The sequence below is a fragment of the Bactrocera neohumeralis genome, chromosome 5 (assembly GCF_024586455.1).
Source record: "Bactrocera neohumeralis isolate Rockhampton chromosome 5, APGP_CSIRO_Bneo_wtdbg2-racon-allhic-juicebox.fasta_v2, whole genome shotgun sequence".
Lineage (NCBI taxonomy): Eukaryota > Metazoa > Arthropoda > Insecta > Diptera > Tephritidae > Bactrocera > Bactrocera neohumeralis.
In genome coordinates, this window is record NC_065922.1 from 39513118 (window position 1) to 39657296 (window position 144179).

Genomic DNA, 144179 nt, shown 5'->3' on the forward strand with positions numbered 1-144179 from the left:
AAGGAAGAAGGAGTGGGTAGGGAGGAGCATTGGCGGCAAACGCGCGGTATGAGACATGCCAAGTTGCTAATGGGAGGATACAACTTGAGTAGGTTCATGGTTGTAATAAACCTCCCCAGGAACAAACTCAGGCTTCTGGTCGCATGGTATACCGGCCACTGCAAGTTGAATAGGCATCTGTCAACATGGGCCTATCATCTTGCGTTAACTGCCGGTTCTGCGACTTGGAGCTTGAAACCCCGGAGCACCTGCTGATCGCATAGCCTCTTTAGCGCCCGGAAGTCTATTGATCTTCATCAATGCGCTGGGCTAGGCGAGTCTATGTGAGCTAGGAGAGGGCACAATAGACTAAAGGTCGCGGTGCATTCCTCATATTCAATCAATCAATCAATATACTCTAAGATTTTTAATTTACGGTGTCTCATTTAAACAATTTCAATTATGGTAAATTGAATGCTTCAGCAATTTCTCGCTGGGTTGCTTCTTTAATTTTTTTTCATTTTGTTACCCCTGTACTGATTCAATCATTAAAAACATTGCAACTTAAAGTATTTCTGTACGTTGATATTAGTTGTCATCATTCCAAACTTTCAAGATAAGTTTGTGAATTTGTTTTGTATAAAATACAGTTCGTCAAATGAAAAAGACAGACTAAGTATTTACATAAAGATGGACCAGTTTTCGCACGATTTAACGGTAGCTTTGATGGAAGAAACTTCTTTATTAGATCGGGTACGAGTAAGTAGGTGGGGCCAACGTAGAAGGACTCGTTCTGCAGGGAATTTGCGTAAGTAACGCACTGCTGAGATATCTATACATATTTAATATATTTAGAAGTAATTACCCTGCAATTTATATATAAGATATTTAAATACGATATAAAGTTAATGGAACAACAAAAATTTTTAATTTGTTTACTTAAGCATGTGCCCCACAGCCAACAGAGAAAGAAGACTCTTCTAGTAGTCCATGTGATGTAAGAAAAACAACGAATATAGATGGCTTGGACATAAAAAATATTAAATTACCAAATATGAGCGATTCCGATGATAAAGAAACACGTTTGCCTACTAAGTCGTCTTTAAAAACAGCACTACGTTTGGGTACACTAGAATCAGATTCTTTAAATGAGACTTTCAGTCCATCAAGGTAAGGCCTATTTACAAACTAAACAATGCTGGATAATCTTTTCATAATAACATAGGTTTTTTAAACCCAATGCCAGGAGAAAAAGGAAATTTAAAAGAATGTCAATGGAATGTGATATAGGTATTATAGCACCTATACAGAATTCAAATACAAGTGTTCATCCGTCATCAGCAATTGCAGCTAATGGATGTGTTTCAATGAGGAAGCGTGTTTTAAAGCCAGATTCTAATAACCGCAACAACTTATTTTTCTGTGGTAAGCGTAAACGATCCAATCGTGATCGATACCAAGATTACGATAACACGAAATCTCACTCAACGAGTATGCCTCGTTATACAAATATAGAAGATAATAAAATACGTCCAAGAAGTTATTCTTCCACATCAAAACCTAATAGCGATCGTTTGTTGCCTTTAAATAAAGGTCTTCTGTCGAGAATAGAAAAAATATCACAATTGCAAAAGACTGAATGTGTGCAAAAATCCGCACCTTCTTTTTTAAACAATACTGAAACAAACACAATGGGTCTACAAATACAAGCGCAACAACAGGAATTGAAAAATCTTCGTAAAAAACGTAGCCAATATCGGCGTTCTCAGCTACAAGAATTACAGTTTGCTGTTGAACAGCACCCAATGGATTGCAGTAATATAAATGATTTTCTAAGTTCAAGTTCTTTAAGTTCTTCCGATTCCGATGACGTACAAAGTGCAAACGATACTGATCGTGAAGGAGACGATGAACTAACGGATTGGCCAGGGAATGAATGCGTTAGTGGCCCCGCTGACAATAAAAATGATGCTAAACGTAAGCTTACGAAGAAAAATACTAATTCTCTCATAAAATCTGAAGAAAGCTGTTTTACAGCTGTAATGGGTGAAGATGATACAATGATGTTGGGTAGTGAGGATTGGTCACCTAATATTTCAAATGATAACATGGAACTCCGCTATCGACCATCAGAACCAATCGCTATCACGAACAAAGGTTTTGATTTGGGGCGTAGTATATGTGATGAGGGCATCATCCCTTTTAAACAAATAGAAAGCGAAATGTCCGGCGAAACCTCAAATCCATTTCTTTCCTCGCCACCATCACATTTAAATGAAATTAGAGAAATACGTGCTGGTTGCCGCCGCATTAAAGATGAAAGACCTGGTTTTAGCATTAAAACGAGTGTAAATGAGCGCCTTGCCCGATTTTTACAAGATCCAAGACAAACACAAATTCGTTTGCCCGATATAGAAATATACGAGCATGAAAGTTTACTTAATTTGGCTACATTGTACTCTCTACAAATTTCATTGGCAAATGGATGTGCCATACTTAACAAGACCAGGTAATGTCTATTCTATTATTTATGTTTACACATATAAAAAAGTAATTCAAATTAAATCATACAGCAACACGACTCAATCTACTATTATTGACCAAAATGGTTTGAAAAATTGTTTGCTTAGTGACTTTAAAAGACGATGTTATGGAAGCAAAAATGACGGTGTTCCAAGGGAATAAATGTCTAGCACAATCTTACGCCATCAGTCAACACACGATGACATAAAACAAATATATATAATTAAAATATTTGCTGTTATTATATGATTTTAAGCAATATCGCTTTGCGTATTTATTTTATATGTTTTTTTTATGGGTATGAGTTCACTCAAGAAATTGTAGATGGAAAGTCCATTAATATATGTATATTATATTTATTTATATATTATATTATAGTTTATTACTGTGTATTTTTTTGTAAATAATCTAATGTATATATAATATATTACGCATAAAATATATATTATATAAAAAGAATTTAATTAGTGAATATTTTTAAATATAATTTAAAAGTATATTTAAATTTGCGATAGCAAAGGCATTAGCGAGCCAACTGAGAACTCTGCTGCTATCTGTTCTGGGTGTTTAAATTAAGCTTAACTTCTCATTTCTGGCAACGAAAAGAGTAAAGAAGCGCAATGGTAACAGTACAATACAAAATTGTAAACGATTTCATTTCGAAAATATTGTAAACGCCAAGAACTTGTGCCTTGATGTCAAACGAAAAATGAATAAGAATTTTTACAGGGTGTTATGTCCGATATATGTATGTATTTAGAAACAGTTATTTTTGCAAAGTTATTCTATAGAACATAAAATTTACAATATTACTTGTACATTGTTATTAGTTTACTTTTAATATATTTTCGCCATATAGTACAGATATAGCCACAAGTCTCGAATCTAAGTAATTATGTTCTACTTCACATCTGTTTCCAACTCCAGCCAATTCAACGACTTGCTTAATGCAAGCGTTTCGTGGTAAATAGAATACTACGTTCTCACTAAATTGCTTGGCGATTTCCATTAATTTTGATGCTCCCGAAGGTTGTAAATAACTTTCAATATTATAGGATTCCTTTCGTTTATACTTTGGACCTCCCCAAGGCGGACTTAAGAAAACAATATCGCAACGAAAATTGCAGGTACGATCTATTTGCATGAAGTCTCCAATAATGAAGTCAATTTTATCTGCTACTCCATATATTTTGGCATTGTGCTTTGCCATAGATATTTTCACAGGGTCTATATCTATCGCTATAACACGCTTACAAGTGCGAGCGAATTGTATAGCATTTCCACCGCAGCCACAAAAGGCGTCTATAATTACATCGCATGATAGGCGTTCAGCCAAATGAGCAGCAATTTTTTCAGGTGTCACTGAAAACCAACTTTCACAATCTAGCCGTATGCCATCATCATATCGTGAAAATAGGGAAAAACGTTTCCGCCAATATTTCAGCATTTCTTTATTTTCCAAAAGAAATTCCGGTACATTTCGTAACTTTCGGTTTGCCCTCTTCTTTTTAATTTGTTTCTCTTTAATATCACATAATGTCGATGTTTCCTTAACTTGTTTATCAAGATCTTTTACTGTATTCTTTTTAAAATGTTGAGTGTCCATACTTGAAGAATCCTCCTCATCAGAGAAAAAACCGCTGTACACTTGTTGCAAGTTATCGTACCTTTGTGATTGTGCTTTTCTGTTACTTTTTGCTTTACCAAATGCAGTAGGAAGCCCCAGCAGTTCCAATTGTGCAAAATCTTCAGCAAAACTACTATTAATATGTTCCTCAAGTTTATCAGCTATGAACTCAATCCTTTCTTCATCTAAAGATTTATGCAAATGTTTGTAATATTCATAAAATATTATTGCGTATAACTGATATTGTTCTATATATATCTTTTCATAGTGTTCCTCCCAAATTTGTTTTCTTTTATCCTCAGACTCAGCAATTACATTTTCGGAGTCATGACTTAATGTATCCTCCGCCTAAAACGAGATTTTTAATAAACGTGTATACATTTTTGAAACTCAAGTCATATCATACCCATTCTTTTTCATATTCCTTATCCCAATATTTATTATATACAATGCTATCACCGTTTGAATACCAGAATTCCAAAAAAGTTTTTTGTTGCTTAGACTCGTAGCTATCTGTAATATAACGCCGGACATAATCCAAGCTTTCATACGCTTTAAAAATCTGATTGAAAACGTACAATTGAGGTTGACATCCAGTTGACTCCACAATATATTCGTGCATATTACAAGCGGTTTTCTAAGAATTTACGAAATTAGTGCAATAATCCACGCTGGGCTCACATTAATTTTTAAAAATTTATTTAGTAGAAACGTTCGTCATTGTCTGTATTATTAGATATTTCCCGGAGATTATATTCTTTCGACATATATTAGATTCCTCATTTCATATGTGTTGATATATTTATTTTGATTTCGTTTACAGCATGTCTCTAAAGGTAATACACTCCGATATTTTCCGATAAACGATTATTAGAAAAATTTCCTTATGGTTTGCACAAACTTGAGTATACAGTAGCACACATGCAAGTAGCTTTCGCTGTCTGTCAAAGACTATAAAACTAAAATTTTGATAGATGAAAGTGAAATGTTGCTATTTTTTGTGCTTAATCCCACAGTTTGCATTTTCTTAGCTCAATAGCAAGGTAAAATTTTGACAACCTATACTTGTTAATACGTTCACGAAGAAATGAATTTAAGAAAACCTCCGAGTACATAAAATGTAAATTATAAAATATGCTATTAATTTATTTAATCATGATATTATTTATTCCAATAAATACAGAAATGGTCCTATATAAATATATTACTATTAAGACCCTAGAAGTATGTAAAAATAACATTTTATTAGTTGATTAACATTAGAACAGCTATCCTTAGGTCAGGTAATAATGAGATTATTAAAAACAAAAACAAACAAATCTCATTATGCTATACATTTAACAATATAATTTCATAAATAATTAAAAAAAACATTTGACAAAAAAAAATTCTAAAGCAAAAAAAAGGATGTTCCTGTTGTCAACAATTTGATGCAAAACGATCACACATTTCGATAATAAGTGATGTTTGAATTATGAACTAAATCCGACAAATCTTGTAATGTGGAAACAGTCCTTAATTTATTGCCGCCTAATCGATTCAATTAAGCGCTTAATCAAGTAAAAAAAATTAATTTCACAATTATCTTATTTATTCATTAATTAGGAACAAAGGAGTCGTGCTGTTTAGCGTTTGATTACGAATTTGTTAATAATGGATAAAACAATGCTTAAAAAATTATTTTTAGCATATTGTGTGCATGTTGAACACTTTGAGTCAGTACAATCTAACTATGATAGTGTACTAACACTATATAGGAAAAGAAAAAGGCGAAACTTGATGATTTTACAGCATTTAAAGAAAAAACAACTTTTGTGCCTTGAAATATTGCAGCAAACGGCATCTCAAAGAGCGTTGTGGAAATTGGTAAATCAAAAGACAATATGATATAGACAATATACTCTTTAATTAATCAGACTTCATTAATACAGAAACGGCGATCTCAATTTTGGGAAATAAATTGCAATCGTAATAATGATCAGTTTTTCAAGGAACACTTCCGAATGTCCCGAGCAAGTTTTGATATACTATGTGGATTGGTTAGCAAAATGAAAAGAGCAGATACGAATTGGCGTAAAGCGATAGAATTACAAAAACGGGTTGCAATCGCTTTATTTACCCTGGGTTCTTCCCTAAAGTACAGAGAAATTTCTGAACTATTCGGTGTTGGAATCTCAACTGTATGCGAAATTGTATACGAGTTCTGTGAGGAAGTGTGGAAAACTATGTCAACATACATTAATAAATTACCTCCGAAAAAGGAAGATTTAGCTGAATATATTTCTGGATATTGCAAACTTGGTCATCCTCAGTGCATGGGAGTAATTGGTTAGAGATATACAAATTTGCCTCGTATCAATGTAATTTGTTAATATGTTTTTAATCTTAATGTTATTCTAGATGGATACCATATAAAAGTGAGGCCGAACGCAACTGTCGCTAAGGAATACTTAAATAACAGAGGCTGGTACTCCATTATACTTCTAGCGTTGGTGGATTACAGGTTTGAATATTTCATTTTACTATATAAACAAATATGTAATCAACCTCTAATTCTACAGATGTCGTTTCTTATATGTTAACATTGGTACTCCAGGGCTGTGCACTTACTCACAAACATACAACGCATCGGCACTAAGAGTTCTCTTAAATAATAACGAGTTATTAACAGGATATAAAAAGGAAATAGATGGAGTGGAAATACCAGTTTATATTATAGGTGACTCATCGTTTGAGTTTTCCAAGTCTTTAATGACACCCTACCCAGTTAGCACTTCTTTAACCGAGAATAAAAAACAATTTAATAATAAGTTATTAGCATGTAAAAAAGTAGCAGATAATGCTTTTCGGCATTTAAAAGCACGTTTTCGACGTATAGGAATCGGGATAGACAATAGAAAAGGGAATGCTCCTCTTATTATTCGATCCACATGTATTTTATATAACTTTCTCAACGAAATAAATGATAATATCGACGAGAAATGGTTAGAAATGAAGCAAGTGGATACAAATTGCCAGAATCCCACAAATACTGTCGCATATTGTGAGGACGAACCCTTTGCGGAAGAGATAAGAGATACGTTGTGTCGTTTAAGTGAAAGATAAATAAATGTCATACTTTTCTTATGTACCAATCGGAAAAAACTTAAAATTCATTTACATTTTTGTGGTGAGTATGAACATAAAAGTTTCATCCAGTTAAATAGCTGGTTAAAACGTTTAAAATGATTGCTGTAGATACAATAATGGAAAACAGAATCATTAATATTGCCATTAGCAAAAAAAATATTTTCTTTGGACAATAGAATAAAAAAAATACCGCTTGACACCCAACCATCGTTGGCATGCTGTTAAATTAGTTTGTTGAGTTAAAATATAATATACTTACTACATACATATATACAAGTATTTTGATTTAAAAAAAAAAACGATTTATATTCTAATATTGCTTTTTCGATTTGGAAATGGATAAGGTTTCAAAATTTTTTTTTTTTCTAAACGACCAATATGTCGAAAATATTGTGTACAAATTTTGAGTCAATTATAGTCTCCGTTAGTTTACAGCGTTTTAAATTACTTCTTCACATAAAACAACAGGTAATCAGATGGAGTTTTTTTTTTAATTTTTTTCTATTTTTTATTAACAAAGTAACCGCGATTTTTTTAGCTAAAATCGCGCTTTTTACTTCCAAGTGCTGCAAAGAATAGAAAAAAAACTTTCTGATTACCTCGAGAAATACATCACCTTTAAAATGCATATACATTTTTTTGTTTCAGATGATCCGGTAACGAGTTATATATATGTATATAACGAGTTTTTTTCAAAGTGCTTTTGAAGATTCGCCATCACAGGCTTATTTATCAATATTTTTCATTGAAAATTTTTTCGCTTTTTTTGCCTTTAAAACCTTATCCCCCCCACCCTTAAGATGGGTGATGGTGTTGCGAATAGTACGCTCAGTAGACCGATTATATTGACCATAAGTTGAACGGAGCGCTGGAAACAGTTTCTTTACAGAACGTGAATTTTCGTAGTAAAATTTAACGGTTAGTAAATGTTGTTCAGTGGAGGATGGAGTCATATGGAGAAGTTCACGTAAGTGAGGACAGTTCTCTTCACTTGGAAGTGGCCAGAAACGATTCTTTTACATATGGCTCAAGCAGCTCACGACTTCCGGTCTTTGACCAAGTATCCTCTGAGTAGCCTAAAAACATCCGTTTGAAGGCGAGCTAAAGTGAGAACACCCCCTTCACAGGGTTGTGCATTGGGTTTGGGACCCGCCACGTATAAAGCGCCCCCAATGAAAAAACAAAACGGATGAGAGACCCACCTTTTGAAGACGACCATGGCAAACGAAATAAGGACTACGATTTAAGGGCGTGCACCTGGAATGTCCGGTCCCTTAATTGGGAAGGTGCCGCTGCCCAGCTGGTTGATGTCCTCATTAGAGTGAAGGCTGACATCACCGTCGTCCAAGAAATGCGATGGACGGGACAAGGAGTGAGGAGCGCAAGTTTGGTGTAGGATTCGTGGTGGGAGAGAGACCTTTAGATCTGGCAAATCACCATACGCCAAATTTTGAAAAAGACCCGTGAAAGGAAAATCAACACACATCACCTGTTCGTCGATTTCAAAGATTCTTTCGACAGCACGAGAAGGAGCTGCCTTTATGCCACGATGTCTGAATTTGGTATCCCCTCAAAACTAATACGGCAATGTAAACTGACGTTGAGCAACACCAAAAGCTCCGTTTGGATCGGGAAGGAGCCTTACGAACCGTTCGATACTAAACGAGGTTTCAGACAAGGCGACTCCCTATCGTGCGACTTCTTCATTCTGGCTGGATGGCCTCAACACCCGCGCCGTTAGTTCTGCTTTCTCCAGACTGGACAACGAAGCAAAGCAAATGGGTCTGGCAGTGAACGAGGGCAAGACGAAATATCTTCTGTCATCAAACAAACAGTCGTCGCACTCGCGACTTGGCTCTCATGGCATTGTAGACAGTCATAACTTTGAAGTTGTAGATAATTTCGTCTATCTTGGAACCAGTATAAACACCACCAGCAATGCCAGCCTGGAAATCCAACGCAGGATAACTCTTGCCAACAGGCGCTACTTCGGACGGAGTAGGCAATTGAGAAGTAAAGTCCTCTCTCGACGAACAAAAACCAAACAATAAGTCACCCATTATCCCCGTCCTGCTATATGGTGCAGAGGCTTGGACGATGACAACAACTAATAAGTCGACGTTGCGAGTTTTTGAGAGAAAGGCTCTGCGAAAGATTTATGGTCCTTTGCGCTTTGGCCACGGCGAATATCGCATTCGATGGAGCGATGAACTGTAGATATATGACGACATTGACATAGTTCAGTGAATTAAAAGAAAAGCGGCTACGCTGGCTGGGTCATGTTGTCCGAATGGACGAAAACACTCCAGCTCTGAAAGTATTCGACGCAGTACCCGCCGGGGGAAGGAGAGGAAGAGAAAGACGTCCACTCCGTTGGAAGGACCAGGTGGAGAAGGACGTAGCTTCGCCCCGTAGCGAAGGGAAGAAACGACTGGCGCGCTGTTGTTAATGTTGGGGGGATGGGGCATGTACAACCACAGCAGGTATAAATTTGCAATTAACCTTCCTAGGGACAAACTCAGGCTACGCATTTTACACCGGCCACTGCAAGCTGAATAAGCATTTACATATCATGGGCCTATCCTCTTGCGTAAACTGCCGGTTCTGCGATAGAGAGCCTGTAACACCAGAACACCTGCTAATCGACTGCACTGCAGTCTGTAGACGCAGGATTAAGGCCCTCGGATCCATGTTTCCGAATAGGGATCGCATCGCCTCACTAGCACCCAGTAAAATATTGGACTTTATTAATATGCTAGGGGCTATGTGATTTAGGAGAGGGCACAATAGACTTAAGGTCGCTGTGCATTCCTCATTTATCTAATCTAATCTACCTAAATGAAACTTAGAAAGCATATTTTTCCCTTAATAATATATGGTAATGCCAAAAATAGATAAAAATTGCCCCAATCTCTCATATACCTAACATACGATTTTCAAACCTCCCCTTTCCAACCTCGGTCAATATATGACATGTTTATTATTAATGGAACATATAATATTCGATTAGAATATAGTATAGTATTATAGTATAGCCTAAAATTTGTGAAATTTTATTTACAACGTACATACATACAATGATTTTCATTATTCTAACAAACCTTATATCGAATATTTCAAGCTATTTATGAAGATAAGCTAATTATGTATAGTATATGGAAATTGATTTAATTCGTGTACAAATTCCATACATTTTCGAAATTATTAGGTATATTGTGGTTATACCAGAAAATATTGGCTAATTTCTTAGATTTGCCGATATTTTCGGTAAAAAGGCAGGTACAGTGACAATGGGGTTTTTCATTTGTATCATATTTGGCGTCAATTCGAGATATCAAGTTCAACCAGGTCCTTCTTCACCTGATATCTCCAACGGAGTGGAGGTCTTCCTATTCCTCTGCTTCCACCGGCGAGTACTGAATCGAATACCTTCAAAGCTGTGTTCTCGAAACAATTGCTAAAGTCAATTTTTGGAATAGCCTTCAAGGCGTATTTCTCCGGAACGATCACTTGAGTTTACTGAATAGCCAAAAGTCATGCGGAGCTAAGATAGGCGAATACGGTGGTTGTGGCACAATATTGGTTGAAAATTCAGCGAAAAACTAAGGAAGAATCAATGCCTTAATGCATTACCCTGGTGCAACAACCAATAGTTGTCGGCCCATAATTCCGGCCTCTTTTTACGAATAGCTTCGCGCAAATGATGCATAACATTAAAGGAGTATTCTTTCCTAGAATTCGGAGTGCATCATAACTCGATAATCGATGGAAACTGTCAGCATAACCTTAATTTTTGGACTGCATTGACGTGGTTTCTTCGGCTTTGGTTCAGATTTTTCACGATATTCAGTCCATTGATCGGGTCGTAAGCACAGATCCAAGACTCATTGCCAGTAATAAACCGTTTCATGACGTCCTCGTAGTCGGAAAGCATTGTTTCTAAGACCTTAACCAATCGTATTTTCACTTTTCATAGGCCCAAATGATCTTTCAAAATGGTTTTCATTGATCCTTTCGATATTCTCACGATGCCAATAAGATGTCTGACTGTTAATCATCGATTCTCAAGGACCAATTCTTTTATCTTTTATTGATGTGTTGACCATCAGTTGTTGTTGATAGCCGAACTGAACGCGGTACGTCGTTAACGCGTTTTCAACCCTCTTTGAATAAATTGAACCTATCAAAAACACTTGTTCGCGACAAACAATTATCACCGAAGGCCTTTTCCAACATTCTGAACGTTTCAGCACCAAAAATTTGATTCCGCACACAAAATTTAATAGAACTAGTTTTTTGAAGAATTTGGAGAATCTAGAAAGACAGCAGTCGCACGGATGATGAGTATGGAAAGAAAATTTGATGCAAGAAAGGATCCAAAAGACGACTACACAAAGTTCTTGCGGGAGTATCAAAAGATGGGATATATGAAGGAAGTTGAAAAGATGGGTCAAGGTAAATATTACTGCTATAAATTCACAGATTGAATGACGTAATGCTAATCGGGCCAAGATTACAGAAAGATATTGTAGATATCATTGTAAAGTGGCGTATGTGGCGTTATGTAATGAGTGCTGATGTCGAAAAGATGTATCGGCAAATAAAAGTCAGAATGAAAGATTTCTCACTCGACTTAAGACTTATTATTATTTTATATATTCCGAATATACATACATATATATGTATATACTTATTATATATGTATTTTTAATTTTTCAAATAGTAGTAAGCTAATTCGAATGTGGTGTCATTTCAGACTAATTTTTTTGACAATTATAAATTTAATAAAATATAAGTTTTTAATTATCGGAGCTTAGTGACATGTTTTAAAATATTATATTTGGTAAATTTGCGGAAGGTACTTTTGGCTAAGTGTAAAATCACTGATATACACTTTGCGCATGGCAATAACATAGTATAAATACTATTTAAATGAAAATAAAAAAGTTTTTGGCTGAGCTTAAGCTGTCAAATGGTTATTTTGTGTCAGACATAAGATTTACCAAACTTCGTTTTTGTATTTCATTAAATTTAGCTAAGGTTTTTAATATAAGAAATAGCATACCGAAGAAAGATACAGAGACAATAACTGCGAGAAAGGTAATTTAACGGTAAATAATATTAAGTGTCACTTACATCAGTGAAACTGTTAATGCTCATTTTGTAAAAAAGCCAACGCTTAAGCGTAAGATTAATTGGATTTTAGTTTCAACAATTTCGGCAATATTTTCATTCAAAACCAGATTTAGCATAAATCACGTAGAATTGTTGGACTTTTTTGAGCCAGTGAATGTAGTGCAAAAGATGTATACACTTGCAAGCTATAATCCACTATTGATTTTTCACACCATTGTGATAACTTTATCAGTTTACTAAATAAGGGACATGTACCATTGCATGTACTTCAGCCAATGAATAGTATGAATGTTCATCTGAAGTTTTTGGAAATTGCAAATTAAATTTTATTTGCGAAAAAGATTGGAATTTAGAAATTATTATTGTCAATGTAATTCGCCATTGCAAGTTTAGTAAATATATTCTCATTTGTATATATGATAATGCAAACTAAAATATGTACATATGTATATAATATGTGTGATTAAACCTTTATTCAAACATGAACTTTGTAGATGTTAATTTATACACAGATTTAAATATATAAATTTCCTTTTTAAAACTAAGCCTAACAAGTAAAGAAGGACCAAGTTCGGGTGTAATTGAACATTTTATACTTTTTCAACTTGCAAAAATCGAAGCCGGGTAGAATTATTTTAGAATCTTAATATTATATGACAGATTGGCCGATATTTTCGACATATTCGGTATCTGGATGTTTAAATGGTTTCGGTCCGACTAGGGCAATTTTTGGTCATAAGGTGGCATACCACAGCGGCACTATTCTTCTCAAATTATATACCGATACATTTCTTGATTTGTGCACCAGAAATTGGAAGAATAAGATAGAATTTATATGGGAAGTAGGCGTAGTTGTAGTCCGATTTTGCCCATTTTTATACTATAACATTCCTGTTAGAAAATATTACATACCAAATGTAGTTGAAATCGGTAGAGTAGATCCCGAGGTTTGAGGATTCACCTAAATGGTGGCGGTGCCACGCCTACAATCTCGGGTGTATAATTGTATGTCTCTGACGTGTTTATTTTTAGATTTATTACGATTTTAGTAGTTTTTAACAGAACCACTGTGTGGGGAGTGGGCGGGGTTATCAACTGATTTCATAAATTTTTATAAAACGTATAAAGGCACCCCGAGGTTTAAAAATCTTTATATTAGGTGAATAGTGGCTAAGGGAAGTATTAAAGTGATTCAACACATTTTATAATCAAGAAAGGATTCTCTCCGAATTGCACAGATATATCTCACACATTGACCGATACTTTCGGTAAAAAGTCAACTATAGACATTTTTTGGTCATAAGGTGTCACACTTCAAAGGCATTATTGGTGCAAAGATTTATACCGTTAAATGAATTAGTACTCTGTTTGTGTACTGGAATATGAAAAAATTAAATAGAATTTAAATTTGTGTTATATGGGAAGTAGACGTGGTTGTTGTCCAAATTCGCTCATTTTTACACTGTTATATAGGGGTATTAGAAGAATGTTATGTTCCGAATTTAATTGAAATGGGTCCAGCTGATCTCGAGTTATGTGATTTCATTTCAATGATTTATCACTCTTTTAGTAAGTTTTAACATAACACTGTGGAACATTTTTGGGATTATTGTCTGGGGGGTGAGAAATTCCAAGTCAGGGTGATGGTACTAGGTCAGTATAGTAAAACCCTCAAAGAGTTTGGCGTTCGTATGTGTCATTTTTTTTTATGACCTTTTAAATTTTTTCCTTATCTTGATGTTTTTCCGCTTAGTTGTAACATTAAAAAAAAATAAATAAATGTTTTTGTATGTACAAGATCATACAGCTGTTTGCTATAGTGGTACGACTGGAACAACTTCTTCAGAGATTGCACCATTAGACAATAACTCATGCCGAATTTCGTGAAGCTCTTGCTGTAATTGCGTTCTCCTTCATTCTGTATTTATAATAAATGAAACGGGTCTTAATATTCGAATTGCCTTGTTATTTTTCATAGAAAGATAAAATATATACTCTCACAACATGTTGATATAGATACCCGTATAATAGTTTTATTTACCTAATGCTTCTTTGTAATACCTAAAATTATTCAGAAAAGTAGATATGGAATTATATAAATATAACTGACTATGGTGATAAAACGAGTTGAATTGCGGATGACTGCCTGTCCGCACGTATTCGGATAAATTCGGTACACGAGTTGCTTCGCACTATAAGAAGCATTGAACCACCGTCACGCCGAAACATGCCTTTAATCGAAAACTTATTACATTTACAAGTACGTTGTAGTTTGGTACAAAGGTTCACATTTGATAACGGCTTCTAATCTTTTGTACTATATGTGCATGCCAGCCAAACTTGCTGGAGATAAGTTTTTCAAGCTCTTCATACATTATGAAAATGGGAGAAATCTGGTGATATCCATGCCCACTTCACATATATAATGGTTATGTTGAAGACTACTAAAATTGGGATCACTCGATAAATAAATGCCTCATAGACATTCAGTTTTACTCCAGAACTACTTGACCGATTTCAATAAAATTTGGTATATAAAATAATTTTTACATTTTTATTCTATGCGAAATTTGACGAAATCGTTCAATAGCCACGCCTACTGTCCATTAAACTAAATTGTAAAATCCATATGAAGTTGTTGGAATGAAAGCTCTAAGTTATTCTCATTCTCATAAATGGTCGAAATTGCACTATATCTTCTATGCTTCTATGGCTGACTTTTTTAGATCCAGATGTGTGATATTGTTGTGTTAAAATTGTGTTAAATTGAATGGTAAAACATTCTAGAACCGATTATAAGTATACGTGATTGGTACGATCTACTAATGCATACATTATTACAGGGTCATCATGTATACGGAGCAGTATTTTAATTGATTAATCATGAGTAATAATGAACGTAAAGAACAAGAAAATGAACCCACAACTTCTTTGGAAGCACCGAAGCCGACTAACTTGAAGCAAACAACAAATGTTGAAAATAAAACGGACACCAAATATGGTAAGGAAATAAGCTTTGAGTTGCATAACCACGTTTCTTTTTATGTTAATTGAAGTTAAATAATTTTTTTTACCAATAGTTACAAATTTAGTATGCAAAATTTTAACATTAAGACTAAACACTTCAAATATCAAGAATAAATCTAATTTTTACACTTTTACATAGTATTAAAGTCAGAACTGGTTGGGATCATGAATGCTATATGTTCTTATTAATGATTTATATTTCAGATAGGTCCGCCTCTAGAGAGGGCCCGACCAAAGCACTCTCCTCGAATTCGGACTCGTTGGAAATCAACAGTTCAGGACAGGCGAAGCTAGTTTCTGTTCTTGATGATGGTACCGCAGATTCAGTGAGTTTGAGCACATTGGCTTCAAAAGCGGCACTGAAGCCGAGGGAACCGATTAGAGTTGGTTTTTATGATATTGAGAGAACCATTGGCAAAGGCAATTTTGCCGTTGTCAAACTTGCACGGCACAGAATAACTAAAAACGAGGTAAGGGAGATGGATTTCGGCAGTGTTTTAATAATTGATAATTTTAAGAGTATTAATGTTAGAGTATTATAGGAATCTAAAGTCTTCGTACAGAAAAACAAAATGTTTTGTTGACCTCTATCCATATATAATATGTCTATATAAACATAATTCAAAATTAAGTTAGTACCATCTTTATTCTAATGAAAGTTTTCTTATTAAAATCGAAAATAAATTTTAGACAGGTATCAAAATTAGGATAATCAGAACGAGCAAGTAAGGAGAGCTAAGTTCGTAAATTAAATTATTAAGATTTGGTAAATTTATTTTCTGTAAGTTGATAGTACTGTTGGTGACATCTACGCTAAATTTCACGTCAAAATATTCATTAGTATTTGAGATACGCGTCGGAATTTATTGAACAAAGAAGTGCGATAATGCACCATCTCATACTGCATTGGTCATTCGTGATCATTTCGCCACATTTTCAACTAATATCGGACTGCAACTACCGCATTCGCCTGATTTACCTTCGTGTAACTGCTGGTTATTCAGCAAATTCACATTCCGAAGACACCGTTTTGACTCAATTGAGGATATAAAAGCTGAATCGAAGAAGGCTCTGATGGCCAGCATGACGGAGGATTTTTCCAAGTGCTATGATGACCGGAAAATTCGTTGGCATAAGTGTATTGCAGCGGGAGAGGATTACTTTGAAGGAGATGAAATGGACAAAAATCACCTTTCAATTTAATCACAGTAGTATGCGTTATAAAGTCATCTTGAAGTTCGAAAATTCGAAAATCGTCGTATTAGGTATATTACGATTCAACCCATTTTCAACACATGTTTGTCATGAAAAGATTATCCATGAATTTCAATTATACTCGTATATCTCATTATTGGAATATACTCCGAATGAAATCAAGAAATATTAAATTTGTCGTAAAAAGTCAACTATAGATACTGGGGATCAAATATTCCGTACCTTGGGGCTTGAACAGTTTTTATTGGATTTGGACAATTTATGGTCATAAGATGGCATACACTAAAGGCATTATTAGTGGAAAGTTTCAACCCGTTATATTACTTGCTTGTTGATTAGTACACTGAAAGGAAAGATTCAAACGGATTTTAAAATTGTGCTAAATGGGAAGTAGGCTTGGCTATAATAATTTCGGACTGTAATATAAGAATGTTAGAAGAATGGAACGTATCGAATTTGGTTGAAACCGGTTGGGCGGGTCCCGAGATATGTGATTTTACCTAATAGCAAACGGTGCCACACTCATCGTCCAATTTTTATACTGGCTCGTATAAAGTTCTCTCATACCATATCGAGCGTAATAATTAGTTGTTGATTTTTTGCGCTTTAACAGCGCTTTTTAACAGCACCGTTGTATGGGGAGTGGGCGAAGTTATCATCCGATTTCATCCACTTTCACACTGTCGGCGTCCTTATCAAATTAGGCTATCTGTATCTTTGGTTGTCTCGGTGATATGCACATTAAACCTATTAAAGGGTGGGGCCACGTCTACTTAAACTTCAAAATTTTCAGCCCACATGTGCCGTTTTTACCGCAATCCTCTGTGGCAAATTACAGTTCTGTATCTTATTTGAGTGCTTAGTTATGTTACTTTATAGGTTTTCCTTTAATGGCGCTTTGTCGGCGTGGCAGTGATCCGATTGCGCCCATCTACGAACTCCGCCTTACACTTTCGCCAAGGAGCACGTGTACCAAAATATCTTAATTTTTAGTTACAGTTTGCGCGGACAGACGGACAGGTTGAGAGTCACCCGGATTTCAACTCATCTCGTCATCCTGTTCCTTTATACATATACATATAACCCTATATTTATCTCTATTAGTTTTAGGTGATACGTACAACCGTTTGGTGAACAAAAACTATTATACTCTGTAGCAACATGTTGCAAGAGCGTTTTGCTTCATGGAATTTAGGTATAAAAAAAAACTATTATGCTTTGCTACATCATTTTGCGAGAGTATAAAAACACCTCAAACGGTAAATATACATATTTAGATATTTATTGAACTGGTTATTATTGGCAAATTGGTCTGTTTGAACTTAATTGTAATGTTTAGGTATTTCTTACTTATATTGCTGATACAAAAGCTCATATAGAATTAGACTGGGGGCTTTGAGTTCTTGATTTATTATACAAACTCTTTGAACCGTAAATCAACGATATAATTTTTATTAAACGTATTAGTAAATACATTATTTTTATTAAGGTCGCTATAAAAATAATTGACAAGAGCCAGTTGGATTCAATAAACTTGCAAAAGGTCTACCGTGAAGTTGAAATAATGAAACGATTAAATCATCCACACATCATCAAACTCTACCAGGTAACGCATACAAGTGTTTAATAAACATATACTAGAAAGTTTGATTAATTATAATTTTAATTATACGCCATAACGGAACCAAAATATTAATATAAGCATATGTATTGATATACGAGTATATAACTACACACAATATTTATATATCCGTAAATATACACTAAAATAAATAAATTTAGTTCGTTACTTTAATGAGCTTTTTGGTCATACTAACGATTGCAATAAGTATAACCGAATGAAGGTTTTCTAATTAAAGAAAATGGTTGTGTTTGCTGCACAAAATGATACCAAAATAAGAATCTTGGATTTAAATATTTGAGCACATATGTATTTAATTCTATTTACTCTAAGGTATTGGTCGCAAATCCATGTTCTATTGAACAATATAAAAAATATTTAAACATCGATAACAACTGAAACAAAGTAATAATAATCATTTTCAAAACCAAATTTTATTATAGTGACAGTACATATGAAATTACAATAAGATTCCTTAATGAAATAAATTTTCTCTCTTCTAATTTTTACAGGTGATGGAAACGAAAAATATGATTTACATAGTATCTGAATACGCTAGTCAAGGGGAAATATTTGGTAAGTAAATATTAGGGTATAGGCATATCAAAGATTGTATTATCGTAATAATTAGCTCATTACCTTATTATAGGTTAATTCAGAGTATGGCTATTTGAAAAACAATAAATTTGTTTTCATTATTTTTTACTAACAACGGTTTGCTTTTATCTAAGAGCAACTCTATTAGTCTTCGCAATGAAGCACTTCTTCCTATTAAGAGTAAATTGATAGGTACTCGAATTGCAAAAAAGCGGGCAAATTTGTGGTTTATATACCAGAAAACTTAAATTTCTATATGTTTTTTAATTATTAAGCAGACCCAACCAGACCCTATTTTCTATCATACATTTTTATTTATACTCTACTTTATGTACCATATACTTCTACAGATCTCAGATCTCTTTAGTTAATTCACACTCTATACCATACATCCATAGAAATTTCTTGTTTTTATTGAATTCTTCAAATTCCATAAAACAGTCCAACTCAATAAATTACCATTTTTATTAAGGGGTTAGGGGTAGTCAGAGGCACGAAAAAATGAGAGTTTTCAATATTTTTTTTTTGCTATTAAATCATGTTATTTTACAAAAGTAGTAATATGGCATTATTATAGGATATGTTAACGTGAAATCACGAAAATTTCAAAAAAAAAAAAACTTAATTTCCAAAGTTATTGTTGACCCTGTTCCAAAAAAAGGTACTTGCGGTGACAAGCATAAGTCCTTGGAGATTCATCTAAAATCAATCGGACAAAAAAAAATTAGTTTTATAAATAGATAAACTCGGGTCTGATAGAAGGATTTTTTTTATTTTCAAAATTAACAAAATGGCGGCCTCAGGAAATTTTTTTCTAAATTTTTGCGAAAAAATCAACAGTTGATTGGTCTTAAAAAATCGAAATTTTCGAAAAAATAAAAATCCTTTGATCAGGCCCGAGTTTATTATGTATCCTAAAAGCTGCAAATTTTATTAAAATCTACTGAACGGCTTTCGAGTCACAGTTGTCACCGATTCAAAAAACATAGTTTTGAGAAAAACGCGTTTAAAGTTTCACACTAGCGCTTTGAAGTGCCCGAGCTCTCTTTGTTATTTGTCGAATAACTCAAAAACTAATTATCGGATCAACGTGACATTTTCAGGGAATATATTACACTTAACGACAATGAAAAAAAAAATTAATTTTTAGAAAATTCTAACTACCCCTTAACACTCCCATAATGACAATGCTAGTGGCAAGGCAAAGACTGTACATTTTTAACACATGCTACAGTAAATTTTATGTACTTGTATTATTCGAAACAATATTTGATCTTACTTGTAATTTTTTTTTTACAAAATGACTCATATCGATTTCTGACCAACTAAAGCGGTTGGCTAAAATGAAACACACATTTACAACGTGGTTGTCTTTTTTACTATAGTTAGTTACTACGAGTATCGAGCGCTAAAAGCATATGGAGAGAAAACTCGAATAATACGGTGGAATTCAGAACGGAATTAATGCAATTTTCAATGATTTCTTACACAATAAATGGGTCGATTATGAACTGACACTCTCTTATATTCTTGAACTTTACATATGTTTAACACTTTCATTGAAATTACAAAACATGTGGACTAAATTTTAGAGCCGCTAGATAGGAACCTTTCAGCATGATAGTATATAGTATAAACGATTTATAAAGTCAAAAGAAATGTATTTAAAATGAGCACTTCTTCCTAAATAATATAAAAGTTTTTAAAGATATTTAAGATTTATAAAATTGAAAATCGTTGGCCAAATCACGTGTTTACACGTAAATCGAACGAAGTTTGATGACAATAACAAGGATCAAAGTACTTTGTAGCTGTTACCATATTTCTAATGTCATGGGCGTAATTCTTTATCAGTGTTCAGATAAATATAACTGATGACTTTTTAATAAAATCGTGTTTTATTACCATTTCCTTAGATTACATAGCAAAATTTGGCAGGATGTCTGAGGGTTCTGCAAGAAGTAAATTTTGGCAGATTTTATCAGCGGTAGAATATTGCCATATGAAAAATATTGTACATAGAGATTTAAAGGTAAACTATTGCATTGTTGCGGATTAGAAATACAACGAAGCTTTTTCCTTTTTAGGCTGAAAACCTTCTACTTGATATTAATATGAATATAAAAATCGCAGATTTTGGGTTTTCGAACCACTTTAAGGTTGGTGAATTGCTAGCAACATGGTGTGGATCCCCTCCCTACGCTGCACCTGAAGTTTTTGAAGGAAAACAGTACACCGGGCCGGAAATTGATATATGGGTACTAATTCTAGTTTCAACTACAAATACATCTGTGTGAGTGTATGCTTTCATTTAAATCAATCTTTTCAGTCACTAGGTGTGGTACTATATGTTCTAGTCTGCGGGGCTTTGCCGTTCGATGGATCTACATTACAGAGTCTAAGAGACCGAGTATTGTCAGGAAGATTTAGGATCCCTTTCTTCATGTCTTCAGGTGAATTTATTATTTATTGATTTTATTTTGAAAATCTAAGATCAACGTATTGCAGACTGCGAGCATTTGATTCGAAGAATGCTTGTTCTTGATCCATCGCGGCGATACACAATCAATCAAATCAAAACCCATCGTTGGGTTTGCGGAGAAGCTCGTGATACCGTTGTTGTAACACAATGCAGCGTTAATATGGATGGAACTTCAAGCATTGAACCAAATGAAGACATACTACGGATAATGTCGGAATTCGCTGGAATACCTCCAGAAAAAACCAAAGCAAGTTTGAAAAAGAACAGTTACGACCATGTTGCGGCGATATATTTATTGCTTCAAGACCGAGTTAATAGTAAAAAAAATATGCAAGAATATTCAAAACGTTTAAGTGATAATACACTGCCACGCATTACATCAATGGGATATAATGGATCTTCTAAAGTACTACATAAAACTAGACCTTCGATCGATAAACAGCGAGTGAAGCAAACGTATCATACAGTAAAAGAAAAGACAATATCACCACTGCCAAGTGTAGACGAAGTAAAATTTGGTAGTTTCCCATCGAAATTTTCCCAGAAAATCGTTGCCAATTGTGATAATACCCAAGTCCACGAACATAATAAAAATTGTGGTCCCACGTCTATAAAAAACTATGACCATAAAGAAGCCCAAGTAAGCCAGTCATTAGCAAAAGGAAGACCGACACCTATTAAGATTTCTCGTTTAAGTCGGGCCAATATAAGTTCAAGCCAGCACCCAATAGCAACGCCATATAGTACAGACAATAAATTATCGACTGTTAGTGAAAAATGTCGCCAAGAGAATCTATTATCTAATGAACATTTAAGTGGTTTATTGGCTGCGCCAAACGTTATAAACGAGAGTCTGCCTCACCCTCTCCATCAAAACTTAAGAGAGTGTATAATTAAGCAGAGCTCAGAGGATTGCCGTCTCCTATTACAACAAGTAACTTTATAATCATAGTTTATAGATTTAACTAATCATTATTTAGTAGTGTCGGAGTTGCTATTGTTTTCATCATTCTAATTAGCGAGTTTTTGAAAAATTTAAAATTATATTCTCACATTTCTTGTAGGCCACTGCCATTTCAGAATCTAAGACGTATGCAAATAGTGAAACAGACATCGAAAGCGATGTTCAAATTGAACTTAAGAACGTTAAAGATGTAAAAAAAATGTCTAGCTCCACTAGTTTCGATTCATCTTCTAGCGGACAAAAAGTTAAAGCGAATTTTCATTTCAAAATGTCGGCAGAAGCAGCTAAACTTTTCCAAACATTACAAGAAAGTCCACTACCCATAGAGGTGAGTATTATATCTACCCTGAACAGGGTTTGTCAAGTTTGCCACGATGTTTGTAACACCCCAAATTAAACGTCTATACCTTATAAAGTATTTATATAAATGATCAGTGAGGCGAGCTGAGGCGATTTAGTCATGTCCGTCTGCATTTTTTAATAATAATAATAATAACACAACGATTACCCTCCTCCCGTACTTCCGACGCGACGGGCACATCCACATACTTGTACGTGCGGAATAAGCCAAGTCATGAAAAGCAAGAGTTTTTTAAGTGAGTTTCAACTCGTAAGTGTAGATAGATTTATAAGTTGTAAACGACTAGTGTATGGAGGTAGACTTAACCTAGAATCCCAACGGAAATGAACTAAGGAGAATTTATGAACGGACTCTAACTTGCTCAAAATGGATTTGGAAACTAGATTTCCATAAAACAGAGTCATATTCAAATACATATGTCTAAGGTATCAATATGAATACTTAAATTAAGCTTATGGATTTTAACTCCCTAATCAACAAAGATAAAAACTTGCTCTATACAAAGGGATTATAAATGACTATTTCCATATTGAGGGAATATACCTTGTTTAAGAAAGGAATTAAATATTCTTGTCAAAGGCACTACTTGTCTATTTGGCTCAATTTTTCGGGAAGCTTGAGGGTATCATATCTCTTCCGTAATTTAAAGATGGTTCTAACATATTTATTAGTTTCTGGAAAAATCTTTTTTTTGACAAGGTATCTTCATGAAATTTGGTGTCGCTTATTCTCCAAGGTATTGCTAAAATTTCCGAACATATTGTTCAGATTGGACCACTAGAGCATAACTACTGTCACCCAGACTGGCCGATCAAAATAATTCTTATATTGATATCATATTTCAAAGTGCCAAATAAAATTATTTTTAAAATAAGAAGGAAGTTCATTGATTTTATAAAAGGAAAAGATAAACACAAACAATAAATTTTATATAGAAAAAATAATGTTCATAATTTCGCAATGCTAGTTGAACCAATCGTTGTTGGATGGAGTTAACAAGCTTTAAACACCTCTAAATGTTATACATACATAGATGCAATTATTCAATTCAGCCAGGTTTTGAGGTTTCTCTTCAGCTTTACGCATCTTTAGGATTAACCAAGCATTCTCAATTGGTGACAAGTCAGGGCTTAGAGGCGGCCATTTCAACACATTGACGTTTTGATTTTTTAGATATTCGGTTACAACTTTTAGAGTATAAATCGTTGTACTGTCGAAGAAGGAAATCCGGTCCAATTAGTTGTTGACCCTCGAGAATGCCGATCTCTTTTAAAATATTTAAAAATTATGCAGCAGCAATTTTTTTAGAGCTACAGTATTACCAGACTTATTCGCTGATAAGCATCCCTAAACCATTAAGCCCTTTTCACCGACTTAACACAAACCGTGCAATGAGAATGATGAAGTCTAATCATCGACTCATTAATTCAGAGCACTTCGGGCCAAACATTTTGAGGTTTTGTACTCTTCATAAAATGCCTCTCGTTTTTTCCTATTTGCCTCATTTAGTTAGGGTAACTTTTTTACAACGCAACCGTGTATATTGGCTTGGCGCAATCTGTTACGGACAGTGTGCACTGAGGGGACTTTTTTGCCTTCTTTTATAAGCCGTGTGCGAATTTTTGAAACAGAATTGGAAATATCCAAAATTCTTTTATCAGCTCCCTTCGTTGCAATTTTTGGGCACCCTTGTCTTTTCTTCCTGATGACTCTATTTTCTTTGTTGCAGCCAGCAATAACTTACTATATTGCGACGTGACTTTTAATGCTATCTTTGTGTTAGTGGCTTAAACTTTACTTTAAAAAAATAAAATAAAGGCTCTACTTACATATTCAATTTCAAAATTTAGAAAATAAATACAATTTTGTAATTTATTTTCAAGTTTTATTACAAAAGCACTTAAATTTGTCCTTGGTAACTTACTTTTTCCACGTTTTGTCAGTGCTACAGGGTGCCACGCGAATTTCTTACCAGATAAATGCTTGGTGTTTTGATAACTTAACTTAATAACACTAACTAACCTCAAATCAATATTGTAAATAATTTAATTTCTTAGTTTGACACTAAACTTTCCAACACATACAACAATAAGCACAAATGGCAATTATCGTTATATACATATATGTATTTCTGTAAATAATAAATTGAATTGAAAACTGAAAAACAATACTATATCACTTTTTTGTTTTTTTTTTAGTGCAATCTAAAAATTTTCTTTCTTATATTATTATTTTTTTTTTTTTTATTTACTTTATATACAATCTATCTACATTAAGATAATAATAATATATTTGATTGATTGATTCTACATTCATACACTTGCAAACTAGCCCAAGTGGTTTTTAATGCCCAGATTTTAGGTGAAGGTTCTCCCATCCAAATTTTGCAGAGACCGGAACAAGTAATAGTTCGAAGTTGCCAAGTCTGGAGAATATGATGGGTGTGGTAGCACATCCCAATTAAGCTGGAAAAACGTGTTATCCTGGTGGAAACTACACCTTTTCTATTGATCAATTTTGGCCTCTTCTGTTTGAGTGCATTACTCAATTTGACCAGCTAATCACAATACACTTCAAAACTAATCGTGGAATTGTCAGGCAAAATCGCAAAATAAACGATCCCTTTGAAATCCCATCAAACAGCCAATATAACTTTTGTTTAGTGATTATCGGCCTTGGAAGTGCTTTGATCTGATTCATGTCTTTTAAACGCTTGCACTTTTCATTCTTGTAAACAACTTACTCTTCATCGTCGGTTACAAAAATAGTTAGTTCACTTCAGTGATGTTTGATATGCTTCGTGTATGCTTCGTGTATAATTAAATATGGTGTGTTTAATTTAATTTTATTCCATAAAGTCTTTTATTGTATTTTTTTTAAGTACAAACTCTTTTCAAAACTTTTCTATACAAAATAAAAATTTATTCATGTTTTAAAGAAACAGGAAGCTACTGAGCCAGCATCTAGTAAATCAAATTCAGCCATAAATAGATGTGTCCTCCCAAGTGTGTCCAAAGCTCATAACGGTTGCACCTCAAAATCTTCTCAGACTGATTCCAAATGCAGGTAAGCACAATATATGTATATGTGACCTGGTCTACGAAAAGGGAGCTAACGTGCGAAAACTAGTTTTCTGGGAAACAGAAAAAGCATCTCATCTTCATCCGAATCAACTAAGAAGTGATAATTGATTTTTTGACACCTAAGCCCCCTTTCCGTAGACCAGGTCACATATAGTGATATTTCCAATAGTACATATAAGTAAATCAAGTGATTATAAATTATTTAAAGGAAATTTTGTAACGAAAAGTGTGCATCTCGACTGAAGTCAACGAAAATAGCCACCCAGTGCAGCACTAGTACTGATGAGGGTTGTGAAACGGACCCCACAAATGAAATGAGAGGTAGCGACTACAAGCCATACATATAAGTATAAGTAATTTACGAATCCACAAGTATTTGTTGTATTGGTATTTTAATTTTTTAAATTTTTTTAATCTTATGTTGACATTTTATTCCCTACATACAATTATATATGCCATAATTAAATATACTATACACTGAATTTATCAGAGGGGTAGTGAGAACAGATGAAATTCACTATATGACAAGTTTTCGAACACGCGTCGTATTTTATTGTGGAAACCTCTGAATTTATGAAGCCTTTTCTTATATATTTATGTACTAATTGTGGTTTACATTCTTTCCAAGTGTCCACTTTATATATTTTTTATAATCCTCTAGATTGTTCGCAATCGACGTGCGATCTAACTCAGCGCATGCAGTCTTATGCTAGCAGCAGTTCATCGAGCGGAGTGCTGGCAAGTTATTCTAAAAGCTTGAGCCAAAACTTAAGCCGTGGTTCATCAAACAGCAATTGTTCGGTATTGGAAGGTATAGATCTAAACATGGCACCTAGTATTGATCTAGCAAGCAGCCTGCCATCGTGCGCTAGCAATACCACCTTAGCTACCGCATCCGATCGAATGTCGGATCGTTCCATCTATAATAGTAATAACTCGTGTTTTCAAATACCAGTTTCAAGTAATTCTTCGACACTTTGTGCAAAGCTACCCATGGAATGTGTGGATAAAAGGTCTCCAATACATTTTAGGTGCTTAGTTAGCTACTCAAATAATATAATAGTGAACGAATTAAACTATTTTTCGATATTTTAGGGAAGGTCGACGGGCAAGTGATGGTCTTGTTGCTCAAGGATTTGTGAATTCGATGACAATTTTAAATTCTGGCGTTGGTTACGGTAGTTACCGTTATGATACCCGAAAACAAGATTGCTGGCTGGAATTGCAACAACTACAAAAGGAAGTTGTATCACTTAAATCGAAATATCGTAGCAATAAAGTACCTATAGACGACGGCGGCAATTATCAATTTCACAGTAGTCAATTTTACTCAATTCCAAATAGACTGTCACTTGACTTGCATCACCAGTTCGTACAGTCTCCACATACTCCGAGGACTCCACATCTAATACGTCCACAGCATAGTTTCGAAACTATAGATTTTCCCTCGCCATTCATTAATAATGTACGCTTCGACGCAAGCAATCTGCCTGTGGCTTCGTCCGCTCGTGCCGATATGACGCTCCTTTGCAACATTAATCCATTAGTTATACAGCGACAGCCACTCCAACAACAGCTGCTACAGCACAGACTATTGCAACAAAAAAGACAACTATTACAAAAACAATACGCCTTGGAGTCTCACATCTCACGGCAACAGCTCATGATGCGTGAACAATCTTTTAAAGCAGGTCCACCACAACAAGTTGCTGGTCAAGGCTTAATTGCAACCAGTTTTGAGTCTGCAGAATCATGCCCACCTAGCGATATATTTATAAATGGTTTAAACGTCTTTGAGCGGGCTTCAGGAAAGTTCCAACAGTCATCTATAATCCCACTGCCTTATGGCCCAACGATTAATAACTACATGAAGACGTCTTATATAAAGCAGCAATCTCAAGACCTTTCTTTGCTCACGATGCCTACTAAATATACACCTCCGTTAAGTAGGCACGCGTCAGAGACTTGGAGCTCCCTTCCAACAACTGTGAACAGTAGTCAATTGAAAAAATCAAGTAAATTAATTGAAAACGGCGGACGCTTAGCGCCACAGTTTCATGCAAATGTAGGTAAACTAATGGTGAAAATCCGCTAAGTACAACAAAATCATCTTATAGTAATAGCTCATTATACCACGGCAATAAAAATTATACATCAATATACTCGCATAGATATAATGTATGTATATGCTTATCCTTCGGAGGGCACACCTATTTTTCCACATGAGTAACACAGTGGTGTAAATTGTAACCCAATCTAATTCAAAATTTACTATTCAGTTTTCATATAACTTTGCTTTTTCAGTTTTCAGTTCAGATAAAGCCTTTTATACCCTAAACAAGGTATATTAAATTTGACAAGATGTCTACGTGAAATTTGGCATATATTATTATCCGAGGCGTCGCAATTTTCTCCGAAATAGTTTTTAGATTGAACCAGTGGAGCATATAGCTGCCGTATAAACTAAGCGATCAAAATCAAGTCGTTTTTTTTAGACAAGACGTCTTCACAACATTTGACATATGGAGATCATTGTCCAAGGCAAAGCTATAATCGATATATAATATATGCGGAGTTATATACATATGTATATGTATATATCCTGTATTATATATATATATATATATATAAGTGATCAGGATTACAAGCGGAGTGAAATCCGTATGAAAATCTGTTAACTCTTGCTACTAATAGGCCAGTGCTATAAAAGAAAAGCAAGGAATATACAAGAGGGCTTTCTAAGAGGCAGCGTCACATTAAAAAATGGGCGTGGCAACCCTACCTTTGAAATTACATTTCTCCGGTCCTTTTTCTTTTTACCAATTTCAACCAAATTTGGTATATAGGATTATTTTCACATTGCCATGTTACGTCCACTGCCATTGCCCACTTTCTAGCATACAAATCAAGAACCAATCAATATAACATGATAAAACTTTGTACGAATCAGGCGAAAACTTGCTCTAGTCCCCATATAACTAATATCAGGATTTTCAAACACCCGGTTGACCTTAATCCATATATATTGTTGATGGTATGTGAGGTACCTTAATGAAATTCAAAGGGTATCTGTTTCTGTTAATTATATGTAGTAATGACGAAAATAGATAAAATCGAGACAATACAATACCTATGTACATACTTATGTATCTCCCATACATCTATTAAAAGATTTTCAAACTGCAAATAGGCCTTATACCGTATATATGGTTATTATCATCCATTCCGATCTTAATGTTGACATAGTCAATGTTCACAGTTTATAAAGTATAATGGTACATATTGTATGGTGTACCTTACATCACTGTATCTTCTAACAAGAGTAATACGCGGAATCAGGAATTCGGAAAAGTTCAAATCAATAAATAGAATTGGAAGTTTAAAATTTATTGAAAACGGGCCGGAACTTTCTACTTTCCTGCAACCTAATTGTATTGCATATGAACTAAATTGACCGATAACTTATGACACATTTGACATGAAAACACTTTTTTATAGTTATTCAACTTTTCACGGAAATCGACGTAAGATTGATTTTTCCAGAATGTACGAAAGTCGGTTGATGCATGCTTTCTATTGCTTCGTATGAAGCAAAAACTTCGGCAACTCTCATCTTTCCATTCCTTTTATTTTAATTCCAATTATTAGAGAAAAACATGGAAAACAAAGTGTTCATTATGACATGCGTTCGTTTCGTTGTACAAATATTAATTGTCAATCATAAAGAGGAAACTTTTATGTAAATCAGCCATAAAACACGTGGGAACGCATAACCGATCACTTGTACACAAGAGCTTCGGGTACTTTGTCAATTGAGCCTTAAAAAAATTTAACGGAAATTTTAGTACTCCCTGATATTTAACGTATGATATAACCGATAGTTGACTCACAGGGAAATTTTTTAATATACATAAGTCGTGGTTGGGAAAAATGTTTAAATAAACAGTGACCAATTAAACTTTTCCTGCGTCATCCAGAGAAATCTCGTTCAAAACATATATTTAAACTCTTCAAACTTTGTTTACATGTCACTGATTGTTCAACTTGTTAGAAAAATCAGTCATATTTGATAGAGTTTGTTTTAATTTTTTTTTAATTATTGATTTAAATACATAATTTCAAATCTGAAAACTTTACATATGCTTTAGTGCACATTTTTTTCAATGGCGCGAGTTATTCAATTTTGTGTTCTCATGGATTTGGTGAAGCCCATTTATAGTCTTAACTAGTATATTAATTTTTGCGTAGGGCTAATTAACTCATTCAACAACTCAGTGAAGAAAATTTAAATTCATATTTTTTAAGTTTTTTAAATATACTATGTGTACATATTTTGCATATAACTACAGCTTATGACATTTTCTTACAGACAAACGTTTATACATCGAACTGGCAAACCGTCATAAGGCCCCTAAGTGAAAGTCCCATTCTGGAATTAGCTGAACATTTGGAGTCTGTATGATCATTACATACTTAAACAATTTACGTAGTTAATTCGTATCGAAAACAAGAACAATAAAATAATATCAATTACATAATTGCATTTACACTTTAATAGTAATAGTTATTATTGTAAAATTATGCATAATATTGCTTAAAATAAACATCGACAGTTCTTATAAATTAATATACATAAATAATCGTACATACCTAGTATAAATTTGTGTTGATTACATACGGAATTCATACGTTATCATATCATTTAAATTACTTAATTGTAAAGTATTGTTGGAACTACCATTTATTTTATTTGGCAATGTATTTTTTGGGGCTCGAAATTAAAACTTTTATTTCCATAATATGCATTTACAACCTGTTGACAAGGTACGTAGCGTAGCCATAATACTTTCTGATTGTTATAACTAATAACTTACAGCCTCCTAATTACTCTATGCTAAACTAATACATTATGTTATCTCTTTTCTCCAGTGAGGAGGATATATACTGAAGCGTTTGAAATATGTATGCTGAGCCCATGTCGGCAAGACTTTTGGAATATAACATTGCACTAAAGATTACGCTTTCTTCCGGCATCGTAATAAATTCCAATAGGCTTGCCTGTATTCACTAGACATCATAACATATATAATGGGATTTACACAAGTGGTCAAATATATCAATAAATATCCACTTATATTAACAATATGTAAATCTGTAGTACTTTTCCAAAGTTTTGTTATAGTTATTGGTAAATGACAGAAAAGAAATGATATAAATATAACCAAGATCATTTTCAGTAACCTTCGATCTTTCTGGCTCATTCTCCCCGGATATATAGAGGAGGCATTCGAAGTATTTCCCATAGAGACATAATGACTTTTTCGTGGTGTGATCCTATTGAACGATGTTTTAAGAGATGTGGTTATGAACCCTTTATGTCTGAAATACGAAAAAGTTGTTAGCAGCAATTTTATTGTGGTTTAGGTATAGGCTTTATACATCTTTATTATAGTTAAGTTACGAGTACCTCGGGACACTTGTACATACTTAAAAGTATATATATATATTAGGGTGTTTTTTTTTAAACTATTCATTTTTTTCAATCCTATTATGAAATTTCGTTGGAAATACCCTAAAAAAATCCCGGAAAATTTCTTAATATTAACATTAAGGGCTGGGCCAAGGCATGTAAGCATTTTCCTTAGAAAATACAGGACAATCGTGATTTTTGATCTTTAAATTTCTATAGCTCAGAGGCATTTTATGGCATCACTTTGACTTTAGACACATTTCCTCAGAATTGAACTCTCTACAAAAGTGCCCATTGCGACAAAGTCGAAACTTCCACCGGCGATAAATTCGCATTTTTTTGAATATACCTCGTAAATGGCAAGAGCTAGAGAAAAAATGTACATGACAAACTTGTAGGAAATTTTATTTGCTACAAAAAAGATCCGAGGTCCAAACCGCTATCATTAATACTTCTCGAGATATTCGGCTTTTTAAGTACTGAGCTATCGAAATTTAAAGATAAAAAATCACGATTGTCCTGTATTTTCTATGGAAAATTTTTACATGCCTTGATTAAAAATTGTGACATCGTAATGAATCTTTGTGCACGTGTCCCTTGGTTTAAAGTAAGGACTAAGCGAAAACCTATAATAACCAGAACTGATCACTAAATTAAGATAAAAACTGTAATTTGGTACAGCGAGTACCAAAGGCAACTGTTGGCTAAAAACTGTGAAAAAATAGACGTGGCTCCGCCTTCTAATAGGTTTTATGTAAATATCTTGTAAACCAGCAATGCTACAACGACCAAATTCGCTTAAACCAAATCGTTTAAGTCCCCTGATTAAATACTTCAGAGACATAACTTGCAAGACGCCAGCGATTTTTTTAGGACAAAACAAACAAAAAACCAGGCCTACAATTTTTAATTCTATCTGATTCTTTCACTTTCCATTATACAAATCAAAAACCAATCAATTTATCTGGATAAAACGTTTCGCAAATAGTGCCCTTAATCTTAATCTTCTTACGTCCAAAAATTGTCGAATTCGGATTAAAGGTTTTCAAGAAACCGGACGTCATACATGTGTGTCCATTTTGCAGAAAACATCGGTCAATCTGTAAGATATGGGTATTATTGAAATTTTGATAAATACAAAATTAATGCAATCAGCCCTTCCATTTCTTTGCCCCCAATATATCCGATATAATGATTTCCGACATTCCAACTAACTTTAAACCGTATAGGCTGGTCAAAATGTGTGATATTTTATTGAAATTAGTGGACACGTTTTTGTAAGTTATAAAATTATATTAATGGTTTTAATTAATTATTGTAATTCCATTCACTCAATAACTAAGTTTTTTTAAACTTCGTTTCATTTTATACTGTTGCTACAAAGTATAATAGTTTTGTTCACCTAACGGGAGGAACGTATCAGCTAAAACTAATCTAGACTAGGGATAGGGTTATGTACATATAAACGATCAGGATGACGAGAAAAGTTGATATCCGGGTGACTGTTTGTCTGTCCGTCCGTGCAAGCTGTAACTTGAGTAAACATTGATATACAATATCTTGATAAAACTTGGTACACGCGTTCCTTAGTAAAAATAAAAGTTCAAGTTCGTAGATGGCCGTAATCAGACCACTGCCACGCCCGCAAAACCCCAATAACAGAAAACCTATAAAGTGCCATAATTAAATTATATGTAAATATATAAAATTACAACCAAATTTGCCTAGCGCAAATATTATAAAAGAACTGCTACCTACAGTGTGAAAACTGATGAAATCGGAAGATAACCCGTTTAATCCCCATATGACGGTACTGTTAAACACTACTAAAATAAATAAATATCGAGATACGTTAAACTTTACCCTCGGGATGGTATGAAAGGGCTTTATGGCAGCCGATGTAAAAATTGGACGAGGGCGATGGCACCACCCACTTTTTGGTGAAATAACATATCGCGGGACCTTACCGACCGATTTCTATTAAATTTTGTACGTGAAATTCTTCTCATATTCATATATCGCAGTGCGAAAATGGAACAAAACCGACTACAACCACGCCTACTGCCCATATAGAACAATTTTAAATTCCATTTGATTCTTGCATTTTTCTATACACAAATCAAGAAGTAATTAATATAACGAGATACAATTTTACACTAATAATTATTTTAGAGTGATCAAAACCCAACCAAAGCCGCGAGGCACTGAATATATGAACACCGATATCTATAGTTGACTTTTGACCGAAAATATCGGTCAATGTATGGGATATACAATTGATAGTAGCTGTGTGTATCAGAAATGAATTGAATCGGGTTAATACTTTCCTGAGCCTCCATATACCTAATAATGGGTTGTCAAAAAAGTTTTGAGGTATTTTTATTGAATTTTTTTTTTATTGAAATTGAAATGAATTTTTGATGACTCATGCCCAGCTCTTGACCGATGCTACGGCTGCTACTATGCCGGTCTCTTTCGACCAATTCAGCGATTTTATCGCAATTTTCGACGACAGGCCTTCCGGACGTGGCGCATCTTCAACCACCTCTACACCAGAACGAAAACGTTGAAACCATCGTTGTGCGGTGGAAATGGAAACTGTATCGGGTCCATAAACTGCACAAATTTTATTGGCGGCTTGAGATGCATTTTTGCCTTTATCGTAGTACTCGTAGTACTGTAAAATATGCCGTATTTTCTCTTTATTTTGCTCCATGTTTGCGACGCTATAACTCACGAACGACTTAAAAGAAACGACAATCAATCAAACGCGTGAAATGAGCTTTCCAAAAAGGTATAGCATGACCCGATGCGACGAATAAAACTAGAACTACGCGCTTTCAGCGCCAACTAGCGAAAATACCGCAAGATTTTTTTGAAAACCTATTGTAAAGATTTAGAACTTCTGGGTGACTTTATACTGCATATGTATGTCGGTCAATATCTCAATGAAAATTACAGAATATGTTTAACTCATAACAGTGTATCTCTTGTTCCTAAAATAGATTAAATTGGATGAAAATTTGACATAGCTCATAAAACTAGTATCAGGATTTTCGAACGCCCGGCTGACTTTGCTCCATATGATTGGTGATTATATGTGAGGTACCTTAATGAAACCCAGGGAACAGTTTTTTGAAGATAATAATAGTTTGTGGTACATATTTTTAATAATTTTCGTTTTTCCAACAAACCTTATGCAGCATATGTCGGTCAGTGTATGAGTTATATTCGACTATGTTCGGTTACTTCCGAACTTAAGCCTTTCTTACTTGACATTATAGTTAGCTCCAAAAGAGTTCGATCACTTTTGTCTGGTTGATTCTACTTTGATTTTTAGGGAGAGCTGTGCGAGCTTTCTCGTCAAATATTTGTTTAAGCTGCCAATCATGGTATATATGAGGCACGCAATCAATAGTTTTTTTTTAGAATAAGTAAATTACCTTTGAATGTATAACTGTGATATAATCATTACATTCTTGCTAATAACCTAACTGTAAAACTTACTTTTGACGCTTACTGTACATAATTTATGACTTACGATTGCGTCTTCTTTGCCTCGCTTGCGACATCATCAATATGCGCTTTTGATGATTCATTAAGCTTTTCCTTCACCTGAAAGAACATAGCCTTATGTTAAGTAATCATATAAAACATACATACTACATACATACTTAACAGTATTAAAGCAACCATGAATAATTATAATTAATATAATAATTATTATATTGGTAGTGGTTTTGCCTCTATTGAAATATATTCAATATGTTTCAAGAGAATATATTTCATATAATATTTTTGTCTGTTTCATTAGAAAATGTAAATGTAATAACATGTGCAATAGCATTGGTCCATTAAAATGTAGAAATTAATAATTTTGAGGAAGGTTTTCATATCTGTAATGTATTACACGTTGTCTATAATTTTTGATTTAGGTATGTTGGCGTTAAAGCCTAAAACTCTTGGCGAGGAGTTTAGAGAATTTATTTATAGAAGATATGTCATTCAGTCAGTTGGAGAGGTCAATACCATTTATATTACTAAATTTCAACTATTCGCAAACTGTTTTTACCTTATCTTATAATGTATACTTACGTTCGTGTTGTTATCACTGTTGTTAACTTTGATTATCTCATCGAATTCTGGCCCGTTTTCATTTGAATCACTTACATCAATGTATTCCAAATCTTCGTAAACTGCAAATGGTTTCAATTTAGGTTGGTTTTCCACGGCATTCGGTGATTTTAATGCCAAATCTGGGTTGTTAGTAAGATTCTTTTCAGAATTAGGACTGCGTGGAGTAGGAGCTTCATTTTGAAATGTGATATTTTTAGCAGGAGTTTCTCTAGATCTAAACGCTGCCTTCCGCACTAAGTAAAGAATTCGGGCATAACAAACCACAATGCAAATACAAGGGACCAAAAAAGCTGCAATGAAAAGAAACTCTTTTGGCGTATGGCCATTTTTATCAAGCAGAATGGAACAAGATCCAATAGAAGTATCTAATCCGAATCTGCCCCAAACTCCACGCCATGTAGGTATCATTATAGAAAAAGCCGTTATCCAAGTACCCGCAACCATTAAAGCCAAATAACGTCGCTGATAGAGTCTACAATAGAACAAAGGCAAAAATGAAAGAGCTGTAAAAGTTAAAGGTAATTTCTGATTCCAAACCGAGAATACTGTCGAGGGTGAGCTATTATAATGTATCTGTTAATGGTAATGAGCGAAACGGTAAATAATGAAACGGCCAATAAACCGTAGCGCATAAGCGGGAAAAATCTGCAAAGAAGCTCTCCGTGTATCCAGGACCTCCTCAAAAATGTCGAAGCTGCTAAAGGTAGGTTGAAACAGTCAAATAGCAAGTCCGATAATGATAAATTCATTATAAAAATCGCTGTTGAGTTTCGCGTCTATAAATATAAAAAAAAAATGTAGTTGCATAAAAATGTTGGCTTGCAGTTTTAAAGTAAGTACTATTAAGGTGTTTAGTTCGGATTGGTATATATGTAAATTTACACGAAATCTATTGTATATTTAGTTATAAGTTGATCTGAATCTTACAATGTTTTCAACTCATATTCTGATTTTATTATATTTAAGTTGTTTCTATACTAGCTATTTAAAAAATATGTACATACATTACAGGTGTATACAATTCAAACATTCGTACTAATGAGTATAATCATAAAATGTTTCAATTAATGATTTGGTTATAGATTTAAGCAAGATTTGATATTAGATATTTTGACTTCGAAAATCTAATACCGCCGCTTGCTATTCTCCCAAATAACGGCTAATTAATAGCTATTATAGCTTGGGTGATTCTTAGTTCTTCATAAGAATCAGTTTTAAAATTTGTTTATGGGCGTGGTTTTACCCACTTTTTGGAGAAAAGTTATCTCTAACAATATACTCGAACATTCCAACAAATTTTAGTGGCTGATTGACACAATTTAGGTAAATTTTCCATATAATTATCTAAACAAAGTTAAAGGTGTTTTTGAAGTGTAGCAGCATGTATCGAATCGATACATAGAATTTCAAGGCCTTATTTAACGATCAAGAGGATTTTCCCCAATCCGACCTTACGCCGTACAATTCGGAACGCCTTCCCTGGCATAGTAATAATTTGCTACTAAAGTTGTTAAAATCAATCAAAATCTTGCTTTAGCCACTGTATACTTATAACCGAACTTTATTACTCAGGTTCATATGTTTATATATATATGTATATTATGGTGTTTTTTTTTAACTATTAATTTTTTTCAGTCCCGTTACGAAATTTCCTTGGAAATACTCAAAAAAAGCCGAATATCTCGAGAAGTATTAATGATAGCGATTTTGACCTCGAATCTTTTTTATAGCAAATAAAATTTCGTACAAATTCGTCATGAACATTTTTTCTATAGCTCCAGTCATTTACGAGATATATACAAAAAAATGCGATATTCTTGAAAAAATCGATTTAAGAGCCCCGTACTACCTCGCCGTTGTGAGTTACGACTTTGTTGCACTGGGCACTTTTGTAGAGTGAACGATTCTGAGAAATATGCGTCCAAAGTCAAAGCGATGCCATAAAATACCTCTGATCTGTAGGAATTTAAAGATAAAAACTCACGATTGTAGTGTATTTTCTATGGAAAATATTAATATTAAGGGCTAAAATTTTCAGGGATTTTTTTTAGGGTATTTCCAAGGAAATTTCGTGACGGGACTAAAAAAATATAATTGTTCAAAAAAAAAACACCCTAAAAAACACCCACATATATGTATATACTACATATATTCTAACTGAAGCTATTTGAGAATACATTGCTCATCAAATGGGGAATCGCTAAAATCAGTACATACCTTACCCTAACCTCAATAAACCGTGTTCAAAGTAGATTTAAAAGTACTAAAAGTCTGCATCTCTTAAAATGATCGAGAAAATTGAAATATTATAGCTTTTTCACCAAAAAAATAATATAATATCGACTCAGCAATGCTTATTTGTTAAAATCTAATTTAACTAGAACACCTAACCCTAATACCATATACATATACATAAATGATCACAATAGCAAGACGTGCTGAACTCCGAGTGACTGTTTGTACGTCCGCCATGGCTTCCTAGGACGGCTTGTATTGCAAATGGGCGGAATCCAACCATTGCGACAACCAAAAATATGTTAAGAGAAAAAATATAATGAGCTATAATTAAGCCACAATTTAATATAGACGCGGCCACACTCTCTAAAAGGTTTAATGTAAATATCTCATAAACCAATAAAGCTACATATAACAACCAGACTTGCTTCGAATATGCCCTGCTAGCATCTACACATACAGTGTGGAAAGTGGTAGTGATAACCACGCCCACTACTCGTATAACGGTTAGCCATGATGGCGATTAAGGTCTTTATATGTACTATATAATTGCAAAAATTGGACAACGAGCGTGACACCGCTCTCCTTTTTGTGAAATCTTATATCTCAGACACTACTACATCAATATCAGCCAAATTTGGTATGTTACATTGTGAATGGGACACAACGAAATTCAACTTCGATTACTGGCCGTATTGCACAACTTTAAATTCCATCAAATTCTTTCACTTTACATTATATAAATCAGGTACGAAAGATGATATTGGAATGAAACTTCGCAAAAATTGGATATCCTATATCCTGCTATGTCATTTCTACACCTCAGGTATTAAGTATGTAACCTAAGTGTGACTTTTTATTGAAAGTATCGGTCTCATCGAAACTAAGATAACAACTTTTCCTGGTATTAATATGTTGTGATGCCAAAAACAACATCCCAAACACTGAACCCTGAGTTAACGAATTTTCTTGTTCCTTACATCCTTATTTTTTTGAGTTACAAATGTTCTACCATATTTTCCGTGGTTTGTTTTTTAGATTTACAATCTATTGAAAAATGTTGCCTTACCTGTTTTCCTCTTGCCAATGCTATTATATTTATCATATTTCCAGGTATACCCACGATCATAAATATAATACAAGCAATCGAAGCAAACATTAGAAGCTTGTCTGAATATCCTTCGAATAATTCTACTCCAGATACCTCGTTTCTGATGGACGAAATATTGAAAGCCATTGCAGTATATGCCAAAAGAACCTGAAAGTAAGAAATGGTAATCGTAAATAAGAAAATTTTTGTCTTTGGTATAAATAAACGGAAAGTGTTTAATCCAGGCATTGAGATGGGCCTAAGTACTAAAGCAACACCGCAAGAATATTATTTAATACTGGAACCTTAAAATTGTATTTAACTGTTTTCGGATTTACGAACTGGTAGTAAGTTATTAAGGAGGCTTTTCTTTTGTATTTGAACATGTAGGTTCATACGGTCAAATATTTCCCACTGATCGTTGGTAAGTTGTTTAGTTCTCATGTCTATAATTATTGCAAACCGTTTAACTCACAACTGATTAGCCAAGTATATTATTTGTTTAATCCTTTCGCAAATCGATTATATCGATAATATTGTGTTTGCATAAGTATTAGAGTCGTTCCCATTCAAGTTGGAAATATATAATATGTAAGCAAGTTCTATTATTTCGATATGTAAAAATAGCAATACCCTGCAAGTGGGCCAGATTGTGTGATTGTGATTGTGTTAAGTTCTTATCCAAAGTTCATGACAGGAATCCAGTTAAAGTACAAGCTGATAATTGAGGTTGTAGGTATATCAGACCTTTTTGCTTTGAAGCAATAGTTGTCTATTAAGCTATGGTAACTACACTAACTATGGAATAGGTGCTCCATTATCCGGCTATGATGAGTTTCGAATAGGAATTACCCTCCTGAAGAACAGCAAAGCGACAGGGGCCGATGGATTTCCGGCGAGAAGAACGGACAAGGTGCATGCATCAGCTTCTTTGCAAGATATGTTTGGATGAAAGCATGTCCGATGAGCGGAACCTAAGTGTGCTCTGTCCAATCCACAAAAGGGGGACCGCACAATCTACGTCAATTTCCTTCTGATAAGCCTCTTTAATATCGTATAAAGGTCTTATCGAGCGTAGTATGTGAAAGATTGAAGCCCACCGTCAACAAACTGATTGGACTATATCAGTGTGCTTTAGACCTGAACATCTCCGAGCCGTTCGATACCAAGCAAGGTTTCAGACAAGGAGACTCCCTATCGTGTAACTTTTTCAATATATTGCTGAAACACGAGCTGCAGAGCTAAATAGAGAAGGTACAATCTTCTTTAAGAGTGTACAGCTGCTGTCGTACGCCGATGATATTGATATCATTGGCCTCAGCAACTTTTGGTATAAGCAATGGCGAATATCATAGTCAATGGCAATAAAAGTAGTACAAGATGTATAGCGACATTGACATAGTGCTGGCTAGGTCATCTTGCCCGGATGGAAGAGAACACTCCATCTTTCAAGGTTTTCGATTCAGTAACCGACGGTGGAAGCAGAGGAAGAGGAAACCCTCCACTTATTTGGAGAGATCTGGTGAAGAAGGACCTGGCTGCACTTGGCAACTCGAATTAGCGCAAATAGCGAAAGGAAGAAACGACTGACTCGCTGTTGTTAACTCGGTAAAGAAGAAGAATAGTAGACTATAAGAGAGACCTGTGATTTGTAGTTATACGTACAGACATATCTACATGTGTACATGGTTCTGTTTTCGTTGTACTTTCGACAGGAACCTTGAAATTCAATTTTATGGAACGATCAAAAATTAAATGTCCTGAAAAGATTTTTAAATTGGAAGAACGATTTTAACTTCGAAGGATATTGCTTGTGATGTGAGAATATTTAAGAATATGTCAAATTATGTATTTACATATATAAATCCTAATTATTCCAAGATTTCTTCGTAGTAATTGTTGTATGGTATCCACCTTCCTAGTTATCTACATATTTATTTAGAATGTATTATTTCAGTTGAAATATTAAAATGTATATATATATGTATATATATGCATTTAAACTATGAACCTCTTCATTCAACTTATGTACATCTAGGTATGTAAATACATACAAAGATATATACACATGCAGTTCATAAAGCACTTGGAAACAATTAATTTTGATTAACAAAATAGCCTTTACTCACACCTTGAGACGAAATTTTTTATGTATGTAATGTATTTAGCAGTTTATAAGTAAATGTACGAATATTCTAACTGTTTCGATATTTCAGGAACAGCAGTTATTACAGATTAGGACTAATAGAATTTTGGTAGTGCCTTTGCACACCTCCTTTACCCCACAATATTTAACATTTTTAATTAACTTGAAACACTGCACAATTCCAAAAGTCCACAAATTTGAGTTACAAACCGACAATTTTACTCGGACAGCCAACTATTACTGAAATCAAGAATAGAAACACTGAGAAAACACAAGTCTCTTCATTTGAAAATTTGGAGATGATTGTTTACATTTATTATTTTTTTATTTTTAAAATTTCAAGCAAGAAAACAATAGGAAATCGTGTTGTTTGGCCATTGTACTATTTTTCAGTTTGTTTTTATCTCCAGCATTTCACTTTTGGGCACACTCACTTTTATATACTTTTGTGTGCTGTATATATGTACATATGCACTTACTTTTATACATACGTAAACAATTGTTTATAATTATATAGTATACTCTCATATGTATGCAAATGTATGTAAAATGTAAAGAGAGTGTTCATTGACGCTCAAAGAAATCGAAATTGGACCAAACAGAATTTTTGGATACACCTATAGCTGTACATACTATGTACATATGTACATACAATACTTATACATATGTAACCAGAAATGTACAAGATTGCCAGCGAATAATCAAAAGGAAGATTTTGAACCGTTTATAATACACATACACACTATTAATTCGCCTCAAACCTTACAAACCACCTTACCGGTATGACAAATGTGGGATTACTTTTAAGTATTGAACAATTTATACAAATTATTTCTAATTATTTTCATACTCTCGCAGCATGTTTCCACATAGTAAAATAGTTTTTCACCTTAGTTACTTTTTATAATTTTTCGATTAATGACATTTTGTTACATAGCAATGTTTGCGAATGTCCAGCGCCGGCCCGTCCGTACAGGCAAGTTATGCCATTGCATAGGGCGCAAAAGTTTTACGGCGACATTTTGCCAAATTTTTTTACATATTTTATCCTTTTTATTTTATTATGATAATCTTATTTAATTTGTATATAATATATAAAAGACAAAGTTTTATATTTAACTGATAAACAATAACCGGAGTATTATTGATTTTATCAAAAATATCACATATTTATATACATGCACTTAAAAATAGAAAAGACGGTTTAATTATAGGAAATGGCCATGCTATGTAAACTGATTAGGTTTTGTCAAACGAAAATATGAAATATGTATAAAAATATTTTAAAAACGCTAAGCTGCTTAAGCTCTTTTTTGTGCACTGCAGGGCAGGTAATAAAAGTATTAAACAGTAACAACATAAATTACACTTAATATTTGTTGTAGGTTTAGCTAATAAAACAAAATGGAGAAGAGTCAAAGGTTTATTATATGTATGTAGTATAAAGGTCGGACCTATCAACTGACTAAATAATAATTTTTATAATAATATATATATATATATATATATAAATTGTAATTGTAATTAATTACCTTTTTCAATTTTATTAAAAAAAAAAATAATAATTTTATTTACAATTTTTCCTAGTTTTAGTTTTCGCAAAAATATCAATGACTTCTTGAGAATTCGTCACACTTTTGTCATAAAGTTGCTTCATCAACATGTAATACAGAGTTTTTCCGGAAAATAGTTGGACTGAGTTGATTTAAAAAAATTTTAGTAACCAATTGTTACAATTATTTAAAAACTTTCAAAAAAGGCGTTGATGCAGCGCTACCAGCGCGATTTCCAAACATTGAAGGCGTCACGGAAGGCTTTTTGGTCGTCAGTGAGCACTTTTGAGACCATCTTTGCGCACACCTTGTGCATGTTCAAGTGCTCCTTAACAATGTGATGAACCACAGATTTTGATAAATTAAACACCTGGGCAATTAAACGATGGCCTGGTGCCACCGAAACACACCACTTCTTGCTAAAGCAACATATGCGTAAGCCTGCTTAATCATATCAAACGTCTCTGTCGCAGATTTACCGAGTTTCACACAGAATTTAATCGCGCACCTCTGCTCTAACAAACGCTGCATTTTCGGATGGTACCACTCACAGAAACACGTTGCGCGAAAATGTTTGCTCAAACTCTCCAGGCGCTCGGAGGCAACTGGCCAACCGCTCGTTCACTAGCTAGGAACGCGCTCTACCGAATCCAGTCGGGGCGCGCAAGATACATATATAAATAACCCAACAACAAACATTAAAAATGATAAATTTGCTGAATTGCTTAATGAAATTAATAGCACAACCGGAAATCAATGAATTTGTAATATGAGACCATTTCCTTTGCAATTACAAAAATCAATGTAAATGATACAAAACAAATCATTGCACTATTAACTTGAATGATTATAATTAATAAAGTGAAAGTTTAGTCTGAATCAACCATCGAAACCAACTGGTTTCTCTTTAGGGTTTGATTCGGTGATAATTTTTAAAAACGTTCGAGCACGAGTAAAGTATAAAATTGGCGCAGTCGGTAGGATCCTTTTAAAAGTGTTATAAGGATTCAGTGAAACCAACCGTGTTCAAAAAAACAATAATTCTGCGATTCTGTAGCCAACTTAGGAGTTGACCAGACCCTCCAGAATATAATTAAATATAAAAAAAACTACAATAAACGGTGTCTATTACACCACCGAAGGTGTAGTGAACATTTATTGGGAAATTACTTTGGAAAAAGTGTGCAGTGAGTGCTAATAAAGCCGACCCCACGCTATACATACATTTATATATATAAATACTAGATGACCCCGCAGCCGTTGTCCTGCGTGAAATTATGTGTTTTGAAATGAAAAAAAGTTGAAATTATATTGTGTCGAATATTATTTATTTTCGATTTTTCTATAAACATAATTTTTTGATTTCTGTTCTGGTGCGTAAATATACAGAGAAGATGGGTTTCCAACTCGTCAACACGCCACGTATATATCTGGCCGTGTGAAAAACATAGCATTTCCCGATTTCCTTGTGTCCTGTTGATTGTCAACGCAAAGGCAATTTTGCCTGGAAATTGAATACGTTTGAACTGAAATGGCTGTCCCTTGTATTCGATAACTGCGTCATAATCAGTCCATTACACAGTTTCGGCGCATGAAGATTGTGAAACGTAATAATGACACATCCAACTGTGAAACGCAATCTGGAAATTTCACTGGAAAATTTACGTTTTCGTCTTCCTTGTCAAGACAATCGATCGATTTATATGAGCACAAACCTCCCAGAATTTGACTTTAAATCTTCCAGTTTAAGTCATTAACATCGGTATTTTTGGCAGCTAAAATTGCGCGTGCACTCAAGCAATTGCAGTTACGATAATTTGACCAATGCTCGGATAAACATTCGAGATGAGTTCATCTTCCGTTAAAGTGAATTGAAAAAAGGAAAAACTGGAAGTATCAACCGAAATTTGCCCATTTCCAATTCTAAGCGAATACAATGTAAAATGTCGTCGGCAATGTCATTTTTTCGTATCCCATAATTAACGCGAATTTGAAGGCTGATATGTCGAAATGATCTTCGCGAAAAGTATGCGAACTTCAGTGGCATGCGAAGTAACTATCGCATTGTCCTTCGTCTGTTTCCAGTGATTATCATATTTCAGCAAATGCAACTGCTGGCATGCTTCTCAAAAAGTTGCACACACTGTACCAGTCACAATACGCATTGACTTAAGTGAAGTTGAACCGCGAGACGCACAACAGTCGACAAACTGTCATGAATTGCAAAAGTAAATATCCTACAAAGCGCTTTATTGCAGTTCACATATCGACCCATTTGATACTGCTGATCTCCTATCGTTCAAGGCCAATAACCGCCATGTTGCTTCCTTTGGTGACGTATTTGCAAACGCATTTGATCGATTTCACCAAACTGCAATATTCAACATTGACATGAGTTTTGAATGTGAATTAGACAAAAGTGGCGAATATGGTACGATCCATGTGTTGTCAGCTTCGATGTGTTGTTAACGTCGATATTCACGCCTCTAAATGGAGAGAAATGGAAAAGAGAGAAGTAGGATTTATAAAAAATTATAAAGCTGTTAGACATAAGGAACAACCTAGAAACAAGAGAGAAAAGTGAGAAAATATTCATTCTTGAAATCAGGACAGACATATATGTAATTCAAAACCACTTACTATAGACAGACGAGACAATGAACGAACAAATTCATGTAAACGAATATTTTAATTTAGCATTAGAAGAAATAAAAAATATTGTAAAACACGATAGAAGAGAAATTGAAAAAAGTTTTAATATGACAAATAAAATCATTTATGAAGAGTATGAAAAAAATATGTATTTAGAACAAATGACAAAAATTTAATTGTTAAAAAATAAAATTGAGCAAATACAAAATAATGTCTTTTCAACAAAGTATGGGATGTTTAACCCAAATATTCTAACCAGTCATGAAATAATGAAATATACAAGTAATATTGATTTTAATATTTTTATTATATTTACAATTAGGTAATTGTAATTAGCTTTTAATAATACTTATTTAATACTTGGAATTAAAATACTAAAAACTTTTATACAAGTACAAATAAGAAAAATTGTTCCAATTCCAAATAGGAACCAAAAAAAAATCTATTCGAAAATAGTAGAAATTTTTACGTACGATAATAAGATAATGTTATTTGAAAAAAATAAACACATTAAGTAATTAAAGCTTAGTTCGCATTGTATAATAAAAAAGAATTGTAATTTAATAACAAGTGAGGAATTAGAATTTTTTTTTAGAAAAAAAATCAATTATTATTAAAAATTCTAATAATCTGATCAATAAAAATCAATGATTACTATTTTTCTAATTTACTTGAAACAGTTGAAGGAAATATAATTAACATAAAATATGAAGAAAAGTTAACATTTGATCAAATAGATGAAAAAATATAATAAATTTTAAAAATATTTCTCAGTTAAAATTTCACAATAAAGTAAAATACGGTTGTAATATTTTTATAATAGTTTTAGTAATATTAGCATTTGAAATTTTAATAATGAAACATAGACATACAAGGTCTGTCGCAAAAGAAACAGGACTGTTAAAAAAAAAACAACAAAAAATTAATATTTTTCAAAAGTTATATTTTTTTATTCAAAGTAGTTTCCTTGTGCTTCGATACAGCGTTTAGCCCGGTCAATTAGCATTTCAAATGAGTGTTTAAGGTCATTTTTCGGAATGCTCTTGAGAATATCGGTCGTCGGCTTTTTAATAGCTGAAATGTCCTGAAACCAGTGTCCTTTCATGTGCAAATGAAGTTTTCCAAATAGGTAAAAATCACAGGGTGCCAGATCAGGTGAGTAGGGTGACTGATTACTGGTTAATATGGAGTTTTTTGTATAAAAATCAATGACAAGCGTCGACCGATGACACGGCGCATTATCGTGCAACAGGCGCCAGGACCCTGCCTCACGGTATTGTGGTCGAGCACGACGAATGCGTGACAAAAGACGCTTCATAACACCAAAGTAAAACACAGCATTAATCGTTTGGTCAGGTGGGACGAACTCTCGGTGTACAATACCCTCGGAATCGTAAAAACAATCATCTGACTTCTGAAGACGACCGACTTCTGATCCTCACAGAGGTCCTCACGACCTTCTTGGAATCGCTTAAACCACTCATGCACATTACTACGGGATAGACACTGATCACCATAAACTTTTTTCATCATTTGAAATGTTTCAGTAAACGTTTTCCCAAGTTTAAAACAAAATTTAATATTTGCTCTTTGCATTTTACGACCGATGACCAAAAGCTGCTGTCACTTATTGATCGATAACATCGATTGTAGTTATCCTATTGTCTTAAAATTATTACGAAATGTCAACAAGAGGTCAAACTTTTTATTTCATGCACCCACCAATAGGTGGCGCCACCAGAAACAGTTATATTTAAAAAGTTCTGTTTCTTTTGCGACAGACCTTGGATCAAGATAAAGTTAAATAAAAGAATTCAAACATTAAAAATGATAAATTTGCTGAATTTCTTAATGAAATTAATAGAACCATTTCCATGAGACCATTTGCTATTGCAAAAATCAATGTAAATGATACAAAACAAAGTCACTTTGTTCATAATATTTCCGAGAATATGAATAACGTATTAAGCTATGAGGTTATTACCTTGAGTCAGCATTTAAGTAAATGCATATTTTCTTGCAAAACATATGTAATACGTATTTGTAAGCAATAATTCATTGCTCTATTAATTTGAAATATTATAATTAATAAAGTGAAAGTGTAGTCTGATTCAAATATCATAATCAACTGGTTTCTCTTTAGGGTTTAATTCGGTGATAATTTTTAAAAACGTTCGAGCACGAGTAAAATATAGAATTCGCATGCTCCGAAGTACAATCGGGGCGGAAGAAAATTAGTCCTATTACTTTCCGAAAAAACCCAGTAAAAGTGTTGGTGTTAGAAAATCGAATATATGACAGACTGCACTCATAAAAATAAAACGTGTATCTAATTGAGATATTACTGTGTTTAGTACATCAATTTGAAATATGTATGTAAATATTTTTTTTTGTTTGGAAACCGGTGATCAGCAGCTAATTCATCAAAATGCTTTTTAATTTTTCTTGCAACTTTTTTTTTCAAAATTGGTATCAATACCATATTTTCTTGCAGTTTCACTGGCTTTGGACTTGAATAATTTGACATAATTTCTATAAATTTGTAACTTTGGTTTGGTCTCTGCTAAAAATTTGCTCGCTTCGCCTAAATTGATGTCGCATTTGTGTAAAATTTTGGATGCATAATTGATGTTGTTCAATACACTGTGCGTGAATTCGCAAAACAACTCGAACTCGAAATTTTAAAATATTTGTTTCAATACTCTCTGCTTCACTACGATCATCTTTATTAGGACTCTTTTGAACTATTTCTGATAATGCTTTTATATTATCAAAATAACGAAGTTTTATTGCATATATCGTATCGACCCTTTTGGACGATTTAGACGGATTTAGTTTTTTTCGAGTGGTATCCGATTCGCCAGTAAATTTTGACATATATCCCAACGTTTGATTTTGTTTCTGATAAAGTTGTACAAATCTTGCAGTGTTGCGAAAAAAATCTTCATTTTCAGACACTACTAACGGCATCATTTATCGCTAAATTTAAGTTATGAGTGGCACAATATGTGTACGTACTCTGCTAGATATCCTTAATATGTTTTTGTACACCATATAGCCCTGCCCAACACATTTTATTAAATAAATTTTTTTGCCGATAAATAATGCTGGTTGACTTTTTGATGGCTGCATAAAAGCTTAGAAACACTTTTTTCAATTCTATATCAATTGGCTGTCCATTTTCCTATCTGGTTATTATTGCATACCTCACAACAATGCTTAGCAGATCTACCTTCGAAATGTCCTGTGTCGTATCAATTATGATATTAAGAACGGTGATGCTCTAATTTGCTCTAGTAGGTGGGTTTCGAGTTTGGTACACAAGGTCCCAAGAAAATTTGTCGTGCACATTTTCGAAAAATGTAGAGGTCTGTGGTTCCTCCAAACCCTCCGCTCCTATGTGTGTCATGCAAACCTCATCCACGTTCACAAGATCGACGGCGGATGTACCTCCAACTGCAATAATTGTCGAATCTTCTTCAGTAGGTTTCTCAAGCAACACTGCAGTACCGCATTATTTGAGTCAGTATAACCGAAATTTATAGATTTAACAAAATTTATTGACTTAACGGGCATCAATATGAATGGTAAAATCAAATAAAATTGAACCATCATTTCAAAAAATTCAGTTCGATCGAGATTTCTGGTAAGGATTCGAGGCCCCCCTGAGCTTGAGTGCCCCGCAGCACTGCCCAGCCTAGCCACTAGGTAGCTACGCCACTGAAGATGAGTAAAACCTCGATGTTAGGCAAAATTTTAAAATTGATTTTTATTTTGTTATTATTGATACTGCATTGTCTTTAATCGGGAAAAGATATGATCAGTTGAAAAAGTTACTAAAACTTTTGAATTTTTATTTAATATTGATCAGCTGCAAAGTTTTATATACATATGTACACAGCCATTTATGATCATTGTATTATAAAATATTATAAATGTCATTAACTCACGGTGGATTGACGGATATAGATGCAACAGATTTATGCAACGAAGTACACGCTATTGGTAGACACTTTTTAATAAAACTGAACTTTTTGAAATATGAAATTATTGGCCCTTTTACGGTTTACAACCCAAAAATTTCAGTTGAAGTGTTGAAGAATTGGTAAACAAGTCAATTTACATATAATTCAGGTACAAAAACGGTGTTCATAACTTTTAAACTCTTCCTAACAACCATATATATTGTAGTCTGCGCCAGCCCAAATTTAAAATTATTTAACATACATTCTTGATAGCTGCCAACAACAAGGAAACAGAGGATTTTTCGTAATGTTCCTTCATCTAATTTAGAAAAAAAAAACAAGAAAAAACGTTAACTTCGGCTGCACCGAAGCTAATATACCCTTCACAGGTGCATTTCTTCTAGTAATTATGTGTTCAGTTTGTATGGAAGCTATATGCTATAGTAATCCGATCTGAACAATTTTTTCGGAGATTACATTGTTGCCTTAGAAAATAATCTATACCAAATTTGGTGAAGATACATTGTCAAATGTGAAAGTTTTCCATACAAGAACTTGATTCCGATCGTTCAGTTTATATGGCAGCTATATGTTATAGTGGTCCGATATCGGCCGTTCCGACAAATGAGCAGCTTCTTGAAGAGAAAATTACGTTTGCAAAACTTCAAAACGATATCTTAAAAACTGAGGGACTAGTTCGTATATATACTGACGGACGGACGGACGGACGGACAGACAAACAGACGGACATGGTTAAATCGACTCAGCTCAACATACTGATCATTTATATATATACTTTATAGGGTCTCCGACGCTTCTTTCTGGGTGTTACAAACATCGTGACAAACTTAATATACCCTATTCAGGGTATAAAAATAATTAAATGCTTTCTATTTTAAATGAAAACAACTTATAAATTTGCAACAAACCTTGTTTAAAAGCCATTTAATTATCAGTAAAACATTGGCTTATTTGATTTTAGGGAGTTCAGTCAAAACTTACGACATTTTCGTCAGCAATAAAAAATCTTCATTTTTTAGGTGGGAAACTGAAACTGAGAAGTTCGTAACTTCAATTGCGTTTTTCCTTTTTAATCAAATATACTTAATAATTTTAAAAGGTAATAAATTTTGTTGTTAAGGGGTCAGTAGGGTAATCTGGCCTGTTTTTCTTCTACAATAGAGCCTTTTTCACATATCATGAGGTATATCGTAAAGTAGAGTGAGTGTATAAACAAATTTTTTCGGAATTTTTTGATGACATCTGTCGAAGAAATAGCTGGGTGAATGAGATGCGTTTTCTCACTGGCGGACACGATTTCTCATGTTTGGATCATCTGAAACACAAAAACCCAATTTGAGGTGTGCACTCCCAGCGCTCTTAACGTCGAGCGGTATTATTATTTTTGGGCCTTTTTCGAAACCTTCCAATGATAAAGTGGGTTTCTACATTAATTCTAAGTGTATAAGAGAACAGAAAATGCAAAAAGAAAAACTTTTGAAAAAAGATTACCCTACTGACCCCTTAAGATAAAATAGGCTCAGAAGGAGTGCAGCATTTAACATTTGCCTAGGGTGGTAAATTGTTTCGGGTCGGCCCTGAGAGTACCAATGCACATACGCAAGTTATCGCTTTTACAGACGGATGGCGGTCACGCAGATATCTGGGAATCAAAACGTCTGTATACATGCATTTAAAGTGTTACAAACCGTCAGGTGAATAAATCTATTAGAATTTGTCTTTTAAAGCCAATTTACATATAATTCAGGACGATTTAGTTTTTTGAAGTATTTTCGATAAATGGATGATTGGCCCACTGTTCAAGGCTATTACTGGTTAACATTAATCTTGACTTAAATATTCAGAATATACATATATACATATCTGTACATGTATATATTTGTAGATATAATAAAACATGCCATACATACAAGTTAATGTCCGTAGTATTGAATATACATATGTAAGTATGTATGTACATACATACATATGTAAGGTAAAAATAGAAGATAAGGAAAATATAGTATTATCAGTCTTCGTATCGTGCAATGCGTACAGTACACAATCACATGCGTAAATACATACATACATACTCGTATATGCATGTATGAATGCACGCTAGTGAGTACTCTTCACTGAATGAACCGGCGTACGATCATCATACCATATATGTATGTATGTATGTTGTATGTGTATGTACATATACGGATAAATATAGGTAAAAATATAACATATTCAGTTCTACTAGAATATTTTTACAAATCTAAATTGAAAATATTGCCTTCTTATATTTAATATTACTACCCAGTCCTTCTATTGAAATCTGCACTCCAGTAAATATGTACATACATATGTACGTATGTATGTATATACCGAGGATTGTTTAATTTGAAATCAATGAAAGGATGTATGATAGGGAGAAACTAACTATCACATAATTTTAACGGTCTACAGTTGTAATCGACGTTCACATGCATAAGTATGTACAAATGTATGCGTGGATATATGTATGTATACTGTACACAAACGCGCAACGCTATGTATCTATATACATACATACATATGTATGTACGTATGTAGTACTATATAATTCTTCATGCCCATAAATTTTGTCTGGCGCATACCTAAATAAAAACGGCGGCAACGCTGAGGGTTGAAAAATTCGATTTTGTCAGCGCGATAAGAAGTATTTTTTCTAAAAATTTTATTGACATGTGATATTTAATGATTGTTCAAATGAATGAAAGTATTATTAATAATTTAATTCGTTTAGCATTTTATTTATTTTGCACTAATTTTAGAATTTTAGTGAGAATTTAACGTAAAGTTGCCGCGTCGATGTTAACGCGCCGCCCAATTTTGGTATGCCAGTAACACTCCTCACAGAACCGATCTGTGACAGTTGCGTTTTTACTGTCCGATAAGATACCGCTTACAAACTTACACTACGTACGTATGTACATATATTCTCTTATATGCACATACATACATATGTATTTATATACTCAATTATTATTATAGTGACTTTAAAAGCAGCATGTCGAACCCAATGTTAATTAGTAGTTTTATTTAATTTCGATGTATGTATGCATGTATGTATGTAGACGTTATTCTCTTCGAACAAAACGTCTGAAGTTGATAATAAAATGTTTGATAGGGTGAAAATAGCTTAAGTTAGGTACAACAACTGTACATACATACTTATAAAAAATATTTATTTAATGTTTTAATTAAAGCAATTCAAGTCATTTGCCTATAAGCAACAACAGTAATTCACTCTCCCAACTAAACACCAGTCATGATGAAACAAGATCTCAAAGTAATATGTATTCGCTTACATTTTTATTTTCGAGTTATGTCAATCTTGCGGCAAATAATCGTTATGCATATATCACACAAACGTACAAACGTTTATAAATAAGCATAAGCATTGACATAAGTATGTAAGTCGGCATGAGTATTGCTGGCGATCGTGTTATTGATGTCGTTGGCTATAACTACGACTCGCCTGCTTACTGACTACTTAATCGTTTCTCTTTCTTCGCTCAATTGTCGTTATAATGTCAACGCATTCGGTTCGTGTTCTGCTGATACTGATACTGCAGTCATAATATTTCCGCGCATGCAATTCATTCACAAGAACGAAAACACTGAATTTCGTGTAGAATCTTATGAATTTTCAAAAAATTACCAACGTGTTTTTAAGTAAGTTAACAGTTATACTATCGAAGTTTGATACACAGCCGACCGGAATTTAAATAAAAAATTATCAATTTTCTTATCACTGAATGGAAATTTTGGTACCTTTGAGCTTTATTTAAAAGATGTGATATTTATTTTTGTGTATTATCAGCCTAAGATATTTGTATGAGAACTTGGCAGCAAATGTGGTTTATGCAGAGGATAAATAACATACATTCGGGCACAGATTGGCTATAAAAGTGAAAAATATCTGTTAGTCATCTGCTTGAAACTTACTTACAAATGTGATTCATAGTTATGTGTTTTTATAATTACAAAAGCGGTACTTCTAAATATACAAATACTTTTGGTTTTGTTGCTAAAGCTGAGGCGATTCAGCTTTACATTACTTGGAATTGAACAAATATAAGCATGTACATACATATGTATGTATGTATAAACATGCATATACAATAAATGAGGAAAGTTGCAAATAAAGCGGGCTTACTGACTCACGCTTGACTGGCGGTTACGCATACATACCTACATATGTACATGTGTACATTTTAAGCTGTCATCACAGTTCAGACGGTGTTAAGCATGAATTGGCACACATACACTCCTCTTCTACATATACATACATACATACTTACATTCTAGAGCTTGACCATAAAATAATTAATTAAATTTGCAAAATGAGGTCTAAAACAGTCATAGCTCACACTCCCAATTTAATCCCACTCTCGCCGCTTTAAAAAATACTACTACAGACTTGTGTTGCGCTCACGATTATGCGATTTTTGTTTATACAACAACTCGCGAGTATCACTTATTTGTACGTACATATGTATGTATGTATGGTATGTAAACATTTCAGTGGCACATACTCGAAGCTCGACAGTATCTGATAAGGCTGTGCAGTTGAAGCAATTTCATAGTTCATTCAAGAATAACTATTTTGTTGACAATTAAAATTATTTGACGACTATGTAATAGAAGCATTGCAAGAAAAAAGTGAGTACAACTACTTAACTTACAGCCATTATCACTCTAACATGTGCTTACATAAGTATATGCACTTGCGCAGATTAGGTCGTATCGATCAAATGTTATAGTCGGTATGTGGTGGATTTCTATTAACTAGTTCTTTTGTAAACATATCAGTATTGTACTTACTTTTTCGAAAAATTAAATATTAGATTAATATCTAATTTCATGACTTCGTCGTAGCGTGCACTTTCTAACGCGATACAGTAAATGAATGACAATAATCGCGTTAGTTTCGAGGTGGCTACCGCGTGCTAAAAACCGCCGTCGTAAGTTAACTACTTGCTGTGATCATTTTGCAGGCTGTTCTTAAAAATTTTATGTTTATTGTAAAATGTGATTTTCGAAGCCAAACGGAGCACTTGACAATGTTAAAGGATGAACGGAAAGGCCAAGGGCATGATCGTCGTTTAAAGCATTGTCGATGCTTCGTCAATATCGATAGTTCTGCAAGTAATGATGAGTTTCGTTCAGATAAATATGTAAAATAAAATAAAAATTCCATACAAGAACTGAATTTGTTTGTATGACAGCTATCCGATCAAAATTCGAATACAATATTCTAGCATTGTCTTAGGCAATAATCCATGCCAAATTTTCTTGAAGATATTCTGTCGAATAAAATCAGTTTTCCATACAAGGATTCGATTTTGAGCAATAAGCAGTTATGTACATATGTATATGCTAGTGGTTCGAAAGTGGTTTTGAGGAGAAAAAGACGTATTCAGATCGATATTTAAAAACCTGAAGGTCGCGTACATACCGACAAAAGGACATGGCTAAATCAGCTTAGCTCGTCAAGTCGTCGAATTCGAAAAATACCTGGGTCATTATAAAAAAAACAATATCAGTCGGAAATAATTGAAAACGAACTTTGGTTACAAAAAAAATCAAAAATTGTGATTCTTTCGAATCTACTAAAAATGCAGTTTATTTAGGGTTGCAGAAAGGCTCAGTATATCACATATTTTATTTCTTTACCAATCAGTCAGGTACTGCAAAATTAACTGATAACCTAGTTCTTCTTGCCATTGTGATTAAAAATAAACTTAAATTCGATGAACATATTTAGTAGATTGTAGAAAAATATTATAAAAAAATATATGTAACATCAACAACAATGTTATGGAGTTGTATTCGTACAAGAGAATAGTTAAAAGCAAGCAAAGGGGTTACAAAAACATTTTTTTACGCGCAAGAAAGTATTTCTGCTGGTTTGTTTGAACTTTTGGACGGCTTATACATATATAAAAGGGATTTAAGATATTTTCTACACTTATCGATTTAGTAAATAATATAAAATATAAATAGTATAAAAGAGATAAAACCGATAAGTGAAATGATTAAACTTTTTAGAGTATAATGTAAATTCATACTTTGAAAATTATGGAAAAAGATTGAGTATTTACTGACTGACTTTGTAAGGTATAACTAATTCAGTAATTATCAAACGAAATAAAAAATTGTGTAGAAATTGGTGTATCCATGGTTAGTCTCACTTATGAAAATGAAAAGCTATCCTGTCGTCCGATTATCATTCAAACTACTTAATGAAAAGTCGTGAATATACAAGGTGCGTTCCAATGTAAGCAGGACATTAAAAAAAAACAGAACAAATGGTTTCTTCGGCAAAATCAATTTATTTTATTCAAAATAGTCTCCTTCTGCTTCAATACAGCTTTTTGCATGGTCCAAAAGCATGTTGAACGAGTGTTTTAGCTCGTTGGCCGGTATGGCCGGCAGTATGCCGGTGCAAGCCTTTTGAATGGCCTCTCCGTCTGCATAATTTCAAGCATTTTTTTTTAAATATATAACGTACACAACGAAGGACATATTTGCATAAAACTTGTTAGGAAAACTAAAATCAGTTATATTGAAATTGGATGCAGTATTGAGCAGATTTTATTCATTTTACCTATATCACATACTATCAATATGTCGCACATTAATAAAACCTTAACTGGGTTTCTTTAAAGTGCCTCACATACCATCACCTTACCAAAATTAGTAAAGTCAGCTGGAAGTTCGAAAATTCTGAGATTACTTATTTAGAGACTGAATCAAGTTTACACACCAGCTGCTATAAATCCTTCTTGAGCCATCTTTGACATGAAATTTAATATCTCTGACGCATTGAGTTATTGATTTATCGAGCTTTAAATAGTTTTCAACAAACTCGTTATATGAGGAGTAAACAAGATTATCATCCGATTTCACTTATTTTCACACTATCGTTGGAATGGTTCAAAAGATTAATATTGTGCAAATTTGGGCGGTACAACGTTATTGATTAGGACTACGTATATGTACATTAAACTTATTAACTTATTATATCATTCTAAAAGTACCGCTTAAATGTGATTCATTGGGACCAAATTTGAATTCTGTATCTTAATTTGCTTTTTTGCCAAGGAACCGGTGTGCTATTATACTCTGTAGCAACTTGTAACAAAAATATAAAAATTTGATTGATTAACTAACTACTCGAGAACGGAAAACGTGATTTTGACGTCATGCCACGCCATATTATTCATATTATAAATATTCCTTTGGCCGATTAGTTTGTATGCCAGCTATATGCTATAATAACACGAGTTTGGACAATAACAGCTTGACAAATTACTTGAAAATATCTCTTCAAATGAAAAAGCGCTTTATTCCGATCCTTCAGTTTGTATGGTAGCCAATAGTTGCCTTTTATATTTCGGTATTAGAGAACAAAAACAAATATTAATCATCGAAAATAAAATACTCCGCATTAAGACCTGCACACTGTTGTATGGGCTTGAAACAATGGTTGCGAAATGTTGCAAGTCTGCACTTTACCAGCAAAATATGTCTAAAATAATGCTACCTTATGAATCATATTTATTAATAATCAATTTTGTTTGAATTGATATTCATTAAGCACAGGTTCTCAACATACATGAAAAGAGATACACAATTCTGGTTTTCAAATAAGCGTAGACTGTGGTTTCTCTTATTAAATTCACATTTATAAATAATTTTATCAATAAATTTTACTGTTTTAATGTTGATACTCTTACTTCTTAATACAAACAGTAACAGTTACGCACTTATAACAATTCTAAGAAATTTCACGAAATACAAAACTAAAAAAATGCATGATGAGGACCATATGGTGGGTGTTTTGCTTGAAAAGTCAAACAGTTAACACATTGCCATCGGGCGATTTTTGCTCAAACTTGTCTATAAATCGGGGTATTTTTAATGAAATCAAACTATTTCGGTGTGTGAATTAAAACTGCGGTTATTATTTGTATATACTATTATTTGTCTATATTTTCATCTTCTTCTGATTCAGAACTACTGTCAGATAAAATAATACGTTTAAACTTTTTTTAATTGAGACAATATCAATATCTGAATCGTTTTCAAATTCGTTATCTGTACTTCCACAATCACTGGGTACGTCTGATAAATCATTATACATTTCACTTTCAAATATATCATCCATATCCATTATGGTAAAAAATAGAACTAAAATAAATGCTTAAAAATTACCAGTAAACCCAAACGTTAAAAACGTCCAAAAACCTATTCATAATATTTTTTTTCATTGAGTTATAAAATTCATAAGAAATTAAAAATTTTCCCAAAAATAATCAAACTTTAACTGTTAATATCTTTTAAACGTTTGGGTTTACGAAAAAATCATAATAGACCTTTTTTGTAGAGCATTCAATTTCCTACAAAATCTAAGGAACAAGATATTTTTTTAAGTAGTTGGAAGCGAGATATAAATTTTTCTATCTGATAATAAGAAAAAATAGAAAACTGTATGTAGGAGGACCTTCCCGTTACAATTAAAAACTCATGTTTGGAGAGGCTTTCTTAGAGGTGTCTAGGAACCTATGTATTTTTCCGAGTACCAAATGAAAAAAAAAACATTTTTTTTTTTGAATCACTCTAATATACATACATACATACATATGTATACATGGAAATCAAATTATTAACCCGTAGTCCTATAATTATTTGATCTTTGCAATCACCTAAAATAATACATTCAATTAAATGAAATCTATTAAGTGAAGCTCTGTGCGAAATGTCATCTCTTTATATTCGTGAACGCATGCAATAGCAGTGAAACTATTTTACAGATGTGAATATATGTATGTATATATTTTACTTAGAGTTGACCTTTTTAAATTACTTAATTGACATTAATTTAAAGACAATGAAACACACTACGATCTCTGGGCGAGCACCACCAAGCCAACGCAAGTCTTCACAGCCGTTTATTAACACATATATGTATGCAAGCACATACATATGTAACTACATTTGTATGTGTGATATGTATGACCATACAAGTGAACATATTCAATATTTCGTCTGCACTTATTTGTTCGTACTCGTGAATGCCCTGCTGTAGTAATGTAATAGGATGGGCCACGAATTATTTTACTGCCGGGAAATCGGTAGTGGGATATACAAGTATGTATGTACGTACACACATGGGCACGTATACATAAAGTTTCTTATCTATTCACTAACACTCTTGCAACATAGCATCCTTTCAGTGTTTGTTGTAGATAAAAGTTAAGTTTTAAGTGAAAATTTGTAGCGAATAAATACGTCTATATATGCATTTGTTGTATGTACCTACAGACATGCATATATACATCACACTCTTGTTTATTGTATGTACATATGTACATATGCATGCTTATATTATTTGTCTGAGGAAAATTCAACTTGCGTTTCCTTAGCGATTTAGCGCTAAATTGAACTTCATTAAAAGGTTAACCTAATTTTCTTGCTTGTAGTTATTCGTAGTTCGATAATTTCTCAGAAGTCTTGCCCATAAAGTCATTCTCAATTTTTTTGGCGTACTGATGTTACGGTTATTTATGTTGCCTTTTCTATTTCGGGACTTGCAACTCTAGTATTGCAATCTGGAACTTCACAATTTTATCGTAAAGTTTGACATTTTTGATGGTATGCATACCCAAAACGTTTTTGATATACCGTACCATTCTTCTCGGCTAAAAGTTAGAATTAAATCTCGAATTCAGCAACAGTGCATCGATGTACTTAATTCAATTTTTGGCGATGAAGCTCGATCAAGGACCAGTGTTCATCGATGGTCGTAGATCTTTCCAAGACGAATTTCGTTAAAGTCGTCCAAAATCAATTGTTGTTTCGAAAACTCTTGATGCTGTACGCAAACAAGAGCAAGATCGTCATGCGACCTATCGTAAGATTGATACAACTATAGGCACTAGTGGAACCAGTGGCGTAGCTACAGCTTGGGGCGCCCGGGGCCAAGGATGTTCTGCCGCCCCCCTTTATCTACCTACCTACAAGTTTCATGAGGTGGTTCGAACAAAAGTGAATTTTTACAAAATATCTTCGATGTTAAGTACATATATAAAATTTAGGAACTACATTGAAGCCATGTAAATTCTGAAGTTTCAAAATTCTCACAATACGGTTTTTGAGGAAATTGATAGTAAATTTACAGGACATCTTATTTGTTGAAATATTTTTCTGAATATTAAAAACCAGCGGAGATCGTTTTGCCGCCCCCAAGACATTGCCCCCGGGGCGACGGCCCCCTTCGCGCCCCCTAGGTACGCCACTGAGTGGAACTAGCCTACATTAAATATTACATGAACATTTGACTGCAAAAATAATTTGTGCACTGGATCCCACACAATTTGTCAATGGCTCAAAAAAATGTTCATGTCGATTGTTTGAGAAAAGTGTTAACAAAATACGATGTCGGTGCTTCGAAAGACGTTTATGACATCATGACCAGTGATGAATCGTGGATTTACGCGTATGAGGCCGAAAGTAAACAGGAGTCGAGTGTAAGGGTGGTTTAGAATGAGCCGAACCAACAAAAGTTGTTCGCGCACAAACCACTTCCAAGCAAATGGTTTGCGGTTTTTTTTTGAACAAAACTGGGCATATCCCAACCATATCACTGGAACAACGCAAAACAGTAAATTCTGAGTGGTATACAACCATTTGTGTGCCAGTTGTCTTCCAAGAAATCAGGAAGACGGATTACTCTCCATCAAAACAATGCAAAATCTCACACATCGACCAAAACAACTGCATTCTTGAGCATTCAAAATATCGATTTGATGAGTCATCCTCCGTATTGTTCTGATTTGGCACCTACTGACTTCTTTTTGTTCCCGTTCGTAAATAATTAACAAAGATGTCAACGTTTTTCGAGATCTGAAGCAGTTCATGCATTTAAAAGGCATGTTTTGGGGATACCTCAATCAGAATGGCAAAAATGCTTCGACAATTAATGGCTAATATTTTGAAAAACAGTAAAGCGATTTTCGATGATTACAATTCTCTTGTTCTCGAATCTTGAGCTCATTTTGGAAGGTACGTAAGTTAGGATTAGAGTGCTTACCTGTATTATATAAATAAAATTATATATTAAAAAGTGAAAACAATAGTAAATTTAAACTATTTCTCAATAAGCAAAAATGAGAATGAGTACAAAACTGGATCCACATGCATGATTACTTATGTAATCATGTCTTAATTTAAATCATTTAGTCTGTGTACCAAACCGTAGAAAAATTAAAATTTTGACAACTTATGTATGTGAATACAGGAATAAGCGAATTTGAAAGAACCATAACAATATGTTATAAAATATGTCATTAATTTTTTTTTTATTTTTGTTAATTATTGTGATAACTACAGAAATATCTTTTAAATCGCTAATCCTTAAACTTTTATTGTTTATATCATGAATAGAATGTATTAAGATTGCCACGAATATGGCATGACCCTAAAGGAAACGTCATAATCCCTACAAAGTATATATGTATATAATTGATCAGTATGACAAGATGAATCAATTTAGCTATGTCCGTCTGTCCATCTGTATATATGCAAACTAGTCCCTCAGTTTTTGAGATATCAACCAGAAATTTGCGTTCGTCCTTTTCTCACCAACGATACTGAACGATAAATGAGATATCTTCAAGAAAATCGTCACGTCTAACTGTCTAAAGCAATAATGCAATCTCCGAAGAAATTTCTCAGATCGAACTACTATTGCATATGGTATCTATATACAATAAACTGAACGATCGGAATGAAGTACTTGTATGGAAAGCTTTTCCATTTGACAAGATATCTTATTTAAGGCAATTATGCAATCTTCGAAGAAATTGTTAAGATCGACCCGCTAAAACATTTAGATATCATACAAACTAATCGATCAATATCAAAATAAAGATCTTTTTATAATCCATTATATCAAAAAAAAAAAAATGCACCAGAGAAGGGTATTATAGCTTCGGGGCAGCCGAATTTAACGTTTTTTCTTGTTTTATTTGGGTTTGTACTTGGAGCGCGTTACCTGTTTCACTGCGCTGGAGAGAACTGTCAGCATGAAACATTTTTTAGTCATTAATATTGCCTTATTGCAGCAGTTTTTTCGAATAGCCTCAGAGCTGGAGTATTTTCATCCATTCGGACGAAATATCCTAGCCAGCGTAGCCGCTGTCTCTTAATTCGCTGAACCATCTCAATGGCGTAGTATATCTCGTACAGCTCAACGTTATATCGACTGCGGTATTCGCCGTTACAAATGCGCAAAGTACCATAAATCTGCTGCAGTACCTTTCTCTCGAAAACTCGTAACCCCGACTCATCAGATGTTGTCATCGTTCTTGCCTCTGCACCATATAGCAGGACGGGGATGATGAGTGACTTGTAGAATTTGGTCTTTGTTCATCGATAGAACATATTACTACTCAATTGCCCACTCAGTCCGAAGTAGCACCTGTTTACATGAGTTATTCTGCGTTGGATTTCGATGCTGACATTATTAGTGGTATTAATGCTGGTTCCTAAATAGACGAAATTATCTACAACTTCGAAAAAATGTTTGAATACAAAGTTTATTAACTAAACATAATGCATCTTAATGGTTTCTGTTAAAAATATTATAATTTAACTTTCCATTTTTTTCAGAATGGATTTCACAAGTGCCTACCCCAATTTGTCGAATGAGGACGGAGAAGATAGAACGGAGTATGTGTGCAAATAATATTTAGACTAACATAATGATTGGATACCAATAAAATGTATTACTTTGCAGATTCTCTCCGACGGTTTTAACATTTGCTGGAGTTGTAACCTTTATTATAATGATCGTAGGCATATTTGGGAATTTTCTTACCGTCGCTGCTTTGTACAAATGTCCGAAAGTTCGAAACGTAGCCGCCGCTTTTATAATAAGGTATGTACATATTTTCGTTTCTAAGAATTTATTAAGATAAGTTTATGTTGACTCAACAAAATTTTTTACAATCTCACCGAATTAGTATGTGCGATTGACATCTGCTTAATCAAAATATAACATTTGAAGAAATTTAAGTTATTCAGAGAAATTACATTCACAACAAGCAAAGTCGATTCATATAATCGCCGACCCCTTATTTAAAGGATCAGATGTTTTCCGGGCTATCCGCTGAATGCAATTTTATTGAAGTCATTAGGGGGATTCTCTTGCTCTTGCAAAACCCTTGCACGGTGCACAAGTTGCAAATTTTTCCACCTAATGCAACGGCACAACAACAAACACACGCAAAAAAATATTTGCAAGGGCTGTAAAATATGTCAGACCAAAACCCATGTTTATTTTCGTGCAATGACACGTAAAAAAATAATTGCAACCCTGTGCTAGCTGTCATTTTACTTAAATACATATTTTGACGTTAAATTGTTGAGGAAAGTCAATTTTAAATAGTTTTTATAATTTCTATTTAAATTATAACGATTTGTTACAGTTTTTTTGTTAAGAATGAATGCAGAAGGTGCGCCAATTCACAATAGCCATGCACAATACTCATTTACAATAAATTTACCGAATCAGCCGTTCATATATCACTAGATTCTGCAATGGGTGCTCTCGTGCCCTTGTATATTTCGGTACAGGATTTTTGCAACATGCAATCTTGCAAGAGCAAGAGAATCTCCCTATTATGTGATGCTGTGCAAAAAATAAAAAAATAATTTTTCAAAGTGTAGGTAGCTTTTATTTGGAAATATTCTCTGTGAATCTTGTCAAAACCCCAAATTCCTGCGCTGAGAAGAATCCATAATAACACACCTTTTGGAGGTGTTTAACCCTCCTTAACAATACAAAAGTTGACTCATCTGTAAATATTACATCGCTCCAACCACTGTTGACTGTAGTCTCCAACATTATTTACAAAATCCTTCTATTAAAACGATGTATATACATACATCTGTAGATGGTATGACTGCTATTTATAAATCCATTAAATCTTTGATTTTGATTTTTTTTATCTCAATGAAAATTGATTTTTGATTTAGAATATTCTCTAAACATAAATATTCTTTTGTCATTATTTTCGGGATTGAGCAGACCGTAAGTGAATACAGCTAACTCAACAAGGAATACTAAAAAATTTGCAAGGCATAAAAAACTGATCTGGAAAATTTTAACACTGAAATATCAAAAAATACAATTGCAGACGAAATACAATTGTTCAATTCACAACCTGTCGTAAAGCATCGTAAAATCGTAAAATTATAATTTTTTTTTTTCGGTACGGTTTAAATTGAAAATAACGAGTTTGTTTACGTTGGATAATTTTTTGGGGCAAATACTGAGGCTTCCGGGGGCGCTTACAACATATAATCAACTTGAGAAATAAAGGGACACCCTTATGTATAATGTAGTAACGTAGTTTTAATGTTGATGCACTATAAAAAAGGGAGAAGAGGAATTCTGGTACTGGCCAGTGTAGTTAAAGAGAAATTAAAGCAGGGAAACTATGCGAAATCTTAAGGGGGTATTCTGGTCTAGAAGCATGAATTTCAGGTAATTTTTAAAGTGTCGTAAAAAAATGCAATTAATATTTTTACCATACATTTTTTTACTACTTTTTTTTTTACTTTTATTTGTTAATTTTAGAAGAGTACAGAAAAAAGTTAAAAACTAAAAAAAGTAAAAAATTTCAAAAATGATGAGCTGACGAAGTGGGGGTCTCTAAAAATTTCCACGTGACCATACCCATGATTTTAACCCTCCTAGTTATCTCAAACTAAAAAAAAATATATATTAATCAAGAATAATGTCGCAATGGCCGGAACTACGGAAAAGTGAAAAATTTTTTTTCACAAAATGGCGACTGCCTGAAAAAAAAGTTTTTTTGAATCACTTTTTCTGACTATTTCGATTTTTTTTTAAATAATAAAAATAAAAATTTGGTGATGGGGCTAGTTCCAACCGTAGGCAAGCCTATAAAGAAGACTCTATAAAAATTTCAAGTAAATCGGTCAAGTAGAACCTGAGAAATCGTGGGTATGGTTCCGAAAAAGTCAGTTTTGAGAAAAACGCGTTTAAAGTTTCGCGTAAAGTCTTTTGTTCGATTAGTTCCGGTCGAACTAGTTTGGATGCCGGGTCAGAAAAATGCCGATATCTCCGAAAATAATTTGAATTTTGAAAAATCCTCTTGTACACATATTCTTGAATAGTTAAACTTTGAAAATATAAAAAAAATCGATTTTTTTAAATTTCTAGACCAGAATACCCCCTTAAGCTCTACCAATTGTAAAAACACATATACGAGTATACTATAAATGTTAGTATCCGAACGTTTTTTATTTTTGCATTCCAGCCTATGCATGGCCGATTTACTATTCTGTGCTATAGTACTACCTTTCAGTGCCTTGAGATTTTTGCAAGGTACGTGGACTCATGGAAAATTCTTGTGTAAGCTAATACCTTTCATCCAATATGGAAACATTGGAGTATCGCTGCTATGCATTGCAATGATAACAATCAACAGGTAAGAATTTACTTGTTAGTAACTAAATTTTAAAATTGTTTTAAATTAAATAGAAAATGTATTATGTTTCTCATCTGTTTACTAAAACTGAGTTTTTTAGATTTTATATTTTGCGCCTATTATTATTTGTCAAAATTGTTTCTATTCAAATAAATAAATTAAGAATTGATTGTAATATTTGTGCATTATTCTTCTCAAGGTATGTTATGATTGCTCATCACGCTTCGTACGCAAAAATATACAGGAAACATTGGATTGCTGTCATGATAATATTTTGTTGGTCATTCTCCTACGGTATGCAATTACCAACGCTACTGGGTGTATGGGGAACGTTTGGCTATGATGAAAAGTTGGAAACATGTTCTATTATGAGCGACCAGCATGGACGTAGCAGCAAGACTGCACTTTTCATCACTGCTTTCATTATTCCCGCTTTGGTTATAATTGCGTGTTACACAAAAATATTTTGGGTTGTACGCCAGTCAGAGTTGCGTCTAAAAACGCATGCGAATCAGCAAAACTCTATCCCAAACAATTTAAGACCTGTTCAAACTCCCACGAGCACGGTCATGGAGAGCGAACAAAATAGGATATCATCTAACCTGGCTTCAGACAGTAGCTTCTCCACTGATGCGAAACAGGACGCCATTCAAAAGCCCTCTCGCATCAAAGATCAACGAGAGATGAGAGCTAAACGTAATGAGTGGCGTATAACAAAAATGGTGTTGGCTATATTTTTGTCGTTTGTAATATGCTATCTTCCAATAACGATCGCTAAAGTAGCCGACAAAGAAGTAGAGTATCCGAACTTCCACATATTCAGCTACATTATGCTCTATTTGTCTGCCTGTATTAATCCAATAATCTATGTTATAATGAATAAGCAATATAGGAAAGCATACAAAACGGTAATTATGTGCGAACCTTCCAAATTATTGCCTTTTAGAAAATCAACTGCTGGTGGGAGTAGTGCTGCAGGTATGTAGGCTGCATGTAACATTTTGGATGAGCGTTGTAAACTAAGTCACTAATTCGTTTTAGAGAAATGGAAAGATACCGCATTGAGCAACAACCACAGTCGAACAATGGTGTCACAAATGTCAGTGGGAGAGCAACAAAATTGCAACTCGGACCATGTGCTCCAACCGCAACAGTGCAGTTCCATGGAATTAACGAACAAAATGTTCACGCAGAGTCTCGTGGAAACCACAGTGGAGGAGAACACAGCAGCAAAAAACAAGCAAATAATTCTTCCTGGACCGCTCCACATGCCACAAGCATCCCCATTGGTCAACCATTCGCCGCTTTTCACACAAAGAGGCCCGAACAAGGAACTCCACCGAATGGTAATGGTAGGGGACGACATCATTCTGGAGGAAGAGGAAGAAGTGGCGACGCCACCTCAACCGGAACCATCCATCTACACAGAAGTAAAGACGATATCAACTATGAGCAGGGACAATGTCCTGAAGAAAGTCCCATATTATGGCCAAAACATAAATGCCACTCCCGATAATGATGTCAAACTTATCGCTAAACCAAAAATTTAAAAGACTACTTGATATGCTTTAATAATGTTACAATATTTTTACATTTTACACATACATATATATGATTTGCTACATATAAGTAGAAGTTAAGAATATGCGAAATAACGAGATAGACTAAGTTTAACTTCCCAATAGAGCATTATTTTTTTGTACCTGCTCGATATTTTTGCGATTTTCCAACCAAGAAAATGCAAAGTCTCAAATTCGAAATTCGAACCAAAAAGAGTTCAGATGTAGTTTAAAGATATATTGACTAAGATTTGTTATTTAATCAGTATTTTTACAATAGGGATTTCGAATTAAGGTACATTATAAGCGTAATAGTGATTTTTTATATTTAACCACTCCAACAACAATATATAATTGTTTATTAAATTGTATTGTATTGTTTCTATTACGAACAAATGTGCCAGGATTTTAATAAAATACAAAAAAACATATTTATAATAACTAACTTATGTATGCATGTTTATGAATACATCTATGTAAATATATATAAGAGTTATTATTTACTTTTGACGAATATATTATTAAATCATAAGATCACCACAATATTTTTTGGATATTTAGTTATAGGTATATGTGTACATAGGTATTAAGTGATCGTTTTATATTGTACATTCATAGGAATATGTTTTAATGCGCACGATATCGAATAATAAATTGTATATATTTAAGATCTGAGTTTAATAAATTGTAAGCACATGATGACAGAACATACATATGAAATATTATATTGTATTCTTCCGTAAGCCCTTTGTTCGAGAGTATGTTCTTCGCAACAATTTATCGTCTTGAACTTAAGTCCTTGATCTAACATAAAATTTTTCCTTTGCATTAAATATGAACAGGAAGATACGATTATATTGAATTAAAGTTCGATTTTTTAAGAGTATTGCGCTTCAAGGTAAGTAAGTTCGGATGCAGTCGTACCCTCGTAATAGGCAGGGAAATATTGTCAGGTGTTTTCAAATATTTATATTACAAAATGTTATTCTTAATATTCGTTGATAGATGAAATACATTTCGTATGCTATTAAATTATAATATGAATTATAGACTTATTTTCTTTACAACATTTTGTTTTACATCTGATATATTTATAACGTTATATATAAAAAGTACGTGTCACGTTGTTTGTCCGCGATGGACTCCTAAACTACGGAACCGATTTTAGTAAAATTTAGCACACTGTGTCCAGTTCGAACCAACTTAGAAGATAGGATAGTAATAACAATTCATAAATAAAAAATACAGTGAATGTTCTATTAAATGGACGCTCTATTAAGCGGTAAAGCTAAAATATGTACCGGTAAAAGCCAACTGCTGCCATCAATCCGTTGCTGCCATCACTTCGTTGATGCTGTCAATCCGCTGCTGTTAAAGTCGTCCTGGGAATGAGCTGATGCTGCATCCTGTGCCAAAGGGACGTAAACGCCGGCAGACAGCCGACGCACTAGGTAACGAGTGCGAGTTATTGAAAGTTGTCCAAACAAAAAAAATAATAATAATAAACTTAATAGAAAACACTTTCAGTTTTTGGCTCTCCCTTTACACAATAAACTCTTATTTATATACATATATGTATCGTTATATACATCTATTATATACATACACATATTACATATCTTGAAGTGAATGTGAAGGGATTTTGTGATTGCAGATTCGTTTACCTTAAGGTAAATCGTATAACATAAAAATTTTAATTCGGTCAGTTTTCAGTTTTCGCAGATTATCTCGGTTCTTTCGCAAATTTAATTATTAGACAAAATTTTTTCGCGTTAAATTTTTCAATGTGCTACTGCTCATTTTGGTTTATGTCTCTCGTCTGGCTTTTCGTTCAATTGGGAATCGATTTTTTTTTTCGTTCGCGTCAATCGATTCCCAACATTTCCGGATTTATTCTGTTGCCAATTCAAGTCAAAATGAGCAAGCCAAAGCCAACTATCGCCCATCTCTCTCCAACTAAGGAGGAGACTTAAAGTCATTAAAGCGTCAAAGGACGGTGCGGAAAAATAGTATTTTTCGAAAAAAGGCGGGCCTTTTGGAAAAAACCATGTCGTTACATCCAATTGAATTGGAATGTCGGCTCGACATATTAAATTCACATAGTGAAAAGTTAATGAAATGCCAATCTAAAATTTAAGAGATGAAGACGACATGGCGAGGGGGGTTAGAGGACATAATTGTTGAAACGAAATCAACAATTAAAAACATTTTAGCCATAAATAAAACGTCAATTGCCGAAACATTTTTCGTAACACCTCACAGCTCAAAGCTCCCTAAAAGGATTTTGTCGCAATTCAAAAATTTCATGAGTCTGTTTGAAAGCTTGGCTCATAATAATCCAAATATCCCAGATATTGAAAAGTTTGGTTAATTGTCTGTCTGTAGAAGTCAAGGCATTTTAAATGTCGGATGAAAATCATCCGAAACATTGCAAGTCTCAAAAACGTCTATGATAATAAATGTTTGATATTTTTCAACACAATTTCAAAAATTTTTGAGTTGCCAACGATCTCAAAGCCTTCAGCACCTTCATTACTATCACTGGGCGATAAGGAGCAAATAACAAACACCATTATTATACATATAGTTATGACAAAGATGGACACTGCCGCCCGATCCAAATGGGAAGAGCAACTTGACTACGACCACTTAACATTATGGAAGAAAGGAAGGAGCCACTTTAAATAGAAGATTTCAGCAATTGTCAGCGTCTTGTTCGAGGACAGAACAAAATCAGCTTTAGTTACGGCAAGTACAAAGCAGCCTATTTGACAAAAGTGCAAGTCGAAGGAACATCCTTTAACTGCCTGCCCCACTTTCAAGGCGCTTCCGGTACAACAGAGGTTCGAGTTTGTGAAATCGGTGCCCCTATTCATAAATTCCTTGCGTAAGGGGCACACCGTATCTAAGTGCAGAATTGTATGGTGATTCAAAATTCAGTTTGCGAGTGAAACGATGTCAAATTCCCATTATTATTCTTCTTGTTTCCTCGCGCAGAAACCGCTTACGGTCCTTCTTCACCTGGTCCCTGCAACGGAGTGGAGGTCTTCCTCTTACTCTGCTTCCCCCGGCGGGTACTGCATCGAATACTTTCAGAGCTGGAGTGTTTTCGTCTATCCGGACGACATGACCTAGTCAGCGTAACCGCTATCTTTTAATTCGCTGAACTATGTCAATGTCGTCGTATAACTCGTACAGCTCATCGTTCCACCGAATGCGATATTCGCCGTGGCCAACGCCCAAAGGACCATAAATCTTTCGCAGAACCTTTCTCTTGAAAACTCGTATGGCATATAGCAGGACGAGAATAATGAGTGACTTATAGATTTTTGTTTTTGTTCATCGAGATAGGACTTTACTTCTCAATTGCCTACTTAGTCCGAAGAAACACCGGTTTGCAAGAGATATTCTGCGTTGGATTTCGAGACTGACGTTGTTGTTGGTATTCAAAGATAGACGAAATTATCTACAACTTCGAAGTTATGACTGTCAACAGTGACGTGGGTCCCTAGCCGCGAGTGCGACGACTGTTTGTTTGATGACAGGAGATATTTCGTCTTGCCCTCGTTCTCCACCAGCGCCATTTGCCGTAAGAAACTGCTTTCATTACAAGACGAAGATGCAAACCCAAATAATAGGAAATTTGCCAGTTGAAAGACTTCGAGCGTTACGACCCCTTCTTATATGTGGCGTAGATTTTTGTGGTCCCATATATACAACTTTAAAAATACGTGGTCGACCACCCATAAAAACTTATATAGCAGTTTTCGTTTGCTTCACTTCAAAAGCAGTACATTTAGAACTAGTCTTGGACCTACCTACTAATTCTTTTATTTTCGGTCTAAAAAGGTTTATTGGTCGCTAAGAGATGCCACAGAAAATATTCAGCGACAACGCAACCAACTTCGTCGGCGCCGACGACAAGCTGAAGGAGGCTTTTCTAACGCAAGCCCCAGAACTAATGGGATTCGCCGCCGAAGAATTGAGCTTCAGCTTTATAGCAGACAGGGAGCCGCACTGCGGCGGATTATGGTAGGCGGCAGTGAAGTCCGCCAAGTATCTGTTCTTTTGCGCACTCGGCAAAGCTCTACTCACAACAGAAGAGCGCTCAATAATACTGGCCGAAGTGGAAGCCATTTTGAATTCGCGTCCTCTAGCACCGTTGAGCCAGGATCCCAACGACGAAGAAGCGCTAAATCCAGCGCGTTTCTTTTTTTCGTCGCAATTTTATGCAAATTTAATTATTATCGTATAGGCAATTGATTAACCAGTGAATTTGTGAAATCTCGCACCCCAACTAATAATTTTACAATCTGAAAAACGCTTGAGATTTTAGTGGGCATGCAAGGAACTCGAGTTCTATATATAATGGCATCGAATGTACTTTCACAGGAATAAAGAATTTTATTGATATCCCAAACCGTTTTTGTTTCATTTAAAAAAAAAAAACTTTTGTAACGCTCTTTTTGAAAAACCCGTTAAAAATCAAAACTTATATGCACTTTTTACCAAAATTTAAATATTCACCTTTTTGTGAGCAATGACTCAATTGGATTGCTTATATTTATTCAGCTGCTAATTTTATCTGTCAAATCTTCAATGAAATTTCCACTAAAAATAGTTGAAAACAAGAAAAAACGTTAACTTCGGCTGCACCGAAGCTAATATACCCTTCACAGGTGCATTTCTTTTAGTAACTATGTGTTCAGTTTGTATGGTAGCTATGCGCTATACTAAGCCCTTGATTCCGATCGTTCGGTTTGTATGGCAGCTATATTCTATAGTGGGCCGATCTGAACAATTTCTTCCGATATTACATTATTTCTATGAACAATAACTTATACCAAATTTCGTGAAGATATATCGTCAAATGAGCAAGTTTCCCATGCAAGCATTTGATTCCGATCATTCATTTTGTATGGTAGCTATATTCTATAGTTAACCGATCTGAACAATTTCTACGGATATGCTATAGTTGACCGATCTCAACAATTTTTTCCGAGATTACATTATTGCCTTAGAAAATAATCTATACCAAATTTCGAGAAGATACGTTGTCAAATGTGAAAGTTTTCCATACAAGCACTTGATTCCGATCGTTCAGTTTATATGGCAGATATTTGTTATAGTGGTCCGATGAGCAGCTTCTTGAAGAGAAAATGACGTTTGCAAAATTTCAAAACGATATCTTAAAAACTAAGGGACTAGTTCGTATATATACAGACGGACATGGCTAAATCGACTCAGCTCAACATACTGATCATTTATATAGTATATACTTTATAGGGTCTCCGACGCTTCCTTCTGAGTGTTACAAACTTCGTGACAAACTTAAAATAACCTTTTAAGGGTATAAAAAACAGTTGGGTTGATTTCATAATGGTTAATTGCTATTTATGTTTGAAGAAAATAATCATTGTTTGCAACCACTAACGTAGTTAACTTTCCATGTTTAAAATAACCTCATTCGAAATCTGTTCTAGTTGTCTTTGATTGGGTATATATCCAGCTTTGATTAATACCATTGACAGATGACAATTTAATTTATTGTGAATGAAAAACAAACAAAACTGATTTGTTTTTCAAACTTTTCTATAATAAAACATGAATATTGAGTTTATGATGCAGTTTTAAAATAACGTGCTGATATGTTTTTGTAATAAAAAATGTTTTTATAACAGTTGATCGACAAACAACGGCAAAGTTTATCTTCTATCCATTTTCATTGAAAATATTATAAAAACGACAATCAGCTGTTTAAGAGAGCTTCAAATTCGCTTAGCTGCCGTCAGTCACCTACAAATTTGGATCTGTTTAAGTGCGCAGTTAATCTGGATTAAAACGGCTATAAGGCTATAAGCCAGTCTACGTTATTTTTAGCAGTTTCCTTTTCGACTCTTAAGGTCCGCTTCCAGCTCTCAAGTAAATGCTCAAGAAAAAAATCCTTATTTCTTGAGCCTATAGTCAAGTAATTTTGACAGCAGGTTACAAGAAAATATACTTATGTGTGTAAGTATATAAATATTTTCATTGCGATTTAAGGAATGTGGTTGATGATTGTTAAGTTTTATACAACATTTCAAAATGAGCTATACTTCATAATAATGATTTTAGGAATATAATTTAGGATGAATTTAACGATTACTTTGAATTTCCTTCAAGAAATAATTGTTGATTTCAGGTTTCTTCGCAAAACCAGCCTTGCCATATGCGCATTTTATTGAAAAAATTTATTAAAAATTAGTACTAGATTTCTTTAGAACTGCATACTAGCACAAGAAAATTTACCGATGGGAATTTTCTTAACCATTTCTTAAGTGTTTTTATACGACTTTTTACATTTCTGGAGAGCTGGAAACTACCCTTTAATCACTAAAAGTGTATCCCAATTTTGGCTCTTTTTGAGAATTGTTAAGAGAACAAAAATAATATGTGCAACATTATTAGAGTTTGCATAAAAATCGTTTATTAAAAAAAGATAGATACATATTTAATAACAATGATATTAACATATCATCGTTTATTACAAAAAAGATACATATATACATATTTAGTTACAATGACATTAGCATATCAACGTCGTTTTTATTACTGATATGGTGTGAAATATCACCGTCATCTTTCTGCGCAAAAATACTGTTATGTCTGCAAAATATGTGTTTATAGTTAGCGGATAGCAGAGATTTGGCATATTCAAATAATGCATTTGTATCTTGGTCCACAAATTCGTTAAATATTATTCCTCGAGGAGACAGAATTTTCTTATTGCTAAGAAACAAATTCTTCATTTCTTGTGTTTTAAATTTTACAACTATGTTGAGTTTGTCGTTATAATTTCGAGTCCTTAGAAAAAACTTTCGATCAAAAATAAACACTGTTTCAATATCGGAGTGCTCACATGGTACTTTCATAATATTAGCAAACATTAAAATTGTTTCGATGAGAGGAGTTTTAATATCCGATTTAGAAACTCCCTTCATTATTATACCTTTCAATTCAAAGGGCGAACTCAATACTTCACTTATCATTTGAGAACTCAAGTTAGAACTTTTTTCCTCAGTTTGAAGAGTTTTATTCATTTCCTGCAACTTTAATTCCGCCAGCATAAGTTGAGCTTTTAGTTGTTCTACATCCTCCTCAGTTTTTTGCTTTTCCAAATTTAAATATATCTTGTGGGATTTTGGATTGAGTTTGCGACATTGAGGACAGGCAAAAGAAGACGTGCTGAAAAATAATAGAAAAGTACAGAAATTTTATAATAAAACCAAAATAGCACAGCTGACGATACATAAATGTAAGGAATGGTTCATGGTATCAACAAAAAAGCCCTGATGTTAAACAGTGGCGAAAATTGTATCGCATGTAAGTGCGCCCACTGTTATAAGTAACATACAAGGAATACGAAATAATATAGCTATTCAACTTCATACAAATTCGTAAATATGGACTTCAAAATAAAATTTTTTATTTTTTTAATAAACTAACTCGTCATTACCATGATTGTATTTATAATACATTTAAAGCTCTTGTAGCTCCAATTCCTTTAACTTTAGCACATTTTTTGCTTTTCTAATTATAGGTGGAGCCGTTTGTTTTATTTTGTGCTTTCTTCTAAAGGATTTGTCATCTTTGTGCCTTCCGTCACGGTTAGAGTATATTTATTAAATGCCCTGGTGGGGTGATGCTTTAGCTTCAGATGCCTTTTTTCCTGATGAAACCCCCCCAAACCATCCACACCTGCTGAAAATTTTGCTTAAGAAAATCTCTTTAGTATAGTAAAATTTCTGTCTATCACAACAGACAGCCGAATTATTTTCTGCTCGGCTTGCACTCCTCCTCTCTGAGAGCACTCATTAGCAACTCGGTACAAGGGAACTATGGGACGGCATCTCAAGCTGCTTACGTACAGCTGCAAACGAAACCATTGGTTTTGGGAAACTATGAGAAGTCCGGTGTCGCAGTGGTGAAAAGACACACTGCCTAGCTCGCAACGTTACATTCGCTCACATGTCGTGCGGGATCGGATACATACCGACAGTTGAAGAGGGAAGCGAGACGCATTTGCAGACAAAAAATGATGGGGGTCGAAATGCGTAAGATCATACTTTTGTAGAACCCCCAGAGGAGATCTAAGACTGTTGTGCAGAGCATACTGAAATTACGGTGGGAACACTTCTTGAACCTGCTGAATAGCAGTGAAAGCATAACACCAGGAGATGTTGAACCCGATTCTCTAATCGTTGACGATGGAAAAGGCGCTCCATTGCCCGACCATGAAGCAGTTCGAATAGCAGGCCCAGTTATTCAAGTACTGTGGTGAACTTGTAAGGAGCATGAATGAGCTCCTTTGTAGAATAGTATGGTCGGAAGAAAGCATGCCCGACGACCGACGATTGAAATTTAGGTGTGCTCTGCTCAATCCATAAAAAGGTAGACCCCACTGTCTGCGCCAACTACAATGGGATAAGCCTCCTCAACATAGCAAATAAAGTTCTATCGAGCGTAGTGTGTAAAAAAACTGAAGCCCACCATCAACAAACTAATCGGACCTAACCTTTAAACCTGCAAAATCTACAATCGACCAGATTTTCACCATGCGCCAAATCTTGGAAAAGACCCGTGAAAGGAAGGTCGACACACACCACCCCTTTGTCGATTTAACGCCGTCTTCGACAGCACGAAAAGGAAGTGTTTCTATGCAGCTATGCTAATACGGCTGTGTAAGCTGACCAACACCATTCCGTTAGGATCGGGAAGGACCTCTCCGAGCCGTTTGATACCAAGAGAGGTAGGACGAAGGAGCTCCCTATCGTAAGACTTCTTCAATCTATTGCTGGGGAAAATAATACGAGCTGAAGAGCTAAATGGAGAAGATACAATATTATATAAGAGTGTACAGTTTGAACTTTAAAAGCAAATCAAACTAAAACAATAAGTCAGCGGCAACTATATACTATACATATTTTCTGGATCTGGAGGAACTTCTCTATCCGTACATACCCATTTTAACCCCGAAATAGGGGGATGCTATTCTATTTACATTCTCAGCCTTCTGACGTATCTCCGTGTTACAAATAGAACCAAAGTTTGTATTTTTATTGTCGCACTAGTTCAAACTACTGTATGCTTTTTGATGTCTAAGAAAAATTGGAGGTTCAATTTACATATGTATGCTTTTGGAACATTTAAATTCATTAGCAAATATCTAAAAAATTATAAACTTGCGCCAGCAATACATTTTTTTATTAATATTGAGTTACTATTATCTACTATCTATTCACCCAAACTTAGAATAACCTGGGGTTCCTAATCTAACAGTCCTAAAGTGTATTCCGTGGGTTTATCCTAATGTCATTATGTTGTTTAATTACCGAATATTTCTTTAAGATAATAACAAAACCAAAGTGTATATTTGAATACCCTTTGATCCAAATCAGGCTGGGATTTAGATTAGCAATTTCGGGGATAAAATGGGTGTTGGAAAGGTGGCGTTCTCCAGATCACGAAAATATAATTTAGTTGCCGCTGACTTATAGTTTTTAAATATTTGCATTTAAAGTTGAAAAATTGACAGCTTTTACATTGATAATTTGTATATTTTAACTTTTTCACTTTATACTAAACTCTAAGTTTTCTAAAACATTTGTTGTAAATAAAGCTTTATTTTAATACAATTCTCTGCATTTGCACAATAAGAAAGCGCGGCGCGGAAAAAAATAACCATGGTTGCCGATCTGCAAAACATTCCTTGTGGAAAATATGGCTTGTATAAGCAATCAGTGCTATTTTACCCCCAAATCATTTTAATTTTATAACTTTAATATTTTCACTTTATAAAAAAGTTCTAAAACACACTTACTTGCTTTTGCAGCGATCTAAACATTCCTTGTGGAAAATATGGCCGCAATCAGTGCTATGCAGATCCACCGAGGTTTTGAAATCTTCCAAACATATACTGCATTCTAAAGACATTTTTCAAAACAGAATTAGTAAAATAACAAAAGGACTGACTTAATCAATGGTAAAAAGAATAGTAAAATGAGTACTATGCTTCATTTATACTATGTTCAAACGGAGACTCTTTTATCGCCATTATCGGCAAATTCTCGTTACGGGGCGTCTCGACAGGATAGAATTTATAGTAGTCCAAAAATATGACTTCTCATTTTTCCCAGTAATACATTTGTGAAAAAAAGCATCTTTATTCTTTTTTTATTTTCCACATAAAAGATTTAAGGAGTTCAAGAGCTCAAAACGTGCGCTACATCATCTCGAACCCACCTACCCTACGCCTTTGCGCAATTGATTATAGTATGCTAGCAAATGCCCACATACAGATTTGGCAATGGCAATAGCAATACGTTTGACAGTTAGTATTCTATAAATTCTATCCTGTCGAGATGCCCCGTTAGGTACAGCTCAGTGCGTACAAACAATCGACACGAACCGGAGTTTTCATAGAATTAAATGGTATAAAATAAATTAAAAATTGCAGAATTTTCCACTTGGTACAAAGGCACAACACACGCAACTTCCAACGATGTGTGAACTCACCCTTATATACTTCGGTAGTTCAAGTGTCACACCTTTGACAAACTGTTATCGAAAAGTTCTTTGTAACGAATTTTTGAATTGCGATCTCTAGAAGACACCACTGTATTGGTCTCTTTTTTTTACCTTAAATTCGTATTTGTCATTAGCAGTATTATACTTTTAGTGGAAGTCCTTTGTTCTCATATCTTATCAGCAACAATTTAGATAAGTACATCGGGGATTCCCACTAAACTGAAATGCACTTATGCGTGTTAATAAACAATTGAATTTTAGTTGAATGCAGTCTCAAGCCAATTTACAATGCCGGGTTTATCGTGCGTTATATGTTCGGAAGTTTACAAAAATAGTGACGTCATATGTAGCACATCTTGTGGACATGTCTTCCATTTTCATTGTTTGCAACAATGGCAATCGCGGTATGTAGATATGTATTTATGTTTAAAGTTTATAAGATTTGTTTGAGCGGATGATCGAATAATAATATATATGATATAAATAATATTTCCATGCATGCCGTTAGTCGAAATTCCGAGAAAAAATGTGCTTGTGAAGTAAATTCAAAGCGCGATAATGGTTAGCATTGTGCACATGCATACATGTGTATGTTTGTCATACGTATTCGTATGTTTGCTTGCTCCCACAAAATGAAAACTTTAGGATCAAACGATTTCGTGAGTAAAATGGGTATGCACGGATATGAGTTTTTCCAGATTAAGAAAATAAACTGGGATTTAGAGTAGAATTCCCCGATATCGGGGTTAAAATGGGCATGTTCGGATGGAGGAGGTTCTCAAAGTTAAGAAAAATATACATATATAGTCACTCACACGTCTAACCGGATGCGTGCATTGTCAATGATGGCACCCTCCAATCATAAAGTGAACATCTTAAAAATGATACATACATACATATGATACATCGGCACGATTCCGATTACTTTGGCGGTCGGGTAAAAAAAAAACGAATTTCGGTATAAATGGGGTATGTACGGATAGGGGAGCTTGTCCAGAGGAGGAATATGCAAAAATAACGTGGCTAACACTTATATTTTTTAAAAAATTCCCGATTAAAAATTCAAAAATTTGTATTAATAACACATAGTATTTCACAATGTTTCACTAAACTTTTTCACATTTTTTACTTTGTATATTTAAATACATATATACTCTAAACATTAAAATAAGTTCATATTTCACTTTTATTTTGTTGTGTTTTAACTAAATTTATTAATTTAAAATTCACGTAGCGAGTTAAAAAAAATTGTAAATTTTCAAAACTGAAAAAAGTAAAAAAATATATAAAAAAATCGGCCCACTCCGGAATTAGCAGGGATAGTTGTCAAATTAGTTGAAATTTTTTTTGAGGAAAAAAATGGCGAATTTCCAAAAAAATTTATTTTAAAAAAAATTGTCAAATTTTCAAAAATGAAAAAAATAAAAAAAATCGACCCACTCCGGGATTAGCAGGGATAGTTGTCAAATTAATTGAAGTTTTTTTGAGAAAAAAAATAAAAAAAAATAGCGAACTTACAAAAAAAAATGACGATTTTACTTTAAAAACCGATTATTTTATATAATTGATCGTGTTAAATTTTTTTCGTGTATATTTTCGAAAAGTTCATTCAAAAGCAAAAATTTTTTAAAAAAAAAGGTCCCCAAAAGTCAATTTCTACAAAAGTTATGGCTATTTGAAAATTAAAAAGCCATTTTTTTTGAAAAATTCATAACTTTTTTGAAGTTGGACAAAAAATTTTGAAAAAATTCTCAAAAATGTTTTTCAAAGGGTAGAAAAGGATGGATAAGTTTCAGCAAATTCTAAAGGGGTCAGGTTCAAAAGTGGTCGATTTGGTATGGAATACCCCATATATAACCCTATATCTATCTCGATTAGTTTTAGGTGATACATACAACCGTTGGGTGAACAAAACTATAATCCTCTGTAGCAACTGGTTGCAAGAGTATAAAAATTTACTTCATATTTAACATAAACACAGTCTAATACACGCTTTAAATTCATCTCACAGGACTAACCGGATAGAAACCAATAGTAGTATATGCTAAAATAACGGGACTTTTAATTCATTTAAAACTGTTATAATATGTAGTGCTTATTCTCACATTGAACCAGTTGTAAATTGCATTGCTTGATGTGTAGTTAAACCAATTATAGCTCCGTCACGTACTCAGACATCTATTGACATTAGAGAATTAATAATACAAGTTCGATAAGACGGAAAAACAATCAAAGAAATATCAGATATAATTAGCGAATTACTTCTCCTATCCACAGCACTGAAAGAAAGCTTCGGAAGAAAAATAGTGTGTAAGGTATCTAGAAAAGGCCAATGTAAGTAATTAAGAGAAAATGATGAACGTTTCATATTGCAAAATATTAAAAACAATCCCGATTCTACAGCAGAAACGACAAAAATTAAGAATAAACTATTCCACGCACACTTTGAAACAACAGTTTGTATGGAAAGCAAGATGCAGACTGTCAGTAATCCTAAAATTTTAGGTGTGACTTTTGACAGCATGTACTCTTTCACTCCTCATACGACTGCCATTATCGCCAAAGTACAGATGAAAAGAATAAAGAAATGTTGTTGGCAGCTTACAAGGCAATCGGCCGGCCGGTCTTTAATTATGCCGCACTACGACAGCATGCCACTTGATGTCTCCTATCGAACACCTGTATAGTGAGGCCCGTATACTTCTCTTCAGACAGTGCATCAAGAGGTCATTCCTCAACTACGTCGACCACATCAGACAATACGCCGACCATACTTCGGACGCAACTAACTTCCAACAAGCACTGACCACCATTCACAGTGGAGCTGTCAATGGCATACTCAGAGTAAAACCATCCATTACAGACGAAAAGCCCTAGTGTCGCGAGAAATGAGAGTGACCATTGCGCTGGGCGTTCTAGATACTGTAGCAGGTTAAATTTTTACCTATCCAGAATATATCCCGACATATCCAATATATGTCCTGCATGCAATGAGCCACCGCATGACACTGGCCACCTCTTTGCATGGCCCACCAACTCCACTCATCTGACACCCTTTGGTCCGACCCCGTCGAAACAGCACGTCTCTTGGGCCTCCCATTAGATGACGTCGACGACAACTTAGATAATCTTTACCATCCTAACGGGGATTGAATAACCGTTAAAACAACAACAACAACAGCCGATATGTGAGTTATCTTAGTGAGAGCGAGATAGTGTATTTAAATATAATGTATCTTTATGGCTTAAATGGATAAAATCGGGTGAACACTTTGCCCTGGCTCCCAAATAACTAAACTGGCTGACTTTGCTCCATATAAATTTAATTAATGCAATTAAGAAGCATTTAATTATTATGCAGCATGTTTTTAGTGTGGTATTGCCAAAAATAGTTAAAATTACAATACAGTCCCATAAATCTAATATACAATTTTCACCGTTCCAACGTTCCTTTCCCTAAAAGTATTATTAAAGACAACTTCTGAAAGTATTTTCCCGGCTTTGATCCTTCAAGAGTACACAATTTAACTGTTTTTTCTTATTGAATTACGAACATTAACAAAACATTGCAATAATGAATGTCGTCATTTTCCATTATGTTTCATTTTAAGATTTATATCACAAATTTAAACTCTAGAGTTGTTATTTAACTGTAAGGATCTCCTGTAACCATTATTTCGGTTAAATAAAATCATTGGCAAATAACGATAAGACAAATATATATTTTATGCACTAAGTTTATAGGGCCAAGGAAAATTTTTAATATTTGGATTCTTTTATTTATTTTTAGGGAGACAAGCTGCCCACATTGTAGATTTCGCAATCCACAGACCCATAAGTTATACATCGATTTCGACGAAACTGCAACCGATATAAAATTAAATGAAATCAAGGAGCAATTAGATTTAACTGAGAAATCAAGAAGTGAACTACAATTACAACTAGATGTGACTGAAAGCAATATTTCTGGTATTCAAATACTTCTTTCTCAGGCAGAGGACAAAATATTGGATCTCGAATACAAAAATGATTATTTGAAAGCCCAAAACGATAGCAGAGAGCAAGCAATTGCAAAAGCTGCGGAAGAATCTCAGGAGTTTTTGATTAAAATAGATAGTTTGGAGGACACTCTTAAAGAAGTACTATTAGAAAGGGAAAAATTAGCATTAGAAATGGAAAAAAGAGTTTCAGAATGTACAAGTTTAAATGATGCAAATAATAAGCTGGAGACGTTGGTTAAACGTAATGAAAACTTTCTTAGCAACACTCGCAAACAGTATGAAGCAGTAGAAAGCGCACTTAAAGTAAAAATAGAGCAGTTAAAAGACGAACTAATTACCAAAAGTGCATTAATACAACAGCTAGAGAATAGAATAAGAGAGATTGGAAGTAATAACCAGAATTCCCAACAATATTCAGATCAGCGAGAAATCCAACAACACAATACTACTGAAATAATTATACAAAAACTAAAATTGGAAAAAGAATTAGAACAAACTTTAGATAAAGTTGTCGAGTTGGAAAACAACCACATCAGAGATATAGAGTTTTTAAATTTTGAAATTGATAGTTTAAAAGCTGATAATGAGAGAAAGGATAACGAGATTGCAAATAGAAAAGAAGAGCATGCGAAGATGATGACCAGACTTACTTCACTGGGCTCAAAAGCAACAGAAATGGCCCTTCGTAAGCGAATTGAACTTTTAAATACTAAATTAGAAGAGACGCGTAGTGAACTCGAGAGCTCACTTAAAAATTCTGCTGAATTGAACCACGTTATCTCAAAGATAAAAGCTGGCAGTAAAGTTGTAGAGGGCGCTACCTCCAGTGTGGTAAATTATTCTTCTGCAATCCAGCCCCAAAACACCACTGCCTCCTCAACGAACCAAATCTCAGAGAAGTGTGATGAAAATACAAGTGTTGTTATTAGAGGTATTTGTGACAGCGATATTAAAAATCCCCTGGCTGATACAGTGTTAATGCTTACAGAAATTATGAAATTGCCGTGCACGGCTTCAGATATTAAAGATGTATTCAAACTCAATAACACATTTAAATTGAGAAATAATATGCAGAAAGATAAAACAACTTTAGTTGTAACTTTCACAACTCTTAACATGAAAATAAAATTTTTGGTAAACAAATCAAAGTTAAGAAACAAAGCTCTAATAGTTTCAGCATTCGTTAACAATGAAACAAACGAACTTTTTCATTATGCAAAATCATTAAAATCCTTGGGTTACCATGTTTTTTGTAAAAATAATAATGTATTCGCCAGAGTCGGGGACAATTCTCAAATAATAAAAATTAACAGTAAATTAGAAGTTGACAATATTACCAAAAATTCAAATCAGCAAATAAGCGAAAATCATAAAATGTCATTAACGGGAGCTAAACATGAAAGTTTAATACATAAAAAAGATGAAGATAAAGATGCACAATTCTCTGCTGAAGAATGTGATGAAGAATTTTACCGCAAATGATATACATATGGTTTATAAATACGGACGTATTTATTTAAATACTTCTCGTATTGCACACATCATATATACATACATATTTATGAATAAGTAAGTTATGCCTAAAAACGTGCCAAATTGCCCGGAGGGCGTTAATTTTAGTATGACCATTGTCAAATTACAATTAATATCATATATAATATGTAAATTTTGTTCACTGAAGTCACAAATAAATTTTATATAAATATATAAAATTATATTGTTATATTGCACTCTCGTCAAAGAATTTAATGTATGTTTTTGAGCAATGTGGGAAATGGGGAACAGGCTAAAAATAGACAACGAATGTTCATAAATCTAGAAATATGTTTACAATTTCTTTATATTGCAGAATTACTCACTTTTCTTAGTTGTCAATTTATTTATTTTGTCATTTTGTTTTTGTAAAATACCGTTTTACCTCATGAGTGTTTTGTGCTTTTTTTTTCTTGTGAGGTTTTCTCAGAATAGGGCTGTAAGAATAACTGAAATGTTACAGTTATACCCGTGCGTCATGTGAGGGTTTATTATCGCTATTTTTGGAAATTGTTAAGTGATAATTGAACTGTCTTGGAACAAACGTGACAATGCAACCGGAAAATAAGCAATTTGTGTGTAAAGTAGCATCAAAATGCAAAGTAAGTCATATGACCGCCTACAGGTCACTTCGAAAAATGCGGTAACACCCGCGACAACTCTTAAAGTGTTAAATATCGATGCAGGTGAGTGGACGGCGCGCCGTTCATTAAAAAAACATTAGAAAAGAAAAAAAACCTATGCTGATATAGCTGTACGTATCGGCTACGTCGCTATTTTGTTGCAAGTCATGAGTATTGGACTGCAATCTTCTTCTTACGGTAAATTTAAACCAATTTTATTTTATTATAAAAATATTTACTTTATTTTTTAATTTCAAGGTAATATTGTCTGATGAGACAAAAATAAATCGTTATCAATCTGATGGAAGTTCGTGGTACTATACACGAGGCCAAATACGATAAAACCAAACCACATTTCCCAAATTCTAAACCATGGTGGCGGGTCAACTGTGGTTTGGGGGTGTGTCACCAGAAACGGTGGAGGTCCACTGGTACACATTGATGGGATCATGGAGCAGTATCTGAACATTTTACTTGTACAACAAAATTTCCCGACAGACATCGAAGATTTGGGATTTCCTGCTGAAAAATTTATCTTTAAGCAAGACAATTAATGGGTTAAATGAGTTATGGGAGCGGATTCAAGAAATTTGGAACGCAATATTCCTCGATTTTGTATAGAAATATACAAAATGGGGAGTGTTACAGTATTGTGTCATCTTGTTTGAGGCAGTCAAAAATATAATTTTTAGACAGTATCTGATTTAAAAGAGATATTCGAACAGTCGAAATCTGTAATAGAGGGTCTTATGTACCGTATGCATATTTTAATTGTATTTTTTTTGTTAATATTTAAATTTGGAAGCTTAGAAATAACACATACCACTTTAAAAATGACCAGCTTATTTGAAGCAGCGGACTTCTAACCGTAGTTGTTCCGTTATATTGATATTTTACTGAATTGTGGTTGCAATTGTCCAATAAATTCGCGAAATTATTGCAGTTTTATAGAGTAAATGTCAATTGCAATCTGAAAAAAAAGCTTTAAGAATCGGGAACGACCTCTCCGAGTCGTTCGATATCAAACGAGGTTTCAGAAAAGCGACTCCCTATCGTGCGACTGCTAAACTTAATCGAGCAGGTACAACCTTTATAAGAGTGTACAGCTGCTGGCGTATGCCGATGATATTGATATCATTGGCCTCAACACCCGCGCCGTTAGTTCTGCTTTCTCCAGACTGGATAAGGAAGCAAAGCAAATGGGTCTGGTATTGGCAAGACGAAATATCTCCTGTCATCAAACAAACAGTCGTCGCACTCCCGATTAAGCATCCACGTCACTGTTGACAGTCATAACTTCAAAGTTGTAGATAATTTCGTCTATCTTGGAAGCGACAACAACGTCAGCCTCGAAATCCAACGCAGAAAAACCAAACTCTACAAGTCACTCATTATTCCCGTCCTGCTATCTGGTACAGAGGCAAGGACGATGACAACATCTGATGAGTCGACCTTACGAGTTTTCGAGAGAAAGGTTCTGCGAAAGATTTACGGTCCTTTGCGCGTTGGCCCCCGCGAATATCGCATTCGATGGAACGATGAACTGTATGAGATATACGACGACATTGACATAGTTCAGCGAATTAAGAGACAGCGGCTACGCTGGCTAAGTGATGTCGTGCGTATGGACGAAAACACTCCAACTCTGAAAGTATTCGACGCAGTACCCGCCGGAGGAAGCAGAGGAAGAGAAAGACCTCCACTTCGTTGGAAAGACCAGGTGGAGAAGGAAAGTGAACAAGAAACGACTGGCGCGCTGTTTTTAACTCGGCTATAATCGCGTAAGCGATGTCTACGCTAGTAAAGAAGAAAATCTGTTATTCTTGAAATAAAATCGTCAAATTTACAACTAACGGTACGATAATTTCGTTCCGTTACTTTTTGGAGTGATTTTGTCAGACCGATGGATTTGTTAGTAACGTGATGAACGAAAGAAAAGATCTTTGCTTACAAATGATTGTTTGGCAAAACTTTAGTTTAAGAAAATTTTATTATTTTTGTCGTCCATAATGTGTATATACGAGTATATATTAATATTTTTATAATCTTTCTTTGGCTATATATGAACTCATAAATAATATATGTATACGGGTTACCCACTCGAAGTGTTACCTATTCAAACGACTATAATTTTTTAGTTTGATAATATTTTTATTGATTCCAATGACAAAAATGTATGAAAATAATCAAAAATTTAGAATCCATTCACTTTAGCTCGATATGGCCACCTTTTGCCTTGACTATGGCCCTCAAACGGTCAAAAAACGAGTTGCATGCCACACGAATGTGAGCTTGTGGTATTTTGGCCCATTCACGTACAATCGCTTTCTTGAGCGCATCCATACTGGTGTATTTTTTAGTCCGCTCCTTGCTCTCTAAAATGGACCAGATGGAAAAGCCCATCGGATTTGCGTCTGGTGAATTCGAAAGCCATTGTGTCGACGAAATGAAGCGTGGAACATGATTTTTTAACCACTCTTGGTTAATTCTCGCTTTATGTGACGGCGCCGAGTCTTGTTGGAACGTCCATTCTTTCCGGCCGAAGTGTTTACGTGCCCACGGCTCTAAAGCACCTTCCAAAATATTTTCACGATAATAAGTCGCATTTACTTTGACACCAGGCTCGATGAAAACGACTGGAGAGCGCCCATCAGCGGTCACGGCAGCCCATACCATCACTTGCGATGGGAAATTACTTCGGGTGGCCATTCGTAGGCTTAAATTCTCGTACGTGCGTTCGGTCAAGTAAACACGGTCATTTTGAGAGTTTATGAATTGCTCAATAGGGAAATTCTTCTCATCAGAAAACACAATGTTCGGAAATTCGCCACGTTCGTGCAAGTGTAACAACTCCTTCGCTCTTTCGAGTCTACTTTTTTTTGCTGCGGTGTAAGATTGTGTCCTTTTTGGAACTTGTAAGGCTTGACCTTTAGCTCATTTTTCAACAGTCGTTGCATTGAACTTTGCGAAATTTTCAGCTTTTTAGCCATTTGATTGCCACTTCGACGTGGATTTCGTTCAAGTAGAGCCTTCACTTTTCGAATCATCTCAGGTGATGTTGCTGTTTTCTTATGACCACCTCCATGGCGTTTTGCGATGCTGCCAGTATCATTGTAACGATTTATAGTGCGATACACAAACATTTTGTTCACTTCGAGATGTTTTAGCTGACGAACAATTGCTGCTTGTGATTTTCCAGCCAAATATAAAGCAATCACACTATTACGTTTAAATTCCATCACGTATAACTTTTTTTTCACACGACACAGACTAAAATGTTTTTGTACGCTTGTAAACAATGGAATGATTTGTTATTGGTGTAAATTTAAGCGCGCTGTCATTAATAGTGTGGTAGTTAGCAGTTTGAATTTGGTAACACTTCGAGTGGGTAACCCTGTATATTATTTATTGTTAATTGTAATGAAAATGTTGATGTGGCAACCAGGGATGCATCACTCTTTGTCAGTAGATCTGAATGTACGAATTGCAATTATCCGAAGACGATGCAGAAAGTAATTTATTCAGTTCGTGTTGTCTCTTTTTATCACGGGTTGCATTGTCCTAGCGTTTCTTTGTTACTGTGTATGCAATACTATCGCAATATCAAATCGATGAGTGGTGAATGACGAATTGTTTGGTATTGTTTTGATCGGTTAGGCTGAGAAGCCGTATAAATAATAATAATTTATTAGACGTTGTGAGACGCAACAATTTCGATAATGTAAGTCATTAAATAACAGTCTGTACAATTACTATTTGGAATACATTGTCTTTTTTTCATAAACATAAACAGACATTGGTTATAAACAAAAATTTAGCAAAACAAAAATTCACCAAAGTCGGCATTTTAAGTTTGGTGAATTGGGTGAAGTACTATGTTCGTAAATAAGTGCTATATTAATCAGTGTTGTATGTCAAAGATTTATTAGAACTTTGGATGCAAACACTTGTGGCTCCATAATTAAGTCACTTGTATCTCAATCGTGAGTAATCAAAGTCATCCGTTTTTATTTTCGGAATAATAGCTGTGTAAGATTATTTTAGTAATGTTGTTGGGCACAACTTCGATTTTTTTGGCGCCGCGATTTGAAGGTACCGTTGGGAAGAGGAATTAATTAAATTAAATATAAACATTTAAATAAGTCCATATTTTACACTTTTTACCTAATAAACCTTTATTTTAAAAATTACATTGTACCTAAAATACAAAACAACGTACTGATCATAAAAAAATGGAAATCGCTGTCAGATATAATAACCAATATTTAACCCCTTTATAACGAAAACTAAAATTTTGTTTTGTTTGTTTCAATGCATCTTGGCCGAAGGCCAAGAACGCAGAAAGGAGTTCTGCGCGAAAGTACTTCGGTCACCCCGGGTATTCGCTCAACCAGGGTTATTTATTTTTTAAGCGCGGTCGAGGCCTCTAATGCAGAAAGGAGTACTACGTGAAAGTACGTCAGTCACCCTGATATAATACAAATTTTATAATCATTATAAAGTGGAAAATGTAAAAAAATTTGTGAAACATAGAGAAATACCATGTGTTTTTAGAGCAAATTTTTGAATTTTTAATCGGGAATATTTAAATTTAAAATATAAGTTATTTTTACACTGTTTTTGCATATTCCTCCTCTGGAGAAGCTCCCCTATTCGCACATACCCCATTTATACGGAAATTCGTGTTTTTTACCCCTCCGCCAAAGTAATCGGAATCGTGCCGCACCTAAACTTAACTCTTCCTTACTTGATTATTTCTTATAATTCTGAATAGTTTTGGAAATATTTCGCATAAATAAAAATATGTTAGACATGTAAATACTTTTTATAACTTTAATTGGTGCAGACTTTGAATATTGGTAGTTGGTATTGGAAGTTACTATGTATATAATGTAACAACAAATTTCGAACGCAGTAAAAGGTGAGTTTCTTTGGTGATGGTGAAAAATTTTTTGGCGAAAATAAAATGTCGACACCGAAATTTGCTCATTAGTAAATTCTTTCAGGCGATTTTCGGAATATATATTTTTTTTTCATAAAGTTTTATTAGCATTATAAAAGATGGACGGTGGCGAACAGGAGCAGAGTTTCCGTTTAGGACCACTATCACCACAAGAAGTGAAACCAGACATTTCTATATTGAATGAAAACAATACTGGTGGATACTCACCAAAATCAGCAAGTCCTGTTTCTTTTGGGGTAATAGGTTTGCAATCAATGAATATGACAAATGCTGGCTCAGTAGCAGCGACAGTGGCGAGCCATAATCCTAACCAGATACAACTTGGTACACCACAACAGCAACAGCAATATCCTCCAAATCACCCATTAAGTGGATCTAAACATTTGTGTTCCATTTGTGGTGATAGGGCAAGTGGAAAACATTACGGTGTTTACAGCTGTGAAGGATGTAAAGGATTTTTTAAACGTACAGTAAGAAAGGATTTGACTTACGCTTGTCGTGAAGATAGAAATTGTATCATCGATAAAAGACAACGTAATCGTTGTCAATATTGCCGGTATCAAAAATGCCTGGCGTGTGGAATGAAGCGCGAAGCTGTTCAAGAAGAAAGACAACGTGGCACAAGGTCACAAAACGTACGTTCGAGCGATGATTTTAATCCTAGTAGTTCTGTTCGTGATTTAACAATAGAACGTATTATTGACGCAGAACAGAAAAGTGAACAACTTAGTGGAGATAATGCTATACCATTCCTTCGGGTTGGACCAAATTCCATGGTACAACCTGATTATAAAGGAGCTGTTTCACATCTTTGTCAAATGGTAAATAAGCAACTTTATCAAATGGTTGAATATGCCCGGAAAATGCCACATTTTGCAGAATTGCAGCGTGAAGATCAGGTGCTTTTGCTCAAAGCAGGCTGGAATGAATTACTCATAGCAAACGTGGCATGGTGTAGTATTGATTCATTGGATTCTGATTACGCTACATCTGGAGGTCATGATACTTCGTCCGGGAGGCGTTCTCCTATACGTCAACCCCAGCAACTTTTTCTTAACCATAATTTTTCTTATCATCGGAACAGCGCAATAAAAGCAGGTGTGGCAACTATTTTTGACAGAATTTTATCAGAACTTAGCGTTAAAATGAAGCGGCTGAACATTGATCGCTCCGAATTATCATGCTTAAAAGCTATTATTCTGTTTAATCCTGACATACGTGGTTTAAAAGGACGAAATGATATAGAAGTTTGTAGAGAACAAGTTTATGCTTGCCTTGATGAACACTGTCGTACAGAACATCCCGGAGATGATAGCCGATTTGCACAACTTTTACTTCGGTTGCCGGCACTACGATCCATTAGCCTTAAGTGTTTGGATCATTTGTTTTTCTTTAGAATTATGGGTGACAAACAGTTAGATCAACTTTTCTGTGAACAGCTTGACGCACCAATGTGTTAGGGAGTTAAAATTTTATCTATTGATGAAAGTACTTGATAAATTTCACCAATGAATGTTAAACTATTTTCAGCTGATAGATGTGATTGTTATCATCCAATGAAATTTAACTAGCTGCTTAATTCTTCATATGTTTTTTTAATCGAACTTATTTTTAATAAGTTACTATTTATTGTAAACAATTTTTGACAAGTAACTGTATTGTAAAATGAATAAATGTCTTTTAAAATGTTAAAAAATCGTTAATATCTGAAGGGAAAAATGTATATATGTAGTATTAAAGAATGACAATAAACGAATATTTTCAGACCTAGCAGCCCATCTTCATATGTTCTACCTTGTGTTTAAGAATATATGTATCGGGTGATTTTTTAAGAGCTTGATAACTTTAAAAAAAAAAAACGCATAAAATTTGCAAAATCTCATCGGTTCTTTATTTGAAACGTTAGATTGGTTCATGACATTTACTTTTTGAAGATAATTTCATTTAAATGTTGCTGCGTCTTAGGTGGTCCATTCGGAAAGTCCAATTTTGGGCAACTTTTTCGAGCATTTAATTTCTTCGGAAATGTTGTCTTTTGGAATAGTTGCTGGCTTATTTCTGTAGACTTTAGACTTGACGTAGCCCCACAAAAAATAGTCTAAAGGCGTTAAATCGCATGATCTTGGTGGCCAACTTACGGGTCCATTTCTTGAGATGAATTGTTCTCCGAAGTTTTCCCTCAAAATGGCCATAGAATCGCGAGCTGTGTGGCATGTAGCGCCATCTTGTTGAAACCACATGTCAACCAAGTTCAGTTCTTCCATTTTTGGCAACAAAAAGTTTGTTAGCATCGAACGATAGCGATCGCCATTCACCGTAACGTTGCGTCCAACAGCATCTTTGAAAAAATCCAATGATTCCACCAGCGTACAAACCACACCAAACAGTGCATTTTTCGGGATGCATGGGCAGTTGGCCACCAAGATCATGCGATTTAACGCCTTTAGACTATTTTTTGTGGGGCTACGTCAAGTCTAAAGTCTACAGAAATAAGCCAGCAACTATTCCAGCTTTGGAAGACAACATTTCCGAAGAAATTCGGGCTATTCCGGCCGAAATGCTCGAAAAAGTTGCCCAAAATTGGACTTTCCGAATCAAGACGCAGCCGCGGTCAACATTTAAATGAAATTATCTTCAAAAAGTAAATGTCATGAACCAATCTAACGTTTCAAATAAAGAACCGATGAGATTTTGCAAATTTTATGCGTTTTTTTTAAAAAAAAAAGTTATCAAGCTCTTAAAAAATCACCCGATACATGTACATATGTATGTTAATTTCATACTCTCATCTTTTTTAAAAGGCTTAGATGAATTTATATTTTTAAGAGCTGTTCCTCGAGTGTTTTAATTTAATATGCATTTGAAGCTGCTATAGCTTATACCCTAAATAGGTTATATAAAGTATACCATGGAGTTTGTAACACCCAGAATGAAACGTCGGAATCTCTATAAAATGTATGCATATATAAATAATCCTGTTTCAGTCCGTTTTTTTAGATATCGATTTATAATTTACAAACGTTATTTTTCTCACAAATAAGCTGCTCATTTCTTGTTGTTCTAACGGTTATCAATCCCTTTAAGCATGATAAGGGTTATATATGTTATCATCGACGCCATCTAGCGGGAGGCCCAGGAAACGTGCTGTTTCGACGCGGTCGGACCAAAGGGTAAGGGGTGTTAGTTGAGTGGGGTTGACGGGGCATGCAAAGAGGTGGCCAGTGTCATGCGGAGCTGCGCAAGGGTCACTCGCGTTTCTCGCGGCAACTCGAGCTCTTCGTCTGCAATGGGTAGTGATTTGACTCCAAGAACGCCATTCAGTGGAAGGGAGTCGGTGAAGGTGTTGATAGCTCCACTGTGAATGGCGGTCAGTACCTGTCGGAAGTTAGTTGCGTCTGAAGACCGGTCGGCGTACTGTTCGGTGCTGTCGACGTAATTAAGGAAAGACCTCTTGATGTTCCTAGGAGGCGAAGCTGCTCATTTGTCGGAATCATCGATATCGGACAACTAGAGCATGAAGCTGTCATACAAACTGACCGCTTAAACTCAAGCCCTTGTATGGAAAACTGTAATATTTAAAAGTAAATGTGCTAAAAAGAATTGATTGAAACATTTCAACATTTTAGCGACTTTTGTTCAACTAAATCTGTAACTCAGCCAACTGTGCGCCGCCCACGGTTATATATTTTTTTTTTTTTTTTTTTTTTGCAAATTTTCAAAAAATAGATGAAAGCATTTTCCAGAAATTGTTGGAGGCAATATAAATTTAAATGGCCATAGCCTTGCATTTTCATAAATGCTACATAAATATGCATGTTTAAAGGTATTAAATAAGGGAAACTTATTTTTAAATGATATATACATATGTATGTATGTATGTTTATAAATAAAAATTGCATATTCAAATCATAGCAGATCTATGTATGTGAGCGAGATTAGTTCGAGTGGGTGGTAATGTTATGAAACAGTTTACCTAAAAATAAATATGGTGCACAGAGAAATATTTCACTTGTGAGCCATTTTAAAGAAAATTAAAAGTGTATAGCTAATAAGATGAATAAACTTATTTCATATATTACATACATAATATGTATGTACATACATACATATGTACTTAAGAATTACTGATATTATTCAGAGCGTTCAATCCTTGCATCGTGGCAATGCTTTCAAGAAGAATTATTTATAGCACAGGGAGGATGGTAATAGTTCTAAATTTTTATATTCACTGAGTTTCGACAAGTGGTATTTTACGAAAAAAAAACATTACCAAACAATGGAAATAGTGTCAAAATTGCATATCTAGATTTATGATATAAGCATACATTTGTATTTACATATTTATAGCTACATATATACATATGTATGTACATACACTTAAATATTTGTGTTGTTTTGTACGTATAGAAGACATACATACGTTTGTACATTTTTGCAGTATGCATAAGTACTTGATTGTCAAGTCTCTCCTGTATTTGTTCGTTTTCCTCAAAAGAGAGACTGGGCCTCAAAGTGCGATCTCCTGCACTTGCCTAACGAGTCGCCCAGTGGTCGGAGTCATGAAATGGTATCAAAAAGTGAATATACATATTTACATGGCTACGTGTACTTACATACATACATGTACATATGTACATATGGAGCTATAAAGATACAAATAGTGAATTGTAAAAACATTTTCATCTTCCTACCACTGAAACAACCTGGAGTTGGCATTGGTCTTTGATTTCTCCGTTAGTTCGTCGCCCACCCACACATTTTCGGCATTTTAAAACTTATTTACAAGTAGGCACGCATGTAGATTTGTATATATGTATGTAGGTGTGTACATTTGCGAAAACAAAATAGCATCTACATACCTCAGTACAATCTTGTTTGAAGCACTTCATATTCTCACAAGCACGAGTATTTTACTCGTTATACCGTTTGTTTACTTGGAAATAAGCATACAAAGGTATGCACCTTCCTATATACATATGAACATATGTATGTAAGTAATATATTCACATATGAACGAGTATAATTGAGCATCGGTAAGATTGCGGTGCGGCTGCAGCGCGTTTTTCATTGCTTTGGGGCGCAGTTTGTCCAAACGCAGATCATTGGCGCAACATTAGTTTTGAGTTGGCTACCAACGCGAGCGGGTCATTCTCTTTTCAAGCGAAACGTACTGATCCGACACGGTTTTTACTTATATCATTTTATTTTGTCTTAGTTTATTGACGACATACATACACAGTTACATATATACATACATACAAAATGTCTTTGTGGATATTTCAAATTGAAGCAAATAAAAAATAATTATTATTTATTTGTATTAAAAGCATACATACATATGTACATACGCGTATGTTACTTATTATACATAAATGTATGTACATACTTTATGCATGCAAATACAATATTTATGTATGCATTTATATAAATAAAGACATATGTACATATGTATAAATATTAAATAAAAATAACAAATAAAATTAATTCGAAAAAGAGGAACTATTTTTAACGAGTGTTATACAACGACAAGGCCTCTCCTGCCTATTCATTTTTTCTATTATTCCAAACTGTGGACGAACTGTGTCAAAATGTTTAAATAAATAATATCTGTAGTGTTTATTCAAAGAAAGAAAAAATTAATAATTAATTTGAAAAATATTTCCCCATGTTGTAGATTATTGTATTGTGCTAAAAAAGATTCTTTATACTTTTTTGTTTATTTGGGATTTCAGATCTAATATTAAGCATACTCCGAACGAATTAAAGTACTTTAAGAACGCCCTTCTTACACCCTTCTAAATTTCAACCTTAAAAAAATAAAATTTTCATGATTTTGCTAATTGGAACAAATCAACAATTCTAGAAACGAAATACTAAGAATTATTATACAAAAACCTTCGATACGAAATTTAACGGATAATAACTGTAAAAAGCAAGCAACATGATGATGGAGAACGGACTCTCCATGGAGTATGGAGATGGCTATATGGAGCAGGAGGAAGAATGGGAGCGCGAAGGACTTTTAGATCCCGCGTGGGAAAAACAACAGAAGAAGGTAAGTGACTATATTCTGTAGATGCTACTAAGCTTTAAGAATAAGTACTTAGTACAGACGAATTCATCACGAAATGAGATCATTCACAACAATCGATTTTCTTGAAATCTAATTAGTTTTTTAAGCATGACCATTTTTCTAAAAATAACCTCAAAAATTTTTAAAATAGATTTTTCATCCTACATAGTATAGACTGATTTAGTATTCACACAGTGTTGATTTCTAAATAACACATAGTTTGTCTTCGCTACACTTTTTCAATATTTTTTCAATATATAAAAAATGTATTTCTTTTTAAATTTCATTTCATAAGTCCATTTATTTATATATATTATATGAATATATGTATGTACCAACACACATATGCAGTTGTACAAATGTATATGTTTAGAAATATTATTCTTATTTTTTGTGTTTCGATTCCGATAAAGTCTAACGAAAAGAGCTTTTTATTTTTAAAAATAGATTCAACACGACACATAAACTAGTATACAAGTGTTTGGGGCTCTTACTTACTGAAATAAAATCACCATATCTCAAAATTATGCATAAATTTTAATTTTTAGCTTATGAGTTTTTCAATGCTACCTTCTAAATGTGTTCGAGACCACCTAGCACTTTTTCTTCAATATTATTAGCCTCGAAAATATTATTTTTCACCACATTCCTTATATATAATCTCGGGAAAAGACATACGAATGAGCATGTATGAGTGTACGCAGATAAAATATGTGTAAAAGACAAAAAATTTCATTAAAAATTCTAATTTGCCAATATTATTAGTTGAGTGCTTCAAACTAAAGTCGATGTAATTTGTTAAGAATCTCTAACCCTTGCAATGCTTGGTTCTGAACTCCGTATGATTATAGATAAGTAGGTCTCCAAGATGGAAGTTTTCAACGCTTTTAATATAACGGTGTTGTTTGACGTTGACTAGTTACTGTCATTAACAATGTTCGCATATCCGTACATATGTATACCAACTACAAGAAGCAATTTTAAGATAATCACTTCTCGATGTACACAGAAAACCAACAACTCAAAGGCGCTTGAACTGATAACAGTTGATATCTGCGCGCTCACACAGGCCGTATTATTTGATAAATGTGGCATAGCACTTGAGGTGTTTTTTTGCGGCAAAGAAATTGTTCCATGGTTGAACACCTCATATCAATGTGTGGTGAATGGATGCTAAGAAAACTATTTGTTTGCCATATATTTGATAGATTTACGTGACTGGGAATGGAACTACCATGACCTTGTAGCACTTTACAGCTACCTAGAATGTAAAATTTTGCAATACTGATGGTGCTTGCATATGCCGTTGGTTTTAATGAGCAGCTGCATTCAAATACTTTGTTTGTTGTGGATCTTAATGATACTATTTATATTAAATATTGCATTCCGTTTTGTTTTGCCTTTAATTTCGCAATCGAGTGCATATCGTAGTGTGAAATTTGAATATACAGGGAGGGGAAGAGGGTGGACACATTTGTCACAATTATCGACATGCACTTTAAACATTTTTGCACATGTAGCACCTGCTCAAAAGCCAATAGTCTTAGAATAGTTTCGTGAATGCCGAATAATTGTGGTGAAGCATAATGTGCATAATAATTATTAATGATTTGTGTGGCTGTCCTATCATCATCTCCGCCGGCTGTGGCATCTGCGACAGACAAAAATTCAATGAGCAGCGTCAAATTTCATTCGCCCAAAAATGGATTGCGGTGAAGAAGTGTGCGACGGTTCGAGCTTTGAGCTTTTAAAGCACATCAACGCATTTTCCTAGAGAGTATTCGAAAATATTGCTCAAAATTTGATTATTTTGCGCATGCGCTTAAGTAGTAGGTTGCCAATTTATAAACGTATGCTAGCAGGAATTTATAGGAGACGGTGTGGTCAATCAGAGTCTCGTGGTAATGCAGAGTGAATGGTTCGAACGGCGCACAAAAGCAACAGCTGAATGGTTTCCGTTCTGTACTAATCACATTCTTAGTATGTAAAAACCAATTTATGTATGTATGTCCATATGTAAATAAAAATGACGACTGTATGTGTATGCAAAGTATCACAAGATATAAGTAATTAAATCAAAGAAATTAAGACTACACATTTTATTAAGATATTGAAGAGCTTAGGTCTTGCAGAGTTCCGTCTCGTCAATACTTTGGTAATTTATTATTATAATATATAAGTAAAATACATACATACATATGTACGTACACTAATCATGCCGCAGAAATGTCTACGTTATAAATAAACTTCAATGTCCTTTCAGTTATAAGATTTTGTCATAGAATGTATAATTTTCTATTTTTTCGAATTTTATCAGTTGTCGCCGGGGATCAAAATGTCTATGTGACAGATGTCTATTTAAAGAACAATAATTTTTAAATTATATTTTAAAACTAGAAATGTTTTATACAATTTGTCAAATGTTTATCTAATCTTTAGAGACGAATTTAGGAGTAAGGGTTTATGGTAAACGTATTAATCTTGAATGCATATGTATTATATGGGATAGTTCGAATAAGTCATACCTAAAAGGGTACCTTTATATATGTATGTACATACATATATTTTTCTACTGTTGCAACATATTGCTACAGAGTATTAATTAGTATGTTCGATAATGATTCGTTTATTTTAGCTCCACCTACCGGATTTGTGCCGTCTTAGAACCTTTTCCTAAGAGCAAGATAAAAGGTGGTAAAAAAGTCCAAAAGCCAGACACATGGTTCATTTGAATATTTTATTGTGGTTAAGTGGTTAGGGATGCTTTCTATCAGCAGCATTATTTACGAATTTGAATTCAATGAGATGCTTGTGGGAAGTTTGGTCAAACCCAAGTCTTACGTAGTGACATATGTACATATAGTATGTAGCGTATATTGTTGGCATGAAAAACCTTCAAATAAAATTGAAGCAGTCGTTTGTGGATGGTTTTTAATAATCAATAGACCCACAAACAATGCAATAATTTAGTCTACCCTCTTGGAGATATGTAAACGAAAATTATATGTGTACAATACTCACATGCATACTGATATTGTCCCATTATACCATATACTCACATACATACATTTACTTACATATATATCCATATATAGAACACTTTATCCTACGATAGTTGTCTATAAAACGGTATAACTATTTTATTTACAAACTTATACTTAAGAGTTTGCTTAATTATGCCGTATAGTGAAATGAGTTGCCAATTGAAACTATCAGCTCTTCAATGGAGGTAGAACCTGTTGGTTGAATTTACCAAAACGGTAAACTTAGGAAACCGGATTGTTGTCGAATTGGTTCAGACTCGGCGAGATATGGCGTTGAAGCTTGTCTGGCCTCACCACCACTCCTGGTGCATAATTGTTTTCATTGTTATTGTTGCACGTAGTGAATGGTTATAAGATACCAGTTGTGCCGCAAAACAGCCATAAACTGAATGCTGCATTTTGTCGTTATCAAAAGAAAGAAATCTGTTGCATTTCAATAGCGCGAAGAGAGAAAACAAGAATATTGGTTTGGGTGTAAGCCATTAGACGGGATTAGTCAGTTGCGTCTTTTCACCTCACAACTATGGCTAGCCATACTCTTAGCTACACAGGCGCACGGACACATTCATGCCTTTGCATCAGTGTGTGTGTGCATACAATGTCAATGAATAGTGCAAAACGGCGATGCAATTGAGATCAATGCATAACGGATTGTGTTGGCTGCGACTGCAACTCGTTTCGATTTGTATTGATGTGTTATATGCACATGCATGTATGTACGTTTTCTTCAACTGTTAGATACGCAGTTACCGTTTTCTAACAGTCCTATTTAATTTGATCTTGTTTAATCTACAAAAGATTCGAATTAATTTTCTGAAGTTGGAATATTTATGTTTCCATACATACATATGTACATACATATGCATGCACTTATGTACATGTATAGGTATACATAGCATATGCACGAATATTTCTAATAAACTGTTTTATATGAACAATGAGCCCAACTTGTTGGCCATACAACGAACTAATTTATTTCGTGTTTATGTCCTACAAAATGAAAATTGTAAAATTTTGGTCAAAACCAGTACATACCAAAAAATGTAATTCAATGTTAGAGCAAAGGCATTGGTTAAATAAAATATCCCAATAGATTTTATTGAGAAAAATCTATATGCAAACTACTTTTTGACTGTTTTATTACATTACTTCAGAATATCTATATATGTAGAACATATGCACGCACATATGTATGTATGTTTGCATTTTGTGTAAATCGCGTTTTTAGAAAATATTGCTTTTATAATAATTTTGCTCTTGTTTAATTTCTATAACACGTGCCTTCTAAATTAGCAAGTGAACAGTATAGAATACTGCAGAATATATTGTATTTAAAAAATAATATTACTTCTTTTGAAATAAAAGAATAAAAAAGTCCATACGATCCGCTGGAGTCTCAAAAGCTTTTCTCACGTAAGAATTACAGAGAAAATACGTTCCACTTTTGGATCAAATGAAGAAATATTCAAATTGCCAAATCACTTTCATTACTTCCAAATTAGAATTTAGTATACATAGATATAGAATTATATATATATAAATTTATTGATATTATATGACCGAGCTCCACCCTCTCGTTCTCTGTGAAATATTTATATATTTTTTTTATATATTTTACTCCGATTGATAAAGAAATATTATATAACTTTTCGAACTCAAATTATACTTTCTGTAAACATCAAACAGTTTTATACTTATTCATAAAGCAACTATATCTCTTTTGTTGTTTTTACATTTACACAGACATTTACAGCGTGGTGCAATAGTCATTTGCGTAAGGCTGGAACATCTATCGATAATATTGACGAGGACTTCCGTAATGGATTGAAGTTGATGTTGTTGCTGGAAGTTATTTCCGGTGAAACTTTGCCAAAACCCGATCGTGGCAAAATGCGCTTCCACAAGATCGCGAATGTCAATAAGGCGCTGGACTTCATCGCATCGAAAGGTGTGCACTTGGTATCGATTGGCGCTGAAGAAATTGTCGATGGCAATTTGAAGATGACTTTGGGCATGATTTGGACCATTATTCTGCGTTTTGCTATTCAGGATATTTCCGTTGAAGAGATGACCGCTAAAGAAGGCTTGTTGCTATGGTGTCAACGCAAAACTGCTCCCTATAAGAACGTCAATGTTCAAAACTTCCACCTTTCATTCAAGGTAACTTCAAATGCATACTCTAGTGGACATAATTCAGTTATACAAGTATATATCTATTAAGTTATGTATACATACATACAAGTATAACTGAGTTAGGTGCGATAGGAGGATGTGTATTTATTTATATGTATATATGCACTAGTGCCGTAACATATTGATATTTTATATGTTTTATTCTACAGGACGGTTTAGCATTCTGCGCCTTGATTCACCGTCATAGGCCTGACTTGATTGATTATTCCAAACTCTCCAAAGACAATCCATTGGAAAATCTCAACACTGCCTTTGATGTTGCTGAGAAATATCTCGATATTCCAAGGATGTTAGATCCAGATGGTAAGTAGTTGGAGTTATCAGGTGTCATTATACATTTACATACATATATGTACATACATATATCAGCCTGCAAATAATTTGTAATGACATTTATTTGTGCTATATAAGTATCATCATTATGAGTATTCAACGTTTAAGACTTAAACTTAAACTGGTTTTTGTTTTTTTATAACTTTTCAAAAACCTCGAAACACTTCGTTAGATTTGATCAACACTCCAAAGCCGGATGAACGCGCTATTATGACTTACGTGTCCTGTTACTATCATGCTTTCCAGGGAGCCCAACAGGTTGGAAATGTGACGCATGTACCCGAACCCACAAGACAATACACCTACGTCCCGAATTACAATGTGACTAAACTTCACATCAATACACTTATTCATTTTGTTCTTTTACAGTTTGTTTTTTGGAAAATGCAACATTTATGCATAAATTATAAATAGCATTTAGGCGCTCTAGTCAAATTTGTGGAAAATTCTTAGTAACTACTTAGCATAATACGCTGCGCGCTAAACGCTACTCGCTCCTTATGCTCACTACTTTTACTTTTTGTATTGATACTGATTTTCTCTTTAACTTATTCATTTCGTTTTAACTTCTTGTGATGTGGCTTAAAAAACTAAGCAGAGAACCAAAAAATCTCTTTCCTTCTCAAAATTTTGTTACATAAAGAAATTAATTTTTGTTCTTGCATACATACAGTTTGAAGTAGTTCTGCCAATTTAAGAACTGTATAGAATAAATAAAACACTTCGACTAATTGGCAGCTCCAATTGAAGATGGGGCTTATATATCTTTCTAAATTTGTCGAAAGTTAATTTTTATGCCAAAGAAAAGAAAAGACACTCCTTTGTTTAATGAACAATTATTTTTCCAAAAGGCAAATTAAAAACTCATAACACAGAAACGGATCAACAATGATTAAATGCTTTCCAAGGAAATCGGAAATCTGTGTGTGCATGCTAATTGGAGCAAAAGTTATAATTATTTTACTCTCAAACTAAATTCGAAATTTCGTAACCTCCAAAATGCACACGCACATATACTTAATCGAGTGAATCAATTGAGGCAAATTTCATATGATTAATACGATTATAGTGCGTACAGTGTAGTACAGGTATCGTCATTGTCTTGATCCGTAACCATCGATCATCGCTTCATTACCTGTCGCCTGTTGCCTGAATGTTCGAATGAATTTTTTTCGATTGTTTTACAAGTGCACACATTTCTAACAATAAGTTGCATGCTATTTGCGTTATTTTTACTAAGTTTACAGGTTTTGCGATTACTCACGAAGTGTTGCTTTGATAATTTTGCAATGATGATTTTGTTAATAAAAATTCTTTAAAAATGCTGCTTGTTTTTTGTTTCAAATAAATGTACTAACTTGTGTTCTGTTTGTTGCTTTTCTTACTTAATTCCTAACAGACTTGCAGAATACTGCGCTGCCAGATGAACGAGCAGTTATGACGTACGTGTCATCGTACTATCATTGCTTTAGTGGCGCTCAAAAGGTCGGTGCTCGTTACAACATATTTGCAATCATTAACCTCTATGGGGATAACACTCTCAAAAACCACTAGCGGATTCACTAATTAGAACTATAAAACGATTTATTTCTGAATGCAATGCTTAATTGCGGTATATAATATACATATATGTACATAAACAAAAGCCTACAAATTTTGTGCAGACTTTATTGCTTGGTCAGGGATTGAGTAATCAAAATTGAAATTTAATTGAATTATTACAATTTGATAGTGTTGTCCCCCTAAAGAGTATTTTAATTGGCATACAAGTGAATTTTAACCGTAATGGTATGTACATACTGTACTAGAATACCCAATTTTAATCGCTTTGTTAAACTTAAACATTTTCTTCTAAGTTATGTTGAAAGCGTTCATTCTAATACGAAATAAATGCAAATGTGTGTAATGCAGATAAATGCTTACAATAATGTATCTTATGAATTGCCAGGCGGAAACCGCAGCTAACCGTATTTGCAAAGTGCTTAAGGTGAACCAGGAAAATGAACGTCTTATGGAGGAGTATGAACGACTAGCAAGCGATGTAAGTAATATATTTAGTGCAATAGTAATGGCATTTTGTATTTATATTTGATTTCGTACTTGCAGCTTTTGGAATGGATCCGCCGGACTATGCCCTGGCTAAACTCCCGCCAGGCAGATAATTCTTTGGCTGGTGTTCAGAAAAAACTGGAGGAATACCGTACTTATCGTCGCAAACACAAGCCGCCACGTGTTGAGCAAAAAGCAAAACTCGAAACTAACTTCAACACTTTGCAAACGAAACTCCGTTTATCCAATCGTCCAGCCTACTTGCCAACTGAGGGCAAGACCGTCGGCGATATTTCAAACGCCTGGAAAGGTTTGGAACTAGCCGAGAAAGCTTTCGAAGAGTGGCTTTTGGCTGAAACGATGCGCTTGGAACGCTTGGAACATTTGGCTCAAAAGTTCAAGCACAAGGTAAATCTGTCATATTATCTTGTAGAAATCCCATAAATTACATTTAATTTCATTTCAAAGGCTGATGCCCACGAAGATTGGACACGGGGTAAGGAGGAGATGTTGCAGTCTCAAGACTTCCGTCAATGTAAATTGAATGAGTTAAAGGCACTCAAAAAGAAGCATGAGGCTTTTGAATCCGACTTAGCCGCTCACCAAGATCGGGTAGAACAAATTGCAGCTATTGCTCAAGAGTTGAAGTGAGTAGAACCTAGAATTATTGCGTATTTTAATACTTAGAGTGTTACTAATAATTGGTTTAGGTCAGCAGCCTATAGCCCTAAAAAGGCGACTTATTCCGAGAGTAAGGAAAAAGCAATCAAATTTCTTTTTATTTTTGGATATATGTATTAAGCATGTGTACTGAGTTCAATTTCGGAAACACTTTTTTAAACAGGACCATTTTTTTTTTAATTAACAGTGAGGTTAAGGTATTTTGAAACAAAAACAAGAAAAAACGTTAACTTCGGCTGCACAGAAGCTAATATACCCTTCACAGCTGCATTTCTTTTAGTAACCATGTGTCCAGTTTGTATGGAAACTATATGCTATAGTAATCCGATCTGAACAATGTTTTCGGAGATTATGTTATTACTTTAAGCAGTAATCCATGTCAAATTTCGTAAAGATACCACGTCAAATGCGAAAGTTTTCCATACAAGCCCTTGATTCCGATCGTTCGGTTTGTATGGCAGCTGTATTCTATAGTGAGCCGATCTGAACAATTTCTTCCGATATTACATTATTTCTACGAACAATAACTCATACGAAATTTCGTGAAGATATATCGTCAAATGAAGAAGTTTCCCATGCAAGCATTTGATTCCGATCGTTCGGTTTGTATGGCAGCTATATTCTATAGTGAGCCGATCTGAACAATTTCTTCGGAGATTACATTGTTGCCTTAGAAAATAATCTATGCCAAATTTCGTGAATATATCTTGTCAAATGCAAAAGTTTCCATACCAGCACTAGATTCCGATCGTTCGGTTTGTATGGCAGCTATATGCTATAGTAAGCCGATCTGAACAATTTCTTCACATATTACATTATTATCTTAGAAAATAACCTGTGCCAACTTTTGTGAAGATACATTGTCAAATGTGAAAGTTTTCCATACAAAAACTTGATTCCGATCGCTCAGTTTGTATGGCAGCTATATGTTATAGTTCAACATACTGATCTGTTCAGGGTATAATTAAAACGTAACTTACTTCACATATGATATATAAATCATGCTATAAAAGTAGGTAGATTCACATCAATTTTTCGCAATATGGGGAATTGTAAAAATTTCCAATTTTTTTTTATCGAAATGCTGAGTAGTTAGTTGTTTATATAAAGAAAATCATCGCCCGGTCTGAAAAATGCAGTTTCAAGAAAGTCGTGTTTAAAGTTGTATAGTATGTGCTGAAACAGATTGACCCAAACGCTTCCACAATACAAAAGATTTGACATTGAAAAGTTTTCTTGAAATTTCGCATTGATCATTGTTCAAGGTAACCCTACAATTTCCAAGGAAATTTTTGACTTCGAACCACAAGCAGCATACAAACTTAACGATTAAAATCAAGTCCTTTCATGGAAAACTTTTTTTACCTGGCAGAAGCTGTGTGATTTTACTTTTTTTTTAAGTAAAAAAAATGTCCTCATGGTTCTTACATGACTATTGAACACATGCTTATGATTTGAAATAAAATTTTTTTAAATATGAATTGTTTTGACTTTAACATAAAAACCCTATGCCCGGCGCCTGGTTCTAACTACATCCCCACCAATATTCAGCCAATTCGGTTCAGTCGTTCATTTGCGAGATTATAAAATGTTCGAATGTTGTAAACTTGAACTTAGTTTGTTGAGTGTTTATGAAAGAACACAATGAGAGGTTTGCAATTTCCTTCGAAGACTACTCGTATTTAGTAAAAGCTTAAAGTCATGACTTAGTCCGTTTCGGTTACGTAGAAACGACTGTCGGGAGCGATTTGTGGCCGTAAAAAGAACGAATGGGTCGTTCTATAGACTACGAAATCATTTCTACAGGCTTGCTTTACTAGTAAAGAGCAAAATAAGAACTCTTTAAGCAATTTATTAATTAAAAAATCAAAATATTAACGCAAATTGCAAAAGTTGAATGAAAATATAGTTTTTGTATTCGTTATTAATGTTATCTCCTTTTGTTTCTTAGCACTCTGGAATATCATGACTGTGTTTCTGTTAATGCTCGTTGCCAGCGTATCTGTGATCAATGGGATCGCTTGGGTGCGCTCACTCAGCGTCGTCGTACGGCTTTGGATGAGGCTGAACGCATTTTGGAGAAAATTGATATCCTGCATTTGGAGTTCGCTAAGAGGGCCGCTCCATTCAATAACTGGCTGGATGGCACCCGTGAAGATTTAGTTGATATGTTCATTGTACATACAATGGAGGAAATTCAAGGTCTCATACAGGCGCACGATCAATTCAAAGCCACATTGGGAGAAGCTGACAAGGAGTTCAACTTGATTGTGAATTTGGTACGTGAAGTAGAGTCTATCGTTAAGCAGCATCAAATTCCTGGAGGACTGGAGAATCCCTACACAACACTTACTGCCAATGACATGACTAGAAAATGGAGTGACGTTCGTCAGTTGGTACCTCAACGTGATCAAACTCTTGCGAACGAGTTGCGCAAGCAACAAAATAATGAAATGCTACGAAGACAGTTTGCCGAAAAGGCCAATATTGTTGGACCATGGATTGAACGACAGATGGATGCTGTTACTGCTATCGGAATGGGCTTGCAAGGTTCTCTTGAAGATCAATTACATCGCCTTAAGGAGTATGAACAGGCTGTGTATGCTTACAAACCTAACATTGAAGAATTAGAAAAGATCCACCAGGCTGTACAAGAATCGATGATATTCGAAAATCGTTACACTAATTACACAATGGAAACATTGCGAGTTGGCTGGGAGCAATTATTGACTTCCATCAATCGTAATATCAACGAGGTGGAAAATCAAATTCTTACACGTGATTCTAAGGGAATCAGCCAAGAGCAATTAAATGAGTTCCGCTCCAGTTTCAATCACTTTGACAAGAATCGTACAGGCAGACTTACCCCTGAAGAGTTTAAATCATGTCTTGTCTCCTTGGGTTACTCTATAGGAAAAGACAGACAAGGTGAAATGGACTTCCAAAGAATTTTAGCTGTTGTCGATCCCAACTCCACTGGTTATGTGCATTTTGATGCCTTCCTTGATTTCATGACACGCGAAAGCACCGATACCGATACCGCTGAACAAGTTATTGACTCATTCAGAATCCTCGCAGCCGACAAGGTACGATGTACACATATTAACAATTATAAATTAATAATTATTAAACAAAAATTCATCTTTCAGCCATACATATTACCAGATGAACTTCGACGTGAACTCCCTCCAGATCAAGCGGAATACTGCATCCAGAGAATGCCACCATACAAAGGACCAAATGGAGTACCCGGCGCTCTTGACTACATGTCCTTTAGTACCGCACTGTATGGCGAAACTGATTTGTAAAAGAGAGGTGTCAACAATACCGGAAACATCGAATAAAAATCGTTAATTCACGACAGGACGCAAAATCGATAGTACTCATGTTATTGCAAAGCCACGAAGTCATTAACCAGCAAAGCAGTGAAATGAAAGCGTTTCCTAAAGTGTATTTTTCGTACATTATATTTCCGGATTTCTGACAATTTTTTTTAACTATCATTACTAACAACCATCAGAACGGTTTTCTTAGTTCAATTCAATAATGTAAAATTTTGTTGTGCATATCGAAGTACATATCTAAAATACCTGGGATAATGAGGGCACAATAATAACTCTGTGCATTCAAATGCATACATATGTACGTACACTCGCCCAAAATGCTTGCCATTGCCATGTTTAAAATCCTAAATTCAATCGTGATTATACATATATACAAATTTCCTGAATATACGTTTTAGACGGGATGAAATATTTGAAAGAACTTGGACTGTTGTTTGGACAAGGACGACGCGTATTAAATAGATGATTATGAGGATAATTAAAAGCAAGAAATATAAAATCAATTAAAATTCTCAAATACATTTCTTGGGCGAATAATATAAAATATATTTATTTTTTGGAAATTTTTGTTATATTAATTTAATATTTATTTTGAGATTATTTATAATGATTTCATAACTTTTTATTTAATTCTAAATACGTTTTATATAATTATTATATAAACTTAGTATATGTTACAATGATTGAGAAAAAGAGAATAGAGGGCATTATATGATAATTTGTAAGGATTATAGAATGTTCCGATGATATCAAAATGAAGAACATCCATCAAACATCCATTAAAGTCAAAAAAATATACTTTTGTATATTAGATCTTCTGTCAACTATACATACATAAATTTGTGAGTTTAAAATAATCACATGAAAGAGATAAAAAATAGAAGTTCTCTTGTTTGTTTTTGGTTTATATTCGAATTTGGGTTACTTAGTATGGCTTCGGCAACTCCGTAGTTTTTTTGTTTACATAAAAGGAAAAAAAGGGGTTTCATTTGCTTGCCTTTGGTTGTACAATTAAATACTAGAACTATTGCGGTTATTCGTAAAGATTTGAAATTGCTCTGTCAAATCACAGGCAGAGGATTTTGAAACTCTGTGTGTTTAAGGAATATCCTAAGGAACCTAACCTAACCTATAAAGATAGTAAGACCAGAGAACGTAAAATAATAATAATAATAAATATACATACATACGTTCTCTGGTACAGCTTTTGTTCCTATATACATATGTATATTCATATTTTGTGCTTTTGACAATTACCCTCTATTCGTTTCATTAGTTTAAGAATGCTAGGCAAAAGATTTGCTCTGTGACATTCAATAATTAGTTTTTAAATTGAGTAGCTCCAATACGGCTCGTCATCGAATTTGAACACCTCGACCAGCGCGTACTTCGTAATCACAATCTTCGCATGAAGAGATCTTCTTTATATGAAGATATTTCTCTATTCAGCATATGTTGATAAGGTTTTGCCTCTAACAAGAAATAATTTGGTTTTAACAACTGTTTTGATTCAAATAAAGAAGAACGTAAGTGCGGGAACAATCAACAATAAAAAAGCCTAAACAAAAATCAATGGAGATCCAGCAAACTCTTAGCGCTAAGTAAATCGGAGCGCAGATTATTAAACAAAGACAAACGCAATGGTGCATGGAGGGAGTATCCGGCCAATCTTACATTAAATGGTGAAAAATTAATATGGGCGAGAAGAGATAATTTCAGATTTACAAGCTTAGAGAATAGGTGTAAAGCCCTGTTGAGGATGTACTTTCCAGAACAGTTTTTTCAATTGAACCAAATGGTGGCCTAAAGAACATCCATCGGATTGGAAGATAGTAAATGAGTTTTCATCATCGTCTTTGACACGGTTTGGTGGGCAATAGGAACTTTTGCAAGCTTTTAAGCAACAGGTGTACATGACGGAATACTTCCTGTGCTATAGCAAACGAGAGCCTCGGGTAACGCAGGCATAAAAACAGAAATAAAAACATTTCTCTATTCCCTTTAAATTTGATATTTGAAGAGTCTTTATAAAACCACAACGTTTTCCTTAGTTTACCTGCAACATAGATGCTATCGATACTAAGCACTTTAGTTATTATGGAGTTGTTAGCTTTTATTGGGGAATTGCGAAGAAAATGTTTAGAAAGTAAGAGATTTCAATACTATTTGTGTTAAGTAACTGATATCTGGGTAAATCTAAGATCACGACATATAAACGCTATTAATAAGTTCGCTGTGATCATGTGGCGGTTATGGATTCGTCCTGCAACAAGGATTTCGAGTCTTCGGCCAATGGCTAGCTTCCGGAAAAGATGCAAAAATTCGGGTGTCAAATTTCAATTTAATCTATATAGGTGCTTAGTCAACTAACTATTTTCTTTGTTGAAATAAACTTATTTATAACGCTTCGGTAATAGTATTTCCATCACAGCATGTTAAAGAGCTTTTGAATTTACAGTGTCGCTTAAAATAAAATTCCACAATTTTAATATGCAATAAAATTTCCGTACATTTAAATATAAATATAAAACAACATATACATATATTTCATGGAGTTTTGAAATATCACACAGTTTATCCGTTAATGTTTATATGAGCAAATTAGTTACCTATATACGTTTTTTAAAGTTAAACCAGAGAACGTAAATATACGTTCTCTGGTTAAACTAAAGCAGATGTTTCCATGTAAAACATTCTGCATACTTTTAGGCGCCCAAATGAGAAATATCTCCAGATAACGTATATTCAGAGAACGTATATCATAGACAGAGAACGTTTATCATAGAGAAGGGGTACTCGGCAGAGATGAGGGAATTTCACCACAGACAAATTTTAAGCGTGTTTCACCAGAGTTTTGCAACAGGGGACTCGAAAATAGCAGAATTGAGCAATTTCAATGTAAAGAAATGTACGCCTGCAGATTCGTTTATTTTCTATGCGCAACCCACTCGGCATATAATTTATAGATGATCGGTATATATTTGGTATCAAAGCATATACTTAGAATATAATGTATGTATGTATATTAAAATTTACCTACATATGTATTTCATGATTCCATAAAATCATTAAAAATATATAATAGAGCAAAGTTTGCATTATTCCTCTTCCTAACTGGCGTATACATCTCAGTACATACTATGGTAGACACACCACCAACAATGTCAGCCTGGAAATCCAACGCAGGATAACTCTTGCCAATAGGTGCTACTTCGAACTGAGAAGTCAATTGAGAAGTAAAGTCCTCTCTCGGCGAACAAAAATAAACTCTATAAGTCACTCATAATTCCCGTCCTGCTATATAGTGCAGAGGCTTGGACGATGACAACAACAGATGAGTCGACGTTGCCAGTTTTTGAGAGAAAAGTTTTGCGAAAAATTTATGGTCCTTTGCGTATTGGCCTCGCGAATATCGCACTCGATGGAACGATGAGCTGTACGAGATATATGATGACATTGACATAGTTCAGCGAATTAAAAGACAGCGGCTATTTTACAAAATGACGGGTAAATGAGTTAAATCGAGAATTGGAGATGATCTTTATTGTCCTTTAGCATGTTTACAGTATCTCAAATTCGTGCAATATTAATATTAGAGGCTCTGACACAGATATCGTAATAATAATGCTTAAAAAATCGCCTCATATTTGGATGATTACTGGGTCCGGAAGCCATGAAAGGTTTATTGACACCACCTAAATTGAAGGCAAATCATTGACAAAGAGCTTGATTGGTTTTCATGCTTTCGCGGAATGTAATTCCAATACAGGAATAAAGGAAAGATGTGACTTTACTTTGTTGAAGAAAAATGTTGAATCTCGATGTTTGGGAAGTGCTGACTTAACTCAAAATATGTTAGAAGGAATAGAGTTGTGTTATATGGAAAGAAGGAGTGTTTGTACTCCCATTTCGCCTATTTTCATACTGTAACATAAGAATGTCATGATAATAATACATGCAAAATTTGAAATTGGAAAAGCAGGCCCCGATATATGAGTTTTCACCGACACATGAGCAGCGCCACGCCCCTTGCTAAACGTTTTTTATATCATTTGGCGTTCAAAATTTAGTTCGTCAGCGCTTTTATTTATTGAGTTATCACACTTTTAGTAGTTTTGAACATAACCGTTATTTGGGGAGTAGGCGGAGATTTTCTAAATTTTTTTTTCAAAACGTCTGCCGCAAGGTAATAACTAACAAAATGGTCTGCCATTAATTTTGGGCATTGCATTCATTTTACTCTTTAATATGACCAAACGACAGCTTTGCTAAAATACTTTCGAAATCCTTCTAATTTTTGTACCTTTTTGACGCCATAGCTACCTTTGCTGCGCTTAGTGGTTCCCAATGTCATGTAAGGAGAGCCTTTCAGCAAAATATCAACTTTGGTAAAATACATGCAGCCTGCCGTCTACTGGCTCTTAGACTATACTTCTCAACACTTACTGCCAACAGAGTTGTTTTGTAAATAAATGGCTGCGAAGTCAGATCTTAGACTGAGGGAGTGTTTCCTGTTAGTCGTCAGTAACAAAGGGCATTCTATGATTCTTAAAAAGTTCCCTTCTCTTCCCAGTAGTACTGATTTTCGAAATCCTATAGACCTGAATTTAAATACGTTCCCCAATATTGTCTTCCCTTTAAGAGAAGAATGAGAAAGGGACGAGGTGGACAGCGGCACAGGAATAAGCATCTATACGGATGATTCCAAACTAGGAAACAAAGTGGAAGGTGATGTATTCTGTGCAAAACTTGATAACAAAATCGCCTTCAGTATTCCAGACCACTGCAGTATCTTCCAATCGGAGATCACAGCAATTGGCGAAAGCATTCTAGTGTTGACAAGCAGTGTGCTAACAACAAGAAGGAATATTTTCATATACGTATACAGATAGTCAGGCGGCTGTGAGATCACTAAAGTCTCAAAGGGTCTCGTCTAAGATAGTAAAGGAATGCCTTGATCTCTTGGTGGATGTAGCATCCTACTTCACGATCAACCTGCAATGGGTTCCAGAACATAATGATATCCCTGAGAACTGTGAAGCAGATGAACTAGCCAGAACAGGCATCACTCTACAATTAGACTCCGGAAAAGAGGGAATTTACATATCTCTAGCTGCTTGTACAGATTTGTTAAACTGCAGTTAAACGTGGCAGGAAAGGAACATGGGCCACACATGCCGACTTTTAAAATTTAAAAGGAATGATTCAATCTGGTAGAGGTGATAACAGGTCACTGTATAATTGGCAGACATTCTAGTAGACTAGGAACGCCATACAACGACTACTGTAAAGTAGTATTTAAAACCACGGGTCGAGGGTTTTTCGACGACGTCTCCTAGTACTTTATAAATCTGTGGATACAAATTCTGTTGGTTTCCTTAAGAATACAATTGGTGTATTGTTTCCCTCTCTGATCTCAACACCAATGCAATATACATACATACTTATATTGCAAAGATAACTTTTGGTGAAACCGATACCATGTATCAGGGTAGAGCAAATCTTGTAGCAATGAAACTGGGAACTTAGTGCACAGCTCTTCTTTTATAATGTATCGAAGAAAATATAGAAGATATGAAGGCTCCCAGAAGGAAGCTCCACTGCCTACTATGGCAAGTAGTGAACTGACAGACGATATAAGACCGTAGAGCCATATCGCATGTTTTAAATTGATGTATTCGGTTGAAATCTTCTCGGAAGTGGACATAGAAGGCTGAATGCGCTGACCTAGGCCAAAATTCGTTTCTCCTTCAACGTTTTTATTTTCTTCGAAAAATTTCAGTTGTAGCTTTCTTCAGAGAACCAATATTACATCTCATTACAGGTAGTTGTACATATATTTAACTTTATAAGTGATATGGGTTGTTAAGCATTTATTTATCTGATATCTATGTAAATCTCTGTGCAAGCAAATATAAGACCCAGTGATCGTTTAAATAACAGAGTCGTGTTCAAATTGTGCGCAAACAAGTGCCTCAAATTCAATATTAAATAGTTCTGCGGTAAATTACCTACAATTGCGAGGCAAATTGTTTTTGATGTGGCTGAGCTGCATGCGATGTTTAGTTATCGTGAAGCCGTATCTCCAACCAGGCTCATGTGTATTCGTTTTTGCATCACGCAAACAGGGTGCTCACAAATGTTATATGCAGTACTTCCTTGACTGCATAGTCTGTTAGCGAGACGCTACAAACTCAAGCTTTTATAAAGTGTTGCATAATATTTGAACGCTGGTTACATTATATGGGGCTTAAAAAGAACGAAATTATTGCGACAATTTGTAGACAAAATTTATCATATGGAAAAATGAAATCCTTCCACAGAGGGGCACACTTTTTCCCTTCAAATTTTATCACTTGCACAGACAGACAGGATGTAGGGGCAGGCAGATATCGAGGACTAAATTCTTATCTTCATAACTATCATTTATTTATTGGCCTACAACTTTGCTTCCGCCGTTTTCCAATAGATACCTCTAGGGTCAAGCACTAGTCGATTAAATCGATCTTGGACATTTGTGTCAACACTAACCCAACAAAATATTTGTAGAGATCTGTTTGCATCACAAACTTATTCTCAACTGAAAATGTCACTTTTTCAGCCGAAATCTCGACATTTGCGGGAAATTTTCTTTTCTTTTTTAATTCCAAGAAAAGTGCGGCTGAGGCTCATCGAATGCTTTCGGATACGTACGGTGAGGCTGTCCTAAGTGAAAGAACATGTTGCGAATGGTTTGAACGTTTTAAGAATGGTGATTATGAAGTCGAAGACCGGCATGGTGGTGGAAGGGAGAAGATTTTCGAAGATGCTGAATTGGAAGCATTACTCGACCAAGATGCGTTTCAAACCCAAGAAGAATTGGCCGAATCGTTGCAAGTGACACAGCAAGCCGTATCAAAACGCCTCAAAGCCATGGTGACGATTCAGAAACAAGGAAACTGGGTTCCTTACAACTTGAAACCAAGAGATGTCGAACGGCGCTTCTTTGCGTGTGAACAGCTGCTTTAAAGGCACAACCGAAAGGGATTTTTACATCGCATTGTAACTGGCGACGAAAAATGGGTCCACTACGATAATCATAAGCGAAGAAAGTCATGGGGAAAGCCTGGACATGACTCCACGTCGACGGCAAAACCAAACATTCACGGCGCCAAGGTCATGCTCTGCATTTGGTGGGACCAGCGGGGAGTGATATATTAAGAGCTGCTAAAGCCAAGTGAAACCATCACAGGAGATCGATACCGAACGCAATTGATGCGTTTGAGCCGAGCACTAAAAGAAAAACGGCCACAGTACGAGGAAAGACACGATAAAATCATTCTCCAGCATGACAATGCTCGGCCTCACGTCGCAAAGGTGGTCAAAAAATATTTGGAGACGCTGAAATGGGAAATCTTACCCCACCCGCCGTATTCTCCAGACGTTGCGCCGTCTGACTACCACTTGTTCCGATCGATGGCACACGGTCTAGCTAACGAGCACTTCAGTTCTTATGAAGAAGTCAAAAATTGGATTGATACTTGGATCGACTCGAAAGATGAGGAGTTCTTTCGTCACGGAATACGCATGCTGCCAGAAAGATGGTCAAAAGTAGTAGCTAGCGATGGCCAATATTTTGAATACAATTTTTGTAAAATATACAATAAAGCCTTAAATTTACAAAAAAACGGCGGAAACAAAGTTGTAGACCAATATGTTTGTTTTGATCGCTTAAAATATTTCATGCTGTAGTGACAATTTTCACATTCTTCTTCTTTCTTTTCTTCATCTATAACACATTTAATCGGAGATGGTTGGTAAATTCCAAACTGTGGGGTTGTAGAGCTGCTTTAGAAACGATATAGGAAGGTTTAAACATTACTAACGACTCGCGAGTAAAGCTCGAAAAAATATTTCGAGTTAAAATTGCTAGCTGTTTTACGGTCACCCTGTATGGTTGTTTAATACTTTTATATAACTCTTCAGCCAATCGTCAGCGCAACTGTGACTGCTGCCAAATTGATATGTCATATTAAGAAACAATTTTAAATAACTACCCTATCATGACAATCAAATAGGTAGGCAGAATTGCATGTAGATATACATACATACATATGTATGTGCGTATGACACGGTTTGGCGGAACAAGTCATATGTGACAGTACACTGGCATGTATGCATGAAGGTATTCTCTGTCATTTCACACAAATTGGCAGGCAAAACAGAAAAATTACATCGAACGACTTCTACCACCGTCTACTCAGTGTCCATAATTGCACTAACAATGTTAAGTAATTGAGGCGAATATTAATACAATATACTACAATTATCATTGCAATCCTTATTGGCACACATATCTGTTTCACTCTTTCCACACGCCGCAGTTCACATAAAAAATGTATGGCAAAAATTTTCGCCCGTCCGGTTAGCTTTGTAAGGAATTCTTCGGGCGATTCGTGAGGTGTCTCAGTGTAAGTAATTGTGAGTGTTATCCTGAGAGCATAGTGATAAGCTAATTTCGGCTAATGATTGGGTATCTGACGTTTGCTCCGTATGTACCTATGTATGTATATATATACTGTTAGCAAAACTTCATAACAAGCCACCAGAAGGGTGGCAATCGTTATATTGGGTATATTGGTTCAGTTCACCGGAATAGGGATGCAATATACTTTTTTTAGATATACTTATGTCGGTTGGATTAATTCGTGAACCGATTTCATTCATTTTCAGCACTAAACTACAGTACACGTAGGCGATTGGTCGTCTGGGTTTTAAGTTACCCAGAAGATTGAATTTTTATTTTATTATGTACAAGCGGCATATGGAAGTGCTTACAATGGTTCTAATTAGACAATTAGATTAGTGGGTATATGATCTTTCACCTAAATGTGTACACTACCACGCCCACTGTTTTTTATGCTGATTCACATACAAACCTTCCGTACTATATCTACGGTAAAATTACATGCTTCTGATTTTTATACTCTTGCAACATGTTGCTACAGAGTATAATAACCTAACGGTAGTTTGTATCACCTAAAACTAATCGAGAGAAATATAGGGCTATATATTTATATTGTATATAAATGATCAAGATGACGAGATAAGTTGAAACCGCATGTCAGTCTGTCCACCTGAAACTTGGAAAAAATTAAGATATAGTAACTAAAATTGGTATACGCGTGTCTTGGCAAAAAAAAGAGAACGAGTTCATAGATGGGCGTTGTCAGGCCACTGCCACGACCACAAAACGCCATTTTAAACAAGCACTAAATTAAGATATCCAACTAAGTAATTTGACACAAGGGATCGCAGTAACAATAAGTACCTGTGGGTTTAAAATTTTTGAAATAGTCGCGAGGGTGGCCCCGCCCTTTAATTGGTTTAAAGTACATATATATCTCCTAAACAACTTAAGCTGCAATAACCAAATTCGCTGAGTACAAATCCTTTAAGTATCCCTACGGACACTGTAAAAATTGATGAAATCGGAGGATAACTCCGCCCACTCTTCATATAACGGTACTGTTAAAAACCCCTAAAAGTGGCAGTAACTAAACACGCCAAATAAATAAAATTTTATACTCGACATGGTATTTTTACTCATCCAGGCAGTCGTCGTGGAGGACGATGGAACGATGAGCTGTACGAGATATACGACGACATTTACATAGTTCAGCGAATTAAAAGACAGCGGCTACGCTGGCTAGGTCATGTTGTCCGGATGGATGAAAACACTGAAAGTATTCCACGCAGTACCCGCCGGGGGAAGCAGAGGAAGAGGAAGACCTCCACTCCGTTGGAAGGACCAAGCAAGTGGAGAAGGACCTGGCTTCGCTTGGAATATCCAATTGGCGCCACGTAGCGAAAAGAAGAAACGACTGGCGCGCTGTTGTTAACTCGGCTATAATCGCGTAAGCGGTGATTAATTAAGAAGAAGAGGCAGTGAGAGAATCTGGGTGACTAGATTTCAACTCGTCTTGTCATCCTGATCATTTATACTACTGAAAGCAAAGAATAGTAAGACTTTTCATTTTACTATATACTATTTTATAACTATCAGTGACACTGTGCCAAATGTCCCATGGATATAAACAATATTGTTTATTATACGCTTGTCTTTCTGAAGTACACAAAGTGCAAAAAAACCACGTCAAAGCAGGTCAAAAATCAAGATTACGTTGACAGTTTTCTTAGATTATCGAGGTGTAGTGCACTATTTTTCTTCTTCTCACAAAACATTCCTTAATTAATTGTATTTTTTGTTTCAAATAAAACGATATTCGAACCAAATCTTTTGCGGTTGAAAGAAACTGTGGTATCTAAAATCGATCAGGGCTCTTCGAAACCAGCTTTGCGCTCGGCTCGGCTTTGGACGTCCACTCCTCATTCACAAGCCAAGCTGTCATTACATTTTCTATATATCGTTTGCACACAGGCTTAGGCCAAATTTACAATTTAAACATCCCCGGTAAATGAAAGGGCACAATAGTGTATCGGAGATTAGCTTTTGAAGCGCTGGCGGTAAGTGGCCAAGTCTCATGGGTGCAATAAATAAAAATATGTATATCATCCACTCATGTTGAGTTCATTACGCTACTATCACTTTCTTTCCTTTGAAGGGGAGCTGATGCAAATCACAGTTTGGTACTATTGTTCCACTCACACATATACATATAGATGCATACGTAGAAATAAATGAAAAATAAATTCATTGAAATATTCGCATTTAAAACATGGCAGATGTAGTATTTCAAATAAAAACAAACAAGGATTGAACTCTCGTCTTTTGGATGGAATCGTATTTTATAGAGTTAAAAGTAAGAATGGATATATTTATAAAGAAAGTTAAAAAATGGAAACATTAATCCATATAAAATAAAAATAAAGAAAAAAAAAGTAAGGATGAGCTAACTTCGGGTGTGCCCGAACATATCATACTCTTACAACTTGCAAGGATCAAAGCTTTGGAAATACTTTCAGGTGTTGGCTAAACGTAGGAATACAAAATGTTGCATAATAAATCAATATTCGTTGTTCAATCAAATTGCTAACAACTTAATTTGCTATTTTATTAAGTTAAATTATATGTCATAGGTTCACTGAGTCTTATTGCTATAGGCTAAATTCAATATACAATACATACATATGTATATTCGGGAATCACTATACAGAAGATATTCGATCTGGCCTTGTTGCATTAACCTTTATTAACATTACTCAAGTATACTAAAGAACATATTTTAGCTACAAAGATACATTATTATTAGAAAAACACACTCTCTCGATTTCAATAAGAGAAATCACATATTAACGCGATATATGTGGCATAAAGTCAGCCGGAATATCGACATTTTTTTCTATTGGGTATATGGGCTAGATTAGGTTAGGAGGTCGATCCTAAGAGGGATCTCACATGAACAGCTTGCTTGGAACGCCGGTCCGGTGTGGTACCTATTAACTCCGGTTCGCCGGAGGTAATATTATCGGGTTGTTTCAGCCTTAGTTTTGTAAAGGCGGGACGGTGCAGGAGAGAGAGACTTTGACAACTTACCCCTCTCGAGAGAACGTACAGTTTAACCGAGGTCCGTTCCGAACTGATTTCTCCCTCCTCTTTATTAAACTTTTTGTCATTTTTACTATTCATGTTGTTGGCAAAAGGCCCAGGAGGCCGCAGGTCATTTCGCGTTACCCAGAATGCACCACGCGGAGGCGAACATGCTCAATATTGCAACTAATTTTGGATATCAGGAAATTCTCATTGTGATTATCAGGATTCTCTGCTTTAAAGGCGTGGAATTTAGTAAGACCTCAATTGATTTCCTTATAACGGGATCGTACCAAAGCAGTTCTAAAATCTTAATCAGTTGATTTTTACTTGTGCCATAAGTGCTCGATAGAGTTTAAATAGGGCGAGTTTCCTTTCCAGTCCAAGCGTTGAATCCTTAGGTCGTTAAATGTATTGACCAAATCAAAATTCGAGCAAAATAGGATCATATACATACACCAAAATTGTAAAGATGTTTTACAAAAGATGTTTTCAATCTAAACTTCACCATTTTGTACGATGGCATGGCGCTGAGTTCTTTGTAATTGGCAACGGCGAATATCGTATTCGATGGAACGATGAGCAATGACATAGTTCTGCGAATTAAGAGGCAGCGGCTACGCTGGCTAGATCATCTAGCAAATAAAATTTCCTATAAGTTTGTCATGAACATTTTTTCTGTAGCTCTCGTCATTTACGAGATATGTGTATACAAAAAAATGCGAATTTCGTGGAAAAATCAGGTTTAGAGCCCCGTACTACTTCGACGGTGTGAGTTACGACTTTGTTGCAATGGGCACTTTTGTATAATGTACAATTCTGAAGAATATGCGTCTAAAGTCAATGGGATGCCATAAAACACCTCACATCTATAGAAATTTAAAGATAAAAAACCACGGTTGTCGTGTATTTTCAATGGAAAATTTTTACATGCCATGGTCCAATCCTTAATGTTAATATTAAGGGGTTAAATTTTCAGGGTATTTTTTTAGGGTATTTCCAAAGAAATTTCATGACGGGATTGAAAAAAATGAATAGTTCAAAAAAACACTCTAATGTCACACATTGCCCGATATTTTCTATCATAAGGTGACACATTGCAGAGGCACTATTCGTGCAAAGTTTCATACCGTTTTATATTGGAAAGTGAAAGAATTACATGAAATTTAAAAGTCCGTTATATGGAAGTAGTTGTGGTTTTCGTCGAATATATTATTTCGCCCTATAATGTAGGAAGGTCAGGATAATTTTACCTCCGAATTTGGCAAAGGTTCCTACAAAGCCCTCCCGCAGCATCTCGGGTGTAAAAGTTTATGTCTCTAAAGCATTTAGTTATTGATTCATCGTGCTATTGGTAGTTTTTAACAAAACCGTTATACAAGGTCTCTCGCAAAAGAAACAGAACTGTTAAATATAACTGTTTCTGGTGGCGCCACCTATTGGTGGGTATATGAAATAAAAAGTTTGATCTCTTGTTGACATTTCGTAAAAATTTTAAGACAATTGGATAACTACAATCGATGTTATCGATCAAAAAGTGACAGCAGCTTTTGGTAATCGGTCGTAAAATGCATTTTGAACAAAGAGCAAATATTAAATTTTGTTTTAAACTTGGAAAAACGTTTACTGAAACATTTCAAATGATGAAAAAAGTTTATGGTGATCAGTGCCTATCCCGTAGTAATGTGCATGAGTGGTTTAAGCGATTCCAAGAAGGTCGTGAGGACCTCTGTGACGATCAGAAGTCGGTCGTCTTCAAAAGTCAAAAATAAAGACAATGCTGATTTGTTTTTACGATTCCGAGGGTATTGTACACCGAGAGTTTGTCCCACCTGGCCAATGGTGTGTTTTACCTTGGTTTTATGAAGCGTCTTTTGTCACGCATTCGTCGTGCTCGACCATAATACCGTGAGGCAGGGTCCTGGCGCCTGTTGCACGATAATGCGCCGTGTCATCGGTCGACGCTTGTCACTGATTTTTTGACAAAAAACTGCATATTAACCATTAATAACTCACCCTACTCACCTGATCTGGCACCCTGTGATTTTTACTTATTTGGAAAACTTCATTTGCCCATGAGGCGACGACCGATAGACTCAAGTGCATTCCGAAAAATGACCTTAAACACTCATTTGAAATGCTAATTGACCGGGCTAAACGCTGTATCGAAGCACAAGGAAACTATAATATTAATTTTTTGTTGTTTTTTTAACAGTCCTGTTTCTTTTGCGACAGACCTTGTTTGTGGAGAGACCTGGGGTATTATACCATTTCATCCATTTTCGCACTGTCGGCCCATTAAAGCTATTAGTGGTCGTCCTTTTTTCCAAATTTTTATTCTTAGGTGATACAAAAAAATTATTTTAAAACACTTTCCAGTACTTCATTTTAAACGGATTATTCAGTGCTGGAGCTATACCACTCTCACATGTGGAAATTTCATAAAAGAATACCAAAGTGCATTCAACAAAGTTAAATAAATATATGTATGTATACATATGTAATATGACATTTGAAAGATTTTATAAAGCCATTCATAAGCCACACTAACAGACAAAGAAGATTGAAGTTTTTGAAAGAGGATGAAAGCAAAGATGAACATTCCTGGAATTCTGTTATGTTTTCGGATGAAAGTAAGTACAATATATTTGGCTCAGATGGACATGAAAAAGTATGGAGAAAAGTAAATACAGAGCTTGATCCACAGAATATGACTACCGCGGTAAAACATGGTGGTGGGTCGCTCATAGTATGGGGTATATGGCAGCAACTGTATTCATTGAGTATACAACGAACAAATGTGATTATCTTAATAATTTAAAAGCGAATTAAGCCGAAGGTGACGTCAAATTAGGATTTGAAGAATCACTAGTTTTCCAACACGACAATGTTCCAAAATACACTACTTTACAAGAAACTCAACAATTAAAACACCAGCCCAATCTCCTGATGTGAATCCTATCGAACATTTGTGAGATTATTTAGAGAGAAAAATCAGAAGACACCAAATAACCAGAAAAAAAACTTAAAAAATAGCTTTAATCGACGAATGGGCCAAGATTCCTTCAATTAAAAAATCCAAAGACTATCTAACAAAATATTAACCGACCATCAAAGCACAAAAATAAACCCGTTGGAACTTTTTTTCGGATTGTATACTTAGTGCATACAGGTACATACTTTAGTGACATAATTTTTAGCTATTTAAACATTTTTTTCTCTAATTTAATAAATTATTAATTTCTTTGCTGTTTTTTGCTATTACTTTTAATTAAAATATGAAATAAATTGGATATTGTTAGTTCTTAGGCATTTTTTCTCACGACAAACCGGATAAACACAGTGCATACTTATTTTTGTGATGCATTGTATATTGTTATTGACTTAACTCTTACATTTACCTAAAATTAAAATTTTGAAAAAGTATACAAATTTCAAACGAAGAACAATATTTAAAAAAAAAAAGAAAATGGCGAATACTTATTGCTTGTGCAAACAACTCATAGAAGCTATTTACCAATGATTTATGCTCCAACTGACAAATCGCAAAGATATAAATGGGAAAAAGTATGTGGTTTATTATCGATAATATGTGAACTACATTTTAAGTTGAATGGAATAAAAGAAGACTATTCATTAAAATTACTTCCCACTCTTAAAGAGAACAAGAAGGAAACCACCATCTTCTGATAAATAGGAAATTTACGTTGTTAACAAGTGGTCTTATGAATATATATTATATATCCATCAAACTTGGTGAAAACATTTCTCTCTATTTCTATTTCATAAAATTGTGTGAAAAGTTGAAAACTATTAAAGGTGAATGCGATCGGTTTACAAAAATTGACAATAGGCATATCTGTCAATCAATTCCAAACAAATCTGATGAATTATCTTGATAATATTATACTAGAGTTTATAAATTTATGAAATCGGGACACAACCACGCAACCGTTTTGACTCAATTGAGGATATAAAAGCTGAATCGAAGAAGGCTCTGATGGCCATCATGAAGGAGGATTTTTCCAAGTGCTATGATGAATGGAAAATTCGTTGGCATAAGTGTATTGCAGCGGGAGGGGATTACTATGAAGGAGATGAAATGGACAAATTTCACCTTTCAATTTGATCACAGTAGTTATATACTTATATAGCTTTGTTGAATACACTGTGGTACATATTCAATGTTAAATTCAAACATTCAATATCAATTTCAAATATAAAACAAATACAAGATATCGGCATACTGCATTTTGGTACCGAAAATGCATGAGATTGCTTATTGAATTACTTCATCACCTACATATATACCAATTCCGTTCTTACAAGTAAATAATGTTCTTAAAATCGTACATATAATATTTAGCTGCTCTTTACCAGAATATATTTTCGAAATACACGATTTTAACTTTTTAAAAGTTTCCATTGTATGTATCCACGCTTTTTATAAATAATCGAAAGTGGAAATTAACAATGAAAATAAAATTTTTATTAAAAGCCCTGAACTTGATTCAGAATCGAATACTCTTAAATTCTGATTTCCAAATAAATGGTATGAATATCACACGACTTTTTTGTAAACATTCTTTTTTAATTTAAAGTTTACTTTTTTTTTCTAAATTTGTTTAAGTTTATTTTTTTATTTATTTTATTTTATATTTTTTATTTATTTTCTGAATTCACTTGTCAAATATTACATGACTTGTTTTTAGCCCGGAAATTTTAGTGCGTAATATTTTTTTCATTTTACAACTTGTGGCCTCTCATACGCTAAATGCAGAAACTTTTTTTTCCTCTTAAGGGGGTATTCTGGTTTAGAAATTCGAAAAAAAAACATTTTTTTTTGCATATTTTTATAGTATAACCCTTCAAGAAAATGTGCCTAAGAGGATTTTTCTAAATTCAAATTATTTTCGGAGTTACAGCTCATTTTTGACTCCCCGACAAAACCGTTTCGCAGCCTTTCTGAAGCTTTAAACTCGTTTTTCTCATAACTACTTTTCTAGAAACGGTGTGCATGATACCTCAAGTTCGACTCAACCGATTCACATGAAATTTTACACAGAGCTTTCTTGTACATTATACATAGTATCGCACTAAGAAGAGCTTTCGAAAGAATTTTATTTTTTTATTTTTAAAAAATTCCGAACCACAAAAAAACAGGGAAAATACGAAACTTTTTTTTCAAACCTCCACCATTTTGTAAAAAAAAAATTTTTTTTTCAAAAACGTTTCGTAGTGCGATAACTACACTTTTACTCTTCACGGATTTCGCATAAATTTTCATTTTAGGTCACGGAAAGGATTTATATCCTGCACACCAGGACAAGCCATTGTTTCATCATCATCTACTTGCAGTTTTTTTAATTTAATTTTTTCTCTTATATTATTTATGTTTTGTATTCTTAGAATATCAATAAAAAGAATGTAAAAACATGGATAGTCAAAATAATTTTTGATTTTTTTTTATCGCGTCAAAAAAACTACCCAAAATTCGGGTTTCTAAACCAGAATACCCCCTTAAGGTTATAATTTTGCTTTCTAAGAGTGTTTCCTATCTACATATTACCTACATATTAACAAAGCTCAAACAATTTTAGACACAGAATGAACTTAGCTCAATTAAATTAGAAAATCCGTTCCCAATTATTCTCACGACCTTTGATTCAGATGGCAATACAAATCTTCCACTGATTCGACACGTTAAATAAACAAAAAATTGTTAATCAATCACCCTATTAACCCGATCATTAGTTCAAGTTTAGTCTCCGACAGCAGAAATGGGGTGAGAATCCTCTGCGTTCGCACGTGCCCGGTGAATTTGAACGCCACCATCACACAACAAAATTTGTACCCGGACACTTTTTTCTGTAATGACTTATGAAGGTGCATCAGTATATTTATGTTTGACTGTAATTATTTCCACTTTAAAATTGTAAATTAGTAAAATGTTTAAAAGTCCTAAAAAATGCAAAAACTGTAAGAAAACGTTACAATTTCATGAAAATTAACGCAAACAACTGATTAACTGCCTCATTATGTACATATGCGCAAATGGCAGCTGACGTTCACAGTGAATATGTGTAAAAAATGTGACCCGGAAAAATCAGAAAAAAATTGGACACTTTTTTCTCTTTGCTTGTTAAATTTTTTATTTATTTTCTTTTTTTAAATACGATTTGTGGAATTTACTCATTCAGTGCTCTGCAGCACAGTTGCTGGTACCTTTGGGAGCATACAATAGAATATTGACTAGCTTAGAGTTAATTTGAGGGTAGTTTTATCGCCTAACTGTCCCCTAACGCTAGTGGCCTTGATGAAGGCATGGCTTTTTCACGCCGCCGAAGGGAGGGTGGACAGGAGCTGGTCGTACGTTCGACGTACGCCAAGAACCGCCGTTAGCTTAAACTGATTTGATTTGGCTTTTTTGCTGGTTCCACTTCAGTTTGTTTGTTTAACGACCTTTGAAATTAAAAACACAATGCGTACAGAGACTCATCTACACTTTATCATTATCAAATGTGTCTGGTGAACACACCCAAGCAAACACGGATATTCATGTTGTTCACTTAATGAAAAGGGCTGATACTTGCGCTTATTTAGTGATTTGATTGTGCACTGATTTAATTACAATTGTTTTTATGTCAGCCGATGACTTCAACTCCTTGTTTCAGAAATTTTGACGCATTCGAACTCAGTTGCCTTTGTGGCCACAGAGATGAGAAGGTAGACATACCAGTATTAAAGAGAATTCATATCTATCTATTGGCAATGCAATATTTATTACTTGAAAAATATGTAACAATATGGAATTTTCGGCCAGGATTCCTAACTATAACACATACCATATTAAATCTATGAGTTCATTTGGAGATAATAAATCAGGTGTTTCACGCTCTTATTCATATCCATAGGTAGACTACCATTGACGACATTATTTCTGAGTAGTTTATGCGAATTACCTTTGAAACGAAAAATGTCTTTTGGTGCAAATCAAAAGTATTAATATTTATATTATATGTGATATGGATAGTTCTTTAACAAGATTTTTAATTTCATATTGTAGATTTGTTGGTTTGATCGAGGTCGATCGATCTCAAATTATTTTCTCGACTTTTCCAAGTTGTGTGTAGAGTGTAGTGGGGCGTAGCCATGCTTCTGACTAAGCAGCTACAGTCGTAGGGCTATAAACAATTCCCACTCTTGCGCCCTCGCCGTGCACCCTGGAAACGTAAGTAATAACCGTTTTGTAAGATGTGGTAGCCACGGTAGCCGGTCACGGCTAAAAGAGAGGAAGCTTTAGCGAAGCCACTCCGACATATTCGCATATTCGGTATAAGGATTCGCTGAAGTCTAATTGCAGCGTCTGTTCACCAGAGGTGCGGGCCTCGATCTTGAAACAAGTGGCTCGCTATATAAATGTTTATAAAACTTAATACTACTCCCTTACCGAGATTATGCGCTGGGTTTTGGACCCGCCACTTAGAATCCACCCCCAATGAAAAGGAAGCAACAGCTTTGCATGAAAGATGACCACTGCAAACGTAATAAGGACTATGATTCAAGGGCATACACCTGGAATGTCCGATCCATAAATTGGGAAGGTGCCAATGCCCAGCTGTTTGATATTATCGTAAAAGTAAATGCCGAGCTCACCGCCGTTCAAAAAATGCGATGGACGGTACAAGAACGGAGACGAGTAGGTCGTTGTGACATTATCAACTAGCGCTAATTCGGTGTGGGATTCGCTGAGTCCTGCAATCCGTATCAAAGCGAAGTTTTTCAATATAACATTGATTTGCAGCCGCGCCCGACCGAATAAAAGGATGATATGACCAAAGATGCCTTTTATGAGTGGCTGGAGCGCGTTTGTGACGATTGCCCCCGCCACGATGTAAAAATTGTGCTTGGCAACTTTAACGCCAGGGTGGGCAAAGAAGGCATCTTTGGTACAACAGTTGCAAAATTCAGCCTCCATGGGGAAAACTCTCCAAATTCAGGGTTGAGGCTGATCGATTGCGCAGGGGCCCAAAATATGGTTGTCTGTACGCGCCCGCCCCTATATAACAATGTGAAGTGTCGAGAAGCTACTAGCACAAACGAGAGCGAAACAGTCTTCTACTCGACTTACACTCCTGCACCGGCATTTCAAGCTCCTTACGTACAACTGTAAGCGAAAACCATTGGTTTTCGTAAAGTTCGAAAGAACAGCTGATACAATGAGGATTGTTGTGTCGCAGTGGAAAGAAAACAGACAGTCTACCTCGCAATGTTGCGATCGACCACAACACGGGCGGGGTGGGACAAATACCAAGAGTTGAAGAGGGAAGTGAGACGCAAATGCAGAAAAAAAAAGAAAGAGGCCGAAATGCATGAGTATGAAGAGCTTGAGAAGCTGGCCGACAGGGGTACTGCTAGAAAATTCAAAGAAAAGATGCGGCGAAAGGTTTCAAGACCGGAGCATATTCTTGTAGAACCCAAAGTAAAGATCTGGTGGCTGATGGTCAGAGCATACTGAAGTTACAGAGGTAACACTCTGAATGGCAGGGAAAGTGTTGTCGTTAGCCGACAACGACGAGGTTCGAATAGCAATTACCCGCCTGAAGAACAACAAAGCCGATATAATACCAGCCGAGCTATTCAAATACGGCGGAGAAGAACCGACAAGTTGCATGCATCAGCTTCTTTGCAAGATACGGTCGGATGAAAGCATGCCTGACGATTGGAACCTAAGTGTGCTCTGTCCAATCTATAAAACGGGGGACCCCACAATATGAGCCAATTACCGTTAGATTAGCCTCCTCAACATCGAATATAAGGTTTTATCGAGCATACTGTGGGAAAGACTGAAGCCTACCGTCAACAAACTGATTGGACCCTATCAGTGTAGTTTTAGACCTAGAAAATCTACAATCGACCAGATTTTTACCATGCGCCAAATTTTGGATAAGAACCGTGAAGGAAGATCTTCGTCGATTTTGAAGACGCCTTCGACAGCATGAAAAGAGACTGCCTCAATGCCGCTATGTCTGAACTTGGCTTTCCCGCAAAGCTAATACCGCCGTGTAAGCTGACGTTCAGCAAAACCAAAAGCTCCATCTTGATCGGGAAGGACCCCCTCCGAGCCCTTCTATACCATACAAGGTTTCAGTCAAGGAGACTTTCTATTGTGTGACTTTTTCAATGTATTGCTGAAAAAAAAATATCAGCTGCAGAGCTGAATAGAGAAGGTACCATCCTCTATAAGAGTGTGCAGCCGATGATATTGATATCATCCTCAACAAACGCGCCAACACCATCAACAACAATATCAACCTTGAAAGCTAACGCAGAATCACTCTTGCCAACAGGTGCTACTTGACTGGCTGATTGAAGAGATCCTTCAGAGTATAGAAGAAGAAGAAGTTTTGCATTTTTGACAGTATTTTCCTAAATGTATTAAATTATAGTACTTAATTTCAACTCTCCCAGAAGCTCGCATTTGAAGCGACCTTGTTCGGAACTTTTTAGAAAATTATTGTCGCTGAAATCAGTTTCGAATAAGCGTAGCAATGAAGTATTATTTTGTGTAAAGCTTGTATGAGTGAAATGCCCAAAATTATCCCGGGATTGTGTTTGATTCACTTTTGGAAGCTCTTAAAAGTTGTGGATCCCCTGTCCCCTGTGGTAGAAATTTTCATCTCAAAACTCTTTTAAAAGAAAGCCTTGCTAGAGCCCCTTGAAATAACTCTTGTAATCGTAATTAGAATAATATTTAATCACACAATCAGGAATTTTAATTTGCCATTTATGTGATTCGGTACTGAATGACAATCCTTAAAACCTTTCTCCACTTCGGAGGTTTTACATCACCCGTGAAGGTACAATACCAAAAATTAAGTCCGGTTATACTATGTATATATAGTACTTAAGGGTATATCAGCCCCGTAATCCCTCCTTTAATTTTTTTAGTACTTATTTATAATGTATATCTACATACATATGTCTCTATATGTACATATGTGGCATTGATCGGATAAGTTTTTTGTTGTTATCCTCTCAAAATAAGCATGTAGCATGTGGCACGTAAACAGGCGAGGGCTCGCCTTGATCGCTCAATATGTAGTCGATCTTCGCCGCACGCTGCTGCCCATTTTTCGCTCAGCCCCTCGATCGAAAAAATGTTGAAAACGAGTTTGCGTGCAGTACCTACATTTTCACTCACAAACATACAAACAAGGTATATGTACATGTGTGTGGACCTCTGCATGCTATTACCAGTGGACCTAATTATTGTGGCAAGCCTTTGAGTTATAATTTGCCTGATTGATTTACATAACGATGCAAAATGATCAAGACATTATTTTTTATTATCGCATACAAAGATGCAAGAGCTGAACTGTTAAAGACGGGTAGGCACGATAATTGAAAGTTGTTTGTTGCTTTTTTCAACTCCTTTCTTGTCGGTCTCTGCCTACCACAAATGCCCTTTCATGCCCTTTCATAGTGTTAATAATTGAGTTACAGTTAAAATATGTTTATGGATATATTATTATAAAATTTAAAATGGGAACATTTAGTGATTGATTCGCTAACATGTTTGAAAAATGTGAATCAGGAAGCTGAATAAGAACTCTTATTGAATAATGTCGAATATGTGTCGGTGTTAGATATTCTTTAATATTTACAATTGTGTGCAGGCACAGTCCAAGTCCAACAATAAAATATACGATATAAATAACCTGATGTTAATGGGGTGATTTAAATATCAAAACTGTTCTTTTCAATATCAGTGGAGTTCTCCTTAAACTGGACCATTAACATCAATTTGAATTACTTAAAATATCTAATATATATGTATGTATACACATATACTATGTACTCGATGGATTACCGGCCGAGCTATTCAAACACGGCGGCGAAGAACTGATAAAGAGCATGCATCAGCTTCTTTGCAAAATATGGTCGAACGAAAGCATGCCCAACGATTGGTTTTAAGTGTGCTCTGCCCAATCCAAAAAATTGTGGGAAAGATTAAAGCCCACTGTCAACAAACTGATTGGACCTTATCAGTGTGGCTTTAGACCTGGCAAATCAACTACTGACCAGATATTCACCATGCGCCAAATCTTGGAAAAGACCCGTGAAAAGAGGATCAACACACACCACCTCTTCGTCGATGTCAAAGCTGCTTTCGACAGCACAAAAAAGAGCTGCCTTTATGCCGCGATGTCTGAATTTGGTGTACCCGCAAAACTAATACGGCTGTGTAAACTGACGTTGAGCAACACGAAAAGCTCCGTCAGGATCGGGAAAGACCTCTCCGAGCCGTTCGATACCAAACGAGGTTTCAGACAAGACGACTTCCTATCGTGCGACTTCTTCAATCTGCTGCTGGAGAAAATAATGCGAGCTGCAGAACTAAATCGAGCAGGTACAATCTTTTATAAGAGTGTACAGCTGTTGGCGTATGCCGATGATATTGATATCATCGGCCTCAACACCCGCGCCGTTAGTTCTGCTTTCTCCAGACTGGACAAGGAAGCAAAGCAAATGGGTCTGGTAGAGAACGAGGTCCTCTCTCCACGAACAAAGACCAAACTCTGCAAGTAACTCATTATCCCCGTCCTGCTACATGGTGCAGAGGCTTGGACGATGACATCAACTGATGAGTTGACGTTGCGAGTTTTCGAGAAAAAAGTTCTGCGAAAGATTTATGGTCCTTTGCGCATTGGCCATGGCGAATATCGCATTCGATGGAACGATGAGCTGTACGAGATATACGACGACGTTGACATAGTTCAGCGAATTAAAAGACAGCAGCTACGCTGGCTAGGTCATGTTGTCCGGATGGACGGAAACACTCCAGCTCTGAAAGTATTCGACGCAGTACCCGCCGGGGAAGCAGAGGAAGAGGAAGACCTCCACTCCGTTGGAGGGACCAAGTGGAGAAGGACCTGGCTACGCTTGGAATATCCAATTGGCGCCCCGTAGCGAAAAGAAGAATCGACTGGAGCGCTGTTGTTAACTCGGCTATAATCGCGTAAGCGGTGTCTCCGCCAATAAGAAGAAGAAGTCCCCAGTTTCTGAGATATCGATCTGAAATTTTATAAGCTGTTCATTTGTCGGAACCGCCGATAAAGCAAATAGCTGCCAAATAAACTAAACGATCGGAATCAAGTGCTTGTAAGGAAACCTTTTTCATCTTACGAGATATCTCCACAAAATTTGCCTGATGAGTTATTACCTAAAGCAATAGTGCAAACTCGGAAGTAATTGTTCAGATCGTGTCTCTATAGCATATAACTGCCACACAAATTGAACAATCGGAATCACGTTCTTGTTATGAACCTTTTGTAGTTGTAAATGGTTAATAATGAAGTTAACATTTTCTTTTATCTTTCTTATATCTTTAATGTTAAGTATATATTATAAAAATCACAAAACAGGAATCAAATAACAAATACATTTTCTTTAAGGGCTACATCGAAGTAAAAAGAGAGACAACGGTCGAAATCATTTCTTATATTTCAATAAAACGTCTTTTATGAGTTCTTCTTTTGTAATATTGCAATTTTTTAAGGACCAGTAAGACCTAGTATGTATGTCGTCATGTGACACTACCATCAACCTTGACACCTTTCTTCCATCACTTTTAAATCCTGTTGAAACTGCTCGCCTTTTTGCTCACTATAATTTTCTAAATTGTAATAATATTGATACAGGTAACTGGGGAGATGGTCTAGCTTGATACTCATATTTGATCTTGGTAGTAGTATAATATTTAGGATTGGTCACTTGTGGGTTTATACGATACCCCTACCGATATACGGGAATTTGTTGACATCATTTTATTAAGTAAAGCAGGAAGTTTTGCAGACAGTAAGCTTAGGTATTTCGATGCTGATTTTTGCTAAAACCTGAAAACCTTCCGCAGAATTGTTCGTATATTTTCCCTAAGGAGCCTCAATGTGGGGATCAAATTATGTTTGTATGTGTGAAAAAGGTGTGAAGAACCCTAATCGTAACTTGAAAATTAACTTTTATTGTCAACAAGTCGATAATTTATCAAAATAAAGGTTGGACATTATCATGAAAACCAGAGCACATTCAATACTTTCATGAAGAAATTCGTAGTCAGGCAACGAAAAAGAAATTCTTTTCTTTGTGGAGCTGTGTATTCTATAAAAATAAACTTTCATTTTGAAAACCATAAAGTATAATTTTTTCTTTTTGATTTAGATTAATTTCCTTGGTATTTTTTATATATTTAGTAATAATTCCTATTATAAGTTGGTTTTGTACCTAATGTAGTAAGTGTTTGAGTTTAGTTTGATAGTTTGTAATTATGCCTCTTGCGACGGTTCTCAATCCAGCGTTATGAAAACTTTCGAGTTTAACGGTAAATGCGAAATTATAAAAAATGTGAAGTTAATTAATTTGCTCCACAAAAGTTATACATACATACATATGCACGTATTTGTATAATATAAGGTAGAGGTACCATATGCCGCAAGTGAAACCATATGGTATTTCCGATTACTCAAAGTTTTCAAAGATCGGCGGTTTGCTGATAAATAAGACATTTTAGATATTAATATTTATATGTGTGTATGCTTGTACACATACACACACATTTTGTGGATAATATGAGCAAATATGAATGCGCCGAAAGTAATATGCGAAAGGCATTCACTTAAGACCAACTGACGTCTCGGCGATTGAAAGTAAAGACAGCTGATGCGAGTTCTTTGAGCCAGCCAATATTGCCAAGGGGCTGCAAATGCCAATCAAAAATAAAAACTTCAAAAGCTTACGAGCTCAGAAACTGCGAAATTGAATCATCAAAGGCAAATACGAGTATTATGGAACTAATACAAAATATCTTAAACTATGTCCAGATGGATGTGAGTATGCATCCACTTTGTATATAAAAATTAAATATTTTGGCGGCAACGACTTGTCTACACGAACCGTTCCTTAGCATTTATGCAACATGACAAACATACAAACATACATAAGTATATTTTTCTAAACGGCAAAATGCAGTGAAAAAAATTTGCTCTTTATTTGCGCTGACGTCGGACCGATCGTTCGACATAATTAATGTTAGTTTTAACGCTGCCTCAAAATGTTATTTCCCTTGATTATAGGAGGAAGACAAGCGGCAAGTGTTTGTTGTTCTCGCTTCGGTGTTGGTCATATTAAGTGAGCCATAGCTCATTTGTTGTTGTTATTATTGCTGCATTTACTGCCGCTAAAGCTCGCCTGTATGTCCGTCGTTCGTCGTCCGTCCCTATGGTAGCCTGACTGGCCGGTTAGTTGCTTGGCTGTTACCGCAGGCACTCATGGGGAAACATTTTATGACGATTACTGTAATTCGTTTGCCACAGACAATAATTACTTTCCATTACGAAAATGGCGGGCATATTATCACCTGAATATCACACAGCAACGGTTCTTCGTTCGCTCCACCACTCATGTCTTTGCGCCCTACAGGCTCCAAAGTCTGAGTACAGATCATTTAAGTGTGATCGTATTGACTCATTTTCGTACCACGTACGACCATTTCGCGATCGTTTCGCTATTGTTTGCTGGCTGGCGCTCCGGTTATTTGAGCAACAGGCACCACTCTTCACTCAGGCGTACGGGCGCACGGACGCTTGTCCGCTAAAGCATATATTTATGGTCATAAAATACGATAACTCAATCAAGGCCCATAAAAGTGATGTGCGCAATTTTTTCCACGATTTACCGTAGTATCTTTAGTCCGCCCTGTCTGTTTGTACTCAGCTGTTTGCGCTTGCAAATTAATTTTCAATTGAAATATGATGGTCGGTGTGTACGTTGGAGCCTGGGCGTATTTATTTTATAAGCGAATGTTGCAATGGATCATGCTTGGCAAATACAGACACACAAATGTACTTGCAGCATACAAGCATATCGGCTTTCATGGGCGTCTGAAGTGAACGTTTGGAAAAGAGGGATGAATGAAGATTAAGTTTTCAGTGAAAGTAATTAAAATAAATAATAATTTATTTGCAAATAAATAAATAATTTGACCTATTATTATTTTAATTTTAATTTCTTCACTGTTCTTAAAAATGGTTTTTGCCGCTTTTATAAATTTACATACATATGTATGTATGTACCTAGATACATATCTTCTTCTTCTTTACTGGCGTAGACACCGCTTACGCGGTTATAGCCGAGTTAACAATAGCGCCCCATTCGTTTTTCTCCGTTCGCAATGTGGTGCCAATTGGAGCTTTCAAGCGAAGCCAGGTCCTTCTCCACCTAGTCTTTTCAACGGAGTGAAGTTCTTCCTCTTCTTCCCCCGGCTGGTACTGCGTCGAATACTTTTAGAGCTGGAGTGTTTTCGACCTTTCGGACGAACTTGACCTAGCCAGTGTAGCCTCTGTATTTTAATTTGCTGAACTATGTCAATGTCGTTGAATCTCTCATCTCAAACAGTTCATCGTTTCATCGAAGGCGATATTCGACTCATCATATGCAGCAGGACGGTTATAATGAGTGACATTTAGATTTTGGTTTATGTTCGTCGCGAGCGGATTTTACTTCTCAATTGCCTAATCAGTCCGAAGTAGCATCTGATTAGATTTCGAGGCTGACAATGTTTTTGCTGTTAAAACCAAGATGGACGAAATTATCTACGACTTCAAAGTTATGACTGTCAACAGTAACGTGGGAGCATATGTAGTCGCTAGAGCGACGACTGTTTGTTTGATCACAGGAGGTTTTTGTCTTGCCCTCGTTCACCACCACATCTATTTGTTTAGCTGTTTTATGCATTCTGGAGAAAGCAGATCTAACGGCGCGGTTGTTGAGGCCAATGATATCAATATCATCGGCGTACGACAGTAGCTGTACACTCTTATAGTAGATGGCATATTCTCTATTTAGTTCTGCAGCTCGAATTATTTTCCCCAGGACTAGATTGAAGATGTCGCACCAAGGCAGTCGCCTTGTCTGAAACCTCATTTGGTATTGCTCAACGTCAGTTTACACAGCCGTATTAGTTTTGCGGGGATACCAAATTCAGATAAAGCAGCATAGAGGCAGCTCCTTTTCGTGCTGTCAAAAGCAGCTTTAAAATCGACGAAGAGGTGGTGTGTGTTGATCCTCTTTTCACGGGTCTTTTCCAAGATTTGGCGCATGGTGAATATCTGATCGGTTGTTGATTTGCCAGGTATAAAGAAACAGTGATAAGGTTCAATCATTTTTTTGACGGTGGACTTTAATATTTACACAATATGCTCGATAGAAACTTATATGCGCTGTTGAGGAGGCTTATTCCACGGTAGTTGGCGCAGACTTAAATTCCGATTGTTGGGAATGCTTTCGTCCGACCATATTCTACATATAGATATGTTATTTATTGCTTATTCGTCAGTTGCTCATATAGGTATTGTTTTAGGGGGGTTTATTGACTTCGACTTACTGAGGTCTATGTAGTTCTTATACTTTAATGATTGTTCACGGATTGTGTTTGGCTAACATTATTATCAACGATTGTGGAGTCGCAAATTTTGATAACATTGTCTATCTTAAACTTAACCTTAGGGAAAATGAGAACAGAAAATTCACTTTATCTATACATTTGCAAAACAATTTCGAAGGTTTTTCTTTGAACTTGCAAAACTTTAATTAAAATTTTATACATCGTCTATGTAAATAATATCTCTAGGAAAAAAAAAAACGAAAAATAAGTAAGGAGTGGCTAAGATCGGGTGTAATCGAACAATTTAATTAATCTCACAATTTGCAAAAAACTAAGTTGGACAAATACTTTTAGGTGTTATAAGAACTTATAATACAAAGTTTGCTTAAGAATTCAACACGCATTATTCGAAGAAACCGAATGGATTACAAACAAATTTCATATTTTATTAATTTACGTATATTGTAAGTCTTACTGTTTCGTGTCCTTAATAATTATTTTAGAATCAGCTTTATTAAGGGGGTATTCTACTCTAGAATTGTGAAAAATTCGATTTTTTTTCATATATTTAAAGTTTAGACCCTTAAGAACGTATCCTCCAAAGGATTTTTAAAAATTAAAATTATTTTAAGAGCTACAGTTACTTTAGTGACGCAGTACCTAGCCCGGTTCGGCCGTATCGAATTTTTTAAACGCGTTTTTCTTGAAACTACTTTTTTCCACACGGTACCGGCATTATCTCAAGTTCGATACAACCGATTTACTTGAAATTTTGTGTGAACCTTCTTTATATAATCCTTTATCGTTCCTATAAGCATCGTGTCAAAATTTTTTTTTTTAATATTTAAAAAAAATCAGGAATTTAAAAAAAAAGCGTTAAAAATGATTTTTATTTTCAGGCAGTCGCCATTTTTCAAAAATTTTTTTTTCGTGGTCCCTGAGGTAGGGACTATAACAGCATCCTTACTGATTAAGAATTTCTTTTGACTTTTTTTTTCAGACCACCAGGAGAGTCAGGATCAATGTCACCAGGATGCGCCATTTTTTTTTACACCTGTCTCTCCCCCTCTAATTATTTTAATTTTTAATATATTTTTGTAAAATTTTTTTTCTGTATTCTTAAGATATACACCATAAAAAAATGGATGATAAAAATATTAATTGCCTCTTTTACGACACTTTAAAAATTACCTGAAATTTATGCTTCTAGAGTAGGGGGTATTCTACTTAAATCAAAGGGCCCAAAAGGGTCAAATTTAATATAGGTTGAACACGTCATCCAAACAATCGAATTATATTAGGGTTATCAGACTTAGGATTGATTACAATAAAATATTACACATAAATTTGGGAACTAAGTTGTGTGTCCAACATCTTACTTATAGAACAATCATACACTATAAATTCAATCGAAAATTTGAAATTCGTATATTGAGAGTATGAGGGCTAGGGGAAGTATTGAACCGATTTAATCTTTTTTACGCACAAAGCCTAAAAAACTTTGCTATTAGAGACGAATTATGCATTTATTTAAGATATCGAAAATCGAAATATGTATTATATATGTATATGAGGGGTAGGCGAAGTAATGAACCGATATTATCAATTGAGGCATTTTGCAACACGACATTTTATTTTCAAAAAAGCATGTTTTCCAACTTTCATTGGGGTAGTCGATTGACCGATATTTTCAGTAAAAAGTCATCCATGTTTTTAAGGAGGTATTCTGGTCTAGAAGCATGAATTTCAGGTAATTTTTAAAGTGTCGTAAAAAAAGGCAATTAATATTTTTAGTATCCATTTTTTTATTAGTTATTTGCTAATTTTAGAAGAGTACAGAAAAAAATTAAAAACTAAAAAAAGTAAAAAATTTCAAAAATTATGAGCTGACGAAGTGGGGGGTCTCTAAAAATTTCCACGTGACCATACCCATCATTTCAACCCTCCTAGTTTTCTGAAACCAACAAAAAAAAATAGATTATTAATCTAGAATAATGTCGCAATGGCCGGATCTACGGAAGAGTGGGAAAATTTTTTTTTCACAAAATGGCTGCCTGAAAAAAAAGTTTTTTTGGATCACTTTTGCTGACTATTTCGAATTTTTTAAAAATGATATAAATAAAAATTTGTGGATGGGGCTAGTTCCAACCCTAGACAAGCCTATAAAGAAGACTCTATAAAAATTTCAAGTAAATCCGCCCAGTAGAACCTGAGAAATCGTGGGTATCGTTCCGAAAAAGTCAGTTTTGAGAAAAACGCTTTTAAAGTTTCGCGTAAAGCCTTTTGTTCGATTAGTTCCGGCCGAACCAGTTTGGATGCCGGGTCAGAAAAATGCCTATATCTCCGAAAATAATTTGAATTTCGAAAAATCCTCTTGTACACGTATTCTTGAAGAGTTAAACTTTGAAAATATAAAAAAAATTTCGATTATTGTAAATTTCTAGACCAGAATACCCCCTTAAAGAAATTAAATAACAAAAAAAGTTAACTTCGGCTGCATCGAAACTGTAATATCCTACACTAGTTCTGCAATTAATTAGTTAATCAAATTAAGGTTACTTGGTACAAAAATATTTTTGATATTTGAAGATTTGATATTTGAAGATCTTTATCTTAGTGGTCCAATATCGGGGGTCCCGACAAATGAGGCAAATATTTAAACTTTTAATTTGATATGTTGTTGTTGTAGCGACATAACTCATTCTCAAAATAAACCTGAAGAATCTTGCCTGACAGTACGTGGGGGATAAAAATCCGTTGCGGTTGCTTAGACCAGACTGTCGTGGAAACGGCTTTGTTCCAGTCATTAGAGTGGCTTTATGATTGCGCGAGGTTTTGTCAGAGTTTCTCTTCCGATTTTTATACGAAACTTGTTCAGAGAACAGTACTTTTATAATTTCTGATTATGTCCCATTTAATATCTTTCTATTGCATTCGGACATTAACAACTTTTCTGTGTTTTGGTTTGATTGAATATACGCCTTCTGATTATCTGGCGACCGACTTCATATATCCTCAATAACTTAAGTGAAAGTGGCCATTTTAGTACGACTAGATATCTGGATACATAAAAAGTGTTTACGTATATTTCCGTACTTAGTACTTATACATATCTACATACATATTTACAACAGTACATATGTACAGAAATTTATTTAAATAAGCGTGTGCCCGAAACCAATTTGCCAATTTTAAGCGACACCAACATTTTTCCGACGCCCACAACACCCACCACTATATTTGAACCATAGCTCATAGCAAGGATAACGAGAACAAATGCCCGACGAGCCAACAAATTATGTGTACAACAAGCCCTGTGGGTTTCCGTGAGTGAATGCCAGTGAATGTCGCCCAAACACACCGTTATACTGTGCTACACAGACAGTATGTAGCTATGTTCCAAACCCGTACAACCATTTCGCCCACAGCCCACAACAAGGAACCAAAACACCATACGGAAAGGGCAAGAGTACATTCCCCTATGGTACGGTCCACCAACTGTCGACGACGGAAGGATGGTGCGACGTCTGTTTGGGGAAACCGTTGAGAAACGGTGGGCTGCCACTTGACATTCCTACCCGCATATCGCTCAAACACATACATACACCATGTGTGTATTTATACTTGAATGCCTGAGTGAGTGTGTGTGCGATTGTTTCGGGCAAAGTCGTTTTATAACATTATTGGCCTCCAGTTTGGCTCCTTTTATTTTTACTATCGCTCTGTGGTGGTAGCAAAGCGTAAAGTCATTTGCTCTAAATTGCAGACCACAATATTTTCAAGAACGGCAATCTGTTTCAATATAATACAGAGCCGAGGAACATGTTGGCATGTTAACGCCAAAATGCCCTTGATGCCGCAGCCAATTTGGTACCCCGCCCATTTCGGTGATTCCTTTTTGTGGTCCGCTGATTTTGGTGTGTGTGAGTGTATTTTGTTATCTGCTCACAGTGGCAGCCAGGGATGATTTTATGTTGGGCAATGTACCCTCAAAAGGCAAGTGTCTGTGGTTTACTGTTGTGTACGAGATACTTTTATTTCAATAATACACTCATACAAACAGACATGCACAATAACAGGTCCAATGTATGTACTGCTTGTATTCCTCTGCTCTCAAGGGTGTCATAATTCTCGACGAGCTCATCTTTAACTTGTGCTTTACATAATATCGCTTGTTCGAGCTGCTTTGCTCATACTATACATAAGTATGTATGTATATACTGTATAATGTGTTTATATGTATTTAAGTATCAAGCGTTCACTCACTCAAAGCGGATTTTATATAAACGCGCTGATTCTCGCACATTTGTTTCGAATTTATTGATTTAATTTTTATAATATCATCTTTTGGGTATTTGTTCTCAATTGTTTTCACTTAATCTGCTGTTTTGCTGTAATCTTTTTAAAATCTGTTCTATGCATATGTACATACATATAAGATTTCACATGTGTTTTTTATTATATAGATCTAAGTTATCTTAGGGTGAAAATTGTAAATGGATTCTCAAAGAATTGTGTACGAATTGCAAGAAATTTAACTCATAATACAACATTGAATGTGGAAAATATAATTTTTAAAAGTCTCTTTAAAATTAATGGTGCAACACTGAACTTCTGTCATTCGCTGTGCATTCAAAAACTGAGAGTGATAACGTTCTTTATCCGAATAAGACTATAAAATATTAAGAACCCGTTATACCCTGCAAAGGGTATATTAAGTTTGCCACGATGTTTGTAATAGCCAGAAAGAAACGTCGGAGATCCAATAAAATGCAATACAGTAGACGCTCGGAAATTAGAACCATTTTGTTTTTGGGGTAGTTCTAATTTCCGAAATGTTCTAATTTCTGGACGGTTTTTTTTTAACATAAGTAATAAAACTAAGAGTTAAGCCACTTCCAAAAACTATATAAAAACTTTTTTTTATTTATTTTCTTATTTTATTTAAAAACATAACAGTTCAGTCCATTACATAACAATTATTAATTTATAAAAAAACAACTTAAAATATCAGAAATTAATTAAAAATTCAGGATAAGTGCTCAGTTCAAAATTAATTTTTGTTTGACATATAATCAGTAATATTTGTTTGTTTTTTTGGTTTCTTTAAATCCGATATAACAATATCGTTACGGAGGGCCAAAAGATTAGCCATGTGCTTACTGGAAGATAATTCACACTTGTTGCACCAATTTTAACGCTTTCAATAGCTGTAGCATTTGAAATAACTGGTGTGTCATCAACAACATCGTTTTCACTGATATCAGAAAACTCATCATCGCTACTTAGGTCATAACCAGTTCCGTCTTCAAACTCATCTTCATTCCATTTCTCAATATCATCAATACACATGAAACTGTTTGGATCAATTTTTACTAAAAAGAGTTTGATTTATTTGGAGAGCTTCATTGCAGTCCTCATTTTCGTTAAGCAACTGTGCTAGTGGCACATCATCATCGCTGTCGTATTGGTCAGAGTCCCAATTTAACAACTTTGACCAAGAATTCCTCATCACTGTTTGTGTTATCTCATCCCAAGCTTGTTTCAGAAATATTATTGCCTTTCGGATGGAATGGGATTTCAACAGACTATTCAGTGCACCACCTTCAGCTATTATTTCAGCAAGTAACTTACTTCTGTAAACAAGTTTTGATAACTTTATGGGATTTTGATCCATTGGTTGCACAGCTGCTGTCACATTTGGCAGCAAGAAATATTTATGCAACTATGTTGCCATCTTTGCTTTGAAGATGCTCAAATGGTGCATGGGCGGAGCAGTTATCCTGGATGATATATGGATGACCTGTAAACAAAAAAATATTTTAAAATTAAAGAAATTAAAAGCAAAATTATTTCCTCTTACTTCATTAATAAATATCTTGTGAAACCAATCATGAAAGATCCGAGATGTCATCCAAGCATTTTTGGAAAAGTTGTAATGAAGTAGATTATTAAAACCTTTGAAGCTAGTGTGATTTTTGGCTTTTCCAATAACTAAGGGCACTAATTTGTGAGAGCCATCAGCATTTGAATTTTGTATCCATGCGCACTTTTTTCACAAGCACAGACATATGTTTTATCTGGTAAGAAACGATAAAATAATCCGGTTTCGTCCACATTATGTAATTGTGACTCCATTAACCCCATCTCAGTGACTTTTGCATGGAATCTGTGAATAAATGAGATATTCGGCACTATGCATAGTTTTATTCGATGCTTCCTGATAAGTGTTGGAAACAGCATTTAATATAGATGATCTATTTGACTTGATATAGCTGATGACAGATTTGTTCACATTGAAATCTAGCGCTAGACGATTCCCTTGAACTCCTTTGTCCAGCTTTTCCAATATCTTTACTTTGGTTTCCAAAGAGAAAGTGTTTTTTTACGTTTATTTGACATTTTTAGTAAGTTATTTTTAGTTTTCGGTAAAGTCTAGCAAAATATGTCCACGCTTATCAAATTTCACATACGAATGACAAAAACACCAAAAATATGGCAAAACAAAAACTAAAAAGGAAATTAATATATAACTTGGGGATTTCCCTTTCTATTTTACTTTTGTTCAGTAAAATAAAAACCTAGAATGGGAATTCCCTTGTGTTAAAAATTAAAAAAAATAAACTCTCAGAAATTAGAACGTCAAGTTCTAATTTCAGAGCGCCCAATACATTAAAAACTCTGGTTCTAATTTCTGGATGTTCTAATTTCTGAGAGTTCTAATTTGTGAGCGTCTACTGTATATCAATAAATGATCAGTCTAGTTTTTGAGATATCGATTTGAAATACTGCATACTTCATTTTCTCACCAAAAAGCTGCTCATTTATCGGAATCGCCGATATCGGACAACTAGAGTATATACATAGCTGTCATACAAACTGATCTATCGGAATCAAGTGCTTGCCATTTGACGAGGTATGTATGTATATTCACGAAATTTATCATGGCCATAGCAGAATACAATCTCCAAGAACTAGTTCTGATAGGATCCCCATCTCCAATACAAATGGAACAATAAAAATGAAGTTCTTGTAAGAATTTTTTTGTACCAGTGAAGGGTATTAAAGCTGATATTAAAGGTCCAACCGAAGTTAACGTTTTTTATTGTTTTGAATATTTTTGAAAATTGACCGTGCTGAAAACACACAACACAAATAACAATAACAATAACAATAACAATAACAATAACAATAACATAAAACCGTCAATAATAGTTTTATTCAAGTGAAAGCTTTAGCTTAAGAAGGTAAAGCCAGAATCAGTGAAATTTAATTACTTCAAGGCAATGAAAGTAAATACCCGATAAACTGATGCAAGTCGTGTAATTGTAATATGGCATTCAAGTAAAGACTGCGTTTTAAATCATGATCTAACAAGTAAGAAAGGACTAAGTTCGGGTGCAACAGAGCATTTTATACTCTTGCAACTTGCAGGAATCAAAGAATCAAAGTAAATACTTTAATGTATAAAACGCTAACCAGAGGATCGAAATCCAAGCAATTTTATATATGTATATGTACATACATATAAGGTCTGTCGCAAAAGAAACAGAACTTTTTAAATATAACTGTTTCTGGTGGCGCCACCTATTGGTGGGTATATGAAATAAAAAGTTTGATCTCTTGTTGACATTTCGTAAAAATTTTAAGACATTTGGATAACTACAATCGATGTTATCGATCAAAAAGTGACAGCAGATTTTGGTCATCGGTCGTAAAATGCAAAGAGCAAATAATAAATTTTGTTTTAAACTTGGGAAAACGTTTACTGAAACATTTCAAATGATGAAAAAAGTTTATGCTGATCAGTGCCTATCCCGTAGTAATGTGCATGAGTGGTTTAAGCGATTCCAAGAAGGTCGTGAGGACCTCTGTGACGATCAGAAGTCGGTCGTCTTCAAAAGTCAAAAATAAAGACAATGCTGATTTGTTTTTACGATTCCGAGGGTATTGTACACCGAGAGTTCGCCCACCTGGCCAAACGATGAATGCTGTGTTTTACCTTGGTGTTATGAAGCGTTTTTTGTCACGCATTCGTCGTGCTCGACCACAATACCGTGAGGCAGGGTCCTGGCGCCTGTTGCACGATAATGCGCCGTATCATCGGTCGACGCTTGTCACTGATTTTTTGACAAAAAACTCCATATTAACCATTAATCACTCACCCTACTCACCTGATCTGGCACCCTGTGATTTTTACCTATTTGGAAAACTTCATTTGCCCATGAAAGGACACTAGTTTCAGGACATTTCAGCTTTCCAAAGGCGACGACCGATATTCTCAAGAGCATTCCGAAAAATGACCTTAAACACTCACAAGGAAACTACTTTAAATAAAAAAATATAACTTTTGAAAAATATTAATTTTTTGTTGTTTTTTTAACAGTCCTGTTTCTTTTGCGACAGACCTTGTATACTATATATAACTCATACACTGAGCGACATATTCGGCAAGTGATTTTTTAGAAAAGCGAAAATCATTATATGTAGTATATGAGAGTTGGGGTAGTATCGAACCGATTTTATCTATTAACTATTATCATGCCACATGCTAATAAAAATGTTCTCTGGGTTTCATTAAGGAACCTGACATATGGAGCAAAGTCAGCCGGATGTTCGAAAATCCTGATACCAATTTTATCTATGTATTTTGGGCACAAACATAAACTGTTTTTAGTAAAACACGTTCTGTAATTTTCATTGAGATAACTCATATATTGTCCGATATCCAGAATAAAGTCACCTGGAAGTTAAAAAATCTTTATATTAGCTATGTGGGGGATCAGGGGATGTATTGACCAGATTCAACCCATTTTTGATACACAGAGTTACTATTGTCAGGAAAGGAATCTTTCTGAATTTCAATTGTATATCACATACTTTGAGCGATATTTTCGGCCAAAAGTCAACATAGATACTGGGGTCCATATATTCGGTACCTAGGGTCCTGATGGAATTAGGCAATTTTTGGTCATAAGTGTGGCATACTTCGCAAAATTGTATGCCGTTATATTAATTACTCTTTGATTTGTGTACAGGAAAGTGAAAGATTCAAATGGAATTTAAACTTGTGGTATATGGGAAGTAGGCGTGGTTGTAATCCGATTTCTCCTATTTGTGCGCTGTCATATACGAATATGAGAAAAATGCTAAGTTTAGTCAAAATCGGTCGGTCTGGTCTCGAGATATGTGATTTCACCAAAGAGTTGGCGATGCCACGTTCATAGTAAAATTCACATCGGCTCCCATAAACCCCTCTCATACCATCTCGGGGGTAAAATTTTATGTCTCTGCCGTATTTAGTTATTAATTTATTGCGCTTTTAGTAGTTTTGAACAGTGGCGTTATATGGGGAGTGGGCGGGATTATCTTCTGATTTCATCCATTTTACACTGTCGGTAGGAGTTCTTATAATATTTGCGCTAAGCAAATTTGGTTGTTGTAGCTTAAGTGGTTTAGGAGATATATACATTAAACTTATTAGAGGTCGGAGTTAAGCCCACTTTTTTTAAATTTTTGGATCTCAGGTGCCCCTTGTTACTGCGACTCCCTTGAGTCCTTTGAGTCCTGGCACTTTATAGTTTTCAGTTAATGGAACTCGTAATTTTTTTGTACTCGGAAACCCGCATACCAAGTTTCATCAAAATATCTAAATTTTTATTCAAGTTACAGCTTGCACGGACGGACGGAGAGATGGATAGATTCAACTTTTTCGTCAAACTGGTCATTTATATATACATATATATAGCCCTCTATCTATCTCGATTACTTTTAGGTGATACGTACAACCGTTAGTGAATAAAACTACATATTATACTCTGTAGCAACATGTTGCAAGACTAGCCATGGTGCAGTAATCTGAAGGCGATGGCATAGAGCTCGATTCATGCTATGAATGGTCGATGGCATAGAATGTGAAATCCATTTCTTACTTCGAAAGTATTATATAACCAAACACAGGATGAGAGGATGACTTTCGGTGCCCTCAATGCGGCTCCTCGATCACAACGCGGTGTACCAAAATTAAAATATTCAACTCCAGTGTTAAGTCAATATTTCTATATCCTTTTGCTCGCCCGCGGATCCATAGTAAACAATGTATCAAAGAAAGTACGGCAAGAAAGAGATTTTAGAGCTTCTGCTTCACAAGAATACTTATGGGTGCAAAGTCCAGTAAAAAAAGCTTATCTGTAAATATCAAAACACAGGCGCTCTAAATTTAAGTAAAACCAGTCCTGCCATGAATATACTGATTTCAAATTTAGCTGTCCGAAACATACATAAATATTCATAAAACGATTTTGTACAAATGCAGTAGAATCTATGTAAGAACAGATGCAGGAAAGTTTATTTTACATTTGAGAAATCTGCTGTACTCACGGCCGTATAAATAGAAAAAGTGTTCGAGGGATATAGGATGTAGGCCCCCTGATCCATTATTTGTTAGAGAGAGGTATTTGCAAAAATTGTTGCAGAGCACCGGGTCACTCCAAAAACACTGGGCACGGGAGAAATTGTCCCCGATCACGCCCTTCTCTCGGTCACTGGCTGTACCTCTAGAAACTTTAAAAGTTCTTTTAATATATACTTTTTTAAATAGCACTTAATGCTTTTTTCGTATTGTAAAATTTTTAATAAGCGCTTCTGCCCGAATTTAGTTTTTTTCTTCACTGAGAACACAACAGGACTCGAAG

At 34.8% G+C, this 144179-nt stretch overlaps 10 protein-coding genes and 1 pseudogene across 26 annotated transcripts; 8 read left to right on the top strand and 3 right to left on the bottom strand.

Moving 5' to 3' along the window:
• Nucleotides 1–576: 576 nt before the first annotated feature.
• LOC126760072 (uncharacterized) lies at nt 577–2763 on the top strand. Of its 3 annotated transcripts, XM_050475447.1 has the most exons (5): nt 587–787; nt 924–1149; nt 1205–1956; nt 2017–2488; nt 2553–2763. In XM_050475447.1, exons 1-5 carry the CDS (start codon nt 670–672, stop codon nt 2662–2664), a joined length of 1680 nt encoding a protein of 559 aa, XP_050331404.1. In that variant the 5' UTR covers nt 587–669; the 3' UTR covers nt 2665–2763. The 3 variants fall into 3 exon arrangements, with proteins under 3 accessions (XP_050331405.1, XP_050331404.1, XP_050331403.1); XM_050475448.1 differs by having other exon boundaries at nt 577–787; nt 1205–2488; XM_050475446.1 differs by having other exon boundaries at nt 1226–2488.
• A 459-nt stretch (nt 2764–3222) lies between these two features.
• On the bottom strand, nt 3223–4975 carry LOC126760076 (trimethylguanosine synthase). The gene is made up of 2 exons (XM_050475457.1): nt 4536–4975; nt 3223–4477 (listed from the first exon to the last, which is right to left on the bottom strand). Exons 1-2 carry the CDS (start codon nt 4749–4751, stop codon nt 3329–3331), a joined length of 1365 nt encoding a protein of 454 aa, XP_050331414.1. The 5' UTR covers nt 4752–4975; the 3' UTR covers nt 3223–3328.
• Nucleotides 4976–5648: 673 nt separating this feature from the next.
• On the top strand, nt 5649–7263 carry LOC126760082 (uncharacterized). Its single transcript, XM_050475464.1, has 4 exons — nt 5649–5995; nt 6061–6457; nt 6530–6632; nt 6691–7263. The coding sequence occupies exons 1-4, from the start codon at nt 5783–5785 to the stop codon at nt 7232–7234; spliced, it is 1257 nt and encodes a 418-aa protein (XP_050331421.1). The 5' UTR covers nt 5649–5782; the 3' UTR covers nt 7235–7263.
• Nucleotides 7264–12208: 4945 nt separating this feature from the next.
• LOC126760062 (MAP/microtubule affinity-regulating kinase 3) lies at nt 12209–30299 on the top strand. Of its 4 annotated transcripts, none has more exons than XM_050475423.1 (15): nt 12209–12358; nt 15238–15395; nt 15626–15891; nt 18126–18242; nt 18770–18833; nt 20771–20886; nt 20942–21112; nt 21184–21307; nt 21363–22270; nt 22401–22628; nt 25600–25727; nt 25953–26065; nt 26406–26775; nt 26840–27813; nt 30114–30299. In XM_050475423.1, the coding sequence occupies exons 2-15, from the start codon at nt 15278–15280 to the stop codon at nt 30161–30163; spliced, it is 3747 nt and encodes a 1248-aa protein (XP_050331380.1). In that variant the 5' UTR covers nt 12209–12358; nt 15238–15277; the 3' UTR covers nt 30164–30299. The 4 variants fall into 4 exon arrangements, with proteins under 4 accessions (XP_050331380.1, XP_050331379.1, XP_050331378.1 ...); XM_050475422.1 differs by having other exon boundaries at nt 25606–25727; nt 26840–27809; XM_050475421.1 differs by having other exon boundaries at nt 12210–12369; nt 26840–27809.
• A 66-nt stretch (nt 30300–30365) lies between these two features.
• Nucleotides 30366–41032, bottom strand: LOC126760078 (G-protein coupled receptor moody). 2 transcript variants are annotated; one of them, XM_050475459.1, is made up of 6 exons: nt 40806–41032; nt 38656–38844; nt 35889–36127; nt 35310–35823; nt 34756–34829; nt 30366–31123 (listed from the first exon to the last, which is right to left on the bottom strand). In XM_050475459.1, the coding sequence occupies exons 2-6, from the start codon at nt 38821–38823 to the stop codon at nt 30760–30762; spliced, it is 1359 nt and encodes a 452-aa protein (XP_050331416.1). In that variant the 5' UTR covers nt 38824–38844; nt 40806–41032; the 3' UTR covers nt 30366–30759. The 2 variants fall into 2 exon arrangements, with proteins under 2 accessions (XP_050331416.1, XP_050331417.1); XM_050475460.1 differs by lacking the exon at nt 30366–31123 and having other exon boundaries at nt 34724–34829.
• An 11490-nt stretch (nt 41033–52522) lies between these two features.
• On the top strand, nt 52523–66831 carry LOC126760071 (G-protein coupled receptor moody). 3 transcript variants are annotated; one of them, XM_050475443.1, is made up of 6 exons: nt 52523–52697; nt 61704–61763; nt 61831–61971; nt 64382–64552; nt 64752–65530; nt 65594–66831. In XM_050475443.1, exons 1-6 carry the CDS (start codon nt 52615–52617, stop codon nt 66100–66102), a joined length of 1743 nt encoding a protein of 580 aa, XP_050331400.1. In that variant the 5' UTR covers nt 52523–52614; the 3' UTR covers nt 66103–66831. The 3 variants fall into 3 exon arrangements, with proteins under 3 accessions (XP_050331400.1, XP_050331402.1, XP_050331401.1); XM_050475445.1 differs by lacking the exon at nt 52523–52697 and adding an exon at nt 53583–53687; XM_050475444.1 differs by lacking the exon at nt 52523–52697 and adding an exon at nt 53971–53989.
• Nucleotides 66832–72551: 5720 nt separating this feature from the next.
• LOC126760086 (uncharacterized) lies at nt 72552–76171 on the bottom strand. Its single transcript, XM_050475475.1, has 2 exons — nt 75971–76171; nt 72552–73335 (listed from the first exon to the last, which is right to left on the bottom strand). The coding sequence occupies exons 1-2, from the start codon at nt 76081–76083 to the stop codon at nt 72666–72668; spliced, it is 783 nt and encodes a 260-aa protein (XP_050331432.1). The 5' UTR covers nt 76084–76171; the 3' UTR covers nt 72552–72665.
• Nucleotides 76172–76757: 586 nt separating this feature from the next.
• LOC126760069 (restin homolog) lies at nt 76758–82393 on the top strand. 2 transcript variants are annotated; one of them, XM_050475440.1, is made up of 2 exons: nt 76758–77081; nt 80468–82393. In XM_050475440.1, exons 1-2 carry the CDS (start codon nt 76966–76968, stop codon nt 82158–82160), a joined length of 1809 nt encoding a protein of 602 aa, XP_050331397.1. In that variant the 5' UTR covers nt 76758–76965; the 3' UTR covers nt 82161–82393. The 2 variants fall into 2 exon arrangements, with proteins under 2 accessions (XP_050331397.1, XP_050331398.1); XM_050475441.1 differs by lacking the exon at nt 76758–77081 and adding an exon at nt 78990–79011.
• Nucleotides 82394–86439: 4046 nt separating this feature from the next.
• LOC126760064 (alpha-actinin, sarcomeric) lies at nt 86440–106397 on the top strand. 8 transcript variants are annotated; one of them, XM_050475425.1, is made up of 10 exons: nt 86440–86555; nt 93530–93852; nt 98658–99074; nt 99257–99410; nt 99613–99761; nt 101389–101481; nt 101547–101897; nt 101958–102136; nt 104122–105256; nt 105320–106397. In XM_050475425.1, the coding sequence occupies exons 2-10, from the start codon at nt 93739–93741 to the stop codon at nt 105476–105478; spliced, it is 2751 nt and encodes a 916-aa protein (XP_050331382.1). In that variant the 5' UTR covers nt 86440–86555; nt 93530–93738; the 3' UTR covers nt 105479–106397. The 8 variants fall into 8 exon arrangements, with proteins under 8 accessions (XP_050331382.1, XP_050331389.1, XP_050331390.1 ...); XM_050475432.1 differs by having other exon boundaries at nt 99613–99698; XM_050475433.1 differs by lacking the exon at nt 99613–99761 and adding an exon at nt 100840–100925.
• Nucleotides 87761–89341, top strand: LOC126760077 (protein ultraspiracle). The gene has a single exon (XM_050475458.1). It carries the CDS (start codon nt 87896–87898, stop codon nt 89255–89257), a length of 1362 nt encoding a protein of 453 aa, XP_050331415.1. The 5' UTR covers nt 87761–87895; the 3' UTR covers nt 89258–89341.
• Nucleotides 106398–109986: 3589 nt separating the features above from the next.
• Nucleotides 109987–110659, top strand: LOC126758429 (uncharacterized; annotated as a pseudogene).
• The last annotated feature ends 33520 nt before the right edge of the window (nt 110660–144179 follow it).

What these genes read in the sequence shown, in the direction of transcription:
- LOC126760077 (XM_050475458.1), top strand. Translation starts at nt 87,896, where the DNA reads ATGGACGGTGGCGAACAGGAGCAGAGTTTCCGTTTAGGACCACTATCA.
- LOC126760076 (XM_050475457.1), bottom strand. Translation starts at nt 4,751, where the DNA reads ATGCACGAATATATTGTGGAGTCAACTGGATGTCAACCTCAATTGTAC. An exon ending in AGGAATATGAAAAAGAATGG is followed by an intron (nt 4,478 to 4,535) that starts GTATGATATGAC and finishes ATCTCGTTTTAG; the next exon opens with GCGGAGGATACATTAAGTCA.
- LOC126760078 (XM_050475459.1), bottom strand. Translation starts at nt 38,823, where the DNA reads ATGGCTTTCAATATTTCGTCCATCAGAAACGAGGTATCTGGAGTAGAA. An exon ending in ACAGTGATAACAACACGAAC is followed by an intron (nt 34,830 to 35,309) that starts GTAAGTATACAT and finishes ATGTTCTTTCAG; the next exon opens with GTGAAGGAAAAGCTTAATGA. An exon ending in GAGGCAAAGAAGACGCAATC is followed by an intron (nt 31,124 to 34,755) that starts GTAAGTCATAAA and finishes TTCGTATTTCAG; the next exon opens with ACATAAAGGGTTCATAACCA.
- LOC126760064 (XM_050475425.1), top strand. Translation starts at nt 93,739, where the DNA reads ATGATGATGGAGAACGGACTCTCCATGGAGTATGGAGATGGCTATATG. An exon ending in CCTACGTCCCGAATTACAAT is followed by an intron (nt 99,762 to 101,388) that starts GTGACTAAACTT and finishes ATGAATTGCCAG; the next exon opens with GCGGAAACCGCAGCTAACCG. An exon ending in GAATCCTCGCAGCCGACAAG is followed by an intron (nt 105,257 to 105,319) that starts GTACGATGTACA and finishes TTCATCTTTCAG; the next exon opens with CCATACATATTACCAGATGA.
- LOC126760071 (XM_050475443.1), top strand. Translation starts at nt 52,615, where the DNA reads ATGCAATTCATTCACAAGAACGAAAACACTGAATTTCGTGTAGAATCT. An exon ending in AATTACCAACGTGTTTTTAA is followed by an intron (nt 52,698 to 61,703) that starts GTAAGTTAACAG and finishes CATTTTTTTCAG; the next exon opens with AATGGATTTCACAAGTGCCT. An exon ending in TGGTGGGAGTAGTGCTGCAG is followed by an intron (nt 65,531 to 65,593) that starts GTATGTAGGCTG and finishes AATTCGTTTTAG; the next exon opens with AGAAATGGAAAGATACCGCA.
- LOC126760062 (XM_050475421.1), top strand. Translation starts at nt 15,278, where the DNA reads ATGAGTAATAATGAACGTAAAGAACAAGAAAATGAACCCACAACTTCT. An exon ending in GCCGTCTCCTATTACAACAA is followed by an intron (nt 22,271 to 22,400) that starts GTAACTTTATAA and finishes CATTTCTTGTAG; the next exon opens with GCCACTGCCATTTCAGAATC. An exon ending in AGGTCTCCAATACATTTTAG is followed by an intron (nt 26,776 to 26,839) that starts GTGCTTAGTTAG and finishes TCGATATTTTAG; the next exon opens with GGAAGGTCGACGGGCAAGTG.
- LOC126760086 (XM_050475475.1), bottom strand. Translation starts at nt 76,083, where the DNA reads ATGTCTTTAGAATGCAGTATATGTTTGGAAGATTTCAAAACCTCGGTG. An exon ending in TTAGATCGCTGCAAAAGCAA is followed by an intron (nt 73,336 to 75,970) that starts GTAAGTGTGTTT and finishes ATTATTTTTCAG; the next exon opens with CACGTCTTCTTTTGCCTGTC.
- LOC126760072 (XM_050475448.1), top strand. Translation starts at nt 670, where the DNA reads ATGGACCAGTTTTCGCACGATTTAACGGTAGCTTTGATGGAAGAAACT. An exon ending in GAGACTTTCAGTCCATCAAG is followed by an intron (nt 1,150 to 1,204) that starts GTAAGGCCTATT and finishes ATAATAACATAG; the next exon opens with GTTTTTTAAACCCAATGCCA. An exon ending in GCCATACTTAACAAGACCAG is followed by an intron (nt 2,489 to 2,552) that starts GTAATGTCTATT and finishes TAAATCATACAG; the next exon opens with CAACACGACTCAATCTACTA.
- LOC126760069 (XM_050475440.1), top strand. Translation starts at nt 76,966, where the DNA reads ATGCCGGGTTTATCGTGCGTTATATGTTCGGAAGTTTACAAAAATAGT. An exon ending in TTGCAACAATGGCAATCGCG is followed by an intron (nt 77,082 to 80,467) that starts GTATGTAGATAT and finishes ATTTATTTTTAG; the next exon opens with GGAGACAAGCTGCCCACATT.
- LOC126760082 (XM_050475464.1), top strand. Translation starts at nt 5,783, where the DNA reads ATGGATAAAACAATGCTTAAAAAATTATTTTTAGCATATTGTGTGCAT. An exon ending in TCAGTGCATGGGAGTAATTG is followed by an intron (nt 6,458 to 6,529) that starts GTTAGAGATATA and finishes ATGTTATTCTAG; the next exon opens with ATGGATACCATATAAAAGTG. An exon ending in CTAGCGTTGGTGGATTACAG is followed by an intron (nt 6,633 to 6,690) that starts GTTTGAATATTT and finishes CTAATTCTACAG; the next exon opens with ATGTCGTTTCTTATATGTTA.